At 49.0% G+C, this 132285-nt stretch overlaps 4 protein-coding genes, 2 non-coding genes and 1 pseudogene across 12 annotated transcripts; 4 read left to right on the top strand and 3 right to left on the bottom strand.

Moving 5' to 3' along the window:
* The first annotated feature begins 948 nt into the window (after positions 1–948).
* On the top strand, positions 949–20961 carry AK2 (adenylate kinase 2). 3 transcript variants are annotated; one of them, XM_047726596.1, is made up of 7 exons: positions 953–1117; positions 8966–9091; positions 11627–11737; positions 11870–11964; positions 16674–16746; positions 17925–18120; positions 20076–20961. In XM_047726596.1, the coding sequence occupies exons 1-7, from the start codon at positions 1019–1021 to the stop codon at positions 20078–20080; spliced, it is 705 nt and encodes a 234-aa protein (XP_047582552.1). In that variant the 5' UTR covers positions 953–1018; the 3' UTR covers positions 20081–20961. The 3 variants fall into 3 exon arrangements, with proteins under 3 accessions (XP_047582553.1, XP_047582551.1, XP_047582552.1); XM_047726595.1 differs by lacking the exon at positions 20076–20961 and having other exon boundaries at positions 951–1117; positions 17925–18292; XM_047726597.1 differs by lacking the exons at positions 11870–11964; positions 17925–18120; positions 20076–20961 and having other exon boundaries at positions 949–1117; positions 16674–16745.
* Positions 20962–50109: 29148 nt separating this feature from the next.
* Positions 50110–50875, bottom strand: LOC125098968 (epidermal growth factor-like protein 7; annotated as a pseudogene).
* A 4683-nt stretch (positions 50876–55558) lies between these two features.
* On the top strand, positions 55559–55662 carry LOC125099460 (U6 spliceosomal RNA). The gene has a single exon (XR_007127186.1). It is a non-coding gene; the product is annotated as a U6 spliceosomal RNA (small nuclear RNA).
* Positions 55663–60140: 4478 nt separating this feature from the next.
* On the top strand, positions 60141–84296 carry RNF19B (ring finger protein 19B). 3 transcript variants are annotated; one of them, XM_047726960.1, is made up of 10 exons: positions 60143–60932; positions 70150–70355; positions 71526–71670; positions 74305–74467; positions 74912–75026; positions 76065–76205; positions 77366–77573; positions 80271–80402; positions 81200–81701; positions 82970–84296. In XM_047726960.1, exons 1-9 carry the CDS (start codon positions 60304–60306, stop codon positions 81660–81662), a joined length of 2202 nt encoding a protein of 733 aa, XP_047582916.1. In that variant the 5' UTR covers positions 60143–60303; the 3' UTR covers positions 81663–81701; positions 82970–84296. The 3 variants fall into 3 exon arrangements, with proteins under 3 accessions (XP_047582918.1, XP_047582916.1, XP_047582917.1); XM_047726961.1 differs by lacking the exon at positions 82970–84296 and having other exon boundaries at positions 60145–60932; positions 71529–71670; positions 81200–82023; XM_047726962.1 differs by lacking the exons at positions 80271–80402; positions 82970–84296 and having other exon boundaries at positions 60141–60932; positions 81200–82023.
* Positions 84297–97420: 13124 nt separating this feature from the next.
* LOC125099347 (U1 spliceosomal RNA) lies at positions 97421–97583 on the bottom strand. Its single transcript, XR_007127125.1, has one exon. It is a non-coding gene; the product is annotated as a U1 spliceosomal RNA (small nuclear RNA).
* Positions 97584–105880: 8297 nt separating this feature from the next.
* TMEM54 (transmembrane protein 54) lies at positions 105881–112178 on the top strand. 2 transcript variants are annotated; one of them, XM_047727732.1, is made up of 6 exons: positions 105890–106132; positions 108524–108717; positions 110850–110909; positions 111054–111242; positions 111387–111521; positions 111893–112178. In XM_047727732.1, exons 1-6 carry the CDS (start codon positions 106117–106119, stop codon positions 111965–111967), a joined length of 669 nt encoding a protein of 222 aa, XP_047583688.1. In that variant the 5' UTR covers positions 105890–106116; the 3' UTR covers positions 111968–112178. The 2 variants fall into 2 exon arrangements, with proteins under 2 accessions (XP_047583689.1, XP_047583688.1); XM_047727733.1 differs by lacking the exon at positions 110850–110909 and having other exon boundaries at positions 105881–106132.
* HPCA (hippocalcin) lies at positions 112127–120661 on the bottom strand. 2 transcript variants are annotated; one of them, XM_047727731.1, is made up of 4 exons: positions 120583–120661; positions 117484–117882; positions 113197–113302; positions 112127–113083 (listed from the first exon to the last, which is right to left on the bottom strand). In XM_047727731.1, exons 2-4 carry the CDS (start codon positions 117859–117861, stop codon positions 112986–112988), a joined length of 582 nt encoding a protein of 193 aa, XP_047583687.1. In that variant the 5' UTR covers positions 117862–117882; positions 120583–120661; the 3' UTR covers positions 112127–112985. The 2 variants fall into 2 exon arrangements, with proteins under 2 accessions (XP_047583687.1, XP_047583686.1); XM_047727730.1 differs by lacking the exon at positions 120583–120661 and adding an exon at positions 120155–120259.
* Positions 120662–132285: the final 11624 nt, after the last annotated feature.

The raw sequence follows: 132285 nt of genomic DNA on the forward strand, positions 1-132285 counted from the left end.
TGGATGAAACTTTCACACACCAAAAAGCTGTAGGAATTCTTTTCTTATCCAAGAAGGATATCTCCAAGAGATATATCCAAGAGTTATCTCTTTTGAGAAAAGCTTTTCCTGACTTAAAAAGGTTGTTTTCTTATTATAAAAGTAGTATCTGTTTATTACAGAACTTATTATAGAACTTTTTGAAAATATAAACATGCACGAAGAATGGCAGAGGCTCCTGTAATCACAGTGTACAGAGATCATCACTTGTAACTCAAAAGTGGGATTTTGTTGTATCTGCAATTTTGTATCCTGTTTGGTGAACATTTTCCCATGTGTTTAAATATTTTATACAAGGGGGGGGGGGATTCAGAATACAAATTTGTTGCAATCTATTTAACCAATCTCTTGTTGAATATTTGGGATATTGACTTTGTTTTTGTTTTGTCTTTTGGTTTGCTTTTTTGAGGCTTTTAGGCTGTTGTGCTACAAGTAACGTCTTTGTTACACAAATCTTCACGCATATCTTTCTTTGATTATATCTTTAATTCCTGGAAGCGCAGTTGTTGGGCCAAAGAATATTTGATACATAGTATCAACTTGTCTTCGAAGACTGAGTTCACCCATTTGCACTCCCAGAAGCAATTGCATAGGGCTTTACCGGAGTTGCCGGTGTCATTAACTGTCAAAGCCAAACTAGAACTCCCAGCCGGGCCTCAGGTCTTACTTCACTTTTTCCCGCCCACTCCACACACCCGCCGGGAGCCCCAACCCCGCCTCAGAATATGATCGCCCGCCCCTTCCTTACTCCCGTACAGATTCTGTCCAATCAAAAGCAGCTTTCTACAATATCGCCTCATGGTTGGTAAATTGAAGTGTCCATCACGTTCGGGGGCGGGAGAAGCAACCTGACGGACGTGGCGGCGGACCAGTGTTAGTGGCGAGCGGGTCGTGCGTGGCGTGCGCGGCGCGCTAGACTGGAAGCGCTGGACCTGCGAGGTGTGTGCTGGCGGCTTGAGCGGTGAGAGGCTTGGCGGCCATGGCTCCCAACGTCCCCGCGCCCGAACCGGCCCCAGAGTGTCCCAAAGGCATCCGGGCCGTGCTCCTGGGGCCTCCCGGGGCCGGCAAGGGTACCCAGGTGAGCTCCAGGGGCGGGCTTGGCGGCGGAGCCTGTGGAACTCCAAGGTCAGGACGGCCGGAGCTCCAGATAGCCCTGAAGCGGGACCTGGAGCCTAGGCCTGGGGAGGGTGTGGGAGGGTTCTGGGGAGGCGTTTGGGAGAGGGTCCAGTTGGAGATCGGGGGAAGTCTGAGTTAGGATTAGAGTTCTGGAGGGATCTCGAATTGAGGTGTCATGTTGGGATCAAAGGACTGATTTAGATTCCTTAAGGAGTTAAAAGCTGAGAGGATTTGAGCGGTAGGGTGAGCCTTTGGTTGAAGCATCTAGATTACAGCCTGAGTGGAGTCAGGGACAATGTTGGAGTGTCTTGTCCAGGGTTATGTTCCAGGCATTTGGGGTAGGGGAACCTTCCTGGTTAGGGTTAATGACTGAAGGTGGAGGAGCATCTTTAGCACGTGAGACAGCGGGGGAACTGGGGTGTGCTGATTAAGAGTTCTAAGAGAAATCAGGTATGACCTACCTGAGCCAGGTAAGTTGGGGGAAATGAGAGACGGTATCAACATACAGGTAAGAAAACAGTCCCAGAGAGGTTAGGTTGCTTTCCGAAGATATCAAAATTGACTTCATGCAGTCTGGAATGGAGCCTCAGGAGCCATGGGACTCCAGGAGTTGGGACTCTAAAGTTACCTTCTACCTTAGCAGGCTGCGGGTCCTCACTTGGTGTCAGGGCTGTAATGGACCTGTAGATCAGAGCTGGGATTTATGATCTCCTTTTAAGATTTGGAAGACCATAGGTTGGATTATCAGTGTCCCCTTCCTGCTTAAGGTCTGGCATTGCCCTCCAGGCCACAGGTTCCTGTTGGTCGTTAGCTGCTTAAGATGGAATTCCTGAAAGTCCTGAGCACTAAGTGAATGGTGTTCAGGGGACAGCTCTGTGCCCACTTTTTCTTGAAAAGATTTTGAAAAGCACTTGAAAAGATCTTGTCTAACTCATTCTTGAGACCCCTCTGGCACCCAGCACATCACTTAGCACTTGATGGAGTTGGAAATGGTTGAAGAACACAGATTAATGTGGGTGATGACAAGGGAAGTCTGGGAGATACAGGTCATTCCTGTGATAATTGCTTTTTGGCTCTGGGCACTAGGTCAAGAACGACCACTTTCCCTAGCTGGAGCTGATTCATCCTTGGAACTCACTGTTACCTAATCCCCTTGACCTCCATTAACTTTGAAGTCTCTTTCCTGTTGCTATCACCCTCCGTTATTAGGGAAACTGCAGCCGAAGAATATTTAATCCCAGACTCTGCAAATTTTTGCTGTGACTACAAACAGGGTAGCTCAAATGCATCAATTAGTTTTTCTTAGTTCATACAGAAGTTAATAATTTTATTAGTTGTGTAATGAACAACCCATCCCAGTGCTGAGACAAGGGTTTTATAGTCTAGCAAGCTTTGTAACTTCTAAACCTGAATGTCTTCACCTGAAAAATGGTGAAAATACCCACCTTACTTATTCAACATTTTATGAGTACCAAACATTGGAGATAGAGCAGTGAACAAGACTGATAGGGTCCTTACTCATACAGACCAAAAGCTGACAAGGATTTTGGAAGAATGTGTTATATACATGTGTAAAAGCATCCCTACATACCTAAATGACAACCTGGCACATCACAGGTGTTTAATAATTATTGACTTCCTCATCTTACACATTTCCTTTCCCTTCCAACCGGATGTATTTCAGTGTAAAGAGTGATGTATTCAGGAAGTTTTGAAGGAAATTATACTTATGAGCTGATTTATAAGGGTGTGCATACAGCAAGTGTTGGTCAGAGAAGGCTTTGTGGAAGTGAAGGAGATGTAATTGGGACTTGAGGAAACAAGTCTTTTAACCTCTGTACACCTTTCTTTTCGTAAGTGGGACAAAAGGAATACTAGTGGTTGTAGTTTTATGGAGTTAAAAAAAAAACAGCAGGGGCACCTGGCTGGCTCTTCCCTGCTCTGCAGGAAGCCTGCTTCTCCCTCTCCCACTCCCCCTACTTGTGTTCCCTCTCTCACTGTCTCTTTCTCTGTCAAATAAATAAAATCTTTAAAAAAAAAAAAGTAAAATAAAAACAGTAGTGTTCATAAATCAGAGGTTGCAAAGTGGCAGCATCCAGCAGCATTTAGTCTACAAACACATCCTATATTTATTTTTTTTCTTTGAATAGGCTCTACTCCCCAATGTGGGGCTTGAACTCACAGACCTCAAGATCTGAAGTCTCATGCTTCACTGACTGAGCTAGCAGTCAGTGACTCCCTAATTTTTTAGGGAGGCTAATTTTAGGCACCCTAATTAGGGTGACTCCCTAATTTTTTTTTTTTTTAAGATTTTATTTATTTTGAGAGGGGGTGAGTTAGAAAGCACAAGATGGGGGAGGGGGACTGAGGGCAGAGGGAGAAGCAGAAGCAGACCCCCACTGAGGAGGGAGCCCAACACAGGGCTCAGTCCCAGGACCCCGGGATTATGATCTGAGCCAAAGGCAGATGCTTAACCGACTGAGCCACCCAGCACCCCCTAACTTTTTTTTTTTTTTTTAAGAATTTGTGGGGTTTTTTTGTTTTTTGAGAGAGAGAGCACGTGACCTGGGGTGGGGGTGAGGGGAAGGCAGTGGAGGTGGGGCAGAGGGAGAGAGAATCTTAAGGAGGCTCCATGCCCATTGCAGAGCCCCACAAGAGGCTTGATCTCCCCATCCTCTGAGATCATGATCTGAGCCGAAATCGAGAGTCAAACAAACGAACTGAGCCACGGAGGTGCCTCAAGTTTGAATACAAAAGAAGACTGGTCCCCATCTACCCATTATCCAGCCCCAAGAACCATCAGCTGGTGGCCATTGCTTCCCCATCCACTCTCCCTTCACAAATTATTTTCAAGCAGCAACCAGATAGCGTGACCGAGGTGTCTCTGTCGCCCCGTTCACAGTTTTTTGCATGTGTACAGCTTATACCAGTTCTTACAGGCCAGTCTCTGTCAGCTGTATCAGTGCAGCGACATGACACCTCTGTGAGACCCATACTTTTATTCCCCTTTTTACAGTTAGAGAAACTGAAGTTCAGAGGGCCTGTTCTCTAGTTTACATAGCAAGTTATCTGCAGATCCGCCACCTGAATGGCTCCCAAGCCCCTGCTCTTTTATTGGCTATCTCCTACCCTGGGTTAGATTTTCTCCTACCCTATGCATATTGTGCTTGATTGTTTTGGTGTTAGAGATGCAGAGAGCAGCCCTTGCCCTCAAGAAGATACAGTACAACAAATAGTCACCCTTTGCTCAGTTATGTGACAGGCCCCTAGTCAGAGATTCCACGTGTCGTCTGATTTAACCCTACAGCCCTAGAAGGTAGGTCCTGTTCTTATCCATGCCCTTTGTACTAATAAACTGAGGCCCAAATGCTGTACCTTGCCCCAGGATAGGCATAAAGAAGTAGCAAAAGCAGAATTTGAATCCATGACTGGTTCCTGAGCAGAGTCACCATCTTTCATAGTTGACACTAGTCTGGGTGTAGAGGCAGAACTGAACAGCACGCGCACAACCTGTACCAGTGCGAAGTACCACACGGAACGTGTCAGATGAGTGACTGACAAATGCTAGGATTAGTTTAGGGTTAGGACAAGAACTGTCATTTGTCGAGAGTATTCCATTCTTCCTCCTACCCAGCCCGTAATGTCGGTATCGTTAGCCCCAATTTATAGATGAGGAAATAGTCTCGAAGAATCCCTGGCCTAAGGTTCCATGGTAAGTTAAGAGGCAGAAGTGATACTCAAACACAGGTTTCTGTGCTTTTTAAAAAACTTTCTATTGAGGTATACTGTACATGGAGAAAGGTACACATATTATAAGTGAGCAGCTTGATGGATCTTCACAACATGAATTTTCACAATTACCCTTGGGCGGCTTACATCCATGTTAAGAAACAGAATGTTGCCAGCATGGCAAAATCCTCCTGTGCTCCCTTCCAGGCGGGCGCACACACATACACATACACACATGCACCCTTTCCTCAGAAACAGCCACTAAGGCTCTGTGGGTTGTTATTGCTGTTTTTTAATAAGGCCATATATCATGGATAAGTGCTAGGGCTTGCCAGCTCTGATGTTACTAGCTATGTGATCTTGGGCAATTAGCCTCTGAATTTCATTTATAAAATACAGATTAAAAATAGTTCCTACCTCCTGGGTTTGTTACATATTATGCATACTAACTGCAGTAAAACTGCATAGAAAAATCCCTTGGCATGTTGCAAACACTCAGCTGATGTTGATGAGTCCTTATCAGAGGAACAAAGGATAGGTGAGAGTATTTTGAGAGAGATATGCTCAGAATTTGGGAAGAGTAGGGAAGAGTAGAAGGGAGAGGAGCTAAGATCCTCAGAGATGCTTACATTATGTATTCGGGAACCATACATAGAGCTGCTGTTCACAGTGGTGCAAGGCAGATAGGTAAATTTGAAGGTGGAGGTAAATTTGAAGAGCTTAGGCTGTGTAGGAAGTTGATTATGGAGGACACTGAGTGCTAGACTAAGATATTTGGACTTCTCCCCTGTTGCACTGAGGAGACATGGAAGGCTTCTGAATGTGTGTGTAGGTGTTGGGGATGGGGGGCACGCCCAACAATATTTTAGGAGATGATTCCAGCTACGTATTCAGGAGCATGGGATGTGGGAGTGGGAAAGACAGAGGCAGAGAGGTAATTTCAAAGTGAGAAAACACATGAGTTTGAGATTAAATCAAACCTCAACAACTAATAGCTTCCCTTTATTTCCCTGAATGCCAGACACTGTGCTGAATGCTTCTGCATACATAATTTTATTAAGTCCCCATAATAGCTCTGAGAGTAGACATTATTGTCTGGACTCCAGGGATGAAGACACTGTGGCTTTAAGAAGGCAGCATAACTTGTTCAGGGGGAGCACAGTGAGTAAATTGCGGGTCCTAGTTTCCAACCCAGATCTGTACCACCAAAAACCCAGTCTTGTCCCACTGCCCCCGGGGGTTTCACAGACTGTGCATCAGAATCCCTGGGTGCTGCCTGAGAACCTCTCAGGCATAAACTTTAAGGGTGGGCCTGGCTTTATATTTTTAGCATGTGCTCCAGATGACTGTGGTAATACACTGAAGACTGAAGATATTAAACCCACCCACCATGCTGCCTGTCTGGCGGTTTCAGCCATTCGTACCCGTGCCTCCCACAAAAGCCCACCTCTTCCCCCACAGGGTTCTCACAGAGGTGATGAGCCTGTTTCTTGGTTCATGGCCAGTGAGACACAAGTGACTCAGGGCCTCGAGCAGCAAGAGTGTGGTCCAGGGGCCAACAGGACAGCCAGGCCTACCAGCTTGTTAAAAATGCAGATGCTCAGGCCCCGCCCTGTGGAATCAGAATCTGCATTTTAGCAGCATCCCCTGGTGGTCTGGAGTAGAAGCAGTGCCCTGAAGCATAATCTTGAAGTGTGAGGGGATGGGGATTAAACAGTCCAGTTATTTCATCAGAATGCTTCTGTAGGTTGCAAGTAGAGTAATGCAAAAAAGAAAGACCATGGAGGGAAGTCTTCTATTAAATGCCCACTGTGTGTCTTAATGTTTTGGATACTTTACTTCCTCAAACCAGCCCAATGTTGTTATCCTCACGACAGCCCAATCAAGTAGATAGACATCCCCAACCGACTGGTGAGGAAACAGATGCTGAGAAGTTAAGTAACTGGCCCAAGGTCACACAGCTGTAGAATCCCATCATCCCGAACCGCACAATCCCGGTCTCCATAATGTTCCCCCAGGTTAACTTCAACAACCGAGGAGAAAGATTGGCAGAAAAGCTCAGTTCTCTGGGGGTGTGGCCACCAACCTGGAGGGCCAGAAGGTTTTCCACTGCCAGAGGGTCCTGACCCTCACTGGTTTTCCAAAGTGCAGCTTTTAACACCTCCTTCATCTGGATTCCATTTTGCTGTGAAGTCATGTCTTTGCTTGAACTGAATCAGTCCATGAATCAAACTAGAATTTGCTACACTGAGCCCCATCTATTTCCCTTTCCTGTGTGCAACTAAGAAAACTCCCAGTGCACTGGCTGGAATAAGAATCCAACCCTACTTAATTTTTGAAACAGTTGAACCAGAACACTAAATATCAAGCTTCTTGAACTGATTCAATTCCTTGTGAATTCTGCAGGGTGGAGGGGTGGGGTGAGGAGGGTACTCCGGTTGTATTGTTCAGAGTTCTTCCTGTTCTGGTCTTTATTCTGCTGTGTTGTCCACCAAACTAGGAGCCTGTAGAGGCCAGAATCCATGTCTTGTTTTCCTGGCTCCCAGCAGGGTTCTTGGAGGGGGCGTCAGTGTTTTCTTTCTCTATGAATGAACGTGGAATTAGGGCTGGGGCTGCAGTGCCAGCTAAAGTTCACAGAGTGTTTACTCTGTGTCTGTCCCGGTGTATATATGTTGAGCTCCATTTGATCCCATCAGCCCAGTGATGGAGGGCCTGCTACTGTTTCCATTCGACTTAGAGGAGATTTGAAAGGCAGTAAGGTGATACAGTTTTTCTCAAGTCACATATCTAGCGACTGGTGTCTGAACCCCAGGAATTTTGACTCTGAAGCCCACGCTCTTAACCAAAAGGTTATTCTGCCTCCTAAAACTACTATGTAAGTATATACTGTTGGCCAAATGCTCTTTTTATGTATCCTATCTCATCCTCACAGCTACTTTCTGAGATGGAGACTTTTTGCCCTCATCTTAAACAGATCAGGAAACTGAGGCTCTGAGAGGAAAGGGGAAGAACCAGATATACCTGAGGGGAAACCCGCATTCCTCACCTGGCCCCAGGCTACCTCCCAGGCCCCTGGTCACCTTACTTGACAGTAGTGCATTCATTTCTTTGGCAAATGTTCGTTCAACACATTATATACCAGGCATTGTGTTGAGTGGTTGATCTACATGAACTCATTTCAACTTCTAAGCAGCTGGGGCGCCTGGCCGGCTCCACCAGTATGACTCTTAATCTCTGGGTCGTAAGTTTGAGCCCTACATTGGGCATAGAGATTACTTCAAAATAAAAATCTTAAAATAGGGGCACCTGAGTGGCTCAGTGGGTTAAGCGTCTGCCTTCGGCTCAGGTCATGATCTCAGGGTCCTGGGATTGAGCCCCGCATCGGGCTGTCTGCTCAGCAGGGAGCCTGCCCTGCCCTCCTCCCCCAGCCTACTTGTGAGCTCTGTCTGTCAAATAAGTAAATAAATAAATCTTAAAAAAATAAAAAGTAAATCTTTAAATAAAGGGGCATCTGGGTGGTGCAGTCAGTTAAGCATCTGCCTTTGGCTCAGGTCATGATCCCAGGGTCCTGGGATCGAGCCCCACATTGGGTGGCTCCCTGCTCAGCAGGAAGCCTGCTTCTCCCTCTCCCACTCCCCCTGCTTGTATTCCTGCTCTCACAGTGTCTCTCTGTCAAATAAATAAATACAATCTTTTTTAAAATAAATAAACTTTTCAGCAACCCTGAGAGGTACTGATACTGCTGTTTTGATTCTTCCCATTTGTAAACTGAGGCTTTTGTGTCACTAGGGCGTGTCTGGTGGAAGTTGTGAGAATAGCTAATATTTATGACCACTTCCTGTGTGCTAGGGGCAGTTTTCAGTGCTTTACAGGCATTCTGCCGTAGAAATCTTACTGTGACCCTATAATTGTTCTACATTGGACTATAACATCTGGTACTTTTATCCCTATTCCAGGTAAGGAAATCGGGCATTGGCCAAAGTCCACTGAGCCAGTGACAGGGCCAGACTCACCCCCGGGCAGCCTGATGCCAGGGCCTTCAGTGTTAATTCTGTCTTGGTTTTCATCTTCCCCTCCACAGGCACCCAAATTGGCCGAAAACTTCTGCGTCTGCCATTTGGCCACTGGGGACATGCTGAGGGCCATGGTTGCATCTGGCTCAGAACTGGGGAAAAAGCTGAAGGCCACTATGGATGCCGGGAAACTGGTAGGTTCGGTGGTCCCAGTGAATGTGGATATTCCTGCGTCTCAGTCTGCACTGCCTCCTTTGGTGGCCACTGGCCACGTGGAACCATGGGTATTAATTGAGATTTCCTTGAATTGAAAATTCAGCTGCTCAGTCTCACTGGCCGCATTTCAAAGGTTTGTTAGCCAGTGCGGCTTTAGAACGTTTCCATCATTGTAGAAAGTTCTGTTGGACAGCCCTGTGCTGCGGGGTGTTCTCACAAACTCACCCACTGCACAGGCTTCTAGGGTAGCAGGTTATGTGGTACATTCTGAATGTGTGGCATTTATTTTATTCACGGTATTTCTTTTTTTTTTTTTTTTTTAAGTAGGCTCTACACCCAATGTGGGCCTTGAACTCACAACCCTGAGATTAAGCGTCACGTGCCCTACTGACAAAGCCAGCCAGGTGCCCCTATTTATAGTATTCTTGAGGTTCTTTTGTGCTGATGCGTTTTGTAATAGGCCCTGGTTTTAGAGCCAGAAATGAAACTGCCATCCCTAGGCCAGAACTCAAGGATATATCCAAGAGAGAATGCAGGAAACCATAGGGTGTTTTAACTCTGTTTTTGTGGCTCTGTGTTCTGTGTCTCTAACAGTGGAGTTGCTTGGTGACTGATGAAAGTAATAATTCCTCCTACTTGGGGGATATAATAGCATTTTCTTATATTTGTAGGCCAGTTGATCTATTTGGATGATTACAATCTATTATCCACTAAATCTTCTTTGATTAGCGCCAGAGCTTAATTGTAACTGAGTTATTCTGGGAGTTGGCCTCTGGAAATCACCTTCAGGGATTTTAATAACCTGGAACACCAAGAAAACATTTTAATTAAACTACAGAAACAATGGTTATAGTATAGAATATTCATGAGCAAGAAGATACACTGTGTTGTAAGTACCTACAAGGTTACAAACCATTTGCTTCCATAACATCTTCCCTGGTTTCTTTTAAGATTTTATTTTTTGGGGGGTGCCTGGGTGGCTCAGTGGGTTGAGCCTCTCTGCCTTTGGCTCAGGTCATGATCTCAGGGTCCTGGGATTGAGCCCCACATGGGCTCTCTGCTCAGCGGGGAGTCTGTTCCCTCCTCCCCGCCCCCCCCCCACCCCACCCCTGCCTCCCGCTCTGCCTACTTGTGATCTCTCTCTCTGTCAAATAAACAGATAAAATCTTTAAAATATATATTTTATTTTTTTTATTTGACGGAGAGAGAGCAAGAGAGGGAGAAGTGGACTTCCTGCTGTGCGGGGAGCCCAATGCGGGACTTTATCCCAGGATCCTAGAATCGTAACCTGAGCCAAAGGCAGACACTTTACTGACAGAGCCACCCAGGTGCCCAACATTTCACTATTTTAAGTTCATACATGAAGATGATCAGATACCATTTTGGGGGAAGGGGAGTAGAAAAAGGTATGTTTATCATCTGGGAATCACCTTCAGAAGTCATTTTGTGCTTGGCCCTCTGGTCTTCTCGAATCTCAGAATGTTGGTTGGGGAAGGCCTTGGCTTTATCTTTATCCCCGAATTACCTCCTGGCAGGCTTTGTGATTGCATAGCTGTATCTGGCGTACCCCTACCCGCCCACCTGCCCCTTTATCTCTAGCTTTCCCTTCGTACTTGTGAGACCTTGAGCTAAGCCAGAAAGCTAGATAATTTGGACTTTGGGTCTTGGCATAAGATCTTGTACTGAGAAAAAATTGGGGTATGGCCATGAGATTGCTTATCTCCAGCCTTGACTTCGTCACAGAGCTTGTACTTTGTCCCCAAGTTCACAGCAGGTCCCAGGAGATAAAAGTGTTAGCAGCCTTCACGGTCATACTGGTAGGGAACTCTGTTTCTATGCAAGCTCAGGAGGAAAACCAGTTTTTGGAAGCTGGAGGGGTCCTCATTAGGGCTTTTAGAGCAACTAAGAGGTGCTTTGGGCTGGCACCTCATTTCCTTGGCTCTGACCCAGTCTTGCCAGTTCAGCAGCCTTCTCTGTTACCTCATGTCCAGGATGGCCTGAACCACTTTACTGTTCGCCTGATCAGAATTGTGAAACAGGGAAGGTTGGTACCTTCCTGCATTTTGGTCGAGCCCCATTCTCCCATGGAGCCCTCCTCAGTGATCTCTCAGCTAGAAGCCCTCATCTTTCTTGTGCCTTGAGGACAGCTGATGAGCTATTATCTGATGGAAAGGATCCTGGCTAATGGCTGGTGAGGTCCTCAGGACCTCAGACACGAGAACCTCCTGTCCAGGTGACGGGCAGTGGGATCCTCTTCCCTCACCCAGATAGTTGGGACACAAGAGAATCTCCAGGGAGGAGAACACATATGTGGCAACCACAAAAGTCATGAAACTGAATTTTCTTTGGCATGTGGAGCCATTCCACATTTGCTCTAATATTTGCTTCTTTGGGGTCAAGAAGACATGCTGTTTAATCAGGTTATAGAGACACAAACTTGTGGCCCTGGAGTTGGGCTCATGTCACCTAATTAACAGATTTAAACCCAAGGCTGTCTTGTTCTTAACTTCCAGGTGAGCGATGAAATGGTAGTAGAGCTCATTGAGAAGAATTTGGAGACCCCTCGATGCAAAAATGGCTTTCTTCTAGATGGCTTCCCTCGGACCGTGAGACAGGCAGAAATGGTAGGTGCCTTGCATTTGTGTCACTAATGTATGAAAACGAACTCTTGGCCCTTTATCTTATAATTCCTTTGAGGGAAACGGCTCTGATCAAGCTCTGGTAGCTTAGATGGGCCATATAGTACTCTCTTGCAGCTCGACGACCTCATGGAGAAGAGGAAAGAGAAGCTTGACTCTGTGGTTGAATTTAGCATCCCAGACTCTCTGCTGATCCGAAGAATCACAGGAAGGTATTTGTCCTCTGAAGGCCCCTCCTGGTCCTGCCTCCTCAGAGCTTTATCAGACCAGCAAAACTGCTCTTGCCTGATCCCAGCCAGGCAGCGTAGTGCCATTTTTACATGGGCTGGTCTTGTATGTGACATGGGATGGAGATACGCGGAAAGAAGAGCAAGGGGTTTGAAGGCAGACAGCATCTCAGGCCTGTCACCTTTTAACTCTGACCCTAGACAACTTTCTTAATCTATCCAAGGCTGGTTCCTCCTGCGTAGAGTGGGGTTAATAAGACCCGCTTCGAGGAACGGCTGTGCATTTTACATACCATGACCTGCGTAGTTCGGAGCCTTGCTTACGGTAGGTGCCTCAGAAAGATGCCATTCCTTCCATGGTTATCTCCAGTGCCCTGAAATCTGGGTTCATTTGGGAGTTGCCCTACCTTGCTGTAGGTTTTGTAGTGTGAAAATAGTATGACCACCTACACAAAGTTTAGAAAATGGAGGAAAATTTTGCTCGTGGTACAGCCACCTCAGCCAAACCCACTGTTGCTTTGTACTTGTTTCAGGGCGCCTGGGGGGCTCAGTCCGTTAAGTGTCCGACTATCGGTTTTGGCTCAGGTCGTGATCTCAGAGGCGTGAGATCCAACCCGATGTCCGGCACCATGCTCAGCACGGAGTCTGCTTCAGATTCTCTCTCCCTCTTCCTCTGCCCACCCCCTCACTCTTTCCTTCTCTTACTCTCTCTCTCTCAAATAATAAATCTTTAAAAATAAATAAAGTGCATGTTGCTTAGAGCACCAGGCTGACTTAGCCAAGTGAAGCATGCAACTCTTGGTCGTAGGACTGGAGGTCGGATCCCCACATTGGGTGTAGAGTTTACTTAAAACAGTAAATAAAGGGGCGTCTGGGTGGCTCAGTCATTAAGCATCTGCCTTTGGCTTAGGTCATGATCCCAGGGTCCTGGGATCGAGCCCCATTTCAGGCTCCCTGGTCGGTGGGAGGCATGCTTCTCCCTCTCCGTCTTCTCCTGCTTGTGTTCCCTCTCTTGCTGTGTCTCTCTGTCAAATAAATGAATAAAATCTTTAAAAAAAAAAAAACAGTAAATAAATACAATCTTTAAAGTACTTGTTTCTTTGTAGTAGTCACCGCTAAATACAGACATGCTTCTGTTTCTCAACAAGTTTGCCCTGAAAGGGCCACTGCTTTAGGCTACAATTTCCTCTACCCTGTTTCCCTGTCCAGTCTGCCATCTGCTTTGTGCCTTCCAGAAATATGTGGGAAGATCTTGGCCACTAATAGACCTCCTCCTATTCTCATATTTATTGTGGGCTGTGGCTTTTATATCCCTTAGTCATTTTGATGGAGTCTCAGGAAGGTAGTCAGTCTGCCATCTTGAACCAGACATCTGTGACCATTATTTTTGCTTGCTGCTTGGTATTTCACAGTAGACAAGCTATCATTTACTCACTTGTCCCCTTATTGTGGTACGGTTGTGTTTTTTATAGTTGTCTGCTGTTAATTTAATGCTGTGACCATCCTAGTACATGTAAACTTTTGGAATTAATTAGAAGGAGAATGTTTTCTTGTTGTAAATTTTACTAAGTTGATTTCCTCATGAAGATGCACATTTTTTCTATGGGTCTGTAGTTCATATCTACAAGGGCAGAGGTAGGCATGTAAACAGGCAGCGGGGTGAGTGTTGACAGGTGTTTTCCTGAGGGGCTACGTTAGATATGGTAGGATCCACTTTATTGACGCTGGTGGCCTTTGCATCGATCAGCCCATGTTTCTGGGTGCCTGTTCTGTGTGTAGCGCCATACTGGAGGGTACAGAAGAACAATGTGCCCATCTCTGACCTCAGAGAGTCTACAAGCCATTCGAGAAACCTGGGCTGATTAACGCATTGGGTAGTCCTAAGGAGCGAGCCTGGGAGGGCAAAGGGAAGGCTGCCTAGGAGAGGTGGAATGTCAAACATGACCTTCCTGGGCGGAGAGGATTTCGGTGAGGCTTTCCAGGAAGGGAGTAGAGGTGGGAATGAGTACGGGTTAGGAGAGGGCCTCTAGCTCTAGGGGTGGTGGCAGAATGTCTCTCCGGAGTTGGAGGAATGATCTGCGGGACTGGATGGTAGAAAAAGTGCTATTGGGAAGATCAGATGGGCGCTTGACTGGGGAAGGTTGGCCAGGGTGAAGAGGGTAGACAGATTAGGAGTCATGCGACGTTTTTAAACCATGAGGTGTTAGGGCAGGAGCAGCATTCTAAGAACATTAGTTTGGCCCTGGCGTACAGGCTAAACTGGGGCAAAAGAGAAACAGACAAGAGCCCACCTAAGAGGATGATTCTGATCCCCATGTGGAGTTGTGGAGGCTTTTGACTGGGGTTGGCTGGTGGGGAATGAAGAGATGCTGAAGAGCAAATTACAAGGTTATTGTAGAGCATGAAGAAGACCCAGGGTCTGGGTTTGGGGGTGAGTGATATGGTGCAACCACCTCCCTCACAGAGAAGGACACACCAGATGGGTAAAGCAGTTTTTTCAGATTCACTCTGTGGATCAGTGGCAGAACTACCACTGAAAGTGGGCTTTCTGCCTCGGTCCACTACAGTGAGGGTTGGAAGAAAAAGGGGCAGGGACTAGTTGGTTTAATTTGGATCTTATTTAAATCTGGCATGATAAAAACACACTGTAAATTTTGATTAGCTCTGACCTCACTTCTGACGATATTATGAGTCATTACTTTATGTCTTGAATATGTATGGTTGGCGGTTATGGGTTTTAACTTTCTCAGTGTTGGCTCTCCGATATCCTAATTATCCTACCAGTTGGCTGTCCTAATGTCTCAAGCCGTCTGTCCTTTGTGGCTGAGAAAACAGGCATCTGAAGTGTCCTCCTCAAGACAGCAACGGCTCTAGAATCCCGGCTCATGTCCCTCCGCATCACGACCCCCACCACTAGGTCAGGCTCAGTGGTCCTTAGAGCTGTTGTGGTTGGTACTGAGACCAGTCCCACTTCGAAAACTTGGATCTTGGACTTTCTTTCGTTGCCCTTCCGGGGAGTGAGCCTGGCATTCCTCTTAAAATGAAGTCTGGGCGCGGGGAAGGAGCCATGTGTTGTCTGTATCTGGAGGGCTGAGGGAATCGAAGTAAACGAGAGATGTAGGGATGTGGAAACGAGAGAGTCAGGTCTGCTGCAGCCGGGCTGCTGTGTGCCTTGTGCTTTCCAGAAGGGGAAGAATCATGGTCCATGTTCGAGCTTGCAAGCCTTTGCAGAGGGAAAGCTGTAGCCGAGCCCCGCAGCCTCTCCCCAGGTCTCCCAATAGAGGCACCAGAGGAACCTCACCAGTGACTCAAATAAAAGAGGGCCTGACAACAGGCATAGCCATCAGTGTAGCCTGTTCTACTCAGCCATCACCTTGCCCCCACCAGTGCTGTAAATGGACCACTTAGCTCCCCAAAAGTGTGCTGTGGAGACCAAGGAAGGGGGAGAGGGAGAGAGAATCTCAAGCAGACTGACTGCACTGCGTGGAAACCGATGCGGGGCTTGATCTAATGACCCTGAGATTGTGACCTGAGCTGAAGCCAAGAGTCCAACGCTCCACCGACTGAGCCACCTGCGCGCCCCTGCCCAGGCTTTGATAGTCTAACCCAGACTTTCCCAATGGATATGCCAAGATGTGGATCCCCTCAGCCATCAGAGCAGCTGGGTAGGCCTGGGCTATTCCGGAGGGGGAGCACGCAAGTGCTTAACACATAAATGCTTCTGCCGGCGCCAAGAGGTAAAAAATGTTGGGAAGCTCTGGTGTAACAGACCTTCATCAGGAGAGCAGGCATCCATTCAGTAAGAAAGCCCAGGTCGGCACAAACATGAGAAACTAGACGGCTGGCTGCTGGGCAGTGTTTGGCCTGCCTTCCTCCCTTCTTAGGTTTCTGGGCTCCCATGGCATGGCCCCTCACAGTCAGTAACTCGAGTTTGTGGCCCAAGGGGGCCCAGCAGAGATGGGGTGCCTAGCTACGTTTTCAGCACCCGCTGAACACTTAATTCTTGGGCACTTCCTGACTTGTTGAGTAAGTCCTTTCCCCTGGTGCCAGTGTTCATATTGCTTGGCCCTTCGATGCTTCAGGGGTGCCTCCCTGTCTGGTGCTGTTTGCATCTAAAGGACATAATACTTCGCCATCACACCTTTCTGGTTTTTGTAACTGAACTGGGATATAAAATAGGGTTAGCTTCTTTGTCCTCTGGCCTCCATGGCACGTTGTACAAATATCTATTAAAGGATAGTCACATTTATTTTCGTTTTTTTCCACATTTGTCCCTCCCACTAGAATAAGCGCTGCTTTTGGTCAGGCATCTTGATTCATTGCAGTGCGGCCCCTGGATTCAGTATGACGCCTGAGTCGGACTAAGCACTTAGTAAACGTCTGTTGGGCGAGTGGGTGAATAAAATGAAGGGCTGTGTAAGACCAGCACCGGGTTCCTGAATTAGGTGCTTAACGCCAGCCTCAGCAGCCAGACGGTCATTATCATATTGGGTCAAAGTAGAAAACATATTCCCTCTGGCATAAGCTTCCTGGAAGCCTGGCTATCTTCCCAAGCGAGAGATGCCTATAGCAGGGTTCTGGCTGGGTAAAGTCCTCATGTCCAGCTCCTCTGTCGTTGCTTATCAACCTGGAGACCCCTGGGGTGCCGGGGTACTTTCAGGCAACCTGACTCATGTTCGTTTGCTGTCTTTCAGGCTGATTCACCCTCTGAGTGGCCGTTCCTACCACGAGGAGTTCAACCCCCCAAAGGAACACATGAAAGATGACGTATGTAAACCCAGGACAGGAAATTTCCTTTTCCTTCCTTCCCCTTTCTTCCTTTTTGTTTTCTGTTCTTTCCATCTTCCCTTTATTCCTACCAATATGATTAACTTAACCATGAGAAATACCACTACAAAGTAAACCTCGTGCGCCATGGCTCTTCTGTCTACACAGCGCCTTCCCGGGTGGTTTATTATTTGACTTTGAGGTAGATACCAGCACTGGCTACTTCACAGTGCCCGGTTTATACCTGTCTTTGGTCCAGCGCAGCCTCTCTCTGTTATCATGGTGATCTAAATGGTTGACTAACCTCAGGAGAGGGCTGCTTGGAAGCCCAGAAGCAGAGCCAAGCTGAGAGAACAGGACTGAAGAGAGATGTGTTGATTGGTCCTAACTTTAGAAGAATGTCCCCTCTGTTGACTCTGCTGTGTCTGACAGATTCAGACTGTCTAGGCTGGATTAACGTTGCCAAGTGCTCAGTCTGCAGTGGCTTTCAGATGTGACAGGGAGGGTCTTGTACATATTCGCTGTAACATTTGCTGTACTAGGTCTGTTTCACCTGTTCTAGAACATGCAGGTGAGAGTGAGAATCCTGGGTTTGCCTTTGCCCCTTCAGACAAGTTCGTCAGGTCCTACAGGTTTCAGAGCCCTCGTGTCAGCATAGCCACGTATCCCACGATTGGGAACTCTGCCATTCAGAGTTCTTTCTCATTTACTTGCCACTGCTACAACACTGATGGCCGACACCCTAGTGAAAACACCGAATACTTTGCCAACTAAGGTTACAATGGCAAATGCATCTCTGATTTTTTATGTATTCTCAGTCTCGAGGGCCTCTATCTTTCCTGCTTCTGATCCTAGAATTGTTCATCTTGGAAGCCAAGCAGCCTGAGCAGAAGCTGTGAGAGAAGGGCCTTGCCTGTCTTCCTCCCACAAACCCCCTTCCTCACACTTTGCTGCCTCAGGCTGCCCGGCTCCTCCGGACTAGTTGGTCTGCTCCTAGGACCAACTTCCTGGGAGTTGCAAAGCTATTTAGAGTTCCACAGTGGAGGGGATCTAGATCATCTTTCTTTCCCTCTGATGGACTTTGGGAGCAGACAGCATCACAAATCTGCACCTGGCATCATCAGATAAGGAACTTTCCTAACCGTCCCAGACTTACATTGCCCCCTTCCTGCTCTCAGGTCACTGGGGAGCCCTTGGTCCGCCGATCAGATGATAATGAGAAGGCCTTGAAGATCCGCCTGGAGGCTTACCACACTCAGACCACCCCACTGGTGGAGTACTACAGGAAACGAGGGATCCACTCTGTCATCGATGCCACCCAGACCCCCGACGTCGTGTTTGCCAGCATCCTAGCGGCCTTCTCCAAAGCCACATGTAAAGACTTGGTTATGTTTATCTAATGTTGGGTCCAAAAAGGAATTTCTTTCTTCCTATCCCTGTTGAGGGAGGGTGGGAATTACAGAGCAGGCAGAGAGAAGCTTCCTAAGGCCAGCGAGAATACCGTTTGTTGTACCGATTAAAAAAGCGCTTGCTTGATGTCTCTTTAGCGTGTGTGCAACTCTCATCTCATCTGTGTGTGTGCGTGCGTGTGTTCGTTGATTTAAATACATGTACACTCTTCCTTTTTTCTAAGGTACAGGCAAGATTGCTCTGCCAGCTGTTTACTTCTTCAGCCATAGTCTTGATTTTTATTTATTTTTACCAGATAGCCTAACTCAGATATCGGCCAGGTACCACAGTTCTAGAACCTCATGGTCCCTCTCCCAACAGCTGAGTAGGAGTCCAGGATCACATAAAGTCAAGCAGGGCCAAGGTTCCCAATGGCAGATGTTGGCAGGGAATTCCACTTGTTTTCTACCCCACAGTGAAAAGCCACAAGTCAGTATGTGGATAGGGATTGTTCTTTTTTTTTCCCCTTAGTGAAAAGAAAAGGGCATATACACTACAGATTTCAGAAATAACTGGTAGAGGTATCACCATAGAAAGATCTGGGCTAAGGTGGAAACTTTCTGTGATCTGCATCACAGTGCTATAAAGTAGGGACCCCTTGGGCCCCGTGTGTAAAAACCGAATTGTTGCCAAAGAATTAAACCCAAATCGATGGTCCTTTTGAATTCATGCTGCCTTCCGAACATCCAGGCTGGGCATCTGAGAGCAGCCAGGCCACTTCCCAGAGAGACCAGGGTAGGTTGGTTTGTTTGCATTTTTAATGTTGGTCTCAGTCCAAGTACGAACAAAACTGATTTGGAGGTGCTCTGTTCTTGGCCTCATTGTCATTAGAGTTTACTCAAACCCAGTCTCTGCAGGATATGAAACCGCAATCATATGTGTCTGTTGTAAACTCAGACTCTCTCCACAGACTCCCCAAGAAAAGATTACCCAAAATAAGATCAACTATGACAGGAACCAGCTTTTACTCCTAACTTCAGTTCCCCATCTATTAAGCATTTCCTGAGGTCCATGCTGTGCTATTTGACTTGAGGCAAACAGATGAATTAATAGACTGTTGGAAGAGGCCACAAAACAGCAGCTTCTGGAAAAACCATTGGAAAACCAGTGGCAGGCCCAGTAAATAACGTTGCCAGCCCTGGCACAATCTGCTGACTTGGTGCAGTGGGCTCTAGAGTCCCAGTCCCCGTCTGACCTGAGTCTCCTGCTGTCTATGGAACTCTGAGAGGGCTTGTCCCCTGTCCACCTGGAAGCTGGGCGTGGGTACGTGGCCATCTTGCTTTCCTTTGGTCTGGTTCAAGTGAGTGTCTGCCAGCTCTGCTCTGCCTTGCCTCCCTGCCTGTAAACTAACTCCGCCCATTCTGAACAGAAACCTAGTCTGCCATGGGGCATTTCTGGGAAGCACATGACTTCAGGGAAGAGGAGTGAAACCAAAACTATGAGCTGTGTCTGCAGCGGCTTTGGGCCCTTCTCTGGGGGAGGGAGACCTCACAGATCCTGGAGTCCACTCCCCTTTCACAGGGGACAGCTGCAGCCACTTGGCCTCGAGGTGGCTGTCCTTGAGTGTTTGCTAATTGAATGTGTGTGATTCTCCTCAAATACTTGTCACCCATCCGTATACATTCACGTGTGCATATTTGGCTGCCGGTGAACCTAGAACATGCAGGATGCATACGTCCTTTTGGGGGGTGGTCAGGATTTAGATTTTTGCTTCATTTAATTACATGGCCTTAACCTCAGCAGGCATGAGAGCTTTCTCCCGACAGAAATGTCCAGTGTCTGATACATTTGGTTGCTGGGACCTGCATGCCAGCCTTCCCTGATACTTACTTGGTTTTTAAAAACCCGTTTTGTTCTCTCTTGTTTCCTCTCTATTTCAGCCTAGTAGCAGAAGGCCAGGCGAGACTGCACCACTGTTCATCACCCCGCGGCGTGATCCCTGCTCTTAGGTGCTGGGCAGAGGGGAGGGGTGGTCAGGGTGAGGATGGAGAGGGAGGAATGGCAAGGGCCCAAAAGGAGTAACGGAGAGCAACAGTGTGATCAGCCGTCTCTTTCACACGTCATAGAGGAGTCTGGAAAAGGGGGAAATTAATTTTTTTTTTAAAACCTGATTAGAGGCTGTAACTAGAAATAGGGAGGTGCAGTATTGTTTCTAAGGAAGCCAGGTTTCATTTACTGTGGATTGGTGACAATATTTTTTAAAGCCAAATGTCCTAAGACCTCAGTTTTTATCTCAGAGCCTCATGGGTTGCCAGCCTGAGGATGCAGGAAGTCAGACTGTTGCTCCGTCTTTCCAAAAGCCTGGGATGGCGGTGCTTCCACTCCTGGCCTTGGTTCCCTTGCACCGCGAGATGGAAAGATCATCTCTGCATTGGAAAGATTGGGAGGGGGCGTGTTCACGGGGGCTGTGGCTCAGCCAATCAAGTTTACTGGAGTTGGGGGAAGGCGGGGCTGGTCTCCCTCCTCCACCACATACTGCTATGTACTGGTCCCCGCCCTGTTCTCATGGGTCAGCTCCCAGCAGCCACCCAGCATCCCTGCACTCTTGCCATCTTGCATCCACAATGTGGGAAGGGACCCTTGTTAATAAACAAGCAAGTGCCCTAAGCAACGTCATCCAAAGATTGTCCTTTCCATCCTCAAATCCTGTGACTGGGATCACTCGTCAGCACTGTGATGTATTATTTTCAATGAGGTGCCTTTCTTAACTGACCAAATGCTGCCTTGTTTGGCCCCTAAATCAATAAAGTATGTTAAAAATTTGTATCCCCTGTTGTGGCATTTTTTTGAGGGGATCTGGGCTAGGAGGAAAAAAAGGCATTGAATTCTGAATCTGGCTTGGAAACTCCTTCTTGTCACTAGAAGTCACAAGGCAGGGAGGTCCAAGTGTGTGCTCCTAAGATGAGCCGCGACCTCTTGAACTTTAGCTCAGATGCAGGCAGGCTTTTCTTGCCCCCGAGGACAATGCAGCTCGGCTTCCTGGCGACTGCGCTGTGCTCGGAGCTCAGAGGATGTGCGAGGAATGCCGGCCAGTCGTTTACTCTGCTCCTGTTTCCTTGTCTGAGGAAAGAGGGGTGTGATGCCACCTTCTCAAACTTGTTGGCATTAAATGAAGTTTATAAAAAGAAGCTTTGTGCTTGGCGCCTGGCACACAGCAGACACTTGATAAGTGTTAGTTGGATCAGAATATATACAAAAATAATCTGCTTCGTGCCGGGCTGGAGGACTGTTGAGTGGACAGCTGTCCGCAGCCTAGAAAGCCAGTGCTTCTCATCCCTAGCCAGATTTTTGGCTGTCTCTTCCGCTGTCTCTTCAACACTCCCGGTTGCTTCTTTATAAATCCATTTCCTGCTCAGCAAAAGAGCCAAGCTGAAGCTCTCAGGCTCTTTGGAAGAGTCGCCTCTGTCAGGCCAGCTTCTGAGAAATGACTGCTATTCCCGAAACCAGAGGAAGCTGGGCTGGAAGCACCGCCATTCTCCAGGCTTGCTTGTTCTGAAGAGATCCAGAGTGGTCAGGGGCCTATAAAGGCCGCGTCTTGAGCCATCTCCTCCCTCTGCTTCCCCAGCTCCCCTCCTCTGCGGTCATTTCAGGTGCCAACACGACTGACTCACTCATCTTTTTGTTCCCTGAGCTATTTAAATGCCCCGTGAAAACCTTCTTCCCTTCCTCAATTGTTGTGCAACAAACTGGGGGACAGATCCATGCGCCCGGTCCAGGAGGCCGCTGCGTGGTGCGGTTTGGAAGAATGGCCTGAGAGAAGACCGGGAGACCTGTCGTTCAGGGCTTTCGGCTTGGTTTCCTCATCTGGAAACTAATTGGAACCTCTCCCCTGCCTGGAGGACTAACACCAGTCCAGGTACCACACGTGGGCTTTGTAGCCAAGACCTCGCTTGGCCCTCCCAGGGCATCCAGGTGGTCAGAGCTGTCCTTCTCTTAACAGGTGAAGTGAGACCCGGAGTGGCGAGGTCACACAGAAGAGGCGGAGTGTTCCCTTGACCTTGTAGTTGAAGGGATTTAGCGCCTGGTGCAGCTCTACAGCAAGATGGGCCCCTCACTGCCAGTCTGAGGACCCAGGGGAAGTGTCTCAGGCTCTCTCGTGGGCACAGAGCACGGCAGACAACGGAATGAAGAGCGACCTTGGCCCTCAGGAAGCCTCAGGAGTCTTAGGAAGGCAGCTTAGTGAATCAGAAGACAGACTTCCACTGTGAGACCTCGGGTGAGTCATCATCTCCCGCTCAGGTGTGCCAGCAACACTGGAGACCGGATTCCTGGCACACCACACACGCCCAGGTGTGCTGATGGCGTGCAGAGGGAAAACGTAAGCCTTGGCCACAGCGCTTGTCTTGTAGACTCTTAGGGACCAAGCCAAAGACTCTTAACCTAAGGATCCCCCGGAAGTCCATGGGCCTCTGAAATTGTGTGCAGAATTCTGTATTTTTGTATTTTCCTAATGACTGATCGCCTCACAGAGACTTAATGCTTACTGGATGATAGGTTCTGCCCACGCTGTCTCACTTCTCAGTAAGCCTGTGGGAGTGAGTGCCGGCATTCTCTCCATGGGACATGTGTGCACTTTGAGGCTCGTACATCTAGGAGCGGCAGAAGCCGAGAAATTGCCCGGCTGTGGCTCACCCCAGCCTCTCCCCGCTGCGCCATTGCCTGGACACTTAGCTGGAAGCAGGGAAACACTTTCAAGGCACCCGAGACACAGAGGAGTCGACGAGGCACGGATCTGAATGAAAGGAAGAAACTCGAGGAGGCTTGTCTGGCACGAGGACGGACCCTGCCGGCGCTGCCTCAGGTAAGACCGTTTTCTATTTCCTCCTTCCTTGGCTTCCTTGCGGTGGTTGCTGAAGCTCCTGGATTCGCAGAACTCTAGGAACCCGTCCTGTTACAGAAGGCCGGAGGAGCGAGTTGCGGGGGGGGCAGAGAGGACTCTGTGTTACCCGCCAGTACGTTCTAGAAAGGGTGGCAGCAGGAGGGTGTCTGTACCGGCTCCACTTTACAGCCATTCCTCTTGGACCGCAGCCCCTCACAGTTCATGGCACCACGTGATTCATGATCCCCAGGGGACCGCTGGCCTGCTGACCTCTTGGGAGAGCCTTGAGTCTGTTCTGGGAAAGAAGTAGGGAGTAAAGAAAGGGCTACTTTACGGGCACCTGGGTGGCTCAGATGGTTAAAGCCTCTGCCTTAGGCTCAGGTCATGATCCCAGGGTCCTGGGATCGAGTCCAGCAGGGCTGCCTGCTCCTCTCTCCCTCTGCTGCTCCCCCTGCTTGTGCTCTCTTACCCTCTCTGTCAAATAAATAAAATATTTTAAAAAAAGAAAGAAAGAGCGAACGGGCTACTTAAGTGGTGCGGGAGCTGAGGCTGCAGAGAGGATCCAATAGCTACCTTCAAGGCAGAGAGGGTGGGACTGGGGTGGTCCATGCAGAGGGTGGGACCTTCCAGGTGGAGGTTGCTGGTACTAGGGGCTGCTTTTACTTAGTGAACCCCTAGGGTGCCTGGGAAATCTACATTTGCTTGGAAACCCTGTTTTTCAAATGAAGCGTAGGGACAACAGAAGGGAAGTTTTTCTGCTCAAGAAGCCAGAAGAGCCAGAGACAAGTTGATGGCCACTTTAAGCTTGACCCTCCTGCCGTATTTGCCAACTCTCCCAAACACAAGGCCTCAGTGCTTCGACCGTGAGTTGGGTGACCCTTTGCTGTGGTGGGACTGAAAAGAAGGGAGTCTTTTGGTTTTGTTGTCAGCTCTGTGTTCAATCGTGTGCCTGGAGATGGGGGCATGGGTTCTGCGGTGACAGAGATGACCAGGGGTTAGATCTAGGCACTGATGTAGCTCACTGCATGCCTTGGGAGCTGCTTTAACCTCCAAGTGTCAATGAACTCATCTGTAAAAGGAGGATCATAGCACCCATCTGTGGGAGGCACGGTCCATACAAACTGAAGAAATAGCCCAATAAAGGATGCTATTTACCTTTTTTCCTATGGCTCTTTGCCAAGGAAAATAAAGGACCCTGTCGTGGCTCCCAGGTGTTTCAGAACATAGATCTTTATCCCTGTTCCCCAGTGCAACCTCCGACCCCCTTGGTGTACTGCACCAAACCGGACCAGGCTGCTCTTCACTGGGCTGTTTCCTGAATGGCCAGACGTGCTCCTGGGTAGGGGTGGGAATTTGAGTCTCCTCCACAGAGTTGCTGATGTGACAGCCTACCCAGGTTTTGATGGACATGGCCCCCACAATGCCAAAAAGTCACTGAGAAGAAGACATTCTGTCGTTGAAGACGGAAACAAGGGCTATTGTTGAAATCACACATCGGACTGGTGGCACCTGCTCTTACTCCACAGACTGCTCCAGTGGCTGCCTGCAGGAACGGCCTTCCTGGAGGACAGGAAGGAGGGAGCCCAGAGGAGAACAATGGGATGGACCAGATCCCTGTGCACTTGGGTTGGACGTGACACCAGGAAGGAGGGCCGAGAGAGTCTCTAGTGAGAATTTGTTGGCTCGTCCTTTGAAAACCTCTGGAAACTGTCCCGGAATAAAGGAATGAGGGCAGTGCCTCTTTCTTGGTGTGCGTGTCAGGCCTCAAGTTCACATACATCAGGGGCTTGAGAACATTGATGATCTGTGTGCTCAGTGTGTGTTTCCTAGCTGCTGGCTCTGGCTCAGCAATTCCGCTTGTTCGTATATCCTAAGGAAATGACTAAGTATAAGTATATGCAGCACTTCTTTACAACAGTAAGAATTGGAAACAACCTAAATTTCCAACAAAGGGGAGATAGGCTATGATGATTCATTCATGGAATAGTATGCAATCATGAAATAAATAATTTTAAGACAAAAATTTCAAGATAAACTGTTGAGTATATAAACATAGATCACAAAACAATAGAGAATGAGTTCATTTATTTTTAAAGTAAACTTTTTATTTTGGAATAATTTTAAGTTTACAGGAAAGTTCCAAAGATAGCACACAGAGATTTCTGCATATGCGTCACCCTGCTTCCCCTGCTGTTAACATAATCATGGTATTTACCAAAACTGAGATGAACAGTGGGACATTACTAGACTCTGACTTTATTTGGTTTTTACCAGTTCTTCCACTAGTGCCCTTTCTTCTGCTCCAGAATCCAACTCAGTATGCCACATTGCACTCAGTCGGGTTTTTTTTTTTTTTAATCATATGTAAATAGAAAAGCATCTAGAAGATTGTAGACAAAAATATTAACCATGGGGTGCCTGGGTGGCTCGGTGGGTTAAGCCTCTGCCTTCCGCTCAGGTCATGGTCTCAGGGTCCTGGGATGAGCCCTGCATCGCTCTCTGCTCAGCAGGGAGCCCGCTTCCCCCCAACTCTCTGCCTGTCTGCTTATGATCTCTCACTCCCTCTCTGTCAAATAAATAAATAAAATCTTAAAAAAAATATATTAACCATGACCATAGCTGAGTGATGGGACTAAGGGAGATTTTTCTTTTTCTTTCTTTTTTTTTTTTTAATTTGTTTATTTAAGTCATCTCTGTGCCCAACGTGGGGCTCGAACTCATGACCCCGACACCAAGAACTGCGCACACCTCACTGACTGAGCAAGCCGGCTCCTCGGGAGATTTTTATTTTAAAATCTTTCTTGAGTCTTCTAATTTTTCCTGTGTGTAACATGTCACAGAATTAACAACAACAATGAATGCCTCCAAGCTAAGCTGGATTACTTCTAGTATAGCTGTGCTGTGCTGTGGATTACCTATTCATTTGTCCTTCTCTTTAGACTGAGCTCAAAAGGAGGGGCCACATCCGCTCCATCCCTCCCTCCCCACCTTACAGCAGGGGCTCAGGCATGGGAGGAGGCACTGACATGTGATTGAATGAAGGAGCAGAGTCAGAGAAGTTAATTGCTACTAACACTCAGAGATTAACTAGTCTTAGCACTCTTCCAGCTTGAGGAAACCCCAGACTTTTATTTCCCCAGTTTAGTAAGCCCCAGCAGAAGCACAGGACCTGTTTTTAAAGCTTACAGTCTCGGGGCCCATGGGTGGCTCAGCTGTTACGCATCTGCCTTCAGCTCAGGTCACAATCCCAGGATCCTGGGATCGAGCCCTACATGGGGCTCCCTGCTCAGTGGGAAGCCTGCTTCTCCCTCTCTTGCTCCCCCTGCTTGTGTTCCCTCTCTCTGTGTGTCTCTGTCAAATAAATAAACTCTTTTAAAAATAAATAAATAAATAAAGTTTACAGTCTCAGGGCTGACTCTCATGCCCATCACTCAATGAGTCACTGGTCAGTTGATCAGGTCTATAGATGGTATCCGAGGAAAAGTGAGGGTTCTGCTATTTAAAGGGGGTGGGGGATGGATGCTAAGCAGTTTACACACATCAGACCCAGCCCCCGACAGAGGCGTTTTAGTGTCTGATCCTTTCCATCAGGCTGTAAGCCGTTGAGGAAGATGGGACCTCATCAGCTCTGCTCATCTAGCACAGTGCTTGGTGTAGAGCAGAGGCCTAACCAACATGTAAGTGAATAAATATATCTCTTGGTAAACAACATTGTTTAACTAGATGGTGTTTGAATCAGGATGGTTTTAGTTACAAAAAATAGAAAATTGACTTAACCATAAAGGAGATTTGTTGGCTCATGTGACTGAAAAGTCTAGTGGAGCCCAGCAGTCAGGCATGGTTTGATCAGAACTCCAATTCTCCGCTAGTCTCCTGGCTCTGCACCCTTGGCATCATCCTCAGGCTGGTTTCTCATGATAACAAAATGGCTGCAGCAGTTCCAGACTTCACATTTGTAGTCCACACCGTCTGGAACCACTGAGAAAATTCTGAGTGTCCCAGAATTCCCAGCAAATCCTGAGATTCACTGTGGATTGAGTAAGGTCACCTGCCCACCTGGGGATTAACCCTTAGGGGCAGAGGTTGTTCGGTGGCTTAGCTCAGAGCATATGTCTTACCCTTAGAATGGGGGAAGAGGAGGGAGTTGAATCCGCTTCCCTGAAACCAGTAAATTCCCAATGGGAATTGAGACTCTAGAGAAGTGAGAGCAGTCCAGATCCTGGGGAGGTGACCGACAGGAATCCAACTCAACTGAATAATGCAGCACAGACAGGGTCACGATTGCGGTCATTAGGAGGAAGAGGCAGCGAGTGAGGGCGACAGCAGTCAGAACGGCGGCTTCATGGAGGGGGAGGGAAGCCTGGGCCGAGAGGAGGGAAAGGCATCCCACGATGACAGATTGAGCACTAAATCCTCTGTATGCATCATCTCAGTGAATCCTTATGGTGACCTGCAAGGTCAGTATCCTCATCATGTCCGTTTTGCGGGCAAACCCAGAGGTCTCATGGTAAGCCCCGATGCTCATGGATGAAGAAGGGGGCCCCCGGTCACCCAGAGGGTCTATGCATTGGTGGAGTGGCCTGACCTCAGACATCCTCACAGAGGTCGTGAAAGCCAGCTTCCAGAGTCTCATCTCCCAGTCTGGGTCCTCTACCTGGAATTCTTTCTCCGCCCACCTGTCCAAACCCTGTCCCTCCATGGCCCAGTTCAAGGCCCAAGCCCCATAACACACACTCCATAACACCTAGCAGGATGGAATTACGCATCCGACTGTCATCCTGCTAGACTTCTGTGAGCTTCTCACAAAAACTTCACTTCATCTTTGTATCTTGGGGACTTGACACCGTCAACTTCCCTTTACAGTTGCTATAGTGACCTCTTCTAAGGGCTGGAGGGACAGCATAAATGCAGGATGTTAGAGCCCTCCCAGATTAACCTGTCTAATCCTCACTTTTTTTTTTTTTTTAAGATTTTATGGAGTTCTGGGAGAGAGAGAAAGCACAAGCGAGGGGAGGGGCAAAGGGATGGGGAGAGGCAGACTCCCCGCTGACCACAAAGCACCCCAATCCTCTCACTTCACAGGAGGAGAAACTGAGGCCCAGAGAAGTTGAGACTTGCCCAAGAATGCAACTGAGCCTAGACTCCAAAAATGACATGGCTAGAACATAGTTCGCGGGGCACGCAGGTGGCTCAGTTCGTTAAGCAGCTGCCTTCGGCTCAGGTCATGATCTTAGGGTCCTGGGATCAAGCCCCACATGCAGCTCCCTGCTCAGCAGGGAGTCTGCTTCTCCCTCTTCTCCTCACTTGTGCTCTTTCTCACTATCTCTCTCTCAAATAAAAATCTTTTTTTAAAAAAGTACATTATTGAGCACCTGGGTGGCTCAGATGGTTAAGCGTCTGCCTTCGGCTCAGGTCATGATCCCGGGGTCCTGGGATTGAGTCTCGTCTCACATCGGGTTCCCTGCTCAGTGGGGAGCCTGCTTCTCCTTCTGTCTCTCTGTCTCACGAATAAATAAATAAAATCTTTTAAATAAATAAGTAAATATTTTAAAAGTAAAGTAAGTATATTATTCACTCTGGAGCCAGACTGAGCTCCAATCCCAGCCTCTGTGTGCCCTAGCTGTGCGCTCAGGGCAAGTCCCTCAACCTCTCTGAACTTCATTTCCCTCATCTGTGGGGTGGGGGTTGCAGCATGCCCACCTCCCAGGGCCGCATCGAGAAATAAATGAGTCCCGACAGAGCTCTCAGCACAGAACCTGGCACTTGGTGGCCCAGGAATTGAGGGGTTTTGTTCTCAGAGCTGTAGCCTGTGAGACGTGGAAATGCCGGCCCCACCCAGTGGGACCTTTGGGGTCCTATCCTCTTGTACACTCAGGTCCACACACCTCTTCAGAGCAGCTGAGAGACAAAAAAGAAAGTCACTGTGACCTTGTGATGGGAGTGGGCCAGAGTCCCCATCCCTTGGGGTGCCAGCTAGGGCTGTTATGACTCCGTTGTAGGTCAGAACCAATCCCCCCCCCCAATCCTCCTGCTGCTCCTCTGGTCCCAGGTCACCTGCTTCTGCCTCAGGCTGGCTCAGACTTGGGGAAGCTGCAGACCTGGGCGGGTTCAGGCTGGAGCTGGGCCAGAGCTGCAGGCCACAGTGGCAACAGTGCAGTCCCTCACAGGCTCTGGGGAGGCCAGGAGAGCAGCAGGAGTGACAGCCCTGGGCAGAGGCCCAGATTGCAAGGTGGAAGCGCCACCAGGGCCAGAGGGCACAATCCTAGGAGTGGGCCCCTAGTCCCACCCAGAACTACACAGTCTTCCCCTTTCGAGAGCCCTCACTGGGCTCCTGTTCATATGAGCCCCTGACCCCCAGGTGTGGAGACGCTGAGCCTGGAATTCAGATCCCAGCTCAAGGTGGACAAGCCACTTCCCTCCCGTGCCCTTCAGCTTTCCCTCTTGCACACTGAGGATGGTTATGCCTTTATCAGAATGAAGTAGAATTCTATATGTGAGAGTGTCCTAAGCTAGGTCTTCACACAGTAGGCGCCCAGTGTATGTCTCTTCCCTTCTCTCTCAGGCATGCCATTGGCAGAGCAACAGGGATCGGAACCTTTGAAAATGCGCCAAGCTCCAGCCTTAGCCATCCTAAGCTGAACCTTCTTTCCCCACCGGAAGAACTCCCAAAACCCGGGCTCAGTCCTGCTTCTGCCCCTTACCAGGCAACATTTTATGTGTCACACCCATGATGTGCATCCCTTTTCTCATCTGCAAAGTAGACACAGTAATACCGACCACATTATCGATTCAAGAAATTCAGTCTTGTCTGCAATATATGTAAATCAAGTCATTATGCTGTACACCTTAAACTTACTAAAAAGTTGACTCTTGTTTGTGCTGAGCCCTTTGGACCCAGAAACAAAGATGAACGAGACCGCGCCTGCCCTCAGGGACCTCCCAGTCTAACAGGGGAGACAGGTATAAAATTAGAGGCACAGAAAAGATAGTAAGAAGGGAATGAGGAACCTAGGCCAGGTGGGCTGGGGAAGGCCTCCAAGAAGGGGACATCTGAGCCACAGCATGAAGAATGAGTGGGAGTTTGCCAGGGCAGCCACTGGGGAGAAAGTTTTTGTGTCAAATAAACATATTTTATAAATTGGGCTGCCTTTCCCTTCTAGGGTCCTACCTGAGCCCACAAGGCTCCTGTGGAAAACAAAGAAATGCCCTAGAAATCCCTCCCCAGGCCAAGAGTTCCTAGAATAGGGGGCAGGGGAGGGATGTTACCAGCAGGGCACAGTCTAAACTCAGTACCTGTCAAGCTCCATCTCTCCTTTCTATTTTATGCTGCACCAAAACAGAGCCACTAAGAGCTCCCCGAAATTAACTCCAGCAGGTCTCCTCCCTGGGTCTCCTGCCTCTCCACACCCACCTGGCAACCTCCAGTTCATCTCCTGGAAATGTGATTGGGCCCACACCCGACTCCAGCTACCTGGCACTTTTCTTTCTACAAACACACAGACTTGTCCTACCTCCCCAAATGACCAGGGCTCCTTCGGGGACAAAGAGCAGGCCTCTGCCTCTGGGCCCCCAGTGCCTAGCACAGGAACTGACCCAGAGCTGCATGGGATGGGTGCTCGAAAGTCGTCCACTTCCGCAAACGTTGAGCTTCTTGCCCCGGCCTGCTGGTCCTGAGCCAGACAGACAAGAATACAAGAAGCACAGGGCAGCCCGGGGAGAAACTCACATGTTGGCAAGTAATTGTAGTGTTGGGTGATATGGTGGGAACACAGCACAGAGCAAGGACTTCACCTGGGCGCCGTGGGGAAAGCCTACAGAGTCACCAGACCAGCTGGACCTTGAGAGTCAAGCAGGGGCTTTCTCAGGGGGCGGGAGAAGGGAAGACTCTAGCTTGGACAAGGCACGAAGGGCGCAGCACACGCCAGAGACAGCAAGGGTCTATTAACGGCTGGAGGCTGGGAGGCATGGGAGGGGGCTGGGAGAGGAGGCCAGGGAGGCAGCTGGGGGGCAAAGGAAGAGCAGACTTGACCCTCATGTGGAAGAGTTTAGACGCACATGTTAGAACCCATCATTGGAGCTTCACAAACAGAGAAAGGCTAACGTAGTCAGTCTGTGTTTTAATGTTGAGGAGGGAAGGGAGAAAGGGTCCGGGGAGGAAGCTGCTCTATTAGTCCGGGGATTCGGGCCACTTGGGTGACAACAGTTAATACTCTTCCAGGGACCACTCCTTATAGGCACTGCTCTAGTTACCTTTAACATATTAACTGATTTAATTGTCCCACAGTTCTATTCTAAAGATTAAAACAATGAGACATAACGCAGCTGAGCATCTGGCTTAACTTTCTAGGTGGGGGAGCCCGGAGGCCCACCCTTGCTGGCACATGGCAAGGCCACCTGGGAGCTCCCCATTCTCACAGTAGTGATAACGATGCTCTGCCGGTGGATGTTTGCTGCGCGCATATTACACGGCTCTGCTCTGTGCTCTTCAAACTGGTAGCTTGGTTTTCATTGGGGTGGCAAGGAGGACACTGTCAGCCTAGAAGAGCCCATAGTTCAGTAGAGCCGCTGTTCCAGGCCTCGCTATGCATGTCTGAGCCACCCAGAGGGAAGTGGCCTGGTCACCTCCCCAAACTGCTGACCGCGACCTTTGGCAGGGGCAGCCAGACATAGCCTCGTGCTGTAGTTGGCTGAGAGCCCGGCCAGAAAGGCTGAGCTGGTGTGGAATGAGCAGCTGCAGGGCCGGGGCCCCTGGGGCCTCCAGGCACCCTACCCTGGCTTGCCGCCGGGACACTGTGTACGGCTGCTACAGCCCAGAGCTGGGGACCAAGCATCGGGACCCCTGGGCTTGGGGCCTCGCTCGGTCGCTGATACGCTATGGGATGTTGGGCAAATCCCTACCCCTTCATGAGCCTCCGTTTCCTAGACAGTGAATAAATAAGCTTGCCCTTGTCCTTGACCTTACGGCCAAATTCTGCCTCAGATACTGCGGCTACGGCAAAGGAGTCTCTCCTGCCAAGAAACCCAGGCACTAGGTTACTTAGGATCTCTCCTTGGTGCCAGTCCCTGTGCTGTGCGCTGGGGCCGTGATGGGGAGCTGAGCTGATCCCTGCCTTCCAGTGGTGCCCAGTCAGTTGTGGGGTTGGGGACAGATAGGAGACGAATCACAGCCCAGTGTGGTAAGTCCTGAACTATGTAGAGAGAAGGAGACCCAGGGGGCTACGGGCCCCAAGGCAGGAGCCCCTGACTCTGCCTGCGGTGGCCTGCAAGGCTTCCCGACAGAAGAGTGTGGAGCTGAGGGTGTTTTGCATCTCCCAGGCAGAGAAGGGATGTGCGCTGCTATTGAGGGGACAGTGTGTGCAAAGGCCTCATGGGAGAAAAGACCAGGTCTGTGGAGGAAGAATTATGCTCCTCGTGGCAGGTGCTGGGAGGGGAACTGGTGTCACCACGAGGGGATGAGCCGAAGAGGCAGGCCAGAGGCTGCAAGGGGCTGAGATGAGTGACAGCTGCCCATCTCAAGGTTCCCAGGCTATCCCAGACCAGAAAGAGCAGGATCCACTCATAGGCCTCACAGGCATCTGGCAGAGAGGGGGTGTGGGGGGTAGACAAAGCCTCTGGAAACTCAGCTTGCCCTCACCACCTCCTCCCTTCCCCCACCGACAAAGCCAGCCTGCCTCCTGGGGCACTCCCTCCCTTCCAGTCTCAGAGAAGGACCTTCCTAGAGCAGCCCATTCACCCACACACCTCAGGCTTGTGGGCCTCCTCCTCTATCTTGTGGATTCTTCCCGCAACCCAGTGAGCAGCTGAACTCAAAGAACCTGCAGAAACAGCCAGCGAGCACCTATGGGCCATGCCCCGGGTTGACCTCTAGAGGACAGGTCAGGCAGGGTTCCTGCCCGGATCCTCCAGTCTGGCTGACAGGACAGGCGCTAAACTTGTCAGCACACCAGTAATGAATTTATTTATGATTATTTGGGTTGTTTAGAAAAATGCAGGTAGCTGGAGAGCTTTATAACAGGAAGCCAGCCTCTCTGGGCAGACAGGAAAGGCATTCCTAAGCTAGGGATGTTGCAGTTCAAACTTGAGATGCGGAGCAGCTGGCTTCCTCTGTGAAGCAGCACAGGGCATGAAGAGCCCATAGTCATCTGGCCACAAGTTCAGATGGCCACAAGGGGTACCTGACTCCCAGCCCGCCACCTCCCATAAGTAATCTTCTCCCATCCTTCAAATGGCAACCGCAAAGAATGTCTCAATCTTTGATCTTATTGGCTCCTCTGTGAGGTGAGACTCACAATCCCCACTCAGAGGCAAACTGAAACCTAGGAGGTCCGAATGACTCACTTACGTCCTCACAGCAAGTCAGAACCGGGACAAGAACCCACATCTCTGGGCTCTGAGCTACACGGTAAAATCGTGGAGGAAAATCACCACTGTCTTTTCAGGTTTTGCCTTGGGTCAGGCCATCCCTGCAATGACAGACACCCAAGGGACTTTTCTGGAAAAGAACTTCCTGGAGGGATGTGAGAACAACCCAAGAGATATTTTTGACTTGGGGACAGCCCCATGCAGAGCCTGAGGGAGCCTAGCAACCCCAAGCAGATTCTCCAGCCTTGCTGGCAGATCAGAGCTCAGAGCAGACACCAGTCAGTGGGGACTGTGGTTCTTTCTTTCCTTGAGCATGCAAAGAGCCCTGCTTTTGATGAAATGAAGCACAAGCCCCACACACAGTTTCACACAGTCCTGTCCAGGGGGTGTGGGCACCACCATCAGAAAGGCCTGTCTAGGGGCGCCTAGGTGGCTCAGTCGTTAAGCGTCTGCCTTCGGCTCAGGTCATGATCCCGGAATCCTGGGATCAAGCCCCGCATCAGGCTCCCTGCTCAGTGGGGAGTCTGCTTCTCCCTCTCTCTCTGCCTGCCTCTCTGCCTACTTGTGATCTCTGTTTGTCAAATAAATAAATAAAATCTTTAAAAAAAAAAAAAAAGAGAGAGAGAATGAAAGAAAGAAATGCCTGTCTACTGTGGGAAGCTCTAAGCCCTTTAGCACTGGGCCCTCAAGCCCTGAACTAGGGTAGGTCTCTTTGGGTCCAGTGGGAGGGTCACTGGGTCCTTATGGAGAGGATTTTCCAATTCTGATGAAGGGTCTTTGGATACTCTGGCTCTGGGGATGGGGGTTCTCACAATAACAGATAAGTCGTGAGAAAGACAGGAACAGCTAGGGTGTCTTGAATCTATCCAGGTGCACATATTTGCAGGGTCTGTGATGTTCTTCAGTGCCTTTCACTCCCAGGGCACTCACCCCATGATTATCTTGGGGTAAGTGGCCAACCAAGTTGTTGGCCTTGCAAACAACATCCTATGGAGCGAAAGATTAAAGACAGAAAAAGAGGAGAACGGCCCAGGACCCCACAGAGAGGGACACATCTGGAATCAGATCTGCCCCTCTCCTGTGGAGTCCATCTGCCCCCACACCCTCCGCTAGCCTGGGGCCCACCCTCCCCAACCCAACCTGGCCTTGCCTTTCCGGACCCTGCTGAGCTGTAGGCCTCAGAAGCCAAAGAACCAACCTTCCAGCTCCCCCACCCCATATCAAAGTTGTCCTTTCTTAAAAAGATATGACGAACTGGGGGCTTTCAGTCCTGGCTCTGCCTCCTTCCCCCTGCTGCTGTGAACTTAAGTGAAATCTTGGATCTGAAAAAGTACTTCATAAACTGAAAACCACTGAAGCAACACAAAGAAAGGGAAACCATCACCCTCCTGTACAGAGACAAGGAGCTCACAGTCTGGGGAGACAGACACACAGACCCACAACCCCAGCATGGCATGAATAATGTGATAGCCAAGAGCTGTGCCAGACACTTCGAGACAACTCCTAAGGGAGTCAGGGAAGGCTCTAAGAGGACACCTCCGAGATGGCCCCTAGGGACGCGCGAGAGTTTACCAGCTGGACGAAAGACAAGACGAGGCATGAGTTTCATAGGAGGGGAACAGCTGGTGCAAGGGCACCGGGGCTAGAAAGGGAATGAGGTCTACCTAACGCATCCAGTCAGCAATGGGGAAATGAGTCTTGGCCAGGCAGCCCAGGACAGGGTGGAGAAGAGCAGTGACATGCCTGCTCTTTTCCATAAATAATGGGAATTCTAAAGGAGGGAGTGGTACTTGTGCGAGGAATTACGGTTTCCGTTTCTTACGAATTTCAAAATAGAGGCTCAGAGTGAGCCAGCAAACTGCCCAAAGCCTCTGTATTTGCTTAGTACCGGTCCAAGTCTGAGTCCGCTATGAGCTGGTCAGGTCGACACATAAAATGTGACACATAAAACGGTGGCCGGGCTGGGTTCAAACCCAGGTCTGTCCGACTCACAAACTCTTCGCTGCAGCAGCCACGGGGTAGAGGTCCGGGGCCCTCCGTTCCCAGCCTTGACTCCAGCCCCGTGCCAGCTGGAGAGGACAGCCAGTCACCAGCCAGGTTAGGCTGTGGGCCAAATAGCCCAGCAGGGCTTGGGAAGGAGGTAATCAGCAGGTTCTCTGTTTCAGGCTAGGCTTTACAAAACTTTACACTACCCTGGCAGGAGAGGGAAGGGCGGGGGGAGGGGGTCTTCCAAGGAACCACCTGGCAAGAGTAGGACCTCCTCCTCCTTAGGCAACATCTGAGCAGCTGTGTCTAGGTCTCCCTCCCTCCTGCTCCCTGGCTCCCTCCTCCTCCTACTCCGTTGCTTCCAAGATTGTTGGAAATGGAAAAGCCCCAACCCATCCTTTCTTTGAATCCATTCCACACTGTTATGCAGATGGCAAAACAGAGGCCCAGAAAGGGAGAAGGCTTCCCCATGGTCACTCAACCAGTTCTCTCCAACCCATGTTTGTAGGTCTTACTATGTTCTCCTGTGTAGGGGCTTAAAATGTAAAGCAATTGAATAGCCAATAGGTGAACCTATCCCCACTGGCCTGGGGCCCCTAAGATAAAGACTGATTCACCTCTGTGCCCCCAGTGTCAGCCCAGGGCCCAGCATAGCGAAGGTGTGTGGCTATCCGGTAATCCCACATGTGCCACAAGGTCCTGGGGTACCTATGAAAGACACAGGGGATGGACCCCCAGAGGACAGAATCTTCACGTGGGCTAGTATGAATGTGGGTGGGGAGCAAAAGGAGTCCCAGGTTCCAGGCTTCAGCTCCTGGGTATGTGGGGATAGCCTTCCCTGATTTCGAGAACCGTAGGAGGAAGAGCAGATCTTGATGACAAGTACAGCTGGGACCCTGAAATTATGAATAAAGGGCTGGGTGAAGAAGGCCTGTCTGATGATGTCATTGGTATACCCTGGAGAGTGAGGAGAACTTGCGTATGAGTGGGAGAGGGTTTTGAATGGACGCTGAGGTTGGTCCTTGACCCTGTTGGAGCAATAGAGACCCATCAAAGCTCTTTTATTTTTTAAGATTTTATTTATTTATTTGACAGAGATCACAAGTAGGCTAGAAGAAGGCAGGAGGTGGGTGGGGAAGCAGGCCTCCTGCTGAGCAGAGAGCCCAGTGCGGGGCCTGAGATCACGACCTGAGGCGACCTGAGGCGTAGGCAGAGGCTTAAGCCACTGAGCCACCCAGGTGCCCCCATCGAAGCTCTTTCAGAAGAACTTCAGGGGGATGGATTCTAAAGGTCACTTCCAGTCAGCACCGTAGGAACAGCGCACCCCAGATTCCTCAGGAAGTTGGGGGAGATGAAGCTGGGCTGCACCTGTATCAGTGTCCACTTTCTTCCTGTTCACCCCATTTGAACTCAGTAACCCTGAGAAGTGGGGAGGGGTAAAATGCCCATTGGGAAGATGGACAGACTGAAATGTTTCTAAGACAGAGAGGGGAAGTGGCTTGCCCAGGGTCACAGCTAGGAAGCAGAATCACAGGACCCAAGACCCTTGGAGCCTATCCCCTTTCTGTTTTACAGAAAAGGAAGGAGAGGCCTAAAAGGGAATGTCCCCATTTTGCCAATGAAGAAGGAGAAACACAGGAAGGTTGGGTCTTCTCCAAGCCATTCAGTGAATAGTGATCAAGCCCTCCAACTATCCTGGGTGTCCTCTCATCTGTCCACAGGACTAGGCCTTTCTACTGCCCCCATCCCCAGAGTTTACAAAATACTTGGCCACAGGATCTTGGGTTCAAGATCACGCCACTGCAGAGCCCGCTACAACTCACTGTCACCCAGTACTGAGATCCAGAGACAGGAAACGACCTCCCACGTCACCCGTCAAGTAGGGAGCTAACTCCCAAGGCTGTTTCCCAGGGCAGAGGAACAGAAGAGAGCCTAGGGTGGTGGACCAGCCTCTGGGTGACCCTGGGAAACTGCTCTGAGCAGAGGAAGGTTCTGAGGCCCAACTGGCTGGCCTGAGGCTCCTCAAGCTAAGGCTTGCTGCTCCTCTAGGAAGCCCTCAGTGAACACCAGGTACTTTCTGAGGCGGTGGCTGCCCCAGGTTCAGGACCAGAACACACCCAGAGCAGCGAGCTTTTCACCCGCATTCCAGGGAAGTTGCTCCATCATTCTCTCTTACCACAACCATTTCCTTCTCAAAAAACTCCCTTCCTCGCAGGCCTGAGGCCAGCAGGCCCTCAGCACAGAGGACCCAGCCTAGCTGCTATCCAACCGGCTCAGGAATGTATCAGGAGGCCCTCTGACCTTGCCCCTGCCACACGATGAGCGCGATGAGCGACGATGAGCGCCGGTGTGCCGGGCTGGCCTCAGAAAGGGTCGAGCCGAACCTCCGAGAGTGAGAGTAACTCGCTCCCAAGGCTTGCAAAGCAGTTTGAGTACAACAGCCCCCTCGAGCCTAGCGGCCATCCGGTGGGCATGGGAGCAGTTACTGTCAACCAGCGGTTTTATAGATAAGGAAACCGAAGGCAGGAAAGGAGCTGGGGTATGGCGACTTTTCCGTCTGACTCAGCTCTCTCTGCTCCTCCTAAAGGTCTAATCAGGGGTGTCAGGTATCAGGTGTTGGTTTTGCTTTTGCTTTCGGAGATTTTTTTGGAGGTTGTCTGGGAAAGAGTTAAGACTTAATCATGCCAAAGCAGGAAGGCTCCCCCGAGATCGAGATGGGGGTGGGGTGCGGGGATAGAGACCCATGTCAACGAAGGTCACACAGCAAGTGAACTAACTGGCTGGGGTAGGACTTGGTCCGGCCGCAGCCTCCCACGCCTGAGGTCTGTTTCTCTGACATCTAGGCAGGGACTGCTCCAGAGCGCACGCCTGGGGTGCGGCCGCAGACTGTGGGGGTTTGGCTGTGTGGGTGCACAGATTCCGGCCCCGCCTGCCTGGCCTCCCTGACCCTTCCAGCCCCGTCCGGCCCCGCCCCTGCCCCGCCCCTGCCCCGCCCTGCCCCGCCCTGCCCCGCCCTGCCGCGCCTCTGCCCCGCCTCTGACACCCATTCCCCGCCCCAGTCCCCAAAAGGCCCCGCCCCCTGAGACAACCAGCTGTGAGGGGCGGGGCTTCCGGGCCGGGCGGGCAGGAGCCCCGCCCCCCACCTGACCAGGTCCACCTGGGAGAAGAGGATTCGCTCCCCTCTAGGAGAAAAGACAGTTGGACTTGGGGGCGACGCCGGCCGCTCCTGACTCATTCATACGTTGGACAATGCGTCCATTCATGCATTCAGTCTCCCCCATGTTTATGCATCCATTCCTCAACAAATTCTTATCCAACCCCTTCTGATTCTCTCACTTGATGCATTCTGAGAGCCACTCTGGGTCACGCCTTCTGCTGGACCCTGCCCCCAGGGACACAGAAATGAATGAGATGGACATGGGCTCTCCCCTGGAGGAACTTCAGATTGTAGGGGGCACAGTAGTGTGTGTCTGACGCCTTAACAGAAAGATGGACACGCGACAGCAGCAAGATAAAGGGAGCCGGAGGTGTGGAAGCCGCCAGGGAAGACTGGAAAGAGGAGTGACATCCGACCTGGATCTGGACAGGCTGGACGGGAAGAGCAGGTGGCCAGGTGGAGGGTTAATAATAGTAACAACCTCAATATACGCTCTTCCCAGACTCTTACTGTGTGTTTTATTTCCATTAATTTTCATGTTGACCGCAATCCTGGGGAATAGATATTATCACCACCATTTTACAGATGAGGAAACTGAGGTTCCAAGAGATTTAATAAATTGTCCAAAGTAATACAACCAATAAATACGGGAGACAGAATTTGAACCAGGTCTATCTCCAAATCCAGTGCTAAGTTTAGACCTAAATTTTAATGTTTTTTTCTTTTAATTTTTTAATTTAAATTCAATTTAGCTAACATATACTGTATTATTAGTTTCAGGGGAAGAATTTAGTGATTCATCAGTTGCATATAACACCCAGTGCTCATTCCATCAAGTGCCCTCCTTAATGCCCATCACCCAGTTACCCCAGCTTCCAGCAATCCTCAGTTTGTTTCCTATGATTAAGATGATTAAGATTCTCTTATGGTTTGCCTTACTCTCTGTTTTCTTCTTATTTTGTTTTTCCTTCCCTTTCCCTATGTTCATCTGTTTCTTAAATTCCATGTATGAGTGAAATCATATGGTATTTGTCTTTCTCTGACTGACACATTTCGCTTAGCGTAATATCCTCTAGTTCTGCCCATGTCATTGGAAATGACAAGATTTCATTCTTTTTTTTTTTAAGATTTCATTCTTTTTGATGGCTCAGAAATATTTCATTGTATATATATACCACATCTTCTTTATCCATTCATCTGCGAATGGACATCTGGGCTCTTTTTTTTTTTTTTTAAGATTTTATTTATTTATTTGACAGACAGAGATCACAAGTAAGCAGAGAGGCAGGCAGAGAGAGAGAGGAGGAAGCAGGCTTCCCGAGGAGCAGAAAGCCCGATGCAGGGCTCCATCCCAGGACCCTGGGATCATGATCTGAGCGGAAGGCAGAGGCTTTAACCCACTGAGCCACCCAGGTGCCCCAGACATCTGGGCTCTTTCCATAGTTTGGCTATTGTGGACATTGTTCCCCTAAACATTGGGGTGCATGGGCCCCTTGGAATCATTATGTTTGTGTCCTTCGGATAAATACCCAGTAGTGCAATTGCTGGGTCATAGGATAGTTCTATTTTTAACTTTTTGAGGAAGCTCCATACTGTTTTCCAGAGTGGCTGCACCAGTTTGCATCCCCTAGACCTTAATTTAAGTTTAAACATACAGGATATTAACTGTAAAATCCTGGAGTCTATACCCCAAATAATAGCAATAGTGTCTTTGGGAGATGAGTTTACACTGTTATACACTGTTATACACTATAACAATGTATACACTGTTATACACTGACATAAGTTTGAATTGTATATGAGACCAGAGATATCTATATATGCTAGAATTCACAATTATACCCATGAATAAAAGTTTTTTAAAGATTTTATTTGTGGGGGCGCCTGGGTGGCTCAGTGGGTTAAGCTGCTGCCTTCGGCTCAGGTCATGATCCCAGGTCCTGGGTTCGAGCCCCACATCGGGCTTTCTGCTCAGCAGGGAGCCTGCTTCCTCCTCTCTCTCTGCCTGCCTCTCTGCCTACTTGTGATTTCTCTCTGTCAAATAAATAAATAAATAAATAAAAAGATTTTATTTGTGTATTTATTTAGTTATTTTAAAGAAAGAGCACGCACATGTGTGCAAGTGAGGGGCGGGGCAGAGGGAGAGAGAGAATTTCAAACAGACTCCACTGATGGAGGAGCCCCATTTGGGGCTCAATCCCACCACCCTGAGACCACAACTGAGCAGAAATCAAGAGTTGGACCCTTGACCTACTTGACACCTTGACCCCTTGACCACCCAGGGGCCCAGCACTCCAGGTACATTAGTTTTGTTTTCTCCAATTCCCTTTCTTCCCCCAGAAATGAAAGTTGCTTAAGTGTGGAGGGGGTTTTCTTGATTACAAAAATATAGGATCACTTATGAAAATCAGGCCATTTAAAAGTGATCATTACCAGTGGTTTTTTTTCCCCTTTCTGTTTCCTAAATTACTGCACCAAGGATGTATTACTCTTGTAATTCGAAAGTAAATGTTATTTTTAAGAAAAGAATTGCACATGTCAAGGATTGGAGTGACCCAAATCCCCAGAGCTCAGACGGTTCCTGAAAAAAAGGGCTGGGGGTTTTGGTCATCCTCTGAGCAGAGTGAGTCAGCAGGGTAAAGGAGCTACCAAAGCCAGCCAGACAAGGAGAAACTTAGGTCCCAAATTAGAGAAGGAAACTTCCCCTGTGCCTCAGGGCGGTCAGCCCTCATCTGAGGCTCAGACATGCTGGAGAGCCCTAAGCACAGCTGAGGTACCTTGGAGAAGAGACCAGTTGGGGGGTGGGGTGTGCTCCTTACAATGCATACACAGTTGGCATGCAGGTATGGGCAAGGCTTGGCTGGGGAGCTTAACCTGTCTGGAGAAATAGTGAGCAAGGAGAGGCGGGAAGACCACTTCATTCAAGGGCAGCAGTATGAGTGATAGGTTGCAGTAGGAGACCTCCCTAACATGTTCAGTGTTGGTAGGATATGAAGGGGGAGACAGACATACCCAACTCAACATCTCAAAGAGAAAGTGCTAGAACTATCAAGAGTGAACGTTGGTGATAAGAATGATGAGAACTATTTGTTGAGTGCATATTGTGTGCCAGGCTCCTTATGCCTAGCACATTATATGTAATATAATATATATATATTAATATGTATTATATTATATATATTAAATATACTATTAATTAAGTGTATATGTAACATATGGTGTGTTATATAATACATAATAGAATTATATATATAGGCATATATAGGAGTAAGGCATAAAGGCATCTATATAGAGAGAGTTATATATATGTATGTCTTTCAAGCTTGAGCTACGCTAGAATCTTCCAGAAGGATTGTTGTCATAGAGATTGCTGGACCCCATCCGAGAAGTCTCTGATTCAATGTCAGGGATGGGTCTAACTGACAGGTAATGTTAATGGAACTGGTCTGGGAACCACACTATGAAAACCACAATAAAAATGATCTCATTTATCACAACTACCTTATGATGGAGGTTCTGTTATTATCCCCATTTTACAGATCAAAAAAACCCAAAACAATACATATCATCTGAGGCTCCTCCCAGAGGGAAGTGGTAGAACCTGGGTTTGAATCCAGGTCTTTGAGACTCCAAAGTTCATGCTTAATCAAAACAATTAGTTCTGGGGTGCCTGGGTGGCTCAGTCGTTAAGCGTCTGCCTTTGGCTCAGGTCATGATCCCAGGGTCCTGGGATCGAGCCCTGCATCGGGCTCCCTGCTTGGCGGGAAGCCTGCTTCTCCCTCTCCCACTCCCCCTGCTTGTATTCCCTCTCTCGCTGTGTCTCTCTGTCAAATAAATAAATAAAAATCTTTAAAAAAAAATAGTTCTTCTGTTCAATTAATTGATAAACAAATCAAGATTCTATTGTTTGGTAACAAACTTGTAAATTGTTTCTTCAAGATCTAAAATAAGAACAAAAAGTTTGATGCCTGGAAGAGGCTGGGGCAGGAGTCACCAGCATTCCCGGGGGGCAGATGCCACATTGGAGGGCTTTGGGTTGCAGAATTTCTCCGTTCTTGCAGCCCTAGGTTCTCATGCTGTGGGCTATCTGCTGGGGCAGTAGTTCTTCCCTTTCTTATGACGCAATTTACCAAACATGTATCGAGTGTCTTGCTCAAAGGAGCAAGGTAGGCTGAAAAATGGCCTCCCAAAGGTATCAGGTCCTAATCCCCAGAACCTGTGAACATAACCTTATACAGAAAAGTGATTTGGCAGATGTGATTAAATTAAGGATCTTAAAAAGGAGGAAGACTATCCTGGATTTTGAGGGAGGGGCTGATGTAATCACGGGGTGCTTATAAGAGAGGAGGCAATGTGTGAAGGCAGAAGCCCAGAGAGAGAGAGAGATCTCAAGATGCCAGGCTACTGGCTTTGATGATGGAGGAAGGGCCGCAAGCCAAGGAATGCAGTTCTGGAAGCTAAAAAGGCAAAGAAACAGATTCCTCCCTGGAGCCTCCGGTAGGAATGCAAGCCCTGCCAACACCTTGATTTTCACCCTGTGAGATCCATTTTGGACTTCTGAACTCCAGATATAAGCCAATAAGATTGTCATTGTTTTAAGCTGCTAGATTTATGGTACTTTGCTACAGAAGCAATAGGAAATTGATACAAATGTAACTGCCCCCAGTAGAAAATTGCATCTGGTTTTCACATACATGTGTGGGCAAATAAGTATACACCCATTCACCCTCACGCTGCTTCGGGCCTTATGTATGCAGGAGAGCAAAAGCAAATAGATGTTTAAGTGGCTTCCAGCCTTGAGAAGTGAGAGCACCCAAAGCCACCTAGACCCACACAGATCGCATTGGTCTTACGTCCACAAGGAAGCAAATGTGATTCATTCCCTCCATAAACACTTATGGGGTGTCTGCTCTATGCCCAGCATGGTGCTGGAAATAGGTACAGAGAGCCAAGCCAAACAGATCCTCATGGGGCTTCTGGTGGAGGGGTGGGAGGGAGCATAGAAATTCAGTACTCTCCCATATTGGTGAGAGTTGTCTCTGGAGGGATTTCACCTCTAAAGTCAGCCCTCAGGTGGAAAGGACATATCATTCAAAATTACATCTGAAAGTCCTTAAATTTACCTGTAATGCCCAATAAATCTTTTGCCTTTTTGGGTCTGAGACCTGGGCTGAAGGAAGTAACCAAAGGAAAAGCTGTCTTGAGATATGGGGACATTAACACTGCTCTGACCTTAAGAAACAGACCCCATCTTTAGGGATGAATTGAGATCGAATAGAGAATTCAGGGGTGTCCTGGCCGCTGCAGGGGTGATTCTGATCTGTTCTTATATTAAGCAATCATCATCTTAGTGAGTGTTAAAAAGATGAGCTTGCTTTTTAAGGATAATACCAAATTCTGGAGGTACACATGTAGGTCAGTGGTGGGAAGGTGAGTTCTGAAGTTGGTGTTCGTTACATGTGCCTCTGCTGTGAATCCACAGGGCACACTGTGGTCCGTGACATTATGGAAAAGAACTGGAATCATGAAACTCTACGGATGGGAGACCGCGGGGGCTCGCAGAGGCCTTCCCTGAGGAAGTTACATTGAACCGACACCTGAAGAATGGATGGGCATTAACCAGCCAAAGCAGCTGAGAAGGAGAATATTCTGGGCATGCAAACCACCTCAGCAAGTGGTTAGAGATGACGCCTCCTCTGTAGGCTCTAGAGGGTGACACCCACAGCCCCCTGGCTGCCTAGAGGAGGGTTAGGACTCCAGCCCTAACTCTGAGACCTCTAGGACATCCAGGAACACTAGGCACTGTTCCACTTCCTGGGAAATGCTGGAGATTTCTTAAGACGGTATTTCTTGTTTATGCCGGGAGCACTCTCTGTTTCTGCAATGGTGTGGTGAGACTTATGGGGGAGTGGTCATAGAAATCGTCTCTGACACTGGCTTGCTATTGTGACCTTGGGCCAGTCACTTCTCTCTGGGCCTTGATTTATCCATCTGTAAAGTGGGGACTGAGGGCAGGTTGAGCCCTTCCAGCTCTGACACAATCCCTCTGAGATTGTGGAGGAATAGTGCCCTAGAATGGTTTGAACCCCCAAACGGTGGCACCAACTCTGAGTGTGAGTCCTGGCTCTGTCATTTACTGGGACCTTGGGCAAGTCATTTCAACTCTCTGAAGCTCCATTTCTTCATCTGTAAAAAACGACCTATGTTCCCATCCCTCTGGATTTTATGAGGATTAAATGAGATCACGGACACAAAGCATATGCTGCGGGGCCGAGCCCAGCAAAGGGCAACCCTTGTCATTTTTTGTTGTGGTTGTGTTGACTCTGCTGATGGCTGCACAGCATACAGCCCTCGGTGTTTACAATCGGCACAGTGTCTGCTAACAGCGTCAGAATGTCCTGGAATGGGTGTTCAGGGAAACACCCAGAGCTGGGTGGCTTCATTTTGGCAGGTACTCAGGAAACCCCCCCACCCATGCTGGGTAGGAAGTTGCTGCACTAACTTTGCCAAAATTGTGGGTCCAAAGATGGTTCCCAGACTGTAAGAGTGGGCCTGGTAGGGAGCCTGGGTGGCCTGAATTAGCTTGGGGTGAGAAAGACAATGTCTGTTACCCTCGGCTGGTAACCAGGGCCAGGACAGGCTAGCACAGGACAGACAGAAGGAAAGCCGGGTCTGCTCTCACCCATGGCCAGGCCCTGAGGCTTTGGCCCTGCCCTACCATCTCTCTGATCCCAGCTATCTCGTGTCTACTCATCTTGTGACTTACACAGTCCAACCACTCTTTAAACAAGGGGTGGGAGACTGAGCCCCAGAAAGGGACAGGGACTTGCCCAAGGTCACATTGCAAATCAGATCCAGGATCACAGTCTCTGGGCATCAGATCCAGTCTCTGACAGCACCAAGGCAGCCTCCTTGACTCTGTCAAGTGAGTGAGGAACTGTTTGTTGCCTGGCAACCACAGCAGGCCCAGATGTTTTCCATTTCCACATTTCCATGGGAATCAGGCCACCCAGTGACAGCCGCTTCAGACCTCAGAGTGAAAATGTCTCTGGCTTACAGAGCAATGGGGAGGAGGGCTTCTCCTGTTGAAGTCCTGAGCCAGGCAAGAAACAGTCGGTTCCCCTCCCAGTGCCGGAGCTCCTCCCAGGCAGCCCAGACCTGTCTCTCTTTCTGGCTTAGGGACACGCTCCCATGATTTCTTCTGTCTAGGCAGAGCTGAGCTGTGGGCTGTCTTCCCAGACAGCGACAAGTCCTGGAGGAGAAAATCCTGCCAGAGCAATGCGGAGAGAAAGCAATGGGGAGCCGCACGTGAGCTTGAACCCTGGCTCTGCCACTCACTTGACTAGGTGTCCTTAGCCAAGTTACCTCACCTGAGTTGGTTCTCTCCCCTGCAGAAGAGGATTGTTAATAACTAACTACCTGTCAGGTCTGTAGAAGGAATGCATGAAATCATCAATGTTTAAAGTACCGGGCATAGAAGTAGGTACTCAGTATTGATAGCTTTATCAGTTAACGTTCTCCACTGTGAACAGGAGGCCACTGTGGGTTGTCTAGCAGAAAAGGGCCAGAGAATCACTCTGGGAGGTGGTACAGCAAGGAACCATCTCCACACAGTGCTACTCCAGTAGAGACACAAGAGCGCCCCAGCTGCTAGCACACAGCCCAGACACAGCAGCAGGCACTACTCGCCATTCGCCATTCGCAGTTTCCTTTAGGGATCTGGCACGGGAGGAAAGGAGTTAGAGGTTTGGTTCTCATGGCTGGCCTGCATTGGAAAAACCCCAGAAGCTAGCACATAGTCTAAGCACTAGCCACCTGGCACGGCTTCAAATGCTTTCAGGTCTTGGAGAGAGATACCATTATGATGCTGGTTTCCAGGTTTGGAAACTGAGGCACAGAGAAGTGGGGTTTGTTGTTGTTTGCTTGGGTTTTGATTTTTTTTTTTTCCTAACTTACCTGAGATCGCACAGCTAGTAAGTAGTGAAACCTGGACCAGACACATCTCAGACCGGCCATGCAGTCTGGCCCCAGAGCCTACGTTCTTAACTACTCCCTCTTCCTCGTTTTCTAACTAGAACTCCGAATGAGGCGCCCTGTGAAATAGTGTTATACATGATGGGGAGCTTCTATCATAAATACAACTAGATGGATGGATGAATGGATTTAATTCATTAATTCAACTAGTATTAAGGGCTTCCTAGGTTCTCTGTGATGACCACTGAACAAGACCGACATGACCTCTGTTTATGAGGAGCCTAGTGCTGCAAGGAAACAAACAAGGAATAGGCAAACACCCAAATAAATAAAATAATCACAAATATGAGAAGAGAGATGAAGGACACACAAAGCGTGTATGAGAAAGAATGACTAGAGCATTGCTGGGGGTATGAGGACTCTCTCCCGGTCTCTTTCTGTTCCAGTCTCTGAAACCACCAGACACACCTCGAGCTTTTGCACTGGCTGTTCCTCCTGCTTGGAACAGATTTCCCCCAGTTATCTCTGTGGCTGACTCCCTCAACACCTACGGCTTTACGTAAATACCACCTTCTTGGTGAGGCTTTCCCTGACACAACTGTTTAACACTAGATCCCCTCTCCACGCCTACACCCCTCAGCACTCCTTATCCTCACCCCTGCTCAGCCTTATACCATCGAACAAAACCAACTGTGTTTACAGTTTGCTTCCCCTTGTAGAACCTCAGCACTAAGAGAGCAGGGATCCGTGTTCTGCTCACTGAGCTGTGTGTGGCATATACTGCAGCAAGTGTAGGTGTTCAAAAATATTTGTTGAATGAATATAAATAACTTCCCCAAGGTCACACAGCTGGGAGGCAGCATGGTTGTGATTTGAATCCAATTTTTTTTTTCTTTTTGGCTCCAAAGCTATAGAATCTCTTTCTAGGGCTGCTATGAGGCTTAAATGAATTCGAGTGTGTCAGCCACTCAGCAGAGTACCTGGTACAAAGGTTAATGTACCATAAATGTGAGCTTTCATCATCATCATCATCACCATTATTATTATTATTATTATTATTATTATTATTATTGAAACTCCCCCCAGGGCTCATTTTTCTAAATTCCATAATAGTTAAGTCAGCTTTTTGGGGTGGGACTTCGGGCCAACTCTAGCAGACACACTCACATGACCCTCAGCAAAAATGGGGGCATCCCTTACCAGCCCAGGCTGCAGGGAACCCTGCTCCTGCAGGACCCCATCCCCTATCTGGCCCCGCCCACTCTGTAACAGACCTGAAATCATTCTCCCACAATTACAAACAACACAGACTTCCTGTGTTTTTGGAAAGGGGAAGTCCAGTCAGCAATTTACCTTGAGTCATTTGTTTCAAGAAGGAAGCCTCCACAATTGGCAGAGGGTAGCAGAAGGAGGAGGACTGCCAGAAAAGAAAAAAGAGGCCTGAATTGTAGGAGTACCCCCACTTCTCTGCTGACTGCACTCAGCAAGTCTCCTGTCTAGCCTTAATTTTCTCACAGGAAAATGAAGCAATTTCTCACCTGCTTCGTTGCACAGTACTACTGTGTGTATGTGTGTGTATGTGTGTGTGTGTGTGCGTGTGTGTGTGTGTGTGTGTGTGTGTGTGTGTGTGTGTATGTAGCTGGGAATACAAAAGCTCTGTGCCACTGGGAGGATTCTATAAAATGGATCCTTGGTTTCCTCTCCTAATCTGGCTTTGAGGGTTAAATGAGATAGTCACATCAAGGTCTGGGAAGAACCTAGGCTCAGAGCACTCTCAGGAACAGTGGCTCATTGTTTTTAATCCTCGATGACCTCTCACTTCCTCCCCTCTCCCCTCAGTGATGTCCTGTCCAGTCCCAGCTGTGCTCAGGGCAAAGCCCCTTGTAAAATGGCTTCTAACAGACCCCTTCCCACACCTGTGAGGCCACACATAATTGTTAAAATAGAGGATAATTTCATTTATATTTTTACTGATTACATAAGTCCATGGTAAAAAAAAAAAAGTTAAGATTTTATTTACTTATTTGTAAGAGGGACAGAGCGCACGAGCAGGGGGAGGAGAGTGGGAGAGGGACAAGCAGACTGCTGAGTTTGGAGCCCAGCAAGGAGTTTGATCCTATGACCCTGAGATCATGACCTGAGCTGAAATCAAGACCGGGACACTCAATCACTCGAGCCACCCAGGTGCCCTGTTAAAAAAAAAAAAAATTAAGCAAATAAGTAAAAATAAGAAAATAAAGATTATATGTAACTTTAGCAGGAGATAATCACTATTGATGTTTGGGTGACATTCCTTCATGATTTTTTTTTAAGATTTTATTTGTTTATTTGACAGAGAGAGATCACAAGTAGACAGAGAGGCAGGCAGAGAGAGAGAGAGAGAGAGGGAAGCAGGCTCCCCGCCGAGCAGAGAGTCTGATGCGGGACTCGATCCCAGGACCCTGAGATCATGACCTGAGCTGAAGGCAGCGGCTTAACCCACTGAGCCACCCAGGCGCCCCATCTTCATGATTTTTTTTAAGTAGGCTCCACGCCCAGCATGGAACAAAATGTGGGGCTTGAACTCAGGACCCTGAAATCAAGACCAGAGCTGAAATCAAGAGTCAGATGCTTAACCGACTGAGCCACCCAGGTGCCCCTTCCTGATTTCTTTAATGCATGTGTCCCAGGCTGTTAAATGCAAGCATCCTGTCATTTTGCCTTTACAGTAGAGACCGACAAATGCCAAGGACCACCCAGGCAGGGCATGCCAAAGGATGGAGAAACTCAATCTACCCACATTAACCCATCACCCACCTCTTGTCATCATAGTGTGTGTGTGTGTGTTAGATGCAGACAGAGACATAGAGACAGAGGAGAGGCTGGTTGGGAGGGATTTCTTTGGAAGAAGACCGTTGATTATGGTCTGCTCCCACTGCAACGATCCCATCCACCCAGAGAGGAGGGATGAAGGCGTGTCTCCTCCTCACTTTAGAGTGGGGGACTTGGACACTTTGCCAAGTTCAAGATGTGCTTCAGGGGTCCATGGGCCAAAGAGAAAGACAAGTCTACAGCCACAGCCCCTCTTCTATCACCACACTCCCACCCAGCAGAGAGTTTGTCATGCTGAGTTGTGAGTGTCCACTGAGTTGTCTGCCTCCCCAGCTTGACCCGGAAACTTCTTTCAGACTCGCTGGGTCTTGTCTCGCCTGCCGCTGCAGAAGGCCTGGCCTGGGTCAATGCCGGATAACTGTTCTGGTGAACGGAGGAAAGACTGACTAGAAAGCAGAAAGAACAAAGTTTTGGAGGCACCCAGATCCAAGTTCAAATCCTGCCTCTGCCACTTTCCAGCTGTGTCCTCTTTGTGGGAAGTTACTTCATCTCTCTAACCTCATTTTCTCATTTGTAAAATGAAACTAATTGAGTATCTGTTCATAATGAAACAGAGCTTTTTCCCTGCCCTGAACCCTCAGTTTATTCTGACACAGATCAGAGGTGCCCCCAACACCCTGTCCAGCCAGCAGGGCCCCTGTACCTCTCCTCAGCCATGGACCCACTGGCAGGGGTGGCGGGGTGCTAGCCAGCCCAGTGGGCACGGGCTCTCAGTAGCCAGAGCCAGGGACCTGGGCCAGGCCTGTCACAGCTCCTTCTTGCAGGAACAGAAGCCCAGCTGCTCCTCCAGGAAGGAGATCGCTCTCGCAGAGAGCTGATGCGGTCCAGCTGCTGGAAGGAGTGACTGAGGAGTCTGCTGGGGTCAGGCAGCCTGTGCTCCCGGGCCCTCGAGGCCCGGCTGTGCAGTGGGGCAGCACATCCATTCTGGACCGAAGCCTCCGCACCTCTTCCTCTACTGCACTGTCCATTCCTGTCGTGGGGTTCGGGGCTTCCCTGGGAGTCCTTGACTGGGGCAGGCAGAGCACACCATCTGCAGATGGGCTGTGCCCTTTCTGGCACCGGTAACTAGCCATGGTGCTGACACAGTGCAGGGTACAGGTGCCCCCTCCAGCACTGCATTTGTCCATGTCTGTCTGGCAGATGTCACCCTACCATCCTGCAGAGTGGCGACAGAGGCCTGGCTGCACATAGCTTCCTCCATCCCGGGAGGGTGGCTGACATATTGCTACTCCACTAGCCCTGGGGAGCCTGCTGGTCGTCTTCCAGCCAGGCCAGCAGGCAGAGCGGAGGCTGGCCCAGGGCTGCGGCGGTAGGCAGTCCTGTAGATGGTATGGTCGCTGCTACAGGCTTGGTGTCATCACAGATGGTGAGAAGGGGTTGGCTGGTACACACCTCAGGGCCCCTGGGAGCCCCGATGGCGCACAGTCTGTGGCCAGGCCAGCAGTTGTGCTCGCTGCCACCCACTACCAGGGCCGGAACCGCACCGGAAGGAGCTCCCTGGACTCACACATGGCTTGTGTCTGCAGGTGAGATGGCCTTGTCCTCAGGATGGCCACCCGAGCTGGGAGCGCACTGAAACAGAGTTTTTAATGAAATGAGATCAAGCATTGGCACACAGTAAATGTTCCAGGAATGATGAACGAATAAAGACACAGTAGTCTTAGAAACTGCAAACTGGCGGGGCCTCCTGAGAATTTCCCATCTGAGCTGATAGAGTGCTGGTACTTCCAGATCCTGGTTTCCTTCCCTGCTCCTTCCTCATTCCCCACTGTCCTCATCTTTAGCAGCAACAACAGCTGCTGGATGTATGGCAAGTTACAGAGATTCTATGACTTGGTCTCGTGTAAATCCCACAATAATCCTGGGGTCCATATTATAATTCTCATTCCACAGATGGAACCTAGGCCTAGAGAGGGTGTATGACTTGCCCAAGGGCATAGAGATCTGACAGTCAAGGGCACTGCTTTTGGCCTTCTTTAGATGAATCGATTTAACATGTACTCAGCACCCACTGTGTGCTTGGTGAGTGCAGACATGATGACAATTTCTTTCGCGGGTGGGGCGGGGGTGGCAATTGGCTGGAGAGCAGGTCGGTCCACTTTTCTATCTCTGTGGCTTTGGGCAAGTCCCTTCACTTTTCTGGGCCTCAATTTCTTCATCTGTAAAATGGGAACTATAATAATAGTCTCGTAGGAGAGAGTATGACTCTCTCATGCAATCACTGCATGGAGAAAAGAGGTAATATATTTATGTAGCCTAGTGTCTGGCACGAGTAAGCACCCAGTCAATGGTAGCTTGTTCTCTGTTATTGTCAGTGAGATGTCAGCCAAGGTCCTCCTGACCCCTTGAGGTCTTCACAGGATAAGCCCAAGTAACTACTGCAAAGCCCTCTCCAAGATTACTGCAAATTCTTGTGCGATTTGATTTCTCCTGATCCAGCTCTGGCTTCAGCCCGTACTGTCTTTGGTCAACACTATACCAAAATAGATGTAAAACTTGGCCCCTTCTACTAGTTCTACAAACACCCCAGTCAAGGCAGGCTCAGTGAGTATCGGAGACTTTTTTTTTTTTACGTTTCCAGGGATGGGAGACAGAGAAGGGGACCACATCATAGCTACAAAAAACCTCAGGGTGAACTAAGAGTAACCTGGTTCCCAAGATGGCCTCAGCCTTATCTTCCCCATTGTCTCCAGACCCTCAGCCTTGGGACAGTTGCCAAAATTTGGCTACCATCTCTAATTCTCTCTTCCTAAGGAGCTCTCAAATTTCCATTCCGAGCATTATCCCACTGTGTGAAGCCTGAGAGGTTGGGGGTGGGGGTGGGGTTGACTTCCCCTCCTATCTCCCCCTCACCCACCCACCCCACCCCACAAGTAAAGCTCTGCAGGGTGCTTCCTGGGCCTTCAGGAAGCCCCCACAAGGATGGGAAGGAATGTTTGTAATCATTCATGGTGGTTGATGCTGGTGGGTGGGTGACCCTGGCTAACTGCTGGCTGCCCACTGGCCTCCACCCTACACTCTACCCTTGGTTCCTGCCCGTTTCCCAAACCCAGTCCTCTAGTTTCTGGTAGATTCTCTCTGGCGCTCAGTAGCTTAAAACATCTCATGTCATTTTAGGAACAAATTCAAATCCTAGTCCACTCCTTGTTGCCTCCACAGCAGCTGTCTTCAGAGCTTCAAGAGCAAAACTTCACCTTCAACATTTTTTCAAAGTATTTTTCCTATGAAAACCATTCTCTTTGCTAGGACAGGAAGTCACGTGCTGAGGATCTACAGGGATTCTATCTGGCCCACAGGGATTAAAATGTTGATCAAATCAACATTTAAAAATTGAGAGATGACACATGAAAATCTGGATTTGTGCCTTTTCTTGTAAACTCATAATATCTAGCATCATAGGACTCACATCCCCCCCCCCCCCTCAAGGAGCATGTTGCCCTGAATGGAGAGCAGGATCCCCGCCCTTCAGACAGGTTTTTCTTATGCCCTTGTCCACTGGCCTTACTTGGCCTGCTTGATCCCTGTAGGCTTTCAACTTTGTGACCTTTGCTAAAGGGCATTTCAGGACCGGTTTCCACCCTCCACTGCATTATTGAAATCAGATTGGGTCCATGAATTTGCTAGATACACAAAGGGCACCCCAGGCAGAAGACACACCAACAGTAGTCACTTAAGCAGGCAAGCGATGACTGTTCCCGGGAAGGGCAAAGGATCCGGAGGGACTGGGTCTCTGGTGAGAGGGGACGGTGGGGCTGGAAAGGGTTAACCTGGGGCTTGGTTCTGAAGGCCCTTAATGCTCTCTTACGGAACACTGGGAGCCAGTGCGGGATTCGGAGCAGGGGCACAGCATGAGGTGTTCGTTCGACAAAAGAAGCTGAGAAGCTCGCGAGCAGGATGTACAGAAACCCTCCCATCACGCCGCCTCTCCCCCCTACCCCCCCCGCTTCCGCCTATCCTCGCAGCAAACCCAGCGAGAGGCTGAGGCAGTGGTCCAAAAGGAGCAGAGATGCTGCGGCCAGGCGCGTGGCAGCGGCGGTGGGAATGGCTCGGAGGATGGAAGTGTAGAGACTGGGTTGCCCAAGAATGGATACGCTTGACCTTGACGGAAAACACTGCGGGCGCTGCGGCTGCAAAGAGCTCGCCTCCTCCCCTTCCCCACCCCTGTGCTGCAGCAGACTGCGGCGGAATCCCGGCCCCTCGCCTTTGCTCCCCCCGCGCCGCTGCGGCACGCGAGGGGCGGGGGCGGGAGGGTGGCGGGGATGCCCGTCTTCCCTGGAAGGACGGAGAAGGGGGTGGGGGAAGGAGGCCGGTCACGTGGCGCCGCCACCAGACTCAGTCCGATTGGCCTTCCCGCAGCCGATCCTGCCCGGCTGCTCGGGTTTCCGTGCACAGAGCTTTTCCTCCCTTGTTCCCGCGCGCAGGGGATGCTCGGGACCAGCGCAGAGCTGGGTAGGGCGGGAGTTGCCCTCCCCCTTCCCTGTTAAACGCTGCCAGGTTCCTGGCTTCTCGCCGCAGTCCTCACTGCAGCTTGGGAGGTCTGATTATCGTCTCCGTGAACACATCCCTTCTCTGCTTCTCTCCTGCCTTCCCCCACCTGTCCCTCTTCCTACTGTGCTACCTGAAGGCTAGCTTTGTTAGTACTGGCTGAGGCAGGTTTCTGTTACTTGCCACGATTTTGCAGCTTTGGGGAAATCAGTTAATAGGCTGGACGTGGGGAAGATTCAAATAGAAATCCCACAGACACCTCAAGCGCCACGCTTCTAAACCAGCCAGTTTCTCCCCCAAACTGTTTCTTCTTTGTGTCCCCATCTCTGTTTTAAGCAAAAGCATGATAGCCATTTCCATCTTGCTGTCCCCCATCAAATCTATGACTGAAACCTATTAAATTTACCTCCAAAATATTTCTTAAACCTCAATATCCAGTATTTTCTCTTAGCATGTATCCCAATTTTTGCTGATACGTTTGTGATCTTTTTTGTACAGTAGGCTCCATGAGAACAAGGACCTTGTCTTTTTGCTCATCATTGTATCACCAACACAGGACAGCACAGAGTAGGTGCTTGGGAAAATGTTATTAAATGAATAGATGTATGGCTAGTTCTGTGCTAGGTACTAAGTGTGAAGGGGGACACAGATTTTAAGATGAGACACACAATTTTATCCTCAAGAAATCATCGGGACACCAGAGTGGTTCAATGGCTCAGTGGCTCAGTGGGTTAAAACCTCTGCCTTCCGCCCAGAACATGATCCCAGAGTCCTGGGATGGAGCCCCTAGTGGGCCTCTCTGCTCAGCAGGGAGCCTTCCTCCCCACCCCAACCCCCCACCCCCGCCAGCCTCTCTGCCTACTTGTGATCTCTGTCAATAAAATCTTAAAAAAAAAAAAAAGAAAAGAAAAGAAAAGAAAAGAAAAGAAAAGAAATCATCTATGCATGTTAACAAACATGCACTGTGGCCTTCTAGACTAGCCCCTGAGCAGAGCTGGTGCATAAGATGAACAAGACACCATTTCTACCTTCCCCCTTCATCTGGAGGGATCCACACATGACCAACCTAGACAGTAAGACTCGAATTGGAGGGGTCAGGTGTAGTAGCATATAATGACTTCCAGAGTCTGAAGAGTCCAAGGTTTAGACTCGAATGATCTGGCTTCCTAGGCCAGCCTTGCCTCCTTCTGGCTGTGTGACCACAAGTCTCTTCTCTCTCTGAGGCTCCAATTTTCATCTTAAAAATGGGAGATAACAGTAATGTCTAAAAGGGGTGAGAGATATGAATGAGATAAATGAAAACACTAAGTGGCAGGTTTTACAACAATACTGGGTGTAGGTGGGTGACCTTGCCTCCTACTTTGCCTGGAACAGACCAGCTGACACCTGTTGAACTAGGGCAATTAATCTTAGCATTCCCTTTCATTCTCACAGTGTCCTGTGTTTGCACCATAAATTATGTGGTCATCCTAGTGATAGCTGTGACACTAGAGTTATCCCCACTGTGCCAGGGAGACACAAAGGTGAGGGGGTGGTGGGGCTGATTTGGAGGGAAGATGGCTGTGACCATGGAAATGAGCCTGGAAGTATGCAAGAGATTACACCAAGTGAAGAGAGATAGGAAAAGCATAACAGGCAGAGGGACCAGCATTTGCAAAGCAGACAAAACTTGGTAATTTGGAACATGTTTAGATCAAGAACACCCAATGGTGCTCTCTGTGGCACCTACACTAAAAATAGAACAATACAGTGAAGATTATCATGGTCCCTATGCAAGGATGACATGGAAATTTGTGAAGTGCCCCATATTTTTAAGGGGTGCCTGGCTGGTTCAGTTGGTAGAGCATGTGATTTTTTATCTCGGGGTCATGAATTTGAGCCCCACATTGGGTACAGAGATTATTTTAAGATTAAAAAAAAAAAGAGCCAAATAGCTCTATTTTAAGAAGCATGACAGGAGATGCGACTGGCAGTGGGAACTGTAGAAGGGATTCACATGAGCTGGTGGCTTTGCAAAAGAGACCAATTGAGGGGCTGGGGCCAAAGTCCAGGCAAGAGAAATAATGAGGCCTGTAGCCAGGTAAGGTTCTATAAGCACTTTAGAGGTAAATTGGACTTGGATGTGGGGGTTGGAGGACAGACCAGGGGCAGGAGAACTTCCAGCTGAATGGGGAGGCCATTCACTGAAGCAGGTAGGGAGAAGGGAGGGCCAGGAAACCCGGAGACAGAAGACGACCCACAATGGACTTGTGGCATTCACCAGTCTTGATCCAGAGGGAAAGAGTAGGGGTTATAAAAGGTAGAGGTCACTTCTGAGGCCAGGGGAAGGAGCTGGGGCCCAGTCAGTATTCAGGTGACATCCAATTAAAATTAGCTTTCAGAATAACCTTGAAAGGCAAGTTCTAGAAAGCTCAAAACTAGAGCCTCAAATAAAGAAAGAGCAGATTTTGCAGACCAACTTCTTGTATATATTGCTTTCCTTGATCAAAATGTTCCCACAGTGCCCTCCTACCTAACAGAATAAAAGCTGAGGTCCTCAGCTTGGTGTTCAAGGCTTCTAATGACCTGGCCCCAACCTACCTCTGGTGAATGGTTCATATTTCACTTGGTCATGTTTGGCCCCTCCCTTCTTCTGAAAACATAAGAATTGCTCCTCCCCTGGTCCAACCATCTGGTCCAGGTGGGGACTATCAATTTGGGCACCCCATGCCCCCGATCAAGGCTGTGAGTGACTATGTGACCAAGCCTGGTCAATCAGAATCCTCCTGAAGGATTTGGAGGATTTGGAACAAAGGGAAGAGAATTTCTCATCTCTCTGGTTAGGAAGCTAGGAGGCATGAGCTGGGGATAGCTGTTGGGCACAGTTCCAGCCTGGAGAGGCAAGTGGCCTGAAAAACCGAGGTAGGGAGAAGAGACGGCTATTGTTTCCTAGGTACAGGGTTTCAATCTGAGAGATTAAAAAAAAAGTTCTGGAGATGGATGGTGGTGCTGGAAGTTGCACAAACAATGTGAATATACTTGTCACTGAATCACACACTTAAAATTGGTTACAATGGTATTTTGTATAATGTACACTTGACCACAATTCAAAGAGGAAGGAGGAGGAGAAGGAGGAGGAAGAGCTGCCAGGCAAACAAGCAAAGTTGAAAGTTGGAGGAAGGCAGGTGGCTCCCTGGATAGGGTTGGTCCTTGGGCCCGGTTGCTAGAGTACTTGTCTCAAAGGGTTGCATGAGCCAAAATATGGCCTTTTTTGGCATAGGCCAGTTCACGTTGGGCTTCTTTTCCTTGCATCTGATGGAGTCCTAAAACAGAAACTTTCCATTCTCTCTTCTCTCTCACATCCTTTCAGACATCCTCTACTCCTGTCATGCCCTGCTGCCCATGCTTCCTCAGACCAATCCCGTGTCTCCTCCCGTGCCTCTCCTCCAGGCTCCCTCTGCCCTTTCCCCTACTTACAAATGTCAACTCCTACTCATCCACGGAGACCAAGCTCAAAGGGCTCTTCCTTGGAAAGCCAGCCCTGACCACAAGTCTCCCATGCCTTCCTCTGTACATACCTTCTTTTTTGTACATGTCTTTGTCACCCAGTATCCCAATGACCCGCATTCTTGTCTGTAACCATCATCAGGCGACAGTGTTCCTCTCCATGACCCTTGTGTCTGACAGCCTCACACAAAGTATCCTAAATGTTTACTGAACGGATGAATAGATGAGTAAGAACCCTTCTTTCTCTCATGCCATCTCCCTGAGTCACTACTCAGTTTCAACCAAGTGGGGACACAGAGAAAAAAAAATGTGGGAGGAATTGCTTTAGTCCCTCAACTCAAGGGTGAAGGATCCAGGAGGGAAGAAAACCCAGTAGAAATGGGGCCATTGCAAAGTTCAATGGCATTTATGAGAGGTCAGCTCTCTGCCAAACACGGATGGTGGCAGCTTAGAGCTGAGGCAGTTTGTTTGGGTGCCAGTGCCAAGACAAGCATTCAGTGTATTGAGCTTTTTAGCAAGTGTGGATTCTGACAGCTGTGCAGAGAGAGTCACCTAAAAGCTATCTGGGTCTGCCTGGAATCAGGGGATCCCTATCTCCTTCAACACAATCTGACCCAAGGAACAAGGCAGCCCTCTCCCCGACCCTTCGTCCCCGCCACGGGCACACACCTTCTTGAAGGGGACACTGCAGCTGATCAGGACATATGGCATTAAGGATAGAGTAAAACATAACTACAGGGAACTGTGGCTTTGATAACATTGCTTTCTAACTAGTCCGTGGATTCCCCCCTACAATTCCTAGCCTCTGTTGCTTGCAGCTCATATGACGAGTTCCAATTAATAGTCTGAACAAAAGTAATGAGTGCCATTTCCAGGAATATTTAATTGCCACTGCACACCCTCCAACAATCTTTCCCTTACTGAGACAATCCTGAAAGCCTTGTGTGGAAGTTGTGGAGGCGAGGATGGAAGAGCCTGGATCTCTAAGTTACCCAGTGGAGTAGAGGATATGTATTTTGGAAAGTGCCTTGAATCCATATCCAGTTTTGCTTGAGTGAGGAAAAAATAGACCATTGTTATGTTAAGCCATTGAGCTATTCAGGTTGTTTGTTACTTCAAAAAAGCCTAGCCTTTTCTGACCAATATACAGAAATTAATTGTTTTAACCATCAACTATCAAACCTCCCTATTTGAGGAGAAACATTACCCCTCCTATGGTTTTGCCAAAGCCAGTGGTCACTTCTCTATTCTTTCCTGATTTCTCAGCAGCCTTTGTCACAATTGACCATTCTCCCTGGAAACATGTTATTTTGCCATCTGTGACATCACACCTGCCTGGTGTTTCTTCTCTCGCAGCCCCTGCTTCTCAGTTTCCCTTGCTGTCTCCTCTTTCACTGTTTTACCTCAAAAGTTTGAAGTTTCTCAGGGCTTATTCCTGGGGAACTTTCTTGTGGTTTTACATGCCACCCATGAGAAAAACATCTGGTACCTTCCAGTATCCACTCTACCATTCTCTATTAATCACAGAGCCCCTATTTTTAGCTGGGTACTTTGTGTCTAATTAAAAAACTACATTTCTCAGTATAGCCATGGGACTATCTCTTAGCCAATAAGATGTAAGCAAAAATGCGTTGGACTTCCAAGGCCCTCTCTTAAAAAAAGAGGGTGCACTTTTCCCCCTTTCTCCTCCCTGCTTCCAAAGGTGGAACATAATGAGGTGACCTGAAGATTGGAAACCAAGTGCTAAGTGTATCAGAGCAGCCCTGGACTTCCTACCTCTTTTTTTGGTGAAGAGAGAAATAAATCTCTGGGCGCCTGGGTGGCTCAGTCAGTTAAGCATCTGCCTTTGGCTGGGGTCATGATCCCAGGGTCCCGGGATTGAACTCCACATCCACTCCCCTTGCTTGTGCTCTTTCTTTCTTTCTTTTTGTCAAATGAAATCAAGAAAGAAAGAAAGAGAGAGGGAGAGAGAAAGAGGAAGGGAGGGAGGGAGGGAACAAGGGAGGGAGGGGAAAGAAGAAAAGAAAGAAATTTCTATTTTCAGTTTTTTTTTTCTTTAGTTTTGTGCAACTGAACCCAACCCTAATGGACCATTCCTGTTGTTGCTATAGTCGCATGTTTGCCTCCCATCAGGAAGCCTGCCTATAGCACAAGGAAGACACTTCCAGGGGGAAAAAAGCGCTAGGCCTCTTTCCACAAATTGTAAATAACCTAGCCGACAGGAGGATAGAGTGGGAGATGGGCCTGGCAATACGGTTTATTAGTTCAGAGAAAGCACTGAATGTTAGATTAAGGAATTTGGGCTTTATTCTGTAAATCCCTTGCTGATAGAGGACCCTGTCTGTCTTATCTAGTAATGCTTTCACTTTGTAGATGTTTAATGACTCTATTCTTTATTAACTAATGCTGTTAATTTAAACAAGAAGTGTTGGAAAGTGGACCAGTTGGGAATCACCATGTGATCTACCCTTGCCTATGTTTTACAGATGAAGTAACCTCAGCATCGTTTACTATAAGGGGCAATCAGCCTGTCCACGAGGAAAGGCAAACCGAAATCTCCACCCTGGGGATGAAGACGGTCAGGGTGACGGAACTCCAAGAGGACGCCAACAAAAGCAGTTGGGATGGTGCCTGCTCAAGATGGCTGCTCTGAAACCCCATGACCCGGAGGAGGTGGAGCTCCGCCCCAGCACGCCCGGCCCCACCCCCCTCGGCCCCGCCCAACACCGCCCCCTTCCGCGCGGCCGGGTGGGGGGCGGTGCGGGTTGTGAGGTGTCTCAGCGAAGCGCCTGCGCAGTGGGCAGCGGCGCGCGGGGCGGAGGCTTTATAACCACTTCGACGCTGCCGCTCGCTTTCTATCTCGGGGAGAGCGGCAGAGGCGGCGGCGGTCGCGGCGCCGGTTGAGGGGGCGCTGAGGCGGGAGCTGTGGCGGCGCTGGGCGCCCCTCGCTCCTCGGCCTTTGGGGGCCATGGGCTCTGAGAAGGACTCCGAATCGCCGCGCTCTACATCTCTACACGCGGCCGCGCCCGACCCCAAGTGCCGCAGCGGCGGCCGGCGCCGGCGCCTCACCTTCCACAGTGTCTTCTCCGCCTCGGCCCGCGGCCGCCGCGCCCGGGCCAAGCCGCAGGCCGAGCCGCCGCCCCCGGCCGCGCCGCCGCCCGCCCCGGTCCCGGTCGCGGCCCAGGCCCCGCCGCCCGAGGCGCTGCCCACCGAGCCGGCCGCCGAGGCGGAGGCGGAGGCCGCGGCGGAGGCTGGGCCCGGGTTCGAGGATGAAGAGGCGGCGGAGGGCGGCGGCCCGGGCCCGGAGGAGGTGGAGTGCCCGCTCTGCCTGGTGCGGCTGCCGCCCGAGCGGGCCCCGCGCCTCCTCAGCTGTCCGCACCGCTCGTGCCGGGACTGCCTCCGCCACTACCTGCGCCTGGAGATCAGCGAGAGCCGGGTGCCCATCAGCTGCCCCGAGTGCAGCGAGCGACTCAACCCGCACGACATCCGCCTGCTGCTCGCCGACCCGCCGCTCATGCACAAGTACGAGGAGTTCATGCTGCGCCGCTACCTGGCCTCAGACCCTGACTGCCGCTGGTGCCCGGCCCCCGACTGCGGGTGAGCGCGGGGGCGTGGCCGCCGGGGCCCGGGGCTGCGGCGGAGGGGACCCGGGTCGGGGGACCGGACCCCCATCCCGCGGGTGGCCGACCCGGAGAAGCGGTCCTCGGGGCAGCGTGTGCGTGTGTGTGTCCCAGCACTGAGGGAGAGGTGAGGGCTGAGCTGCGGGAGGGAGGAGAAGGCGGCAGCTGCGGCGGGTTGGTAAGCGGTCACAGTCCGCAAGCCCAGAAGAGCGGGGGAAGGCACCCGCCACCCGCCCTGCCCCCGTGCTTGAGGTGGGGGCTGAGCCTTCGGTAAGGGGAAAGGAGCTGTCCATCTAGTCAGGAGGCCGGGGGAGGCTTTTAGGTGGGGTGCACGCCCCTCTGTCCAGAGGTAGGGGCCATGTCTTAATGAGGGCGGGGAGGGGATTAGCTGGCAAAGGAAGAGATGAGAATATTCTGAGGGGCTCACAGCATTCGGAGGGGTGTGTCCCTTTGGCCAGGGGCAGACTTGAGCAGCATTGCCGGAGAAGGTGTGTTCCTCCTGACCACAGCTGCTGAAAGTTGGGAAGGAGATGATGGAAATATCACTAGGGGGAAAGGACAGCTCACTGGCAGCTCCGGGGCACCCTGGCCATTGTGTGCCTTCTGTGCCACGCTGTTGGGAGGCCCCATGTGGTTCTCACACTGCTGCCTTGGGCAGGGTGAGGAGTGGACGGACCCTTTCTTTGTCCAGAGAAGCAATGGGGCACTGAGAAGAAGGATGCCCAGACGCTGACACGGTAGGAGAAAATGTGTTACCCAGCCCCTCTGATCTTGAGTTCTTGACAACAGTCTTTTTAAGGCACTATGTATCCTGAATTTTTAAGGTCAGTGAGAGAATATGCATTATGTGCAGAGACAGAATACCACCAGATTTTACTCTCTAAAGTACTCAGTGGAGACCACTCTCCCACCACTTAAAAAAACATTGTTACTGTCAGTACATCCCATGAATGGCTGCATTCCGCAGGAAGAGCTTATCTGAGTGACTGGAAGTTCGGGGGTGGGAGGGAGAGACTGGGCCACTTACCAGTTCTATGACCTTGGGCAGATCATTTTATTCTTGTGTGTTATGTTTTGGGGACAGAAAGATGCTAGGGACTCCTTGCAGTGTGTGAATGTAATGCCAGTAAAAAAGCTGCATGGGCCTATGCTTCAAAGGAGTTAAGGGCTTTTAATTGTAGCCTATATACCAAGCCTGTTTTAAGATTTCCATGATGCGACTATTTGTCCCTTTCAAAAGAAGCTGTTTTAAGAGTGTCTAGGAGAGTAAGAAGAGTTAACTTCTGTCTTCTATTCTGCCAGACTTGTTTAGAGATGGGTGTGTTATTTAACCTCCCTGAGATGGGGTTTCTAAATTACTTTGAAGTGTTGTGGTCAAAGGTATGGTGTTTGTCTAGGGCAGATCACTTTCACTTTCAATTAATAAGTGTTGGAAACAACCTTGTAGGTTCTTACATCTGGTGGCCTGGTGATCTCACTGGCCTTAGGAGGCTAATGTATATGATAGGTTTTACAGATACTATTGGTCTATTTCCTGAACCAAAGGAATATTTACTTAAAACACAGCATGGTTAATTTTGGAATAGAATATTAACTCCTTTTTGAGATGTCTTTCCTTGAATTTTGGCTGAGAAATGTGGCATTGCTGATTATCTTTCTGGAAAAGTTCCCTTTTTGTTTTTATTTCTCTAAAGTCAATGACTGTCTTTGCTCACAACAATAAAAATGGACAGGAATTAATTTATCATCTTTGTGGCGACATCGTAAACCATTACTAAAAGTTAATGAAGAATTAAGGCCATTTCTTATTGTAGCCAAGTATTGGCTTAGTATCATCTAGAGGTTTTTTTTATTAGTTAAAAGCATTATACAAATTTTATATATATTTTTAATGTGTTATCTGTGGGTTTAAAGAAGGTGCAGTCTATGGAAAGAAAGCAAGCTGGCATCCAAGTATCCATGTACCAGGCGTACATAATTTAACTTAATCCTTACAACATTGTAAGATAGATTTGATTTCGTTTTATAGATGAGAAAATTGAAATTTAAATACATTGAGTGACTGTTCAGGGTCATATAGCTAGTGGGCGGTGGAACCAGGCTTGAAACACTGGTCTTAACTCCAACGAAGGCCAATGGTCTTTATTCTCAGCCTTTTCTTTTTAAAAAGCATGCACTTGTTGGCATTATTGGGGATACTGCTGTTTGTATCATTTTGTCAAATGTGGCCTAAGGACACATTTAAGAGAGCCATGGATCGGAAATCTAGTTTCTTTTCTGATACTTTTTGTATCACAGCTTCTTATCTACTTTATTTTTCTTATCTGAAATAGGCCTAATCCTTTCCTGACTTGAGAAGCTTAATGTTTGCAAAGTGTTTTGAGGTCTGCATTTGGAGGTGTTAGGTAAATCGGGAGTAACTTTAAAATTCTGTCACTTTCCAAACAGGTATCTGAGTTCCCTAGGGATGTGGCCAATGGTTTTGCCACCTCTCTTTAATGCTGGGAGAAAAACAGCTTGTTTGTTTTGTTTTAGTCAAACTGTCCTATTCTCCTGTGTCTGGTAAAAATCATGGATGAGCAGTAAGTGTAATTCCTAGTTGTCTCTTCTTCTTGTACCTGACCATCTTTTCTTTACTCGCAGATGAAGTTCTTACAGCCAAATTTATCAAGAACTCCCTTCTCTCTGTGTGTATGTGTATGTATTTGGCAGGGTGGGGCTCGATGCTCAGTGGGGAGTCTTCTTCTCCCTCTGCCCCTATCTGTGCTCATGCTCCCTCTCCCTCTCTCTCTCAAATAAATAAAATATTAAAAAAAAAAAGAAGAAGGGGGCACCTGGGTGGCTCAGTGGGTTAAAGCCTCTGCCTTCGGCTTAGGTCCTGGGGTCTAGCCCGGCATTGGGCTCTCTGCTCAGCAGGGAGCCTGCTTCTCCCCTCCCCTCTCTCTGCCTGCTTCCCTGCCTACTTGTGATCTGTCTGTCAAATAAATAAATAAATAAATAAATAAAATCTTTAAAAAATAAAAAAAGAAGAAGAAGAATTGTATTTGGCAGGGTGAAGGGGGCATGTAAGTGGTCTTACAGAGTTCTGGCCATTAGTTTCACTGTGATTATGATAATGAGAACACTATATATTAAAAGATTATTTGTTTACAAAATATTTATAAGCAGGGTCTTGAATTTTTTTTCCCATACTTGAATATGATCTTATTTTATTCATAAATAAGAGAACCAATTTCAGTGGGGCAACATTTACATTACTGTTTAATATTAAGTACAATATTACCAAGTATATATATGTATATATATTTTTTAAGATTTTATTTATTCATTTAACAGAGAGAGAGACACAGAGAGAGAGAACACAAGCAGGGGGAGTGGGGGAGGGAGAAGTAGGCTTCCTGTTGAGTAGGGAACCGGATGGCAGGGTTCAATCTCAGAACCCTGGGATACTGACCTGAGCCAAAGGCAGCCACTTAATGACTGAGCCACCCAGGCACCCCTTACCAAATATATTTAAAATTTACTTTCAAATGAGATAAAATTAACTCAAAATACAAATAACTGATATTTTTATAGTTCTTTGTAATCTTCAGACTGTAAGGTCATTCAGGAATAATTTTAGTTTCATACAGGTGGATGTTGGTGGTAAACCTATTTTATAAAGGAGAAACCAGTTCAGAGAAGTTACAGTGTGGGCTTCAATGTCTCACAGCTAATAAATGGTGCGGTTGATACCCCTTAGAGTCTCTGCTTAAGCATGAGTCTTCTCAGAAACCCCCACAACATGTAAATATATAATGTTTTCCTCTTAAGTACCCTCTTACCAATCTTTAAATACTTTCAGAATCTCTATGAGGGATGAGCAAAGGAGGCAACAGAAAATTTCTTGGTGTGCAGGGACAGATCTTTTGTGCAGATGAATAGGTGATAAAGCTGTCTTGACCTCAATTCTTTGTGCAAGTCCACCACTCCAGCCTCTCTTTGCTGGCACTTTCTCTTACAGTCCCCCCTCCTACCTGACCCAAACAGGTAGTATCAGCTTTTGGCCTTCCTGGACAACTGGACTGGACCATCCCGTGAACAGGAAGCTTCAGTTCATCTCTAGCACATTTATGAGGGAACAGCTCCTTGAGCAAGATAAATTTCTCAGTCAGTGAAAAAGGAGGTTATTTTCCCCTCTGAAGCCTTCCTACATCCTCTCTCTCTCTCTCTTTCTTTCTCTCTGGTATGACATTTAAAAAATTGAGATATATGTGATCTAGACATCTCTTAATTTAGCTCTGTACCTTCTATTTCACAACTCTTCACTCTATCCCCATCCCTGCACCTGCCCATCTGCATTCCAGCTCCATATAATTTCCCATATTTGCCAGTGTATCATTCTAAAGTGGAAGATTTTATATCACTCCCCTGCTTCAAACTGTTCATACCTGCCTATAAAATGACTTCTTATGTCTTTAAGAACTGATTATTTATATGATATACCCTTATAATTTAAACCCCTTTACGGTCTCCTACTATCTCCTACAATCTTTTTTTGTCTGATTTTTTTTTCCACTTACATCGATATTTTTCCACTTAAATCGATATTTTTCCAGTGTATATTTTGGTAATCCTGGAAAGGAAAACATTTTGTGATCAAATAAGCTTGGGAAGTATTGGATTGAACAAAATTTATTTCTGAGCTTTTTAGATGCTTTAAACATGCTAATATACACTATAGTAAATTTTGCTAATGCTAATATACAGTGTAAATCTTCAAATCTTCCAAATTTAAATCAACAGGAAACACGTTTTTGTTTTTTCTGTGGCACCTTACACTGACACTTTCCCTGACTATTTACAGTTTTCTAAACTTCTTTAACAGTAAATCTGTACAGTTACACTGGCTTCTGTTAGTGTCCTTATTTAACAGTGAATCTTGTGCTCTGAATAGGTTGAGAGTTCCTTTAGCCTAGGTTATCCATATTCCAACTTTTTCTACAATCCTTTTTTTTTAAAAGATTATTTATTTATTTATTCATATGACAGAGAGAGAGAGCCGCAGGCAGAACAGGCAGAGGGAGAAGCAGGCTCCCTGCTGAGCAAGGAGCCCCATGTGGGACTCCATCCCAGGACCCTAGGATCATGACCCAAGCCGAAGGCAGATGCTTAACCAACTGAGTCACCCAGGCGTCCCTTTTTCTACGATTCTGTGAACAAAATTTTTCAATTAAATCCCAGAAGAATGGGATAGTTGAATTTTGATGAGGTAGGTAAAGAAAATGAACAGCACACTTTTTGAAAGAGAAACAGATAATGAGGGTGGAGGGCAAGAAGAGGACAGACAGATGATCATTCAGTAGACACTTTTGAGAATTAAGTAATGTTGAACCTTAAGTGAATATTGGGTATTACAAAAAGGACTTAGACATGGTCCTCTTGACAGGGGGTTTGGCCTGTTAGAAGAGATTAAATAGATAGATATAGATAACAGATTATAAATGCAATATAATACATATTAAAGAAAACACAAATGCTCTTAGAGGGTAGTTAAAAGATTTTACATGATGGTGTCAAGAAAGATTTCACAGAAGAGGTAATATTTGATCTGGGCATTGAAGAATGTAAGTAGGAATTCATACCCAGCAAACAATGATTCAAGTAGAGAAAAAAAGCGTCTTAATTCAGAGTGTTTTGAGCAAGTGCAGTTGCAGTTGTACTTGCAGTTGCATAGAGGTATAAAAATATAGTAGTAAGTCTAGAATCTAGTTTGGATCCATCTTTCGATACACAATATGGAGAGCATGATCTGGAAAGTAACTAGAGATCAATCTGAAAAGGTAGACTAGACTCCAGTTGATAGACTTATCTAAGCCCTGCAAAGAAGTTTCGGTTTGAAGGACTTTTTTTTCTTTTTTGTTGAAGGATTTTAAGTAAAAGAGTTACATAATGATAGATAACCTTCTGAAGTTGGAACTTGGAGTGGGGAATAAGGAGACCAGATATTAGTCTCTTGCAATTGTCGTATTTCTACTACCCTTACACATGCTCGGGGTCCATTTGTAAATGAAGTTATGTGGCCGAGAGCTAGAAAGTTCAAACATTGTTTAGGAACACATTTGTAACTACTGGGGTCCGTGAAAGCATAATCAAATTCATAATGGATTTTTTTTTTCCTCCAGGGCTAAAGTTAGTTAATGCTGTGGTCTAGCCTGTCACATATTATGATATTTCTGAATACTTAGGAAATTAACAAAATTAATAAATTTATATAAACTTAAGGGGAAGGAAAATGATACATCGGGTTTTGTTTTTTTTTTTTAGCAGCATGTAATTTCCACCTCCTTCTATTTAGCTGCTGCTGCTTTCTCTCCACTTATTTAGCTTCTAATTAGCAAACCTGAATGCTTGGTTAAACTAAGAGCAGGGTAGGAGAGAGGCTCCAGGGTAGGTCAGGGAAAAGAAGGAACAAACAAGATTGTCAAGGCAGTTTTGGTCTCAAGGATGAATTTTTTTCAACTACCTGGGGAAGAGTACCCCATTCAGAATTTAGGAGTTTGCTTCTAAAATTTTAGACAAAATTTGAGGTCTAAGTTATAGTCCCTGGCACATAGTAAACCAGTAAATACATTAGTAAGATTTAAAGATTGCTTTAGGGTAGGCCCAGGAGAAGAGTTAGAATGGCCTAGGGAAAATAAAAAAGCTAATAGAGAGAGTCTCTATCATTCATTTGAACATGAATCAGTATGCTAGACCCTGAAGATTAAAACATTGGTGATACTTTTCCTTGAGTCTAGTCTGGTTGGGGAAGCACACATATAGACAGATAATTATAGTATAATGTGATAAGTAGTATAAAGTAATTGTACATAAGGCATAAAGTAGGCAACCAGCTACCTGGAGAGGTTAAGTGGGTTTTATAGGGAAGATGACATTTGAGCTGGTTCTTAAATGGATAAGTATTTGCCAGGGCAAGAAGAAAGGAAGGAGCATTCTAGGTAGAAGGAGTAGATTATGTAAAGGCCAAAAGTAGGATTAAAATGTGCTATATTTTTATACCATACCTTTCAGGGCAAGATCTCAAATGCAGTTTAGAATATGGTTACACTTGAAGGTGGCAGACACCTATGCCTCCATTTTTGGGATAGAGGTTAAGGCTTGGCAATTTAAATTAGCTCAGTGTCATGCAGTATGAGTCAGGGGCAAGAAGCCCAGACCAGGTACCCAAAAACAGGAATGCCAAGTCTCAGTGCCCTGAGTAATTCTGTGTCATGGTAATAGATCTTTGCATGTTCATGAGTATTTGGGATTATTTTACTTGCTTGGAATCAAATTCCACACCCAAAAGTGACATTATCAATCTTGTCAAGTGTTCTTAAAAAAAAAAAAAAAAAACTGTTAATAAATATTTACTCCTACCAGGTGAGGTAGGAATAGATCAGGAAATGTTCAAGGCTTCCTGTCTATGTAATTTGTATCATCAGCAGTTGACTTAAGTAAGGTACTGAGATCATCCAGTACCTTTCCCATTTAACACAAAATAGCAAGCAGGTCACTTTCTTTAGGAGAAACATTGTTTATCTGTAGTAGCTATCTTGCAGCTAGGTTGGGTAAATTTGCTCAGAACTCCTACAGGATATGAATCATTTGCATTCGTACATTGACCTATTCTCACTTTGCTCTTTCTGAGGAAGAGTTTTAGTACAGACTGTATTATATAACATAAATGATATGTCATCGATATTTTCAGTGTCATTCTCAAATCAATCTGCAGAATCTATAATAAACCTGAGAAATCGTGTTGCTGTTATGAACACCTAATGTACATGCAAATAAACAGTAGAATAAATCCAAGAAAATGTTGTTAGCCTTTTTTTATAAGTTGCTTGAGGTCTTTAGCTATTGGAGGAGAAAGTGGAATAGGGGACAAAAAAGCCCAATGGCAACACCTAAGCCTACAATCATTGACCTGTTTAAAAATTATTTGAACTTGGGACACCTGGGTGGCTCAGTCAGTTGAGCCGCTGCCTTCGGCTAGGGTCATGATCCCAGAATTCTGGGATCGGGTCCTGCCTCGGGCTCCTTGCTCGGCGGGTAGCCTGCTTCTCTCTCTGCCTCTGCCTGCCACTCTGCCTGCTTGTGCTCTCTCTCTCTCTCCCTGACAAATAAATAAATAAATAAATAAAATATATATATTTTTTAATTTAAAAAATTTGTTTGAACTTTCACAGCTGCTATTTTCCCTTATTTGTTTCTTTAAATTACTTTTTAATTTTTTTTAATCTTCAGTGTTCACTTGTTAGGATAATCTGAACACTTAGTTGACATATTTAGAACTAGTCAGAAGGGCTAGTTGTTGTAAATATATTGGATTTTTTGTGAGAGAGTAATTCTTGGAAAATGAGTGTGAATTATAAGAAACAGTTGATGTTGGTGCAGATGGATTCTGAGTTGCAAATCTTTACTAAGAATATGTGTCAGGAGAGAAAAGAAAGGGGAGGGAGATAATAGCCTCATCATGTATTAATTACTAAGGTGGGTGAGTGGTATTCTTGGATTCTGGAGCCTGTCAAGGAAGTAAATATTTCAAGGTATAGATTTGAGCTAAAAAAGGGGGAAAAAAATTGAAAGATAAAATGAGCTTTCAGTGGGAGAATTGATCATGAATCCATCTATGGCTATTGTCTCAGGCTGTGTGTGCTCAGACCAGCTTCATTGTGGAACTTAAAAATGAAAAAGTATAATTTAGTTTCACATACTTTTGTTTTACAAATCTTCTGTCCTTTAGTGTAACCAAATTCTAATCTCTCTAAATGTAGCAAACCATCAAAAAGCTATAGTTTTGTACCCTGCTACTTGTGAAATTTGCTGTGGTAAACTCCTTTTAAAGTAGCTTAAACTATAAAAAAAAAAATAAATAAATAAAAAGTAGCTTAAACTGTGACTGAATACATGCTAGATTCCAGCTAAATCTAGTATTTTGCCCTATTTTTCAGAAGGTAAATGATTTGTTTTTAGAATCTCAAGGAGAAATTTACTTTCTCACGCAGAATGTTTTACAGTTTGCTAGGCATGATTGTGTGTGGTTATGTTATGTGTTATATGTGTACTCTTTTCTCTCTATCATGTGTGGTGGTAAGGAGTGATGAATAATGTCTGTCTTGTTCCGATCACTCTTCCTTACTGATATCTCTTCCTTTTTCCTTACCCAGTTATGCTGTTATTGCCTATGGCTGTGCCAGTTGCCCAAAGCTGACCTGTGAGAGGGAAGGCTGCCAGACAGAGTTCTGCTACCACTGCAAGCAAATATGGCATCCAAATCAGACATGCGATATGGCCCGTCAGCAGAGGGCACAGACTTTGCGAGTACGGACCAAGCACACTTCAGGTCTCAGTTACGGGCAAGAATCTGGACCAGGTATTAGTTGGCATTGTCTCATTTTTCTCTTTATTTGATATTTTATAATGTGAGCCTAAAGCTGGGAGAGATTATTTTACTCAAGTATTTCCTGGGATCAGAGAGCAAAAATACTTGGTAATACATTCAATATTATATTTGATACGTAGCTTCTCTCTGACAACTGTAGGTTTTCCAACCTATAAATTGATAAAATTGGAATGCAGCAAAATTGAATTCTGTAGTTTCTACCTTTTTAATAATATGTCTCCTGTTGGAGAGTAATTAGGTCCTTTTGCGAAGGATTTTTTCAAAACTTTCATTGTGAGCAGAAAGACAATTAGTATTAAACCTCCACTGTTATCCTCCTAGTTTTAAGTGCATCACTGCTTTTGGAAGTAGGGCACAGATTTAAGGAAAGGAAATAATATTAGTATGGATTAATGATTAACCTTAAAAGGAGGAACCTTGGCAAGTCAGAGTAAACCCATTTAAAAATGTCAGTGGGTTTATTGCCTTTTATAAATGTATTTTATTTTACTGATGTCATTTGGGAGAGGCTGGTAGGAAAGATTTTACCATTCACTTTTTCCTGGCACAGCATAATCTCCTAAATTGTCATTTTAATAGGATAGTTTCTAGCTTGCTGTGAAAATTACTAGGTGTGTGCTACATAGCATACCCAATTATTTTTAGGTTTTGAATTTGAAAGTATCATGGGAGGGGTCTGTGGGTTCTGTTAACAGCACATCACAATGTTACTTGCTGAGCCTAAGAAATTAATTTCCTGAGCCAAACTTTTTCAAAACTTAAAGCCAATTCCAAGCTGCAGACTGTTCTTCCTGCAGAACTCTGCTTTGAGTTCTGCTAGCCTATTGGCTAGTGGAATTCCATTTTTCTTAGAACCATCTTTGTCTCTTTGTCTTCTTGTTCAGAATGTGGCTTAAGTGTATAAGATGCCAGTTCTGGGGATAGGCAGCTCAGTATAAGACAAGGATCCGTTTTATGAAAATTCCTGAGGTATAGACATAGCCAGCCTTTTAGTGAAGTGGGTTGCACAATTTGGAATTCTCAGCCAAGAGCTCTTCACTGTCTCCTCATTTTTTGTATATATATATTCCTAGGACTAATAAATCAAATTAGGTTTAACTGGGGGTATTTTTCTGCCCAATCTTCCTTCCCCCCCCTTAGCAGATGACATCAAGCCATGCCCACGATGCAGTGCTTACATTATCAAGATGAATGATGGAAGCTGTAATCATATGACCTGTGCAGTGTGTGGCTGTGAATTCTGTTGGCTTTGTATGAAAGAGATCTCAGACTTGCATTACCTCAGGTGAGATGGGAAATGTGTCCATTGCCTTATCGTCTTGTTCTTTTAATGATTTGGGGAAAAGGATGTCAAAGGGACACAGTTGTCTGTCCTCTCATTACAGTATAAGGAAGCTGTAAAAAGTTCTTCCAAAGCACTCCTGTGACCACGTTTTTCTTCAGTTCCAGCAACTTCCAGGGACTATTTTTATTACCTTCCAGATAGAGTTCAATTTCCCGAGTATGGCTTTGCCACAGTCTGGCCCTAATGTCCTTTTCTAGCTTTTTTCCATGTGTTTTTATACATGCTATATTCCAGTAACCTGGGCTTGCTATTCGCTCTGTCTCCTCTGGCTGTCTTTCTTGTTCATGTTCTTCTGTTTGCCCAGAATGCTTTCTGATCACATCACCCTCCCAGCAACCCCCTTTTATCTCAACCTGTTCAGTTCTTATTTACCCTTCAGGGGCCACTCAAATGCCATTTCATCTATGATGTCTTCCCCAGCTTTTTATGCCTCATTCTTCTGTATTGGCATTCCTTAAATGTTTCATTATAAACATCACTACTTTTACTTCATATATATGTCTAATTTTGCTAAACTGCGTAAGTTTATTAAGGTCAGAGTTACCTTTTACAGTTCCTTGCATGTAATGACTTTACAAAGAATTCAGAGTAAATATTAAAATATTGTCCTGAAGGAGTTAATATTTACAAACAACATTCATTGTGTGGATGAAATATTTTCATTTCCAATATAGCAAACAGTAGTTACTTACACTATACTGATTATCAGGGACACGGGTGTGTAAGACACGATCCTTTCTTTCAAAATTGCTTATCCTATCTAGTCGAGAAGACAGGACAAAGGGAGTGAGCAAAAATGGTTGAACACAAAAGGCGGAGTATAAAAGTAGCCAAACTCAAAGAGAATGAAACTGACATAAAGGGTATGACAAAGTGTTTTTATATCCTTCCCCATGAACATGGTTTACACTATCTATTGGATATGGATAGGACACAAGCCCAGAAAACTATTCAGATCTGTTCATTAGCTGCAGGGCATAGCACTTTTTTTTTTTTTATCATGAAAAAACTGTATTTAGATTTAGCCAGCTGGACTCAGTTTAGATGATCCCAATTTTGTTGGCAACATCCAAAGCATCATAGTCAGGGGCCAGCCGAACGTATGCCTTCTTCTCTCCATCAGGCCTCATTAAGGTGTTGACCTTGGCTACATCAATGTCATAGAGCTTCTTCACAGCCTGTTTGATCTGGTGCTTGTTGGCCTTGACATCCACAATGAACACAAGTGTGTTGTTGTCTTCTATTTTCTTCATGGCTGACTCAGTAGTCGGGGAACTTGATGATGGCATAGTGATCAAGCTTGTTTCTCCTGGGGGCGCTCTTTCGAGGGCATTTGGGCTGCCTTCGGAGACGCAGAGTCTTGGGTCGTCGGAACGTAGGTGATGTGCGGATCTTCTTTTTTTTGTGACTGTGGACGCCTTTCAGCACCGCTTTCTTGGCCTTCAAAGCCTTTGCTTTGGCTTCGGCTTTGGGAGGGGCAGGGGCTTCCTTCTTAGCTTTCGGCGCCATCTTCGTAAAAGGCAGGGCATAGCACTTTTGAATGAGATGTCAAGTGTGTAGGTTGTGCAGGATCCCAAGTAGTATATGTATCAGTCAAGGAAGCTGGATCAGGGATGCCTGGGTGGCTCCAGTCTTTAAGCTTCTGCCTTCAGCTCAGGTCATGATCTCAGGGTCTTGGGATGGAGCACCGTATTGGGTTCCCTGCTCAGCAGGAAGCCTGCTTCTTCCTCTCCCACTCCCCCTGCCTGTGTTCGCTCTCTCACTGTGTCTCTGTCAAATAAATAAAAATTTTTTTTAAATTATAATTTCACAGGCTGCACCTCATGACAGCTACTATTTCTTTTTAATTTAAAGATTTTTTAAATTATTTGACAGAGAGGGATCACAAGTAGGCAGAGAGGCAGGCAGAGAGAGAGAGGGAGGGGGAAGCAGCCTCCCCACTGAGCAGAGAGCCCGATGCGGGACTCGATCCCAGGACCCTGAGATCATGACCTGAGCTGAAGGTTGAGGCTTAACCCACTGAGCCACCCCAGCGCCATTCAAATAAAATCTTTTAAAAAGCTGCATCACAGGGGCGCCTGGGTGGCTCAGTGGGTTAAGCCACTGCCTTTGGCTCGGGTCATGATCTCGGGGTCCTGGGATCGAGTCCCACATCGGGCTCTCAGCTCGGCAGGGAGCCTGCTTCCCTCTCCCTCTCTCTCTGCCTGCCTCTCTAACTACTTGCGATCTCTGTCAAATGAATAAATAAAACCTTTTTAAAGAATTAAAAAATAAAAAATAAAGAAAAAGCTGCATCACTGTTGGGTTAGGGAGGACAGAGTTCAGTAGCAGAGAAAGGAAAAGAGGTTTCAAGCCTGGAAGCCTAGCTTTACAAACAAAAAGTGAAGGGCCCAGAGCTCTGATAATCAGACCTTGTCTTTTTCTCCCTTTCATGTAATATATTCATTTTCTATAACCTCTTGTAACTGTTAATCATTCTTATTGGAAAAGAAGGCTTTTGCTCTTATCAAGCCCTCTGGTGACAATAGCTGCATTTATAATATCAATACTAACTTGAGCATGTGTCATCTGCAGCCCCTCTGGATGCACATTCTGGGGCAAGAAGCCATGGAGCCGTAAGAAGAAAATTCTTTGGCAGCTGGGAACACTGATTGGTGCTCCAGTGGGGATTTCCCTCATTGCTGGCATTGCCATTCCTGCCATGGTCATCGGCATTCCTGTTTATGTTGGCAGGAAGGTAAGACATGCTGAATTCTGTGGGTGTTCTATCCCCAGGTTTATTGGTAAAGTTTTGAAGGAAATAGGGAGGAGTTTATATTTCAGAGCTTCCTGAAAACAGGCCTGTTCTTAGATAAAAATAACCTTAATTTTGTAAACGGATTTTCATAAACCCAAGAGATCTAAAAGTTCTTATTAGCATCCTGGGCCTGGTTTGTCTCAGTGACTTAAAGGTGAAATACTTTCCTCACAATCCTGAGTTACTTTGTCTCTCCTTGGATTAACTTTTTCTGTATTAGTTTATGTCACCCTGGTCTGTGTTAGGTTAAATTTGAGAAAGAAAGCCTCTTGGTGGGTAGGGGATATATTTTAATATAGTTAGAATATTCACTTGTCTTTTTCTAACCTGGCAAAAAAATTGATATCCTAACCTGCTGACCTGGATTTTCTTTCTTATTCTTAGATTCACAGCAGGTATGAGGGAAGGAAAACCTCCAAACATAAGAGGAATTTGGCTATCACAGGAGGAGTGACTTTGTCCGTCATTGCATCCCCAGTTATTGCTGCAGTTAGTGTGGGTAAGCTAGCCCGGACTGCGACTCTTCTCCTTCCTGCCCTCTCTCCCACCACACCCCCTACCTACCCAGCTTTCTGACTATAGCAGTTTAGCCGGCTGGCCAGATATTTCACATTGGAGGCTCCTACATTTTATGCCAAACCCACCTTGAGGACTAACTCTTTTAGGCACTATTATTAGGATTATCAGCCACACTAAATTGTCAGAGTTTGGGGTCTTTCAGTCCTAAATTTGTGCTTAGAACTCTCTGGCTCAGAGAAAATGCTAAATTAAAGAATATTACTTTAAGGCCTAGTTTTCACCTTTTATCTTCCTTCCCTATTTGCTAGGGAAACAACAAAATAAAATTACTTTTATTTTTATTTGTTTAATGCCTCACAGTATTTCGGAAGGCATGAGGGTTTGTTTTAGAATAAGAATATTATAACTAACATTTATTAAGGCTCTCCATGTACCAGGAGTAGTTCTGAATGTTTTGCATGTATTAATTCATTTAATCCTGATAGCAGTACGGTTGTAATAGAAAGGTGCTATAACTTGCTCAAGGTCACTTAGCTGGAACATGAATCAAGGCAATCTGACTTCAGAGCCTGTGCTCTTAACAGCTAAGTCATTCTGCCTCCACAGCAGTAAGATTTTGGAATTAACATTCTGGGGGGATCCTAAACCTCAGGAATCACTTACTTAATGTTTGAGTATTGATTGGTTCTTGGATTAGCATGTCAGTAGTGAGTAGAGGAGGGAAAACGAAAGCAGCACATACTCACTGTGCTGGGCACTGTACATACCTTCTCTTTTGATCATTGACAATCCTAGAAGATACATGAGATTATACAGCTAGTAAATTGGAGTCAGGATTCTAATCCAGGCCTTTTCTAATTCCCAAGTCCAGTCATCATTCTGTTAGACCCAGCTGCGTCTTTAGGGTAGCCATCTTCTGTCTTTCTTTGGCCCTTTATAAAGTGGTTTGTCTGTGCTCAGGCTGGGAAGGAGAATTTAGGGCAGTGACCTGCTGACTTGTTTCCTTCTCCTCCCCCAGGTATTGGCGTTCCCATTATGCTGGCTTATGTCTATGGGGTTGTGCCCATTTCCCTCTGTCGTGGAGGTGGCTGTGGAGTTAGCACAGCAAACGGAAAGGGGGTGAAAATTGAGTTTGATGAAGATGATGGTCCAATCACAGGTAGAGGGAGGTTTTTAATTTCCCTTTGAATTTTTGGGGCAGAAAATTCAGTAGATTTCAGCACATTTTACAGCGAGATTGTCATTGGATTACTTTGGATAATGAGCTTTGTAGGGGGTAAAGTATTTTTAGCTTTTCATTTCTTTGTTCCAGAGTTATTAGGTTAATTCCTCTGGTACTTGGCTCTGTGTGGCAGGTACAAACTAGTAGGATTCCAAGTAACTCCAAGTATGCTGGTAATAGTAGGGATTATAATAAAGTCTTATATCTGTACAGTACTTTATAATTTTCAGAGGACTTTACACAGTTATTATCTCACCTGGTTTTTACAATAGCTCTCTGAATAGGGAGGGCAGGGGCTATTATTATCCCCATTTAATGGGAACTTCTTTAAGCTTTTGTCTCAACATCTGTTAAATGGGTTTAAGAGCTTCTGCAGAGCTAGAACTGGAGCAAGTCTTTCAGCTTCTTTTTCTGTTCCCGTGACTTCCACTTTGATGTTTGCACTTTTTTTTTTTTTTTTTTTTTTTTTGAGAGAGAGACAGTGAGAGAGAGCATGAGCGAGGAGAAGGTCAGAGAGAGAAGCAGACTCCCCGTGGAGCCGGGAGCCTGATGCGGGACTCGATCCCGGGACTCCAGGATCATGACCTGAGCCGAAGGCAGTCGTCCAACCACCTGAGCCACCCAGGCGTCCCTGATGTTTGCACTTTACCATATTAACTAAGCTAGGGCACAGAGAGTCCCACAGGTTTTTGAAGCACCCTACTAGAATCAACACCTAATATGACCTAAACATGTTTTGAAATCTTCATGCTTGATTAGATGACATCTACGGTAAAATGGACAGAATAGTGGACTTAGAATAAAAAATGTAGATTCGTGGGACCAGGCATGACTTGGACATGTCATTTAGTTCTAAGCTTTTGTTTTCTCCTCTAAAATTAGGACTGTTACTGTGTAGTTATTGGGAAGATTAAATATTAACAATATGTTAAAACACCTGATATGTGGTAGCTACATATAGTAGCTGTTCATTAAGAGAGTAAATGAGTATTTTTCTGCATAAATATTCTCCACTCTGAAGAATCATTACAGGAAAATAATAGACTCTATTTTGATGTTGTCTTATCTTGAATTGAAATGTTTGGTTCCATCCCCAGTGGCTGATGCCTGGCGAGCCCTCAAGAATCCCAGCATTGGGGAAAGCAGCATTGAAGGCCTGACTAGTGTACTGAGCACCAGCGGAAGCCCTACAGATGGACTTAGTGTTATGCAGGGTCCATACAGCGAGACAGCCAGCTTTGCAGCCCTCTCAGGGGGCACTCTGAGTGGTGGCATTCTTTCCAGTGGCAAGGGAAGATATAGCAGGTAAGCAAATAGATAATTTCTGACAGAACCAGTTGGAATGATGAGAAATAACATACCTGTATTGAGCTGTGCTAGGCACATCTCATATATCATCTCATTTTGATGTAGTCATTAGTGGTTTGGTTTTTTGTTGTTGTTGTGTTTTTTGTTTTTAATTTTATAATGAGAAAATAGGCTCAAAACCTATACAACATTCAGTGTTCTTTCCACACTGCACCATAGTGGCTCCATATAAAGAGCAATCCTGACTTAAGATCTTCCCTCTACTACATTAGGTTGCCTGCTTCGGGAAGAGAAAGCATGCATTTCTGTAGAATTCCCAAGGCTGTACTGCCCATTAGGCTTGTCATTGACTTTCAATTGAACAGCATTTATACTGTATCTTGTTGGCTTATTAGTGCTGTCATCCTTATTACCTTCTTATTCTTATTCCCATTTGATAGATAAGGAAAATCAATTCTATGAATTTGTGTTGAGAAACTGTTTAAAGTTTTGGTTTTTGTTTCTTCTTAAAGATTTTATTTATTTATTTGACAGAGATTACAAGTAGGCAAGAGAGGCAGGCAGGGAGAGAGAGGAGGAAGCAGGCTGTCCGTGGAGCAGAGAGCACAATGTGGGCCTCGATCCCAGGACCCTGGGATCATGACCTGAGCTGAAAGCAGAAGCTTTAACCCACTGAGCCACCCAGGCGCCCCAGAGAAACTGTTAAGTTTTATGATTAAAAATGTTACAACTTGCTCAGTCATTTTACCAGTTAGATAAACCAGAATATATTCAGAGTAGCATAACATGTGTTATATGAGAAGCAGTTAGTTGAATAAAGAGAGACCTGCAGGTAGTGCAAAATGAGGTAAGGAAGTAGGAGAAATTGTTGCCTTCAGATATCTGAAGGACTTTGAACAGAAAGAAAGGCTTCTGACTCATGCCAAGAGGTAGATTAAGACAACTTGGCAGAAGCTAGAGGGAAACTTAATTTTGTTTCATTATAGAGAATATAAGAAATCTATATAAAAGTCCAAAGAAGGGTTGGATTACTTTAGAAGATACTGAGCTGCCTATCCTTGGAAGTGTTTAAAGAAAGACCAGATGGCCATTTGGCTATTAGAAGGAGTCAAGCAACAGATGACAGATGGACTGGATCCCACAACTGAGTGCCTGTCAGTCACCTGGCAGCCTCTTAAAAATAGATTTCATGATCTTATCCCAGAATTAATAAGTTGAATCTCCTGGAGTAGGACCTAGGGATCTGTGTTTTGAAAAGGTTCCCCAGGTGATTCTGGCAGAGTCGTTGCACAGGCTAGCATCAGGGAAGCACTTAAGCGATGGTGTTTGTGAAAGCTTCTTCCAATTCTGCAAGTCTGTGGAAGAGCTGAAACTAGAACCCAGGTCTCTGATTCAACACACTTTGCTTTTCACTGCCTCACTTTCTGGGGTCATGGCACATTCTTGAAGGGTGTCTTGAGGCTGGAGTTGCAGAGTGAAAGTGTAGGCTGTAGGACAGGGGTTGTTCGAATGTGCAGCTGAAGGCTGCTGCTGACCTGTCTGTGTCTCATAAATGGTCGTCTCTTGTTAGGGGATCCCGCCCCCACATGCCAGAGAATTCACTGCTGGGCTTACTTAAAATCATCACCCTTGTAAATAAGCAGACAGACATAATTGGAGACTGACTTGCTGAGACTGCAGCTTAGCCAGTCCAGCTGTTCCAGTTCTGTGGAAGCCTTTTAAAAGAAGTGGATGAGTCAGATGGGTTTGACTATGAAACCTATTAAGAGGAAATACTTAGGTATGCAGCAAACTGGTGTTAGAGCCAAAGAGGGAAATAGTTACGGGTTCTCAGCTTGGACACACCATTGGGAAAGTTTGCTGCTCTTGTGGGAGCTGGGATCCTCTGTGTCCTTTAATCTTGTAGCCTGGGGGTAATTTGATTGCTAAGTGTTTTGAGTTCCTGTATGCAAGACACAGAGGGTAAAGTGTGAATGAGATTTGGTCTCTCCTTTTTTTGGAGCTCACAGATGATTGAGGGGGAGATGTATAAATTGATTTAATAAATAGGTAGATGCTGTGGGAGCATTTAACAGGAAATGACTGGTTTGCTGGGAGAGTGAGGGGGATGATACTTCCTTTGTCGTTAAGGACTGAATATGAGTTTATCACACAGAGAAAAGAAACCTCCACAGAGAGGGAATAGCATGTCCAAAGTCATGGAGGTAAACAACTTATACAGGTGTGTAAGGAAAGAAAGAATTCAGAGTGATTATGATTTGAGACCTGTAGTGAGAGATGGAACTGGAGAGAGAGCTTGGAGGCAGATCAGGAAGCCAGGAGAGGACTGTTGGTGGTAGAGAGCCAAGAGAGGACTGTTAGAGTGATCGGGGCTTTGTCCACATTGGCACTGATCTAGAAGGTGTTGGAGTTGGACTTGCGGCTGCTGGAGCGAGAACCTAAGTGCAGTTTTCCAGGCAGGAGATGTTCAGTGCCTAAAGTTAAGTAGTAGCAATGGGGATAGAAAGGAGGGGACGATTTCAGTAGCTATTCAAGAGAGAAACCGTGTGGGCATCTATTTGAGCTGTTTGACAATTAGAGAAGATCAGATCCACTCAATTTGCGAGAGAATAATAGAAGAGATGCGTGCCAGGAAGCAGACTGTCTTGGAATACCCAGGTCTCGTATTAACTTGAACGTCCCCTCTTTACACAGGTTAGAAGTCCAAGCCGATGTCCAAAAGGAAATTTTCCCCAAAGACACAGCCAGTCTTGGTGCAATTAGTGACAACGCAAGTACTCGTGCTATGGCCGGTTCCATAATCAGTTCCTACAACCCACAGGACAGGTATGTGCACAGTCAGAGATGCCCAGGAGAGGATACAGTTTGTGGTCGGGTCCTAGGCCTTCAGAAGCTCAATGCCTCATGTTAGGGCTGTGTGTACCATCAGATGGGATATATAGCGTGTACCCCAAGTTCCCTGGGCAGGTTCTTGGTATAGGAGTGTTTGGGATCTCTTGATCGATTCTTCTTATTAGCACTTGATTTTTAGGTGTTTCTTTCTTTCTTCCTTTTCTTCCCTCCCCCCATTTTTTGGGTCTTTTTTGGCTATTGTATAATTATTCTCATGAAACTTGAGCTAGGTTGCTGTTCAGTGATGTCTGTGGGTCGGTGGCTTTTGCTCTCATGTCACCCTTTGCCTGTTGTGACTCCTGTCACCTAGTTCTCTTTATTTTTGAGAAGCTAGTGTAACTGATAGGGTGTGATTGCAGCACTCCCTCCTGGAGAGGTTCTGGTTTCTTCTAATTGTGACACAGTAGTAAAACACTATGAATCTTCTTTCTCTTTTGTATATTGAGTAAGATATTGGTGAGGGTCCAACCCTTAGTTGAATTTTGAAAGCTATTTTTTGGTTGTGTAAAGAAATTGGCAGAGGTGTGTATGTTCTTAATCATCAAAAGGAATCTAGTTCTTCTTCATCTTATTTGAGAGTTAGGTTAACTTTTTATTTTTGCTAAAAGTGAACTTTAGTTTACAGTTTACCTATGTTTTGGACTTCCTAATCCTGAACCCACAAACTGCTTGTACCCACAGGTATAGCATGACCCATACATGACTCAGCAAAGTGGATTTTGTCTCCACAGAGACTGCAACAATATGGAAATCCAAGTGGATATTGAAGCCAAACCAAGCCACTATCAGCTGGTGAGTGGAAGCAGCACGGAGGACTCGCTCCATGTTCATGCTCAGATGGCAGAGAATGATGAAGAAGGTAGTGGTCGTGGCGGCAGTGGCAGCAATGAAGAGGATCCCTCCTGCAAACACCAAAACTGTGAACAGAAAGACTGCGTGGCCAGTAAAGCTTGGGACATCAGCCTGGCCCAGCCCGAGAGCATCCGCAGTGACCTGGAGAGCTCTGATACGCAGTCAGACGATGTGCCAGACATCACCTCAGATGAGTGTGGCTCCCCTCGCTCCCATACGGCAGCCTGCCCCTCAACTCCCAGAGCCCAAGGTGCACCGAGCCCAAGTGCCCATATGAACCTCTCTGCCCCAGCCGAGGGGAAGACTGTTTTGAAGCCAGAAGGTGCAGAAGCCAGAGTATGAAGTGGAATGAATGCTCCTGTTCTGAGAAGCACACTTGTTGTAACTGCATCTTTTGGAATCTTTTTTTGGGGAGGCGGGGATTTATGTATTTTATTTCAAAGATTCTCTGGTCACAGGTTTTCCCCAGGGAAATTCTGAGAAATTTGCAATTTCTTACCAGAAAAAAACATGGAGATTTTTTCCCTTAGTCCTACCCCCCCCACCGCCTCCCTCCTATTTTTAGTTTTAATTTATTGGTTAAACTGATAGTGGCAATCCGTGAGGTGTGTCAAAGAGTGTACAGATGTATGTGTGTATATTGTATGTATGCTAACATATTACTGAAGGACACATTTTAATAAAGATTTCTGTCTTAATTCAACTCAATCTCATTTTCCTTGGCTTGGATAGTCCTCCAGAGCCAAGTAGTGAATAGACCACTTACGTCTTTAACAGTCTCTAGACCAGAGTTTTCCCAGTCCCAGGAAAGGATTATATTCTAATTCGACTGCAGTGGAGTCCTTTATGAACCCACAGCTCCTAGCCTGCCAGGAAGCAAAGGTAGCTTGTTTTGGACTGGGCTATCAGACTAAAGAATTAGCTGAGTCAGCCATATGGAGAAGCTGTAGATTACAATGAACCTTGTTTGCCCTCTAGAGGCAGCTGTGTAGTTTTGCTGTGAAAGCTTTATTTCTGCTCATTGTAGTCACTGGTAGAAATGCGCTTCATTGCGGGGAAAGGAGGTGGCTGTTCCAGTGGCTCTTCAGAGAGATCCTAGGGAATGGTGCAGGGTTACAAATTGGGGACAGAGTATTCTTACTTGCATAATCACCAAGCAATAACCCAGGTGTTTGTTATATTCTTCGGTACGCATTCCCTGTTCCAAAAATCTTTCTCCGTTTTGCCAATGTAGTTTAAGTAAGGGCCTAAGGAATCTGACTGAAATTTGTAATGAAAGGAGAAAGGAGACATGCCATTAGAATCTCAACATTTAATTTTATCTGTTCTTATAAATTCATCAGAATTGAGCTAAGTTAGTACTACTTGGGATTTTGGCTCTGTCTAGAATAATGACCTTAGCAAGAAAGCTCATACATAGTGTAGCAGAAAAACTAAAAGATTCATGAAACCTGATGTAAGATTCTAAATCTGGCAGTAACTTTGTGACTGTGAATCAATATCTATCTCATGCCCCTGATTTCCCACTCTTAAACAATATTTAAGGAGCTTCCAATGCCAGACTTCTAGCACCTTAGCCCTGGGCCCAGAGGAAGAGTTGCAAACATCCTTTCCCTGAGGACCAGATGGCTCTCTGTTTCCTTTCACAGATGCACCTGCTCCTTGTCTTGCTGACCTGTGCTTTACCACAATGAGGAGGATGAGTCTGGGCAACAACTTGGAAGATCCTTGTCTCTTGGGCACTGCAGCTAGACTGAGCACATTTCCCTGCACATGGAACAGGAGATGCTCTTAGTGGACTTTGCAGGTCTGTGGAAGAAAATGCGCTAAGGTCCTTGTGTGAAAAAGGGAACCTGTTGGAGAAAAGGGCAGTCAGTCTGAAAATCCCTGAAATGCAAATAACTCAAGATTACAATTCTCTTGAAGGCTCACCAGAACAGCAGTTAATTGGATAAAAGCAAAGAAGTCTTTTGGAGGGACAAGAGTTGGCAGCCAAACCTGTGTTGTTATCTCAGCTCCACTTCCCATTGTGAGACTTGCTTCTGATCGGCTTTCGGCTTTCGCTTAGCCAACGTGGGGAAAACAATCCTTAACTATGGGGTCGTAAAGTGACATGGTGTACTGAAATGCTTTTGGTGAAGACCCGTTGTTTTTTTCCTCCTGCAGGAATAAGAAGAAATAAGGGAGATTATGAGTGTCATCTAAGAAAAGCCCAGAACTCTAGACCAGAGGCTATGAAAAACCTAGCTTATTCTAATCCTTTGCAACTCTCTTGCTGTAAATCCTAGATATTAGCAAGGATGAAAAAGCCCTTTGGCGCCACCTGGAGGACACCATGAGTAATGCATTGGAAAAGTTCTCCCTTTAGAAAATGGGGAAAGTAACTTCCTCTTTGTACAGCATTCATTCATTTTGAAATGCCTACATTTCAAGTGTGGAATGCAGCAAAGAAGAAAACACGAAATTATCGTCCCCATGGAACTTACACTGTAGTGGGGAAAGACCATCAGATCTACAGCCTGGATGAGGATAAGTGCACTGAAGAAAACAAAGCGGGGAGAGGGAAGAGAGAATGGTAGATGGTGCTACTTCAGATGGTAGTATAGGCTTTTTCGTAATTTTATCAGAGTCCTAAGGGGATTGAGAAAGGACCAAGCGAATATCTAGGGGAAGAACATACCAGACAGCAAGAATAGAGTGCAAAGGCTCTTTGGTGGTACATACTTAGTCTGATTAAAACACACGAACACACACACAGCTTAGAGACCTGTATGACTTAGGGATGCGACTCTGAGGCCAGGCAGAAGGTAATCTTTAAAGCCAGACAGATGGGCTGCTTGCAGTCAACTTTCAAAGGGGCTAAAACTGAGGCGGGGGTGGGGGTGGGGGTCTGGTCACCAGTCCTGCTTGATGGGCTAACGTAAAGAAATTCATGGATATGGTAAATGGGTACTTACTCACTCTGACCCTTCCTAATATTATTGTACTAGTACTTTATTGTACTCCAGAGGCTGGAAAGCTAAAAACTACACGTCTTAAACTTCCTTAAACCAAGGTTCTGAATAGTTTAAGTTTTGCCAATTAAATGAGCAAATAAGATGTGGAAGAAGAAGTGATAGAGGGATCATCTTCAGCTACTTTGACTGGTTGCTACTGCAAGGATATAGAGACCTTAGGTTTCTCTTCAACGGTATTCCAGTATCTTTCCATAGTTTTTTGAAGGAAGGGCTTCCTGATCCATAAATAACAGTGATGTGTGTTCTTGTAGTCAGCCTGTGGTGGCCTCCTGATGCCTCGTGTGGATGGTCGCAGACGTAACGGCTACCAGGGTAGACAGAATTGTCAGTTTTTCCTGGAAGTCCAGCCCAGAGCCCACTTGCTCAGGCTTTCCAATGCTTACAAGCACCTAATTTACTTGTACTGAATCCTTTTCTACTTAAAATAGGTAGAAGGGTTTTGCCTCCTACAAGTACGAAATGCTGATAACGGTATTTGGTTCCAAAAATGGCTATAGGCAATATGCCCTCAAAGACGGGACCCCTAGATTAGTTATGACTCAGTTGGATTTGAAGGAAATGAGGATAAAAATGCCATTGGGAAGCAGGAGACAAAGATTACTTACATTTACGGTCACTTGAAATGTCTTTTGGAGAACTTTGGCAGACCAAATGGCTGCCACTATCGATCGTCATGTAAGAAATGAGGGCCTAGATGGGGCGGCTCTGCTAAAGAAGGAAAGAGGGGCAGGCGCCGTCCGACTCGGTTTCAGCTTCGGTCATGATCTCAGGATCTTGGGATTGAGCCCCACATTGGGTCTGTGCTCAGCTGCAGAGTCTGCTTTGGATTCCCTCTCCCTCTCCCACTGCCCCTTCCTTTCTCTCTCTCTCTCTCTCTCACACACACACACACACGCGGGTGTACTTGCACACACGTGCTCTCAAATAAGAATTTTTTTTAAGTAAAGGAAAGAAAACCAAAGGCTCAAGCCACATATGGGAGAGCCCCAGAATTTTTTTTTTTAAGATTTTATTTATTTGACAAAGATCACAAGTAGTCAGAGAGAGAGGAAAAAGCAGAAACAGGCTCTCTGCTGAGCAGAGAACCCAATGCAGGGCTTGATCCCAGGAGCCTGGGATCATGACCTGAGCCGAAGGTAGAGGCTTTAACCCACTGAGCCACCCAGGCGCGCCCCCAGAAGAATTTCATCTCTTGCAATTGCAAGGCTGATGTACACGAAAATCAGAAGGAGTTTCTGGATTATAGAATTACAAAAGTTAAATTCATAGCCTTATCATGTCTCTTATGTGAAAATCACACAGCATTGTTTGGGAGAGAGTGGGACCCTGAAATGAGAAATGGGGACATTTGAATGGATTTGGATAAACTCCAGTGTTCTGAATCCAGATTCCACTTATCTTCTCACCAGCAGAAACAGCCTTTCTTCCCCTCACTGATATGACTGGTCCTTTCTTACTTGGAGACCCTCGGGTACTTGTCTTAAAAGGGAAAGCCAGTACTTATGTCCCACCCACTACCCTATATTGCCACCAGAGTAGAGTCTGATCCCAGTACGTTTTTGGAAGCAAACACAAAGTGTGATCTGAGAGACGTCTTACAGAAGAATTGTCAGGTTTTGTTCATTTGAATCAGCAGAAGCCTGGATCTTAAAAGTTTAAATTAGACCAGAAAAAAAGAACATTATTTTCATTTGGGTTGAATTTATTAATATGGAAATTCTAGAGATACTGAATTCAATATGTTGGCTTTAGCAGCTAAGAGTGTTTCTTAGCTGGTCGGTTAGATGAAGCCTGGACTGAACAGTGGTCTACACTCAAACTGAAATGCCAAACACTCCTCAGTATGGCATTAGAAGATGAACCCAAAAACATGAAGATAAAAATATTGATGCAGATTTATCATATGTGTGACTTACTCATCTAATTTTGCCCTCCAGAATTGCTCAGATGGTATTTCTTTCCCCAAGGAATTGGAAAGTACACAGATAAGGGGAACACCTTGCCTGGGGAAATGCTGTAGTTTATGTCCTCCATAGGCTGGGAATGAAACTTGGAGATGCTGCTGTTGAAACGGAATCCCTGATATCAGTGGGGATGATGGGATCCTGGAGTAGCAGGGGGAAAAGGGCAGTACTAAGGCAACAGAGCCGGGGTGATGGTCCTATTTGTTTTGTATAACCCAAAGCAAGACTCCAGATCTGGCAAAGAGACCTGTTTTGAGTCACCAAAATGGAGAGTTATGAACTCTCACTAAATTCTCAGACCCAAGGTCCTGAATAAAGGAGTGCTTAGTACCCTGGAGGGAGCACCCAACAATATCACCATAACTACAATTGTAAACCTTTTGATTCTCCCTAAAGGAATCTTAAGGCATTTATCCATGTTCCTGTGCTTAGGGAAATGGAAATATCCAGGCCTTTAGGGAATACTTAGGAAGGAGCCCCATGCTAGCAGTAATCCTAAGAAACCTAAAAGGTCTTTGTGGTCCACTAGTTAGAATAGAGGTTTATGGGGTGTTATGGGTTGAATTGTGTCCTCCAAAATGTACGTGTTGGGAGTCCTAACACCTCAGAACGTGACCTTATTTGGAAATAAGGGCACTGCAGAAGTAATTGCATTAATAGGTCATATTGGGGTAGGATAGGTCCCTAGACTAATATGATTGCCTATATGTAAAAGGATATAAAAGGAAACATTTGGACACAGAGACACAAAAACAGAGAGTGCCATGTGAAGGTGAAGCCAGAGATCAGGACGATGCCACAGAGGCTCAACAAACCACCAGGAACTAGAGGAGAAGTCTAGAACAGATTGTCCCTCACGGCCCCTCAGAAGGAACCAAACCCACCAACACCTTGATTTCAGATTTCTAGCCCAGTCGGTTTGTGGTGTTTAAGCCACCCAGTTTCTGGTACTTGTTATAACATATCTTGCAAACTAATAACATGGGGATCGGGTAATTTAAAAGGAATTTTGGCCCAGATCTATTTCACATATCCATCTTGTGGTTATTTCCCAGTTCCGGTAGGTACAGTTGTAACAGACATACTTGGCAACTGGCAGAATCTCCGCATTGACCTCTAGAGTTAAAGCTATTGTGGTAAGAAGAACAAAAGAAAGCCCCTGGAACTGTCCTTCCCCAGCAGAATCATAATTCAAAAGCAGAAAGTGCATCCCTGAGGGCATGCTGGATATCCCTGCCCCTGTCAAAGACTGAGAAATTCAGGAGCTGCTTGATCTCTATCTTAGCGACATGTAAAGTATTTGTTTGCCCTGTGCGGGACTTGACTCTCAGCTGTTATTTCAGATACAATCTCTTCATGAAGCAGGTCAGCACCTGCCCCAGCACCTCGGACAGTGACCTGGAAGCGGCTTTCTTCTCAAGCACTATGAGCAGGAAACATCACACGCAGATTGCTTTCACCTGCCAAGGTCAATAGTCCATCTCACTGTCCTGCATCTGGGTCATATCACCTCTCCGGCTCTGTTGAAATCTCATCCGTAGGCACTTAAATCATCTCATTTCCCAGAACACCACTCTTCATGTGATAACATCGTGTTTTTGGACCTAATTCAAGTAGCAGGTGTTTAAATGCCTTGGTAAAACACATGTGTTCTAGAGGCTAGGAGATGATCCCTGTAGAGATTAGGGGCCCTTCCACCTCCATGAAGTTTTTAGGAATCCAGAGCAGTAGCCAGGAGCATGGTAGGTTATCTACAGTGAAAGACAAAACTATTGCACTGTTCACTGGCCACCACTGAGAAAAATCCTGAGAATTCAATCTCTTGATATCGGAGGTAACCTACTACATTTGGTTATGCTGTGTTGGACTGCTTACCAAGTAACTCCTACAGCTACTGACTTTGACGGGCCAAGGAAAAGAGAATGGTCACCAGTTGGAATAGGCTGCAATGTAACCCATTTGGGTTTTCTGACCCAGGAGATCTAGTGGTGTTCAAAGTCCCTGGGCAAATGAGTGTACACGTACACATACACTCCCAGCAAACTTCCATAAAAGAACCATAGCACTGGGGGGCGCCAGGGTGGCTCAGTTAAGCAACTGACTTCAGCTCAGGTCATGATCCTGGAGTCCCGGCGTTGAGTCCCACATTGGGCTCCCAGCTCCATGGGGAGTCTTCTCCCTCTGACCTTCTCCCCTCTCATACTTTCTCTCGCTCTCTCAAATAAATAAATAAATAAATAAATAAATAAATAACACTGAGCCTTAAGATTTTGGAGTAAAGTCATGCTAATTTTGACAATGCCTATTTTTTAAGGTTTTTTTTTTTTAAGATTTTATTCATTTGACAGATCACAAGTAGGCAGAGAGCTGGGGGTGGGGAAGCAGGCTCCCTGCTGAGCAGAGAACCCAATGCGGGGCTCGATCCCAGGACCCTGAGATCAGGACCTGAGCCAAAGGCAGAGGCTTAAACCCACGGAGCCACCCAGACACACCCCAAAGGCAGACACTTAATGACTGACCCACCCAGGGTCCCCAACCAATGCCTATGCTTTTGAGAAGCTCATGTTGACTTACTCCTGAGCCCTGCTCCATGCTCTGGGGACACTAACTGCACACTTACTAGCAGATCAGTTCCCTCCCATCCCTGAGAACACCGGGATTTTCCTCACTGGAAAAGACACACATTCAAAATATGGATTGTTTCCATGAATGTCAAACCTAAGGGTGCCTGGGTGGCTCAGTGGGTTAGGCTGCTGCCTTCAGCTCAGGTCATGATCTCAGGGTCCTGGGATCGAGTCCCGCATCAGGCTCTCTGCTCAGCAGGGAGCCTGCTTCCCTCTCTCTCTCTCTCTCTCTCTGCCTGCCTCTCTGTCTACTTGTGATCTCTCTCTGTCAAATAAACAAAATCTTAAAAAAAATTACTTTAAAAAAAAAGAATGTCAAACCTAAAATATTCACAAAGAAACAAATTAAATTTTAATTATTATGAAACTAAAGGCATTTCTCCCCCTTTCCATTACTCTAAGTTTGATTGTAAATTTGACTGTGCATTCACTTTGAGAAGCACAGTGGTTAAAAGGATAGACTGCAGAGTCAGAATGCCTGGATAGACATTTCTAACGCCATCATTTTAAGTAGCTTATGACCTTGGGCATATCATTCAACCTCTCTATCTCATTTTCATCATTTGGGACTGTGAGGATTAAGTGAATACATGTAACAGTGCCTAGCTTGTGGGTTAGTGCTATGTATTAGCTAATACCATTTTCATTTACCATCATCCATGAACTTACAAAACCTATTCATCGTGTAGTGTTCCACACACAGCCTCTGATCGGTGAGCTAAGTTATCTAGGGCCAATGCAGCTAAGACCTGTGGCCCCAGAGAACAGTCAAACGGCTTACTGAATAATACTGGAAAACAACCTCTTGTGAGGTTGAAGTTCCATCCCACAGTATGATTATGCTCTAAAACAGTGACCACTATATGTTCTGCTGCTTGTCCCTGCAACTTTGGTCTTTGCTGGTTGAAAAGTCTCAACACCCAGGGGCGCCTGGGTAGCTCAGGCAGTTGAGCATCTGACTGTTGATTTCGGCTCACATCATGATCAATCTCAGGGTCAGAGGATCGAGTACCCCGCGTTGGGCTCCGCACTGGGCATGGAGCGGGCTTAAGTTTCTCTCTCACTCTCCCTCTGCCCCTTCTCTGCTTGTTCTGTCTCTCTCTCTCTGTCTGTCTCAAAAAAAAAAAAAAAAAAAAGAGCCTCAATACCCAGAGGAGAAATACTTCCACCAGCACACACAACGACGAGTCCTTTGGACCAACATTTTCTCTGGTATTATAAGATGTGTTGTTGTTGCTAGCTTGATCATGTAATCCTTAAGTTGTTGAGGTAGAATTCCGACTCAACTAGGATGAACATCACCCAGAAGTGGATACATGACTAATGAGACTTTGGATATCTCCTTTTAGGGAGCATGTTTAGATCCCTAAAAAGCCAAACTAGCATAGATACGGCAAACTGGCCATCAGCATCTGTCCCAATCTCTTCCTCATATTGCCAAGGCTGAAAAGTTAAACACTCTATTTCCCAGAAACCCTTGCGGTTAACATTCTGCACGCAAATTAGGGTCTACAAATTGCATCCGTTTATGTAAGAGTTGGGAGGAGAAAGTAAAGTCAAGGTCACCTCCCAGCTATATGGTTATTGCTTTGTGTTCCTGGCAACCTTGGGTTACTCTTCAGCAGCACTCTGGGGTGCAGTCATTACTCCATGAGGTTGAAAAGCAGCAGTGATGGGGAGGGGGGAAGGCAGGGAGGCGGGGAAGGCAGGGGGGGGGGAAGGCGGAGTAGGGGGGCGGGGAGCAGGGCTTCTGAGCCTGAGATTGCAGCCACAAGGGTGTGTGTGTGTGTGTGTATGTGTTTTAACCATCCCTTCACCATTTTTTTTAAAGATTTTATTTATTTATTTATTTATTTGACAGACAGAGATCACAAGTAAGCAGAGAGGCAGGCAGAGAGAGAGGAGGAAGCAGGCTCCCTTGCTGAGCAGAGAGCCTGATGTGGGGCTCCATCCCAGGACCCCGGGATCATGACCTGAGCCGAAGGCAGAGGCTTTAACCCACTGAGCCACCCAGGCGCCCCTCCCTTCACCATTTTAAACTGTACAACTCAGCAAAAAGTAAACTGTCCAACTCAGTAGATTTTAAATATATTCATAAAATTGTGCAACCATCACTACTATCTAATTCCAAAACATTTCCATCACCCTCATAGGAATCTGTAGTAGTCAGTTCCAATTCCCCTATCTCCCCAGCCCAGCTCTGGCAACCATTAATTTACTTTCTGTCTCTATGACCTTGTCTGCTCTGGACATTCTGGACATTCTGGACATTATGAATGGAATCATACAATAGATTACCTTTCGTGTCTGGCCTCTTTCCCTTGACACGAGGTTTACAAGGCCCATCCATGTTGTAGCATGTGTCCAAACATCATTCTTTTTTATGGCTGCATAATACTCCATTGTATTTTGTACAGATATACCATATTTTGTTCACCCATTCATCAATTGATGGACATGTAAATTCTTTCTACTTTTTGGCTATTGTGATCAATGCTGCTATGAATATTGGTGTATGAAAATCTGTTCAAGTCCCGTTTTCAATTCTTTTGGGTCTATATCCAGATGCGGAATTGCTGGATCATATGGAAATTCTATGTTTAATTTTTTTTAAAGATTTTATTTACTTATTTGACAGAGAGAGACACAGCGAAAGAGGGAACACAAGCAGGGAGAGTAGGAGAGGGAGAAGCAGGCTTCCCGCTGAGCAGGGAGCCCAGTGTGGGGCTGGATCCCAGGACCCTGGGACCATGACCTGAGCCAAAGGCAGACGCTTAACAACTGAGCAACCCAGGTGCCCCTCTATGTTTAATTTTTTGAGGAACCACCATCCCGTTTCCACAGAGGCTATATCATTTTATCCACCAGCAGTACACAAGGGTTCCAGTTTCTCCACATCCCTGCCAATCCTTGATACTATCTGTCTTTTGGTTGTAGCCATCCCAGTGGCCCTGAAGTGGTATGTGGTTACAATTTGTACTTCTCTAATGACTAATAATGTTGAGCATCTTTTCCCTCCTTGGCTGTTTGTAGGTTTTATTTGAAGAAATACCTATTCAGATCCCTTGTTTATTTTTAAATTGGGTCATTTGTCTTTTGTATCGTTGAGTCAAAAGAACTTTTTATATATTCTGGTTAAAATTCCCTTAACTGACATACGACTCACAAATTCTTTCTTCCATTCCGTGGGCTGTCTTTTCCCTTGGTACGTTCTTCAGTGCAAGGATTCTAGGGGTGGCCTCCTGACTCATCACTTTCCTGATTGTGCCAGAGTCAGCAGCTGCTCTGGGGTCTTGTTCTAAGAGTCATTCCGGGAGGTTCCTCCCAGAACCCGCTCCTCCAGCCCTTCCAACTATTTCTTTTAACATAGGATTTCCTGTATTAAGTCCTTTTCTGCTTGAACTAATTAGGGCAGTTTATGTGTCCTGTGACTGAGCCCTGACTGATAAAGAGCACACCTTGAAACCTTCCAGCAAGGATAGGACGTGGCATTTTACTAGAGCTGATGGGAAACCACGCTATAACAATAATACAATCGTGGAAAGTCAGATTTGGAAGCGTCTTTGAAAATCCACTGGTCCAACACTTTCATTTGTCAAATGGAGAAGGAAATTGAGACGCAATGAGGAAGACACACAAGCCATGAGGCTGAGTGCCCGCAGTTCCCACAGCTTCTGCCACGGCCAGTGGGCCTGAGCAGATCTTGCTCCACGACATCTGTGATCTAGGTCACATAAATCCAGCCCTGCCAACCTTCCTGCAGCTGATTGGACACAGGATTTGGGCCCAAGCCAAATGTTGCCGTGAACAACCTAGATGTGACAGGAACCAACCACGGGTGTGAGACTGCCCGGTATGGGGGACACGAGTACTAAAGGTCACCCAGAGAACACCACCATGTCATTGTCCCTGTTCTCCAGGGACCTTGTGGCTTCCCTGCCAACCTCACTTCCTCCCTGTCCTTTCCCTCGCCCCGATTACTGAAAGTCAGCTGAGCCTGGCTCTTCCTTGCTCACTTCTTCCTTGGCCACTGGTTTTCTGGGGATCACAGCTAGATTTAAAAAAAAAAAAAAAAAAAAAAAAAAAAGCAGGCCATAGATGCAGATCTGGAATTCCAGATCTTGTGCTCTTTCAACTTAGACAAGACCGTGTAACACGCGAGTGGGGGCTTCCTGAGTGCAGGGAGAGTGGAAGAGGCTGCTGGCTCATGGGGGGGGGGGGTTGAATTCTGAAGCCTGAGTTGTCGTCAGAGGGATCCAGCAAGGGCAGGATAACGGCCCCTCATCTTAGCCCTCACTGGAGATGCTGCTTCCCTTTTCTTCTGTGGGTCTGCCTTTGCAAGTGGCTTGGGAAAGAGTTCTAGGTCACCTACCGCTTGGCCATTTCTGAGGCACCTGCCTTTGAGGAAGTTCATTCATTGTTCACTGTATGCGGACAGGGGCCCTGCTCAGACTCTCTGCTTGGGCATTGAAACTGACACCCAGAGGCAGACCCAGGCCACAGGGTTGGGAAATCACCGAGGTCAAAATGGCACTGGAAACCAAAGATGTGAATGTGGGGAGGACTGGTCTTTCCCTTCTCATAAACCTTTCACTGATGAGAGCAGTGAAAGGAGCAACCAGAGAAGGGGGAAGGGGAGCCAGGAGGGAACAAAACCCCGGAAGCCGAGTTGGGGGAGAAGTCCGGGAAGGAAAGCATGGTGAGCTGATGTGTGGAACGGGTCAAGCTGCCTGAGAACTGGGTTTGTCAGATGGGCAGTAATGGCTAACTTCAGACAGAGCAATTTCAGGAGACAGCAGCAGTAGAGAACGAATTTCATTTAGCTGAGGTGTGAATGGACAGGAAGGAGGTAGAGATGGTAGACAATTCTCTCCTAAGAAGGGGAGATATTTTAGGAGAGACTCATGCATGTTTGGAGTCTCAGGAGGAAACAGGGAGAGAAAGGAAGCGATTTCATGGCTCTCTGCCACTAGAAGCCAGAGAGACAAAATCAGGCGCAGGCAGAGGGGTTGGCTGTGGACACAGAAGGGGCCCCTCCCCTCTCAGCTTGGAGGGACATGAAGACAACCATGAGATTTAGCGTCCTTCCCAAAGGGGCTAATCTTCACTCTGAGAAGATATACAATGCCTACGACAGAACAGATGGCTGATAAATAAATACCAGGACTTCCTCCCCCTGCTCTGGCTGTGCTGCCTCAGTCCTCTGAGGCCACACGTGACGTCATTCGGGGCTGTTCCAAGGCTAAAGAACACAGCCAGAGCTGGAGAAATTCAAGGCAATCCCAAACTTTTCTGGAATTTCAGAGGGTAGAAGGTGCTTTCTCCCGAGGCTCCTAAGCTGGGGAGACGTTAAGTAAGTGTGGATCTTCCACTATTGGGGACACACTTCCTGACACTGAAACCACACAGAGAAAGGCAGAACTGAGAAGTGGAAGGCAAGAGAGACAGGGACACCATGGAAAGACACCAGACAACATCGTTTTAGGGCCTGGATCAAACCATGCCTAAAGCCCCTGAACTTTCCCATACCATAATCCAACAAATACTTCCCCTCTCTCAAAAGCCCATTTCTGTTAGGCTTCTGTCACCTGTACCTGAAGGAAGAGGGATGATGAACCCTGACTCACAGAACTGGTAGGATTGAGGTGGGGTACAGACAGTGAGATTTTCCTCATCCCAGTCCTGTAGATCAGCATGCCCTACAATGCCACTGCACTTGAAACTCAGACCCGTATCTAACACAGGTGGGAGCTTAGGGACTTGGTAGAAATCTGTCACGAGGTTGTGTGTGTCAGCTGTTTTCTCAAGCCTTTCATTTGGAGTCAAAGACACAAATTTTGCAGCCAGAATAATGAATAATAAAAGCTAATATTTCTGAGGTGCCTGGGTGGCTCACTGGGTTAAAGCCTCTGCCTTCGGCTCAGGTCATAATCCTAGGGTCCTGGGATCGGTCCTGGGATTGAGCCCCGCATCGGGCTCTCTGCTCAGCAGGGAGCATGCTTCCCTCTCTCTCTCTCTCTGCCTACTTGTGATCTCTGTCAAATAAATAAAATCTTAAAAAAAAATAAAAACTAATATTTCTGAGGCACCCCACCTATGCCAGGCTCTAAGAGCTTTACACAAAAGAATTCACCAAATCTTCCCAGTAACACGAAGAAGTGGGTACCACTGTTACTCTCCCATTTTATGTTTGAGAATCTGAGACACACAACAATTTGCCCAAGGTCACGAAGCTAGACAGGGGAGAGCTACCATTTGAATCCAGGCAGCCTGGCCCCTGCTGGTGCGTGCCCACGGCTTTGCAAAGACAGACTGCCTGTGGCCAGCACCGGCTGATGGTCACATGCTTTGCAGGATTGAAAAAGCCTGTCTCTTCAGGTCAAAGCTAACGTGAGTGGGAACAAAGGCAGGAAGGCAGGAAACATAACCCCGCCCAAGCCCTTCCTGCCTGTCCCCCATAACAGGACAGTTCCCCGAGGTAAAGAGCCTGCCCCTGGAATGGAGGTAAAGAGCCTTCCCCTGGAATGCAGCCTCGTGGTCAGAGCTGACCCCAAGGCAGAAGTGAAGAGGGAGGCCCTGGGCTGAGGACTGGGAGGTCCCGTTGCTGACAGACGGCCCCCCATCCCTCCCCCATCCCCCCACCCTCTGACCCCCTCCACCCCCATCAAGATTCAGACACCATAGTTCAGGGTTCTTCTGACTTGGTTCTTAGTAGAGTTATCCAAACATGAACACTTAGAAACCTCCCGCATCTTCTAAGGGAGGGGTTTTCCCCCAAGAAACCCAAATCCTGGCACAAGGAAGCCTGCAGTGATTACCCCAGTGCAATGTCTTGGTTCCCAACAACACTAACAGGATGTCTTCAAAATCTTTCTAAGAGGTGGCCACAAAGTTATAAGAATAGGGGAGACCTGGGGAGCCTGGGTGGCTCAGTCATTAAGCACCTGCATCTGGCTCAGGTCATGTTCCCAGGGTGCTGGGATGGAGCCCCACATCCGGCTCTCTGCTCAGTGGGAGCCTGCTTCTCCCTCACCCACTCCCCTGGCTTGTATTCCTTCTCTCTCTTTGTGTCTCTGTCAAATAAATAAAATCTTCCAAAAAAAAAAAAAATAGGGGATACCACCTCCTAACAGGGCACAGCCGACAGACTGGCTTCACTCTACCAAGGCAGGGAATCCTTGCTGTTCTCCCCAAGATGCAACACACACCACTGACCATTGGGTGCTATTTTGTCTCCCCTCCTTTTCTAGGTAGGAGTGTTTATTTAGAATTACCTTGTGTTTCCTCCACCAGTGCACCAAGGTATCACGTATGCGGCTGATTCACATTATTGTTTATCTATAACAATATCTAATAAACATCTAAACAAAACAAGTGTTTCCCAAACTTCTCAGTCTCAAGATCCCCTTACACTCTGAAAAATTGAAGACCTGAAAAAGCTTTTGATTATATGGGTTACATTACTGATGTTTGCCATATTTGAATTAAAGTTAAGAGTTTTAGGGACCCCTGGGTGGCTTAGTGGGTTAAGGGCCTGCCTTTGGCTCAGGTCATGAACCCAGGGTCTTGGGATCGAGCCCCACATAGGGCTTTCTGCTCAGCAGGGAGCCTGCTCCCCCCACCCCTCTTCGCCTGCCTCTCTGCCTGCTTGTGCTCTCTTTCTGTCTCAGGTGAAATCTTTAAAAATAATAATAATAAAAAATTAAAATTAAAAATAAAATTAAGAGTTTTATTTCTTTTTTAAGATTTTATTTATTTATTTGACAGAGAGATCACAAGCAGGCAGAGAGGCAGGCAGAGAGAGGGGGGAAGCAGGCTCCCCGCAGAGCAGAGAACCTGACGAGGGCTCGATCCCAGGACCCTGAGATCATGACCTGAGCTGAAAGCGGAGCTTAACCCACTGAGCCACCCAGGTGCCCCAAAATTAAGAGTTTTAAAAATACATTTCTTTATTTAAAAATAAAAATAATGAAGGGGCGCCTGGGTGGCTCAGTGGGTTAAGCCGCTGCCTTTGGCTCAGGTCATGATCTCAGGGTCCTGGGATCGAGTCCCGCATCAGGCTCTTTGCTCAGCAGGGAGCCTGCTTCCCTCTCTCTCTCTCTCTGCCTTCCTCTCCATCTACTTGTGATCTCTCTCTGTCAAATAAATAAATAAAATCTTTAAAAAAAATAAATAAAAATAAAAATAATGAAACCACTAATGTAACATAAACAACACCCTTTTCAGTGAAAAATAACTACATTTTCCAAATCAAAAAATTAGTGGAAAAAATGACATTGTTTGAGAGTTTTGCAAATCCCTTTAAATGTCTGGTTTCATAAAAGGCAGCTAGACTCCCGTATCTGCTTCTTTATTCAATCTGTTGAGATATGTTGTTTTAGTTGAAGTATCTGAACAAAATTCAGCCTCATACAGATATAAAAATGGAAAAAGGAGGATTATTTTTAAAAGCCTATTTAGATAACTGTGGATATTCCTCTTTTTTTCTTTTTTTTAAGAGAAGAAAGCGAACACAGTCCCCACTACCATAAATCATGTAACCAAGTCTCCCACATTTGAGGAAATCTAAAAGGTCAGCAACACCCAGAGGGCAATGGGTGGGTCTAGAACTGGGAAAAGCACCTGCGTGATCATGGTTTTCCCCTGCCGGGTAAGTCTGTGGATATTTCTTTTTGATATTCTATCAAAACTTAACACATGATAGTTCTGTAAAATTTAGTTTCAGCGTGGAACCTGAAACCAGTCAATTTTTCATTAAATTAAAATACATTGGTCCATCTTCCACTTTGAATGCATCTTTTTTTTTTTTAAGATTTTATTTATTTATTTGACAGACAGAGATCACAAGTAGGCAGAGAGGCAGGTGCAGGGGGTGGGGGAAGCAGGCTCCCCACTGAGCAGGGAGCCCAATACGGGCCCCGATCCCAGGACCCGGAGATCATGACCTGAGCCGAAGGCAGAGGCTTTAACCCACAGAGCCACCCAGGCACCTGTGAATGCATCTTTTATCTAGGAATGATTTGTAACACTTGGAACATAGGGTTCAGTGAGCTCTTCTCCACAGATCTTCCAAATGTCCACATGTTATTATACAATATTTTAAAAAGTCGTATTTGGGGGCGCCTGGGTGGCTCAGTAGGTTAAGCCGCTGCCTTCGGCTCAGGTCATGATCCCAGGTCCTGGGTTCGAGCCCCACATCGGGCTTTCTGCTCAGCAGGGAGCCTGCTTCCTCCTCTCTCTCTGCCTGCCTCTCTGCTTACTTGTGATTTCTTTCTGTCAAATAAATAAATTAAAAAAAAAAGTCGTATTTGTTAATGTCACCATTGATCTTATCAGAAAGTTTTTAAGTGTTTGGAAGCTATTAAGCTCACGGGGTGGATATAAATATTCCAAAAGGCTGATTTTCACTCAAAAACTGAAATTTTATTATGAGCAGCAAATATTGTCAATTTTCCCCTTGAATCGATCAGCTCACTTCTTTTAGAGAAAATGTCCACCAAAAAAAAAAAAAATTAGATAGAACTATAGATATAGATTTGCATAATCAAGGTGTGTCTTTCCATCCTTCTTTCGGGTAGAAATGGTGTTGAACTTGCAGCGATCAGCTAGTTCAGCTTGCTGTTCAAATATTACAAGTGCTTTTCCTGGGAAAACCATGGTCCTTAGGCATCTAGCAGAATTCTTCCCACTCTGTCAAAATGTTTTGTTTTTTTTTTTTAAGATTGATTTTATTTATTTATTTATTTATTTTTAAAGATTTTATTTATTTATTTGGGAGAGAGAGAGAGAGCATAAGTGGAGAAAGGTCAGCGGGAGAAGCAGTAGGATTCGATTCCAGGACTCCAGGATCATGACCTGAGCTGAAGGCAGTCGCTTAACCAACTGGGCCACCCAAGTGTCCCTTATCAAGTCATCCTTCGGCAAAACTGCTTTATTTGTTTCCTTTGTTGTGCAGACAGGGGAGGGAGGACTACAATGACCACAAGTGTACCTGCAGCCATGCCTCACTTTACCTAAAGGGGCCAGCTGTTCTACCCGCCATGACTTTCTCACCACCAATAAAGGCAAAAATAACATCTTAGTATTATTATGAAAATAATTTTGACTTCACAGAACCTCTAAAAAGCTCTTGGGGATGCTCAGGGGTTTGAAGACAACACCTTAAGAAGCACTGATTTTTTTTTTTTTTTTTTTTTTAGTAGGCTCCACATCCAGTGTGGAGCCCAATGTCAGACTTGAACTCACAACCCTGAGATCAAGACCCGAGTTGAGATCAAGAGTCAGGTGCTTAACCAACCAAGCCACCCAGGTGCCCCACTCTTTCTTCTTTATATCACCTTGGTGCCCTTGTCAAAAAAAAAAAATTTTTTTTTTGACCACGTGTGTATTTTTATTTCTGGTTTATTTATTTCTTTATATTTGTTTTTACTCTCAAATCTCAAATATTGACTTATATGTCTATCCTTATGCCCAGTATCACGTTGTCTTGATTACTGTAGCTTTGTAGTATATTTTGAAATTGGAAAGTATGAACCTTCCAACTTACTTCTTTTTCAAGATTGTTTTGGCTATTTTAGATCTTTTGCATTTCCATATGAATTTTAGGATCCTCTTGTCAATTTCTGCAAAACAAGGGCAGGAGGAGCTTGGATTTTGATAGGGATTGCAACGAATCTGTAGATCACTGGGGGGAATGGCCATACTAACAATATTAAGTCTTACAATCCATGACACCAGAATGGCTCATCATTTATTTATGTCTTTTCAATTTTCTTTATGTTACTGATTTTAAGCGGAAGAGTGACATAATCTGGTTTATACTTTAGGAAGATTACTCAGGAGTGTGTGGAAAAACAACTGGGGGCCACAGGAGATGCTACATGAACAAGGGCAGTAGTAGCAAGGGACAAAGAGGACTTGTTACAGAATCATTTATGAGGTAACTCAGCAAGACCTGATGATTGACTCTGTGTAGAAAAAGGAAAGTGTAAAGAATGACCCCCAGGTTTTTGTCTTGGGTACACAGCAATACTAAGAAAATATTCAAGGAGCCGTCTGGGAGAAAAGAGGAAATATCAGCTGGGACATGTTGAGCTTGAGATGACTGGGACACCCAGCAGAAAGGGCAGGCGACTGGATATTTGAGTCTAATGCTCAGGGGACCGTAGTCTGATTGCAGTGATTTGAGAATTGTCATATAAAAGGAGAGCCAAGAGATGACATGAACCAACCAACGGGAACAATATAGGAAGCAGAAAGGATACAAAAGATTACCAATATTTAAAGGTAGAGCACAGGGAGCTTGGGTGGCTCCGGCGGTTAAGCGACCCACTCTTGATTTCAGCTCAGGTCATGATCTCAGGGGTCTGAGATCAAGACCAGCATCGGGCTCTGCGCCTCGGCCGCAAGTCTACTAAGGGATTCTCTTCCTCGTCCTCTGCTCTCGCCCTGAGCGCGCTCTCTCTCTCTCTCATTCTCAAATAAATAAATAAATAAATAATAAAAAAAGAAATAGGGGCACCTGGGTGGCTCAGTGGGGTAAGCCCCTGCCTTCGGCTCAGGTCATGATCTCAGGGTCCTGGGATCGAGCCCTGCATCCGGCTCCCTGCTCAGCAGGGAGCCTGCTTCCCCCTCTCTCTCTGCCTGCCTCTCTGACTACTTGTGATCTCTCTCTCTGTCAAATAAATAAATGAAATCTTCAAAAAAAAAAAAAATGGATGGATCTAGAGAGTATAGTGCTAAGTGAAACCAGCCAGTCTGAGAAAGACCCATAGTGGGTGGTATCACTCATATGTGGAATTCAAGAAACAAAACAAAGGAACAAAGGGAAAAAAAAGAGACAAACCAAAACACAGACTCTTTTTTTTTTTCAAAGATTTTATTTATTTATTTGTCAGAGAGCACAAGCAGTGGGAGCGGCAGGCCAGGAGAGAAGCAGGCTCCCCGCTGAGCAAGGAGCCCCTGGGATCATGACCTGAGACCAAGGCAGCCGCTTAACTGCTTAACGGACTGAGCCACCCAGATGTTCCCAAAACACGGTCTCTTAGAGGCAGAGAACAAACCAGTGGTGTCCAGAGGGGAGGTGGGTGGGGGCACAGGGGAAATAGGGGATGGAGATTAAGAGGACACTTACCGGGGCAGCTGGGTGGATCAGTAGGTTAAGCCTCTGCCTTCGGCTCAGGTCATGGTCTCAGGGTCCTGGGATGGAGCCCCGCATCACATCGGGCTCTCTGCTCAGCAGGGAGCCTGCTTCCCTTCCTCTCTCTCTCTGCCTGCCTCTCTGCCTACTTGTGATCTCTGTCTGTCAAATAACTAAATAAAATCTTTAAAAAAAAAAAAAAAGAGGACACTTACCTTGACAAACACTGAATAACGTACAGAGATGCTGAATCACTATATTCTATATCTGAAACTAAAAGAACACAGTGTGTTAACTATACCGGAATTAAAATAAAATAAAGTAAAAAAAAGAAAAAAAAAGTGCCCAAAGAAGACTGAGAAAGAACAAACCAGTGTCCTGCGTGCAGGGGGAGCGGCTAACAACGACCAGCCCCATGCTGAACCGCTTCCCTTGGATTCACTGAGTTAGAAGGTGCTGGGGGGCTGGACGGGCTCTTCCAGAGCCACAGTGCAGTGGGGGAGAGGGAGGGGTGGTTGAGAAGATGGAGGCAGCACAGGATAATTCATTCCAGAAGTTTGGAGGGGAAGGGAAAGGACATGAAAAAGAAGTACCCAGAAATGTAAAGGGAGTCTAGGGGAGGGGATGTGGTCTTAGGATAGAAGAGACTCCTCTCGGGTGTGTTTCCGGGCTGGTGGGGGGCATTAGCTAAAAGGGGGAGAAGTAGAGAGGGGGTGAGGTCCACATGGAGCCCCAAGGCCTGCCTGGGAGGAGGAGTGGCTTTGAAATAGTGTTTTTCAAATGTGAATGGGCACACCCATCACACTTCTCAAATCTCCCCTCTCCTCCCCAGGTTCAAGTCCCGGCGTCACCCCAGCCACCTTCAGAGGCTCAGCCTTGTGGGGCGGGCTCACCAGACAAACGGACAGGAGGGGCTGACTGAACAGAAGGAAAGAGAATGAGCCGGTGGCCTCTGTGAAGTCAGGGGTTGAAGCACTGGGAGGCAGAAGACCAGCAAGCTGCAGGAGGGGCCCTGGCGGGACCCTTGAGGCTGGGGTTCCAGAGGGGCCCATTCAAGGCGTGGCCCCAGAGAACACAATGGGGTCCCGATGAAGGTCACTGAGGAGGTCAAGGAAGGGGGTCGGCGGGTCATTTACAGTAGGATGATCAGAGCAGTAGGACAGATCACCTGACAGAAATTCTGAAACCCAAGTCCCTGCTGGATGGTCGGGGGTGACCGGGAAGGCAAGAGGCCAGGGTGATGAGAAGGGCTGGGAGAGCAGAGCCAGGGGCCAGGAGTCTCAGGGGGGAGAAAATGACCTATGCGTACAGGAGAAAACCCTCCTAAGTGTGAGTGTGTCTTGTCTGTGACGGCAGGGAGGACTGTGGGTCATTCAGATTTCTTCTTTACACTTTCCTGTGATTTCCTCCAAGTTTCCTGCAATGATCTTTTTTTTTTTTGTAGAAATGTAAAATATAGGGGGAAAAAAATACAAATAACAAACGCCCCCATTCACAGCATCTAGAATCCGTCATTGTAAACATCCCCCAGTCCCCTGTGAGTCCCTCCTCCCCCCAGACAAGCAGGATCAGTAGGTTTTTGTGTTTCGCACACGTGTACAGACACCTATGGTAGAATTGCACACGTGTATACGCACACGTCAAACAGATGGTAGGTTTGTGCCTGAGTGTTTCATTTACATGGGGAAGTGTTCCAGTAATGGCTGGTGTGTGTGGCGGGGAGTAAGGGTTGGGAAGGAGCAGACGGGGCTGAAGCCCTCTCCAGTGGAGTGGCTCAGCAGGGAGGTGGGGGCCCTGGAAGCCCCAGCCTTCAGTGCTGGGCCACACCTGGCTGTTAACTGTTCCAGAAAGAGGGGGAGTTACTACTTTTATTTCTCTGGCCAGGTTTCTACGTGCTCTCATGTCTCGTAAGTCATTTGCACCTCAGAGATCTGGGAGGCAGGGAGGCAATCATTATCCCCGTTTGACAGGTGGGAAGACTGAGGCCTGAGAATGGCAGAGAGCTGCACTGATGTCACAGTGAGTTGGTAGAGGACAAGGGACCAGAGCTTGGCCTAGGTTTCTTCTCTGAAGCCCAGGCCAGTGCACGGAAGGGTGGGGTAGAAGCAAGGAACACTGGGTGGCTTGGACTTTGGCCACTTGGCAATAAGGAAGGAAAATGGAAATAACTTCAGGCAACTAAGGCTGGGGCATGGGAAACTGGGAAGAAACAGGTGGTCAATTCACCCTTCTCAGAGGTCTCGGTGAGCAGACCCACCCCTGGAGGTTGGGGCTCCTTCTCCTCCCCCACGGTCCCCTCCCCAACTCAGGAGTCTTCACAAGTACACAAGACTCAGCCCTACCACTGACACACACTATGTGATCTTTTTTTTTTTTATCTCACTTCTTTTTTTTTTTTTTAAGATTTTATTTATTTATTTGACAGAGAGAGATCACAAGTAGACAGAGAGGCAGGCAGAGAGAGAGAGAGAGAGAGGGAAGTAGGCTCCCTGCCGAGCAGAGAGCCCGATGCGGGACTCGATCCCAGGACCCTGAGATCATGATCTGAGCCGAAGGCAGCGGCTTAACCCACTGAGCCACCCAGGCGCCCGATCTTTTTTTTTTTTTTTTAAGATTTTATTTATTTATTTATCGGAGAGAGAGAGCACAAGCAGGAAAAGAGGCTGGCAAACGGAGAAGCAGGCTCCCCGCTGAGCAAGGAGCCTGATGTGGGGCTCTATCCCAGGACTTTGGGATCATGACCTGAGCTGAAGGCAGACGCTTAACTGCTTAACCAACTGAGCCACCCAGGTGTCCCTGCTGTGCATCTCTGAAAAGCCTTTTACCTGTCTGGGCCTCGATTTTCTCATCTTTAAAACAGGGTAATAACCTTGAGCTCAGTATTGTTCCAAGGATGGAAAGAGAGAACCCTCCTCTATGCATCTGAAAGCAGAGACCTTGAAGAGGCCTGAGTCCCCAGCCTAACTCCCAGAAGGCCCAGATGGTCTCAGTGTCCAGGGAACTGCCTGACACGATTGGACAGTCCACACTTGCTCAGGCACAGGAGATCAGGCATCCGCTTTGCAGGGACGGATGGGCTGTCCAGCGCGGTCCCTGGGAGGTAACCTGTGTCGCAGATAGTTGTTGGTGGAGTGGGGCAGGGTGGTGGCAATGAGGGGGACTTTTCTTGCTCTCTTTGTAACAAAAGCAAGACATGAATCAAGATGCATTGTAGACTCCTACAGTATAGCCCCGTGTAAAACAGCCAAATCTTTCCCTCCCTCTCCTTGGGGGCCACCCCCTCCCTCGGCTGTCACTTTGGTGCTTTGCTTGCTGTTAGGAATGGCTCGTCCATAACCATCATTAAAGGCATGCCCGTCTTTTGCACTTTCTGGTGTATAAGATGAAGACCTAGAAATTGAACTGCTGGGTTGCAGATGCAAGTGTTTGACCCCTTCAATGCAGGTAAGTACTGCCCAGCTGCCCTGCGAAAAGGTTGCCTCTGAGGACACAAAAATCCAAATGCCAGCCTGGGAGGGGATCAGCCCAAGGGTTTCTTGTCTTCCACCCTGAGAGGCTTTCTCCCTACACTGCCCCTGCTGGGCATGGTCTCCCTTCAGACTGCAGATAATGGGGAAGCCTGTCTGCTGGGGGTTATCAGACCAGCCTGCCCCACTGTGGCCAACACCCAATGGGGCTCCCCAGCCCCAGTGTCAGATGGCCCCACTCGCGCCTTTGGCTCTGTGTGCTGACCAGGTGTCTGACACACAGAGCACATGGCTGACACCAGTACGGGTGTACAGGAGGGGACACATTCGGTGGACATTCAGTGGACATCCGGTGCTCCACGCAGCAAGCCAGCCCCTGCCCTTAAGGCTGCTGCCCAGTGGGGTAGGAGTGCAGACCAGGAACTCATGCTGCCTGGATACCAGGAGAGGGCCTCCCAGAAGCCTGCTCCAGGGGCTGAGAAAGCCCAGGGAGGCAGCCACCGCCTGGCCACCCGGGGGGGCAGCTGGGCACAGAGACCTGAATGGGAATCTGGGGTCCCCCTTAGCCATCACTTCTGGCTGAGTGCTCTTGGGGGGTCCCCTTCCAGATGCGGAGGAGGAAACAGGGGAAGGCAGGGTCCATCCTAGCCCAGTAAAGCGGCTCAGTAACCAGCAACCAGGATAAGTAAAGCCCCCACTGTGTGTTTCTGCAAGGTCTACACTTGGTCTTTGAAGGTACTCTAGAGAATTTTCTAAGTGTTTTCTTATCTCTCTCTCTCTCTTTTTTTTTTTTTTTTTTTTTTTTTTTTGTATCTCCTTTTGTCTCACCACGGCCTTAAGGGACAGCAATTGTTATCCTTGATTTTTCAGTGAGATAACAGAGAACCCCCACCCCCACCCCCAAGACAAAAATAAAGCGCCTTGCTCCGCGTCTGAGGACCGAAGCCTCCCAGGACTGGTAAAACTAAGGTCCAGGGAGGGAAGGTGATTTGCCTGAGGTCACACAGTAAGTCGGGGCCAGACTCTAGTTCCCCAAGCAGTGCTCTCGCACCGCCGCGGCTGCCGCTCCCCATCTTCTAGAAAGAAGGAGATTTTCAACCTTCACCCTGGGGCTGCCCCGGCCCCCCGGGTCACGACAGCCACAGCCCACACGCACGAGGGCCCATCCGGAGGACGGCGCCGCCTCGGAGCCTCAGTGGTCATCTGTGCAATGGAACCACTGCGGAGGGGTGGGCTCGGGGGTAGGGGGGAGACGCCGAGGCAGGCGGCCCGGTGGGTGGGGCCAGCGCCGTGACTCAGCCGGGCGGGCCGGGAAGGGCTGCCCGGCAGGTCTGACCAGCCCGGGATGCAAACGAGCCGCCAGGGCCCTCCCGGGGCTGGGCCGCCCGGGGGGTGACGGGAAGGGAGGCCGGGCGCCTGCCAGCCCGCTGCTCCGGGCGGGACGGAGGCGTGGCGCGGGCAGCGCGGGCGGCGCGGGCGGCGGACCGGCGCGGAGCCTGCGGACCGGGATGCGAGCGGGGCCCCGCCGGCCACGGCACCCGGAGCCCCGCTGAAGAGGCCGCGGAGAGCCCGCGCGGGAGCCGAGATGTGTCTGCGCCTGGGTGAGCCGCGGCGGGACGGCCCGCGAGGCCCCCCCGCCGCCCCGGATCCTCCCGGGGGGCGGAGCGCTGCGGCCGGAGCCCGGAACCCCGGGGTCCGCGCCGCCTTCCCTGCGGGTCGCTTGCCGCTCTCGGCCTCAGTTTCCCCAGCAGGAAGGAGGAGGGAGGAGGGCTGCTGGTTTCTTCTCGAGGTGGGGTAGCGCCTCCGCCCCTCACCCCCTCTTTCCTGGGGAGGAAGGAGCCCCAGGCGGGAGGAGGAGAGTCCCTGGGGGAGGGAGCAGCTTGCCCCGCGCCCAGAGAGCACGAGGGAGAGCGGAGGGATAGATATCCAGGGCCCAGAGAGTTCTGACCCCGAGGCTCCCTGCCCTTTCCCCTCCTCAGCCTTGCAAAAGGCTCCCACTTCCAAGCCTCTGCTCCTCCAGCCAGGTGGGGATGGAAGGGCCTTTAGGAAACAGGAGCCAGACAGAGTAGGACCGATGCGCCCTCTCCCCTCACCCCCTACCCACAGCGATGCTGGTTTTGGGCATCGATGGACCTGGGGACACCCCCCCCCCGCCGCACTCTGTGAACCTCAGTTTCCTCATCTGTAAAATGGGGATGGTAGCACCACCGCCTAGGACTGCTGTGAGAAGGAAGTGAGCTCCCAGGAGTAAAGTGCTTCCCACTGTGCTAGCCACATTGCTCAGTGCTCTAAGAATGATCACTTGGAAACAGAGAGCCCAAGATTGCCCTGAGACTGCGTCCAGGGCTCCGGGCACAGCCCTGCACTGGCACCGTGTCTCCGGTTTGACGGGAGTCTGGGTCCTAGGATGTTGTTGTTGTTCATGAGCCCAGCCCTGAGCCAGGTGGTGTCTGGGCTGCCGGGTAGGTGGGTGGATGGAGTGAGGTGGGTCAGGCCCCTGGGATGAAGCTTCCTGTTCAGCTGGCAGCTAATCTCCACGGCAGCATTCCAGTTCCATGGTGCCCGTCAAACCCATCATCCGCCCTCGGCTCCCAGACCTGGTCCAGCTCCAGAGGGCCCTGCAGGCTCCAGGGCTCTCAGAGACAGCTAGGGCAGCCCCTCCCCATTTTATATATGGCAAGGTCACACAGAAGGGCTGTGAGCCTGGCCCTACCCTCCCTGCTCCCTAAGGACTACCTCTTGGCCCAGGGCCCCCAAGTAATGATCCCTTCTTCCCGCCCTTCCTCCCTCCCTCTCTTCCGTCTTTTCTTCCTTTCTCTCTCTCTCTTTTTTCTTTATCTCTTTTAGCTACAGGGCTAATATACAAAATATGATCCAATCCTCTCTGCCACAGATGGGGAGACTGAGGTCTAAGAAGGGACTCAGGTCCCACTGCAAAGAGCTAAGAAGGGGGGTTGCTTAGTTCCGGCACCTGGTCAGTCTCCCAGTCTCCCAGAGCTGGCTGGAATGGGGAAGCTAACAGGGCCAGGGGGCTAGCATGGTGTGTGGCTTCGGGGACAAAGCCGGCACCCATAAAGGACATTCCAGAGGACAGATGTGGAACAGCCTGAGCTGCCCAAGAAAGAGGGTTCTCTATTCCTGGGGTGTGCAAATAGGGGCTGCGTAGCCACTTGGCCACTCAGAAGGAATTTGCATATGCTTCTCTGGTGTTCTTTGACCCCAGCCTCCGCCACCTGCCCTGTCCCTGTCTGGTGCCCCTGCACCAAGAGCTTGCTATTCTCAGGACCTTTACGGTATGTCCCAGCCACCTTCCCTCCTGCCCCCACTTCCTGTCTCCTGGTGGGACCCTCCTTCTCCACTGGGAGACAGGAGTTATTCTTCCCATTTTAAAGATGTGGAAATGGATACCCAGAGGCTTGAGTTTTTTGCCCCAAGTCAGTTCAGCAATTGTGAGTTCATTCTCTGCTGTGTGCTCAGCTCTGTGTTCTGAAGTGAATCCCGAGCAGGACCCGGTTCCTGCTCCACGAACCAGGGGCTCCTTGGGCTGGGACCGTGACTGTCAAACTCACCGGGGTGCTTTATAAAGGGCATGGCCCAGAGCAGACATTCAGTGAACATTTGTGTAAAAACTCCTGAGTGACAAAATCAGTGACTGGGGAGCTTGGCAGAAAGACCATGGATCTGGAGCTAGAGACCCAGGTTCAAGCCATGGCCCTGCCTTTGGGACCTTGAGCACTCATGTGGACTGTGATGCTTTATTAAATACCACACGGTGTGCTTTTCCAGCCTTGGAGTTCAGGAGACTCTCAGGAAGGCATTGTGAACCTCTTTTCCGGATGAGGAAACTGAGGCTCAAGACAAGTTAATGACCCCGAGTCATGCAGAAACGGACTTAGACCCCAGTATCCATTACTCCTGCCGGGGCGTTGGTCTTCTCCTCCTCTAGAGGCTGTGTCCCCCCTCCCCGGACCTGACATGGCTGTCGCCCACAGGTGGCCTGAGTGTGGGTGACTTCCGGAGGGTGCTGATGAAGACAGGGCTGGTGCTGGTGGTGCTGGGCCATGTGAGCTTCATCGCAGCCGCCCTCCTCCACGGCACCGTGCTGCGCTACGTGGCTAGTCCCCACGACGCGGTGGCCCTGCAGTACTGCGTGGTCAACATCCTCTCTGTCACGTCTGCCATTGTGGTATGGCTGGGCCAGGAGGGCGACTGGCGAGAGGGGGGACCGGGGGTTTGAAAGGCCTTTGGTGAGTCCCCACCCCGAGCCTGGGGTTGGGAGCAAGTGGAGCACCTCACGCCTTCTGCTCTACACCTTAGCCACTGGTCAAGGCTCTCAGCCTCTCTCTCTGCCTCAGCTGCCTTGTCTATAACATGGGGGAGGGAACAGTGTCCACTTAGAGGGTCCCGGTGAGAATTAATGAGTAGCCGGCACCCGGTCTGTGCTCACTACTGTGAGCTAGGACTAACGTGACAAGAGGAAAGTATTGGGGTGCCTGGGTGGCTCAGTGGGTTAAAGCCTCTGCCTTCGGCTCAGGTCATGATCTCAGGGTCCTGGGATCAAGCCCCGAATCAGGCTCTCTGCTCAGCAGGGAGCCTGCTTCCTCCTCTCTCTCTGCCTGCCTCTCTGCCTACTGGTGATCTCTGTCTGTCAAATAAATAAAATCTTAAAAAAAAAAAAAATAAGAGGGAAGTAGTGAAGGCAGTGCTGGCAAAAGGAAGGAGTATCAGCTCAGCTTGGGAGGGTCCAAGAGGGATCCCAGAGGCGGAGGCCCCAGAGCTGGGTATTGATGGATGAGTAGGAGTTCAAAGATAGGCTGTAATTACCATAACCCAGATGGGAGGCATGCCAGAGCAGGCAAGTAGGAGAGGAAGCTGGGATGACATTCCAAATGCAGAGAATGGCAGAGGCAAAGGTGTGGAGGTGGGGATGGTTCAGATCTATTCTGGAGACCCGGAAAAAGCCGACTTGGCAGGAACTCAGCATTAGGCTTGGTCTGTAAGATGTGCTCAACGAATGGTGGCCAGGGTTAGGCCCGGATGCCAGTACCTGTTTGAGGAATTCGGGAATGAAGGAGCCTGGTATTCTCAAGATCAGAAAGATCTTTCCCACCTGTTGGCAGAGGTGGCGGCAGCCTTGGGGCAACAGCCATATTTCAAAGTCTGGAGTTCTGTCTCTAAGCCTGTTCTGTCCTCTACATAGTGAAGGTCATACAGCCTGCTGGCCCCAAGCCTTGGGTGAATGGAGATCACAGGCCCCAGCAAGCAGGACAGACTCATTCAGTGGGACAGGGCCAGGCTGCAGAGCTGTGTGCGATGTCCCCTGGCCTTGTTGCTACTCTGGTTCCTTCCTCTTGCCAGCCTTAAGGAAGTCAGGGAAAGCGGCGAGGTGAGCCGGGGTCAGGAGATCCACCAGGGATGGGCCCTGGGCCACACCCCTTCGGCTAAGCCCTCATTCTCTCAGCTAATCCTCCCAGCTTCCCTGGCAACACGGAGCCTCGGAGCCTCGACTATCCCCACTGCCCGGATGGGGAGACCACGCTGAGGATTCACCCAGAGCCCTGCTGATACAAAGAAACCAATTGGATTTGAAGATGTTGTGTCTGACACTAAAGCTAGTGTCCTTTCTGTGAGCTCATACTGCGGCGTGGAGCTTGGCCCCAGCACGATGGGGCACTAACTTGTGTGCGCTTGGGGAATTAGAGACATTGCTGGTTCTCTATCACACACCTGACTCCCACCCGCCCAGTGCACAGAATTCTACTCCGAAACATTTCCTTTTTTTTTTTTTTCCTTTAAGTAGACTCCATACGTAATCTGGAGCCCAAAACAGGGCTTGAACTCAGGACCTTGAGATCAAGACCTGAGCTGAAACCACGAGCTGGAGGCTTAACCGACTGAGCCCCCCTGGGCGCCCCTACTCCACAAAGTTTTCTGACTTGTTAAAATAACAATTTTGTTTTTAATTCCTTGCCAGTCAAGTTACTTAGTTTCTTCCAGAATCTTTCCCCCTCCAGGGAGATGTGTCGTATATATCCTGTGACATTGCCCCTGTAGCCCTGGGCGACACAGGTGCCTGTTTGAGATACACAACTAGAAGCAGTGGGGAGTCATGGAAGGTTGTAGGCAGGGGGTTACTAGGTGCCAGAAACGTCTCTTCTGGACTGGACTGTGAGGAGGCAGTGGCTTCGTGCAGACGGAGGTAGTGGGGCCAAAGCAGAACTGGGTTGGGGGGCTGGGGGCTGGGAGGGCCAGAGATGGCGTCAGTGGAGTCTTTGTTGAGAGTGGCCCTCACACCCTGCCTACTGTCCTTCCCCACAGGTCATTACCTCAGGCATTGCAGCCATTGTGCTGTCCTGCTACCTCCCCAGCATCCCCCTGGTATGTGGCTCCTCCTGGGAGGGGCTGTGGGGGTGGCTCAGGGGCAGCAGCTGCCCCCAAGGGCCTCACCTGCCTGGAGGGGGCAAGGCTTACCCCACAGGGGCCAAGCCTGACATCCGTTGACCAGTGGCCTCTCCCATCCAGCGCTGGACAGTGTTTAGCTCAAGCGTGGCCTGTGCCCTTCTGTCTCTGACCTGTGCTCTGGGCCTCTTGGCCTCGATCGCCGTGACCTTTGCCACCCAGGGCCGGGCCCTGCTGGCTGCCTGTACTTTTGGAAGCCCCGAAGTGCTCGTACTGGTGCCTGACTGTCCCTTCGACCCCACACGCATTTATGTGAGTGCTTAGGCCTGGGGTTGGCAGGGGGTGGGGGTAAGGGAGCACGTGGGGGGTGGGGGGTGACACCCAAGTGCTCCTCAGAGGTAGGAGCAGATTCTTAGAGACACCCCCTCTATCCTGCCCCTTGTGCTCCCCCCGCAGAGCTCCAGCCTGTGCCTCTGGGGCATCTCGCTAGTGTTCTGTGTGACAGAGAGCGTGTTTGCCGTGCGCTGTGCCCAGCTCGCCCACCAGCTGCTGGAACTGAGGCCCTGGTGGGGGAAAAACAGCCACCACATGGTAAGGCCTGCCACCCCTCCATCAGCCCTGACTCCCCGTATTTGTGGGAACCCTTGCTGGGGAGCCCAGGCTGGTCTGCCCCTACCCCTTGCCTTGAGAAGTGGGGCAAAAGTTTTTTCCCCAAGACAAAAGGGAGCAGCTTGGTCATAGCGCTGAAACCTGGCTCCCCCCAACCAAGGGCCAGGATGAATCTTGAGGGGGAGGGAGGGGTATCTGGGCTCAAACTGGGGTTCCTCCAAGGGTATGGCCTGGCTCTTGCATGGGAGGGAATAGTGATGCCCCTTTGCCCCCGAGATCCTCGAAGCCCTACCAGCCCCTAGGTGTCCTGGAGGAGCAGACCCAGAGCCTGGCACCCTCTTGTGTCTCCGCAGAGGCAGGAGAGCCCAGAGCCTGTGGAGGGCCGTGACCTGCTGAGCTGCACCAGCTCTGAGCCACTGACCCTCTGAGAGCCGATACCCCGTCCAGGCCCCATGACCACTAGGGCCCTACAACCCAGTCTGCACTGTGGCCAGGCCAGGATTTCTGGAGCAGACCTGAGAGGGCTCACCAGTCACTCAGGGACCCTGGTGGGGCTTTCCACCCACTCCCGCAGCTAACCAGCCCACTGCACTGAAATGAGACTTTATTCTGAAGTTATTAAAAAGAACAGAGATGCTCCACGTGGATGCATGCAGCAGGGGAAGGGACATGGGAGGGGCTGTGCTGCTTTCCCACAAGGGTGCTGTGGTTGGGGCTCTGGGGGTGTCTGCCCATCCGTGGGCCTGTGTGTGTGTGTGAGGGAGGAAACATACACAGCAGAATCAGTGGGTCTGTGTTCATCCAAGTGCTGGAAGGCAAGCGGGGGTTCATGGGACCCACAGCTGGGAGGCTGGAACCCCAAGGTTTTCCTCTTGTTTTCCTGGCCTCCAGGAGAACAAGAGCAGTGGAACAGGAAGGATTGAGGCTCTCCTGCAGGAAAGGATGGCTCAAGGAAGCTTTTTCCTCAAACCCCCGCCACCTCTGGAATCCTTCTCTCCTTTCCAGATGAAGACAGCCTCCACACCTGGGAACACTTCCCCCCTTCCACCCTGACTGAGAGCTACAAGGGTGGGGTGGGGGTTGGGGAGCTTGCCGGTGGTTGGGGGAGGAGCTTGGGGCTGCGTGGGAGTAGGGGAGGCGTGGGGTGCGTGGGGGGGATGCGTGGGTGGGGGAGAATGGTCGAAGTTCTGTCTGGGCGAGGGAGGGCAGACCCAGCCAGAGCCTGCGTCTCAATCCTTGCCTAAGGGAGATACTGCCTCTCAGATTGACGGTGCTGACCTCTTGCTTGCTTGGGCCTTAGGGGTACTGCGGGGTTCCCTTCTCCAGTGCAGGCCCTGGGGGGTGCCCAGTGTGACCCCCAGGCTGGATGGACACAAGGGAGAGGAAGCTGATAGCCGGGAGAGGGCCAGTGAAGGCAGGGAGGAGGGGGAACCTGGGTCCTCTCGCTCAGAACTGGGAGGCGCTGCTGGGGTCGCACTGCAGCAGGCGCACTATAGACGGGTCGCTTTTGGCCCCGCGGATGAACTCCTCCAGGGACAGCTTGCCTGCGGGGCAAGGGGATCAGTGATGGGGGACCGCGCAGCGAGGGGAGGCAGAGCAGAGCAGCGGGAGAGGAAGGGGGAGTGGCACCCGCCCCGCCCCGCCCCTGCCCCCTCACCGTCGTTGTTTGTGTCCATTTGGCGGAAGATTTTCTCGGTCCTCTTTTCTGGGGTCGACTCGTCCTCCGGCATCTTCATCACAGACGAAACCATCTTGTAAATGGCCTGAGGGGCGGGAGGGGGAGGCAGGGAGTGAGAGGAGCCTGCCCGACCCTCCACCCCCACCCCCACCCCCATCTTCCCAAACCGCCCCCAGACACGCAGATTGCAGCTCCTCCTGGGTGAGGTGGAGATGTGGTCACTGAGAACCGGAAGGGCGGGAGAGGGGGGCTATTGGAGCGGGTCCCGACCAAGTTCCCTTGGAGCGCCAGGTGGGAAAGGCATTCCTGGCAGAGCAATCTGCACGTATAAAGGAGCGGCGGCGGGAAGCTCTGAGTGCGCACCGAGAATTTGGGGTGCCTACGTGCAGGGGGACAGGAGAGATGTTGGAGGATATCAGGGCCCAGAGAGCGAAGGGGCTAGAACACCCTGCGCCGCGGGCTCCAGGGTAAGTACCGGCTTAGCGCAGCTTTTCTGAAACTTCGGGTGTCTGGACGGCCCGCGCTGGGGGGGCCCGCAGGGGGCGCTGGGCGGAGTGGGTGACATTGGGCTGCGGTGCCTCTGTGGCCGGCAGGGGGCGCAGGGACGCACCAAGGGCTGTAGGGCCCGGAGCAGCTGGGCTCAGAGCGGTAGGAGACGTTATGCAAATAAACTCAAGTGAGCATCTGCCAAGGGCGGGGACAGCATGCGCTCAGTTGAGCCCAGAACTGCAGCTGCCACGTGCAGGATCTCTGGAGGCAACGCGAAGGAGGGTATTTGTGCTAAATGTACACAGAGCACGTAGGGCTTGGCCTGTGGGATAGGTGGGTCCCAGCGCCCCAGAACTCAAAAGACCAGACCGATGGCCCCAATCTTCCAGCTTTCTGCTACTGACACATCCGCCAAGAAGCCTCCCTTCTCCCATCCCAAAAACTTCCCTTGCCTTAGATCCGGCTCAGCCTCCCTACTGGTCTCTTCCCTGCGCTGTCCCAGGTCTGTCCCCTGCACAGCCTCTGAAATCTTTCCAAACACAGATCTCCGCGGCGTCCTCAACCCAATGGGCCGCCCCCTCGTTCCCATCACACACCCAGGCTTCCCTCCAAGCCCACCGTGCACCCAGCTCCTTCTGGATACTGCCCCACGCTCCTTCTGCTGCCTCCCACTCTTCCTTGGGAGGCAACTTACATGGCACTTCCTTAGGGGGACCTTCTCTGATCCCTGCTGGGCCAAGGCCCATATGCTGGCCCAGAGTCTCCAGGGCTTTTCCTTTGGGGACACCTTTCTGGAAGTAATTTTGCCTTTGTAGGATTGCTCCTAGTCCCCAGCCTACAGATAAAGATCATGGACATCTAGCTAGTGCCCATATCCTCAGAACTCAGCACAGTGCCTGGCATCTGGCAGGGACTCCACCGTTTAAAAGTTTAAAAGCCTTTGGCACCTCTCACTGCTCTTTCTACCAAGTCCAAACCGTTCAGCCCCAGGAACTCAAGGTGCTTGCTGACCTCTCCATCACCAGGCCTCCCCTGGTAGGTGATCCTGCCACAACCAAACACCTCTACTCCTTTTGGGTTTCCCAGAATGGACAGCTTCCGCCTGGAAGAGTAACCCTGGCTACCACTTACCGGACACCTGCTGTGTGCCGGATACTTCACACACATTATTTCTGAACTTCACAACAGCACTGAAAAGCAGGTATCATGATCCCCACTTTCCAGATAAGAAATGGGGGCTTGGAAAGGGGGATTGATGCCAGAGACTGAATTAGAATCCACTCTTTCATAGCTGCTGGATAGATGCTTGGGGCTGGTAATGACCAGCCGGGACTTTGGAGGACGATGTGCCTGTAGTGGCATCCTGCTTCCACTAATCACTATATCAGACAAGTCCTTAACCTCTGTGAGCCTCAGTTTACTCATGTCTCCCCCATGGGGACTGCCTCGAGGATTGAAGGAGACTGTTTGTATAGTTGGGATAGTAGCTGGCTAGAGTAGGTGGTCAGTAAACAGAAGCTTCTAGTATCATCATTCCTCATCCACTGCATCTTCAGGTCTTGCTTGCCTTTCAGTCCCCTAGACTCCCAGATGCCGCATTTAGCTAGTCCGCGTGGGCTGCTGCACACTTGTTCTCTCCCACCAGAGTAGGGGCCCCCAAGAGGCCAAGAGGCAGCATTTTCCCTTGTAGTGTGCCCACCACCGGACCATAGGGCTGGGTCCCTAGAAGGATGGGCGAGTGACTTAGAGAGTGACTGCTCCAATCATGACAAGCCTCTCCTGGGCCTCCTAATTAATTGTCTGGAATTGCTGTGCACTTGTTGTTTCACGGAACTGGCTTGTAATTAATCAGTCACTGGGGTTTGCAGAGTTCTGACTGCACCGGCCGTCTCGGGGCCCGCGGCTGCCATAAAGGAAATGAGGGCGTAGGTAGCAGAGGCTAGCCAGGAAGGGATCCTAAGGATGCCCAAGGAATGAGGCTGGCTTGACTGACATCTTGGGCTTGGCACCTCCCGCTGGGCCGAGATTTACCGGTCGTTACCAGTGTAACCACGCTAAGTGGTAAAACGTAACATCCCTCATACTGGTTGGTATCCAATCCCTTGAGGGATCTTCCATCACCCCACCTGCCCCAACCTTTCCACCAGGACCCCCAGAACGTCCCACTAGCCATCAGCTAGAGAGTTAATGCCTGGCCCATGGGGAGTCACAGACAGACATTAAGGCTTTACGCCTAACGATAGGCAGGGAGGGCATCGCATGAGCTAGACGCTTTGCAAGAGAGAAGCCAAAGCGAAAATCCAGGATGGGTTGGATGAGATGGAAGGGGAAGCAGCAGAGCTGAGGGACCAGAGGAAAGATTTCAGAGAGGCAGAAGAAAAGGGAGCAAGAGCATGTGCAAAGCTGTGCGGTGGGATTACCCGGGGCATATCCCAAGGATGTTGAAAAGGCCACTCTAGCTAGAGTAGAGCAGAGGAGACAACAGTAACTGACAACTTCTAACATTTTCCGGTAACAATTAGATGCTGGACCGTCTCCTGGAGCCCCTATCCCACTCTGTACCTACAATAGTCTGGTGAAATAGGGAACTAACACCCCACCACTTGGGTGAAGAAACCCAGGCTTGGGCAAAAAGTGAACTAGGAACTGGATAGATAAAACAGAACCAGAGCCCTGATGGACTTCGATGACAGGCCAAAGGGGTAGGCACTTGGGAAGTTTTCTGAGGGAGAGCTAATATGTGTTAAACTTAAACTTGTACTAAGAAAGGGCATTAACATCAGGTCCTTAAATCTCCCTGTGAGGTCAGTATCATCACCCCATTTTACAAATGAGAGATCTAAGAGTTGAAGCCAACTCCAGAACTGGAAGCCAGACCCATTTCTAAGGGCAGCTCGGAGTAGTGGTCAGCTTGAACTTAACTCCAGTGACATGCTGTGTGACCTTGAGCAAGTTACTTCACCTCTCTGAGCCTCGTGGAGTTAATGAAAGGAGGCACCGGCTCATGGATATAGACATCTCAGTTAGTACTAGGCTCTTAATGGGCCCTCAGTCAGTTGAAAGGTGGCCGGTATCCAGATGGGAAGTGGATGGTGGAGCCAGGTGGTCCACTCATGGGCTGTGTGGCCTTGGGTGAATGTCTTTACTTCTCTGACCATCCATTTTCTCCTGCGTAAATGAGGATCAATGAAACATCACTGGCCTGTACTCTGAAGAAATGTCAAGTTTTGAAAAACAGAGGCTGAGAGGCTGTTACAAATTAAAGGCAACTAAAGAGACATGACAACGAAATGCAACATGTGATCCTGGACCTGGGTAAAAAGGGCTATAAAGGACATTTTGAGACAGTTGGCAAAATTGGAATATGGTAAGTTAGATAATAGCATTGTTTCTACATTAAATGTCCTGACTTCGATAATCCTATTATGGGTTATGTAAGAGTATGTCCCTGTTCTTAGGAAATATATCCTGATGTAGTCAGGGTTAGAGGGTCACGGTGAGAACAACGGCAAAGCATTACATACATGCGCACGCACACACACACAATGATAAAGCAAATATGGTTAAAGTTAATTGGTGAATCTGGGTAAAGGATATATGGGAGTTTTCTCAACTTTTCTTGAAACTGGAAATTATTTCCTAATGGTTTTTCAAATGGGCCACAAGAGTAGCACCTGCCACTACCTACCCACGAAGGCCGTTGAGAGGATAAAAAGGGATGGCAGGTGCCTGCGGCCAGGCCCTGCACCTGGCATCCTGAGGGGCCCAGGGGCCCACCTGCACAATCTCGAGCATCTCCTCACGGCTGATGTAGCCGTTGCCATCCAGGTCGTACATGCTGAAGGCCCACATGAGCTTCTGCTCCAGGCGGCCACGTGAGGTCACACTCAGTGCAATGATGAACTCCCGGAAGTCGATGGTGCCGTCGCTGTTGGTGTCAAACGTGCGGAAGACGTGCTCGGCGAATTTGGAGGCGTCACCATAGGGGAAGAAGTTGGCGTAGATCTTCTTGAACTCGTCCACGTTGAGGATGCCCGTGGGACAGTCCTTGAGGAAGCCCTTGTACCACTCCTGAAGCTCCAGCTCGGAGAACTCCGTGTTCTCCCGCAGGTCCTGCAGCATCTCCGGTCGCAGCTTGCTGTTCTGCTTGCCCATGGCCGCCAAGCCAAGTCCCACCTGGGTCCCCGAGGGGGTCAAGGGGTAGAGAGGAATGGTCAGGCCCTCTTGGCCCCTTGTCACCACTCCAGGAAGGGCCCCAGACACCAGCCACCCCAGCCTCTCATCTGACCCAGGGGAAGAGAGGAGCTGGCCCAGAGTCCTCCTTCTGCCTCTGTGACCTGCTCCACACCATGTCCCCTACCTTACACGTTCCCAGGGAACAGACCAGGAGGCAGAGGAAGGGGCTCATCTACTGAGGGCCTGCTCAGCGCCAGCCACTGGGCTGTCACAGATGTATACCATTTTACCCTCACCAAGGGAAGTCTGGAGATTAGCCCCGCTTTACAGATGAGAAGGCAGGCTCAAGGAAGCAAAGTGACCTGGTTCAGGTGGCACAGGCATGGAGTGACAGAGCCGACTCCCAGAGTTACCCAGGGAGGTGCAAAAGGCCTTCTCGTCCTCCCTCCTCCCTCCTGCTCCTTCACTGCCTCACATATGCCCGCTTGCTACAAAATACACCTGCAGCGCAGACACTGACTGCACACATGGTCCTGACAAAGGCCACCACAAGGCACCAGAGCCAGACCACCTGGGTCTGAATCTCAGCTCTGCCTCTTACCAGCCAGGTGACCTTAGACAAGCTCCTTATACTCTCTCTGCCCCATCTGTAAAGTGAGGGTAACAGTACCTACCTCGTTACTGGGGGGATTAAATGAGTTAATACATGTGAAGCACTTGGAATGATGCTAAGTGTTAAACAAAAGTGATTTACGTGGACCCAGATGCCACAAGGCTCATGCACGACAATATACAGATGAACACACACTGACACATATCAGGCTCCACAGCTCAGCAAATCCATACACCGGCTCCCATGCCACTCAAATACCAGCCCACAGCCACCCATGGGTCACCATGTCTCCACACACGACAGCATTCCCTCAGCTCCACAACTCACATGTTCTGACACACGGCACAACAGCTCCCCTACCCTGTGCATCAAGACAGCAGCCCACGACCCCACATGTCTCACACATGCCATCACAAGCCAACTCCCATGCTGACACCTCTCACATGGGCAGCTGCACGTGGGACCCTCAGGCATCCTTGCCATTTTTCTTTTCCCAGAGGTGCTTCCAGGTCCCAGGAGAGGGAGCCGCAGCCCTTCTCAGACCTACTAGGGGGTCTCTTTTCCAGGGAGAGCCTTGGCCAGCCAACCCTCCCCCAATACTTACCTTTTCGTGTAGGAGGTTTGGGTGTGGGGGGCTGAGGGGAAGGCAAGGGAGAGGAGACAGCCAGGCAGTTCTAGGCAGGGATGGAGGGGCACGGGCTGATGAATCCCTCCCCCCCAGCTTGGCGCTGGGAGTGAGACAGAGTGAGGGGGGTTCCTTGTGTGTGCATCTGCACGAAGCTCTGAGTGCATGTAATGAGCATGTGTGTGAGTGCTTGTGTTCATGTATGCATGGATGCCCCTGGTTTCTGCATTGCATTTGACTCTCGTGTGTTTCAGTCTATATATGTGCCTGTGACTAGGTATGCACCCATCACAGTAAGAAGGCGATGTGCCTACATGGCCATTTGGGGACTTGTGTGTGTCCTCAGCAGTGTGTCACACGCATGTTTTTGTAAGTTGGTGACCCTCCTTTCCAAAGCAGCCTCTTCTGCCCCAGACTGAGGACCCAGTGAACAAGTGTGTGGGAGGGGACTGAGGAAATGCGTGGGGCTGAGGCGGAGGAGTGTGTCCCTTAGTCCCCTCCTCAAGGTCCAAGGAACTGGGTCATCGGGGCGGGGGCAGAGAGATGCACTGAGCAGGAGAGCTCTTCCAGTGCCCCCTCCTCCCTGCCACCCTCAGAGCTGCCCCTCCCAATCGGGAGACTTGGAAACGAAGGTGGTAGGAGATTCTGTCGTCTCCTCAAAGACCCCCTAGTCCCCCAGTTGGGAAGGACCCACAGCTCGACCTGAGAAACTCACCCGGGGTACCCTTTCCAAACCTTTCCCCAGCTCTCGCGCGGAGCCCACGTTTCAGAGCGCCGGGAGCGGGGCCCCTCCTGGAGGGGGCGCTCCGAGGCGGCCGGAATGCGACTCCTCCCGGCCGGCCACTCGGCGGTCAGGACCCTGGAGAGCGCCGCGCTCCTGCCCCTGGGGAGCCCCCTTCTCCCCCGCGCCCCCGGAGGCAGGCTTCCCGGGAGGCGCGGGAGCGGCGGGGTTGGAGAGGCTCGACGGGGACCCCTCCCTCCGGGTTGCCCCCACCCCGCATCCCCCAGCCCCGACCGGAGCGGCCCCCACTCACCCAGCGACGCGGAGACACCGACTGCGCAGGGAAGGCGGCGCTGCTGCGGCGCGCGGCGGCAGAGGCGGCCGGAGGGGCGGGCGGGGGGCGGGGGGAGGGACTGCCAGGGAGACGCCCCGCGGCGTTCGCCCAGAGCCCCTCCCTGGAGGGGTCCCGGTTCCTCCCCTTTCCCGCCAGCCCCAGGCGGGGGGGAGCGGGGCTCTTGACTCCGCCCCCGCCCCTGCCCTGGAGAGGGAAGGGGGACGCCCTCACTTCCCTGGCCCCCTCACGAGGGAGCGCCCGCCAGGGTAGGAGAACAGAGGTCTCCATCTCAGCATCTCGACTCAGGTAGCCCAAATGGGGTCGGGGTGGGAAGGGCCAGTGCCCAGAGACCTCTTTCCGAACCGGGAACAACCCCCGCTCCTCCCGCCTTCCTCCCCCAACCCTACCTGGGCGCGGAGCTGCAGGTCGCTCCGCGGGCGGAATCCGGAGTCTGGGCGGTTCGATAGGCACCCTCCCCGCCCCCGCGCCTCAACTCGGGAACTAACTGAGCTGGGGGCTCTTCCGCCAGGGGGCAGCGCCCACTCTTCCAATCCCGGAGGTCTTCTGGGGGCCAGGCACGCCCCCTACCCCTACTCGGCCTTACAGAGCCCCACCCCCATCTCCTGCCCACCGCCCCATCTCATCTTGGATTCCTCTCAGAATGAATCCCACCTCCCAACATTGATCTAAATTGCTCCTCCCATACTCCCGTCCTTCCCCTGCCTCTGGTCATATGTGGGCCTGGGGAGCAAGCATTTCCAGCCTGGGGGGGGGGGGGCGGTTCTGAAGTGCGTAGGCACCTGAGCCTCACACAGGACAGCCCTTCTCGGGAGTCATTGACCCACTCCCCCAATTGCAGCTCCTCCTGCCAGGGTGGGGGCTGCATCCTCCCTCCCCCCAGCTTCTGCAATAACCCCCACATCCTGAGCTTGAATTTTGTCCTTTATTTTTAGGAGACGATCCTTATTGTCCCCTGTTCACAAATGAGCAACTTGAGGTTGAGAGGGGCTGCATGATTTTTCCCGTGTCTCACAGCTGGTGAGTGGAAGGCTTGGTCTTGAATCCATATGCCCTCATCCATTCAGTGCACATCCATCAAGCACTATTTCTGTGCCCAGCATTGTTCTAGGCAAGGGGGTTACAGAAGTGGGCAATAAACAATGGACAAAATATACAAGTCAATCCTATGATGTATTAGATAAACGTTTGGGGAAAAGTTGAGGCGGGGTTCAGAGGTTGGGATGCTGGTTGTGCTTAGGACCATTCCAAGGACTTCAGATTTTGAGATGGGAAGCTCTTGGGGCTTTGAGCAGAGTGAGGGTCTGACATTCAGGTCAGGCTTACTCAGGCGTTTTGCCAAGAACAGACTTAAGGAGTGGGAGGCAGGGAAGGAGCAGGGGGCCACTTCTGGGTGAGAGAGATGGGTCTGGTTCCTTTGAAGGTGAGTCCACAGCATCTACCTTCTGACTGGACAGCTCCTTCTAGTTCGGAAACAGCTGCTGGGAGGCCTCTGGCTCTCCAGGGCTCAACCCAAAGCTCCACCTCCAGGTCCCAGACCAAGCAGTTTAGGTGACCAAAGTCTAGTCTTAGTCCTTCTGCTTGAGGATGGGGAGGTCTCAGCTGGAGGAGCTGGGGAGCTGGGGGCGGTGCGGCAGGGGGGGTGGGCAGTTGGGCCCTCTAGAACATCAGTTCCTCTGTGTGCCTTGGCTCTGGTGTTGGGACCCCCAGTGGAGGCGTGAGAGACGCCAGACATGCGTGGGTGATCCCCAGCTGCCTCCTGCCTGAGGACCTGGGGGCAGGGAAAGACTTGCCACTCAGGCCCCACCCCAGGCCCTTGGAGTGACAAGCTCCCTCCATCCTCCCCACTAGGCCTGGAGAGCTTTCCCTGTTTGGGTTTAGGTGACAGGATAGCCCTGCATTCTCTGCCTGGGCTTCCCCTCCCACTCTTCCTCCTTGCTCTCTCTCTCTGGCCTGAAGCCAGAGAATCTTCCCAGCCTGGTCTGGATCCTCCTCTCCATCCTCGTGAGGCCTCAGTTTTCCCTCACAAGGAGCTGCTCAGCCACTGTCTCTGCTTTCTCCCACTTCTCCACCCCAGCTCCACCTCCTCCAGGCTGACTTCTTGGCTTAGCCCCTCAGAGGCCTTCCATCCCCACCGTTTTTCTTCCCTGTGAGGGCAACTCTGATGCCCTGCCCTCAGGACCTCCAGTCTGAATTCTGTCTCCTACAGGCAGGACCATGACTTCTCTCCCTGGAGGCCTCATCTCCCTTGACTTTCCCTGAACCTGGAATGAGTAGGGTAGATCTGGGGGCAGAGCTGGACTCGGATGGTCTCTGCACTACTTCTCATCAGCCACCTTTCCCTTCTTGGGGGCCTAGGAAGCACTGGGAGGTCCCCTAGGCAAAAGCGGAAGGCTTAGGGCTCCCCCACACTGCACACCAAAGGCCCTTGACCCCCAAGACCTAGTGCCCTGGGATGTAGTCCAGAAAGGGGGCCAGAGGGACAGCTGTCAGGAGGCCTGCCTGGGCCCTTCACTCCTGGATAACCTGGAGCAAGTCTCTTCCGTTTTGGAGCAGGAATATTAGACAAATGATCTACGTACCTTGATATCCCGGTTGAAACTCCTGACCGCAGTACTAACAAGACAGGGCTCCCTTACTGCCTTACAGATCCCTCACAGGCCTGAAATTCTGCGCATGAGCAGAGTAGAGAGTGGCTCTGGAACTCTGTAGGTTTGAAAAGCTCTATGAAGGCCTGTTCTGGGGGTCAAGCTGGAGGTGTCCTTGCCAACGATGCTCACCCACCTCCCACTCCAAACTGAGGCATCTAGGAGGGAGGGAGAGGCTCAACTTCAGGTAGGCGTCTAGTGGGGTCATTGAGAGGACTGAGCAATGGGCAGGACCCATGGGGGCTGGAAGAAAGTGCAAGTCCCAGGGGAGGGATGTCCCCAGGGCCCGAGGAATGGGGCTACAGTAGAGAAACCAGAGCTGACTACCCTCCTCTAGCACTAAAGAGGGATGCCAGAGAGAGGCAAGTGGGGGGGGGGGTGAATGGAGAGGGGACTGCCTATCTCTTGAGCACCTACTGTATGCAGGGTACTTTTCAAGTATCATCTCCTTTGATCTGAACTAATCCTCAGGGCTCAGAGACCTCAGGTCACCTGTTGGAGGTCAGACAACAAGAAAGTAAGGATGCCAGAACTTGAACCTAGTTGCATGTGACTCTGGAGCCTGGGCTCTCCTCTAGAAGCCTCTCTGGGAGGTAGATGAAGGCAGCCCCTCCCCAACCCCTCAGAGGCACAGCCCCCACCCTCCCCTCTTAGGTCCCAAACAGTTTGGAAAATCCTGATGGGAGCAGATGGTGGGGACAGATGGAAGGAAAAGCATCTCAGGGCTGATTTACACAAACAAACATTGATAAAGTGATTAAACCTCAAGCCACCCCTTTCCAAAGCCACCCCTGGACCTGCACCATGGACCCAGAGGTGGGGCTCTCCAGCTCTCCGGATGCCCCAGTCTCAGCCCAGTGGATCCCAGCTTCTGCCCACCCCGCCCTTCTCACCGCCGGGGACCACCCCCGGACCAGAGCCCAGGGCGGCAGAGCTGCCAAGAGCACAGCCCGGGAGGGGGAGGGGGCGGGTCTGGCTGTTCCCAAGGGAGCTGGGCCATGAAGAACGGAATGGGGGCGGTGGGGGTGTTGGGAAAGTCCTGGGAGCTGGGACTGCAGACTTGAAGTCAGGGTGGGGTGGGGCCCCTCCAGCAGGCCTCCCTAGACAGAACTCAGAGAGCCACTGGGCCATGGTGACTCACCCCCCACCCCCACAGTGGAGGGGGGCAAGGCCCTTCACCTCTGGAAGGTTCGGTTGGTTCCTTCATCTCTACAGTGGAAACAATATTATTAATGCCCCCCTGAAAGGGCTTTGTGAGGATTAAGTGAGAGGAAGCCTATAGGGGCTGGGACACTGGGCTGCACATACTTAATGTCTGCTCCAAGTGGCAGACTGGTGTTGGGGAATCAGGAAGGTGGGCGCTGGTTGGAAATGGCTCCTCTGCAGAGCAGAAGTCTGGGCTTGAAGATCCTGCCTGCAGAACCCCTGAGGCAGCTGGGCTCTGCGGCAGCCCTCCCCACTGCTGTGCCCCCAGGAAAGCATCAGCTCCCTCCTGGGTAAAAGCTGCTGATCTCTCTGCCGAGCTCAGATTTCAGGACCCAGAGGTCCCCCTTTGCTGGTCCCTCGGTGTGAACCTACACAGGGAAACAGACCGGGTTCAGATCTTGATGGGGCTCTTTCCCAGCTTTGGGAACGCTGACAAAAACAACCCCACTCACTCTGGCTTCTTCTCAGGAATGCTGGTATTTCCAGCCACTTCCCGGACTTGCTGTCAGAAGCCCAGAGCCTGGGTCCCCTCCAGGAACCCCTCCCTCCTCCTCATCCCACCCTTCCTTCCTTCCCAAGTCAGACGTCCACCAAAGGCTCAGGCCTGCCCTGTCCTCTCCCCACAACAGCCCCTGCCCCACTCCCTCCTCTGGTGGCCCTGTATTGTCGCCTGGTCCTCTTCCAGCTCCCCAGCCTTTGGTTTCTCCACACCTAATCCCCTTCCTCTCCGCTTAATAAACTTCCATGGCTCCCCATGGCTGACCAGAGTAACTGGGCATTGGAGACGCTCTATGACATGCACAACCCTTTCCTCCCACTTCAGCTCCTACTCTCCACCTTCCTCTGATGACCCCCCTGAGGTCCAGCGCCTCCTCTACAGATGGCCAGGATCTCCTCTACACTGAAGAAGGGATCTGAAGCCAAGCTGGGGGGAACGGGGCTCCCTGACCCCCAGCTCCATGCATGTGGGTTTTAACATAGATGGGGGTGGGGTGAAGTGATGCAGGCAGCTAGGGTCACATCCCAGCCCCCCCCATACCCTCCCCTCTCTCCCTCTTCCCTCTGCTGGTAAAAGCAACTCTTAGCTGGAAGGATCTCAGACCCGATGACTTGCCTTAGGTCCCCCATCCCTTTTGCCCCCTCCTCAAATGCGAAGCGACCCTTTCTGTGCCACTTTTTCTAGCAAATAAGCATTTGGATATTTCTTAACATTTTCATTGCACTACACATTCTGTCTGCTCCTACAGCTCCTCCCGGTGTATCTCTGACTGTTTGAAAATGGTTCCTGAGGTTACTGCAAATGGAACGGTCACTCTTGGAAGTAGGATAAAGGGCAGGAAGTTGAGTGTTCACTTGTAACTGTATACACAATTCTGTGTCCATGTCTACAACCCGCGTGCGTGCACTCAACCTCATTTGAGTCTTGAGTCAAAATCTAAAGGGCCAAACACTTTTTTAGGTTTTCTATTTAAGTCTTCTCTATGCTCAATGTGGGGCTCAAACTCATGACCCCAAGATTGAGAGTCTCAAGCTCTTCTGACTGAGTCAGCCAGGTGCTCCCCAAAACAATTTTTTTTAAGTCCTTCCTAAACTGGGATCTGTTTCTGCCTGGGAGGTTGCCCAGAGCCCATGGCCTCCTGAGGACTCTGCCCTGCCCCTCCCAACCCAGAAGAGTAGATTGAATCCCCAGTCACCTCAGCCTCCATGACCCAACACGTGCTGCAGGGCTGGGACCCCCAGGAGTGGGGGCAGCAGCCCTGATTCCAGCGCAGCCAGCTGTGTCCTCCTGGAGCTTCCGTTCTCCTGGGAGCTGCCTCCTTCCTAGAGCTGCTGTGAGGAGCCCACGAGACATCGGAGAGTAGTGCATGTGAAGGAGGCCCCCCTAGGAAACTGCACGGTACAGGGGTGCACAATCGTGCAGCCTGGAGGGTGGGTGCTCCCGGGGAGAGGAAAGGGGATATCCTAGCTCAAGGCTTCTGTTGGAACTTCCTATTGTCCCCATTTTATAGACAAAGAAGCAGAGACACAAAGAGATGGAGTTCCCTGCTTCAGACTATGCATGGGATTAGAGCCAGATCCAAGACAGGACCCGGCTCTGTTTCCGGAGCTCTTTCCAGTGGGCCAGGATGCCTTGGAGAAGTGTGGGCTTCCCAGAGGGTTCCAAGGGACCCAGAGTCCCACAGCACAACCCCCAGAGGCTGACTTTGCCATATCTCAGGAGCCTTGTGCTCCTGATCTGTCTCCCTTACTGGGAAGACTGGGTCAGCTCTCCTTTCTGGCACCTTGGGCTCTCCTGAGGCTGGGGATTACCTCTTGGTTTCCATAGTAACGGTGACCACAGGGGTCTCCAGATTCAGTGCAGGGATGCTGCACAGGGACCGGCAAGTCTGCACGTGCCCTGGGAATCCCCGGGATGGACAGCTGTAGCTACAAGCACGCAGACACACACATACTCGTGCATACACTTGCACGTGCATACACACCCAATGCACACGTGTGCACACCCACGCCCACTGAGAGCACACACGCACACCTCTGCACATGGAGTCCCAGGCAGGCGCACTCACAAGGTGCCCGCTAACTGAGATACACATCTGGACATGATCATAACTGACATCACCCACTCTCAGAGCCACCCTGGCCCCCTGAGGCATAAGGAGGGGCCGGGGGAAATGAGGCACTTCCACTTGATAATACCCACTGCTACATTTATAGATACTATGTGCCCGGGGCTGCATTTTCCTTTTCCCCCGTATAACATTTGCACTCCCCACAATGCCACTCTGAGACAGGCACCCAGTGAGGAAATAGGCTCACAGAGGTGGGGGTGCCAAGCCAAGGTTTGAGTCCAGGATTGTCTGGCTCCTACCTCCCCCCAAGACCTGTTGGTGCCAGACCCATGAGGGCCTGCCTGGGACCAGGGTTCTTGGACTTGTGGCTCTAGGACATCTGATTCCCTCTCCAGCCCCAGCCGTTCTGGAGTCCAGGGGTGGAGGAGGTGGTGAGGGGAGGTCCGAGGGACATCAGGGGCTTTCCTTCTGCCTACATCTCCCAGTCCTCAACAAGACCCACCGGGAATCTCTTGCTGGTGAAGCCCACTGAGTTCACTTGTGAGCTGCCCAAGCTTCCGGCAAAGGCAGGAATCCAGGTGCTGAGGTCCTGGCCCTAACCTTCACCCTCGGAAGTGAGGGAGCCTGAGTTCAGAGGCCAGGCCAGCCAGGTGCCCCTGAGCAAGGAGTTGGGCAAGAGCGGGGGGGGGGGGGGGGGTCATTGTCCAGGAGGGAGCTTTCAGCAAGAGGACACTCCGACAGTCCAAATGGGCTGCTGAATAAGATGGTGAGCTCCCCGTCACTGCAGGCATCCCAGATCTGTAGATGCTGCTGCTCCCTGCTTAGGAAACTCAAAATAAACAGTGACTGAGTCTTGCGTCATTATCACATCATTGACTTTGTCATAGCCACCCCTGATTGGGTACCCTTTGCGTCAGGCAGTTTAAGGTATGACTACCACTACTGCTAATAAAAATAGCAGCCGCTATATATTCAGCGCTTATGTGGTTGCTCTTCGCTGTCTCCTCCCAGAGACCTGAGAGGCGGGTGCTATTGTTAAGCCCACTTACAGATGAGGAAACTGAGGTTCAGAAAGGTCAGTGACACGTGCACGGTGCAAGGACAGCAAGACTTACGTTCTGCCTGGCTGCTGAGTCTCTGGTCTGCCCATCTGGCAGCTGGCCTCCTGGACCAGCGACCATCCTCTCCCCGTCAATCCCCTGTCCCCCAGTCAAGGCCCGACATTCCTGGAGCCTTTCCTATTCTGGGCAACCTTGGCTTCACTATGGCCACGGAGGCGCCCTCTGCTGGCCATTCCTGGCTCTGCAGAACCATGTTCCTTTGAGGCCAAGGGAGGCCCTCTAGTACCTGGGATGTGAGAGGTGGGCAGGCCATCCAGCCTTGGCCCCTGACTACAATTAGCAATAATCGCGCCTCGAATAAACCTCATTGGCTACGATACTGGATACTGCCACTGCGCAAAGCTGGCCCCTGACTTCAGATGGTGGTACCTGACGTCACCCAGCTGGTCAAGGTTGAGCTGAGGTTGGAGTCTAAGGGCCATCTGATTCCCAGGCTCTTGTCCTTCCGCCCCTCCCTGGGTAGGAAGGAGGTTTTACTTCACTTCCTGCTGCAGCCCCCTCCACATCTGGGCCTATAACCAGGTCCTCTGGCCCCATTGCTCTTGAAGGATCTCGGGGGAACGCTAGTTTGTAGCTGAGAATCTGTCTACAAGAGTAAAATGGGCCCTGGGGTTTGAGGCAATTTGAGGCATGGAGCGATCATTGATCAATTGTGTGAGGTTGGGCAGGATTCTTAACCTCTCTGGGCTCTGTCCAATGGAAGTCGGCTCCTTTGTAGATTCTGAAAAACTGAAGAGATGCAAGGAGGTCTCTTCTGCCCAATCAGAAAGCCTCGACTGGACCCTGACAGCACACCAGCTCACATCACCCCACCCAGCCATTCCGGACCCAGCACTCCAGCTTTTTCATAGCCCCTGGGAGTCTTGGAAGGGATTTTACTTAGTCATTAGCTCACTGTTTATCACCTGCCTCTCCCACTGGAATGTGAAATCCATGAGGGCAGGAATTTCATCAGCTTGGTTGGGGCTATGTCCCCAGGACTTGTGGCATGAATAAAGCCCTCCGTAGTCCAACTTCTCTTGCAGCCTGGAACAGCCTTTCAAATCCAGGGCTGTTTTTCCTGCTCCCATCATCACAGCCCAGATCTTGTAGCAAACCACCTCCCCCCACCCCCCGCCATCCTCCTCTGTCTCCCCTTCCTAGCCCCCAACCTCCTGCCAAAGATTCCTTTTTTCCTCTGTCCCTTTCCCCTCATATGATTAATTCCCACCTGACTCTCAGTACTAGTTAAGCTCAGGCATCACCTCCTCCCAGAAGGCCTCCCTGCTTTCCTTTTAAATTAATGCTCCCTTCTGACCTCTTTGGATCCTTGGTGCCTCCTGGTCCAGAGGGTTGTTTCTCTCTGTTTTAAACCTATCTCTCTTCTCTACCATGAGAACTCTTCAGGAGCTGGGACTGATTTGGTTCATCACTATGTCTTCAGTACCCAGGCCCAGGCTGGCCTGGCCCAGGCACTCAGGAAATATTGAGCTGGGCTGGTGTCATCAGTGCCATGATGGAGACTTTGGGGATTGGACAGGTCAGACCAGTGTCTCCCAGGGCAAGCCACTTTCTCACTTGGAGCCTCAGTTTCCTCACCTATAAAATGGGTATAACAATCCTGACTCCTCAGCCGCTTCTCTGAAGTATGTAATGTGCCAGCACATGGAGAACATTTGATGAGGGGTAGTGGTGAAGTCTTGGGCTGGTCTTAGTCTCTGCCTCTAAACTGCAAGCCCCCACATGCCCTACAAGAAAGGAAAATGCATGTTTTTTAGTGAATCCTGGGCCAGGATCCCCGCCCGAAGGAACGCCCCAGAGGTGAGGGGAGGAGGTAGGCAGGCAGCCTGGGATAAACACCCTAATTCATTAGCTGTGTGATCCAGGGCAAGTTCTCACACCTCTCTGAGTCTCAGCTTCCTGATCTGGAATGGGAGCTAATAACACGTGCCAGCCTAAGACTCCGAATAACAGGGACAAAAAGTCAAGTTCTTGGTAGGTGCTTGATTATTTATATACCCAAAGCATTCTCCTGCCCTTCTCATTCTTCCTGTGACTGGGGGTGCGTGTATCTAGGGAATTCCTTAGACAGGGCCATGAGGATCGGCTATGAAGGGGAGCCCTTCCCATTCTAAATGGTTGCCTGGGGTCCGGCCTGGGCGCCTGCAGCCTGAGTGAGGTACTAGGACTCTGGGTAGGTCTGGGCACTCCAGCCAGCCCCCTAGGAGATGTCTGTGGAGTCATCCAAAGAGAAACCAGTGCAGTCTGGGAGGACAGAGGTCCATCGCTCAATCCCCGCCTAGATCCTCACTCACGCATTTATTCATTCTCCCGCTGCCTATTTCTAGAATGTTGCACGGAGCCGGGTACATAATAGGTGCTCAATAGATATATGTCGGAAGAGCAAATTTATTCCATATATTCAACACACATTTATTGAGTGCCTACTGCTTGTAGCCTTGTGCTAAGAGCTGGTGTACAAATGGTGCACACACAGCAATGGGTCCTGAAGTCCTCCGGAGATCACCAGGGGCTCCAAATCCTCCCAACTCTAACGGCCTCCTAACCAGCTTCCACTGATTGCCAGACTGCAGGCATCAAAGGCTTTCCCCAGAATTGTGGTCATGCCCAAGCACCCCGTGCATCCTGGTGCCCGGAAAGGCTGCACCCCCACAGGCACGACTCTCCGAATCCTCCTTGTCTTTCACGCCCTCCTCCAACCACTTTCCCCCTCCCTCTCAAAGCCTTATACGCCGCCATCACCCCACCCCCAGTGTCCTACATCTACCCGGGATTATACCTGGAGAGGCCAGCAGGTGGCGCCTCCTTCCCCCGCGCTAGACTGGCCTCCAGACCCCACCAGGACCCTCTCCCTTCTCTCTTTTTCTCCCTAGCGGGGACAGGAGTAGACTCTGTGACCTCTAACTGACCCCTCTCCTGCCTGCTGGCTCCTGCGATGAGGCCTGAGGAGGCTCCAGCTGCTCCTGCAGGCCCCGGGATGTCTTTTCCTGCCTGCTGGGGTTGAGGGGGGTGGTCCCTAAGGGCCAAGCTGCAGCTGCTGGGGTGGGGCCGGGCGGGGTAGGGCTGAAGGCAGCTGCCGGGTGAAGAGAGAGACAGGAGAGAGAAGTGCTTTGGTTCCTTGGCTCCGGCCCCAAAGAGGTGGTGGTGCCAAATGAGCCTCACCCCAGCACGAGGTATGTGGCTGGGGAAGCCGATGGGGCTGGGGGTTTCAGCCCGCCGAGCAGAGCAGGCCTGGCCGTACGGAAGGGCTCTCAGTAAGAACCCCAGAGCCCCCTCCCATCCTACCCTTTCCAAGGTGACCCATAGAAACTTGGGGGGAGGGGTCAATGCAGGGAGTCCTGGAGTGGGCATTGGGAGAGGAGGGCTCCACGGCTGTTCCTGAACCCCTGTGTGAATTTCGGGGAGTTCTTTCCATCTCTGGACCTCAGTTTATCAATCTCAAATGTGTGCGAGGGAGATCTGGAAGACATTCTGTGGGATATCTTTGCAAACTTGTCCCTTTTCAAAAAGGATTAGCCCTTCCAGGAGCTTCTGGAAGACCAAAAGGCCCTTAAAGACCCAAAGGAATGCCCCCTAGTGATGGAATTTCAGATTGGGGGGAGGGGCTTATTTGGAGACGTGGGGGCCTCTCCTTGCGGGGGGGGGGGGGGGGGGCCCTGGGGCCCTGGTCTGTGCCTCCCTGAGCAAGGTATCCTAGTTTCTCTGACTGGGACTCAGGGTGGAGTGCCACAAGGTGAGGGGCTGCCTTTGGCCGCCCGCTGTTGCGGAGGTCCCCTCGTTAGGGAGAGGGTGGCAGGTACAGGGAAAGGGCAGCTCTGTGCCTCTTCAAGAACAGAAAACGGGTGGGTGGAGCAGAAGAGTGTGTGAGACCGAGGTAGGGACAGCAGTAGGCATATGGTGGCCCCAAGGTGGTGAGGAAGGAACCATCCCCGCCCTTTATTGGCTTTGGTGACTTGCCCAGTTTCCAAAAGCCCCCTAGAATCTCGTTAGCTCCTCCCCAGCTCGTGGCACTCAAGGGGGCCAGAAGAGTGAGGGAGGGGGCCCAGCCACTCTTCCCTCACCCCTTTTGGGAAGAGATTGTTCCAGATTGTTCTCTGGCTGGGGAACAACTGGCACAGGCAAGTTCTAGGATCTCAGGCATGGTGGGGTGGGTGAGTTCACACCGGGTGGGGAGACAATGGAGTCAAGCACATGCGTGGGAGTCAGATCAGCCTGTGTTCAAATCCTGGCTCTGCTGTGGGTCCTTGGGCAAGTCAAGTGACCTCTCCGAGCTGCAGTCTCTTGTGCGAAACGGGGGTCACAAAGCACCTCCTAAGCGGTTCGGGGAGAAGCGGCACGATGCAAGTCAAGCTCTTGGCACAACGTTTGGCACCTAGTGGGTGCGGATTGTTATTCTCATGGAGACAAAAATGGAGGCCCAAGGAAGGGGAAGGACTTGCCGGGGTCACAGAGCTAGGTCTCCAGTGAGTCTGAGCACCATCCTCCCGGCCGCACTTACTGTATACACCCCTGCACTTACTCGGCACTCCAGTCTCGCTCCCATCCCC

The sequence above is a fragment of the Lutra lutra genome, chromosome 4 (assembly GCF_902655055.1).
Source record: "Lutra lutra chromosome 4, mLutLut1.2, whole genome shotgun sequence".
NCBI lineage: Eukaryota > Metazoa > Chordata > Mammalia > Carnivora > Mustelidae > Lutra > Lutra lutra.

Coding starts and splice junctions, on each gene's coding strand:
- AK2 (XM_047726595.1), top strand. CDS start 1,019: ATGGCTCCCAACGTCCCCGCGCCCGAACCGGCCCCAGAGTGTCCCAAA. Junction 11,965..16,673: donor ATCCGAAGAATCACAGGAAG/GTATTTGTCCTC, acceptor GCTGTCTTTCAG/GCTGATTCACCCTCTGAGTG. Junction 16,747..17,924: donor AGGAACACATGAAAGATGAC/GTATGTAAACCC, acceptor TCCTGCTCTCAG/GTCACTGGGGAGCCCTTGGT.
- TMEM54 (XM_047727732.1), top strand. Junction 108,718..110,849: donor CTGTCACGTCTGCCATTGTG/GTATGGCTGGGC, acceptor CCTTCCCCACAG/GTCATTACCTCAGGCATTGC. Junction 110,910..111,053: donor ACCTCCCCAGCATCCCCCTG/GTATGTGGCTCC, acceptor TCTCCCATCCAG/CGCTGGACAGTGTTTAGCTC.
- HPCA (XM_047727731.1), bottom strand. CDS start 117,861: ATGGGCAAGCAGAACAGCAAGCTGCGACCGGAGATGCTGCAGGACCTG. Junction 113,303..117,483: donor AGATGCTCGAGATTGTGCAG/GTGGGCCCCTGG, acceptor CCCGCCCCTCAG/GCCATTTACAAGATGGTTTC. Junction 113,084..113,196: donor AATGGACACAAACAACGACG/GTGAGGGGGCAG, acceptor CTTGCCCCGCAG/GCAAGCTGTCCCTGGAGGAG.
- RNF19B (XM_047726960.1), top strand. CDS start 60,304: ATGGGCTCTGAGAAGGACTCCGAATCGCCGCGCTCTACATCTCTACAC. Junction 70,356..71,525: donor CGGGCAAGAATCTGGACCAG/GTATTAGTTGGC, acceptor CCCCCCCCTTAG/CAGATGACATCAAGCCATGC. Junction 71,671..74,304: donor TCAGACTTGCATTACCTCAG/GTGAGATGGGAA, acceptor TGTCATCTGCAG/CCCCTCTGGATGCACATTCT.